Below are 144,179 nucleotides of genomic sequence, written 5' to 3'. Positions count from 1 at the left end.
TCATCGTGTGAATAATATGTGCATGTCAATATGTTAATCGTGTGAATAATATGTGCATGTCAATATGTTCATAGTGTGAATAATATGTGCATGTCAATTTGTTCATCGTGTGAATAATATGTGCATGTCAATATGTTCATCGTGTGAATAATATGTGCATGTCAATATGTTCATCGTGTGAATAATATGTGCATGTCAATATGTTCATCGTGTGAATAATATGTGCATGTCAATATGTTCATCGTGTAAATAATATGTGCATGTCAATATGTTCATCATGTGAATAATATGTGCATGTCAATATGTTCATCGTCTGAATAATTTGTGCATGTCAATATGTTCATGGTGTGAATAATATGTGCATGTCAATATGTTCATCGTGTGAATAATATGTGCATGTCAATATGTTCATCGTGTGAATAATATGTGCATGTCAATATGTTCATCATGTGAATAATATGTGCATGTCAATATGCTCATCGTGTGAATAATATGTGCATGTCAATATGTTCAGAGTGTGAATAATATGTGCATGTCAATATGTTCATAGTGTGAATAATATGTGCATGTCAATATGTTCATAGTGTGAATATTATGTGCATGTCAATATGTTAATCGTGTGAATAATATGTGCATGTCAATATGTTCATAGTGTGAATAATATGTGCATGTCAATTTGTTCATCGTGTGAATAATATGTGCATGTCAATATGTTCATCGTGTGAATAATATGTGCATGTCAATATGTTCATAGTGTGAATAATATGTGCATGTCAATATGTTCATAGTGTGAATTATATGTGCATGTCAATTTGTTCATAGTGTGAATAATATGTGCATGTCAATATGTTCATCGTGTGAATAATATGTGCATGTCAATATGTTCATAGTGTGAATTATATGTGCATGTCAATTTGTTCATAGTGTGAATAATATGTGCATGTCAATATGTTCATCGTGTGAATAATATGTGCATGTCAATATGTTCATCCAGTGAATAATATGTGCATGTCAATATGTTAATCGTGTGAATAATATGTGCATGTCAATATGTTCATAGTGTGAATAATATGTGCATGTCAATTTGTTAATCGTGTGAATAATATGTACATGTCAATATGTTCAGCGTGTGAATAATATGTGCATGTCAATATGTTCATCGTGTGAATAATATGTGCATGTCAATATGTTCATCGTGTGAATAATATGTGCATGTCAATATGTTCATCGTGTGAATAATATGTGCATGTCAATATGTTCATCATGTGAATAATATGTGCATGTCAATATGTTCATCGTGTGAATAATATGTGCATGTCAATATGTTCATCGTGTGAATAATATGTGCATGTCAATATGTTCATCGTGTGAATAATATGTGCATGTCAATATGTTCATCGTGTGAATAATATGTGCATGTCAATATGTTCATAGTGTGAATAATATGTGCATGTCAATATGTTCATCGTGTGAATAATATGTGCATGTCAATATGTTAATCGTGTGAATAATATGTGCATGTCAATATGTTAATCGTGTGAATAATATGTGCATGTCAATTTGTTCATCGTGTGAATAATATGTGCATGTCAATATGTTCATCGTGTGAATAATATGTGCATGTCAATATGTTCATCGTGTGAATAATATGTGCATGTCAATATGTTCATCGTGTGAATAATATGTGCATGTCAATATGTTCATCGTGTGAATAATATGTGCATGTCAATATGTTCATCATGTGAATAATATGTGCATGTCAATATGTTCATCGTGTGAATAATATGTGCATGTCAATATGTTCATGGTGTGAATAATATGTGCATGTCAATATGTTCATCGTGTGAATAATATGTGCATGTCAATATGTTCATCGTGTGAATAATATGTGCATGTCAATATGTTCATAGTGTGAATAATATGTGCATGTCAATATGTTCATCGTGTGAATAATATGTGCATGTCAATATGTTCATAGTTTGAATAATATGTGCATGTCAATATGTTCATCGTGTAAATAATATGTGCATGTCAATATGTTCATAGTGTGAATAATATGTGCATGTCAATTTGTTCATCGTGTGAATAATATGTGCATGTCAATATGTTCATCGTGTGAATAATATGTGCATGTCAATATGTTCATCGTGTGAATAATATGTGCATGTCAATATGTTCATCGTGTGAATAATATGTGCATGTCAATATGTTCATAGTGTGAATAATATGTGCATGTCAATTTGTTCATCGTGTGAATAATATGTGCATGTCAATATGTTCATCGTGTGAATAATATGTGCATGTCAATATGTTCATAGTGTGAATAATATGCGCATGTCAATATGTTCATCGTGTGAATAATATGTGCATGTCAATATGTTAATCGTGTGAATAATATGTGCATGTCAATATGTTCATAGTGTGAATAATATGTGCATGTCAATATGTTCATAGTGTGAATAATATGTGCATGTCAATATGTTCATAGTGTGAATAATATGTGCATGTCAATATGTTCATAGTGTGAATAATATGTGCATGTCAATATGTTCATAGTGTGAATTATATGTGCATGTCAATTTGTTCATAGTGTGAATAATATGTGCATGTCAATATGTTCATCGTGTGAAGAATAGTTGCATGTCAATATGTTAATCGTGTGAATAATATGTGCATGTCAATATGTTCATAGTGTGAATAATATGTGCATGTCAATTTGTTCATCGTGTGAATAATATGTGCATGTCAATATGTTCATCGTGTGAATAATATGTGCATGTCAATATGTTAATCGTGTGAATAATATGTGCATGTCAATATGTTCATAGTGTGAATAATATGTGCATGTCAATTTTTTCATCGTGTGAATAATATGTGCATGTCAATATGTTCATCGTGTGAATAATATGTGCATGTCAATATGTTCATCGTGTGAATAATATGTGCATGTCAATATGTTCATCGTGTGAATAATATGTGCATGTCAATATGTTCATCGTGTGAATAATATGTGCATGTCAATATGTTCATAGTGTGAATAATATGTGCATGTCAATATGTTCATAGTGTGAATAATATGTGCATGTCAATATGTTCATAGTGTGCATAATATGTGCATGTCAATATGTTCATAGTGTGAATAATATGTGCATGTCAATATGTTCATAGTGTGAATAATATGTGCATGTCAATATGTTCATAGTGTGAATAATATGTGCATGTCAATATGTTCATAGTGTGAATTATATGTGCATGTCAATTTGTTCATAGTGTGAATAATATGTGCATGTCAATATGTTCATCGTGTGAATAATATGTGCATGTCAATATGTTCATCCTGTGAATAATATGTGCATGTCAATATGTTAATCGTGTGACTAATATGTGCATGTCAATATGTTCATAGTGTGAATAATATGTGCATGTCAATTTGTTCATAGTGTGAATAATATGTGCATGTCAATATGTTAATCGTGTGAATAATATGTGCATGTCAATATGTTCATCGTGTGAATAATATGTGCATGTCAATATGTTCATCGTGTGAATAATATGTGCATGTCAATATGTTCATCGTGTGAATAATATGTGCATGTCAATATGTTCATCATGTGAATAATATGTGCATGTCAATATGTTCATCGTGTGAATAATATGTGCATGTCAATATGTTCATCGTGTGAATAATATGTGCATGTCAATATGTTCATCGTGTGAATAATATGTGCATGTCAATATGTTCATCGCGTGAATAATATGTGCATGTCAATATGTTCATAGTGTGAATAATATGTGCATGTCAATATGTTCATCGTGTGAATAATATGTGCATGTCAATATGTTAATCGTGTGAATAATATGTGCATGTCAATATGTTCATAGTGTGAATAATATGTGCATGTCAATTTGTTCATCGTGTGAATAATATGTGCATGTCAATATGTTCATCGTGTGAATAATATGTGCATGTCAATATATTCATCGTGTGAATAATATGTGCATGTCAATATGTTCATCGTGTGAATAATATGTGCATGTCAATATGTTCATCGTGTAAAAAATATGTGCATGTCAATATGTTCATCATGTGAATAATATGTGCATGTCAATATGTTCATCGTCTGAATAATTTGTGCATGTCAATATGTTCATGGTGTGAATAATATGTGCATGTCAATATGTTCATCGTGTGAATAATATGTGCATGTCAATATGTTCATCGTGTGAATAATATGTGCATGTCAATATGTTCATAGTGTGAATAATATGTGCATGTCAATATGTTCATCGTGTGAATAATATGTGCATGTCAATATGTTCATAGTGTGAATAATATGTGCATGTCAATATGTTCATCGTGTAAATAATATGTGCATGTCAATATGTTCATAGTGTGAATAATATGTGCATGTCAATTTGTTCATCGTGTGAATAATATGTGCATGTCAATATGTTCATCGTGTGAATAATATGTGCATGTCAATATGTTCATCGTGTGAATAATATGTGCATGTCAATATGTTCATCGTGTGAATAATATGTGCATGTCAATATGTTCATAGTGTGAATAATATGTGCATGTCAATATGTTCATAGTGTGAATAATATGTGCATGTCAATATGTTCATAGTGTGAATTATATGTGCATGTCAATTTGTTCATAGTGTGAATAATATGTGCATGTCAATATGTTCATCGTGTGAATAATATGTGCATGTCAATATGTTCATCCAGTGAATAATATGTGCATGTCAATATGTTAATCGTGTGAATAATATGTGCATGTCAATATGTTCATAGTGTGAATAATATGTGCATGTCAATTTGTTAATCGTGTGAATAATATGTGCATGTCAATATGTTCATCGTGTGAATAATATGTGCATGTCAATATGTTCATCGTGTGAATAATATGTGCATGTCAATATGTTCATAGTGTGAATTATATGTGCATGTCAATTTGTTCATAGTGTGAACAATATGTGCATGTCAATATGTTCATCGTGTGAATAATATGTGCATGTCAATATGTTCATCCAGTGAATAATATGTGCATGTCAATATGTTAATCGTGTGAATAATATGTGCATGTCAATATGTTCATAGTGTGAATAATATGTGCATGTCAATTTGTTAATCGTGTGAATAATATGTGCATGTCAATATGTTCATCGTGTGAATAATATGTGCATGTCAATATGTTCATCGTGTGAATAATATGTGCATGTCAATATGTTCATGGTGTGAATAATATGTGCATGTCAATATGTTCATCGTGTGAATAATATGTGCATGTCAATATGTTCATCATGTGAATAATATGTGCATGTCAATATGTTCATCGTGTGAATAATATGTGCATGTCAATATGTTCATCGTGTGAATAATATGTGCATGTCAATATGTTCATCGTGTGAATAATATGTGCATGTCAATATGTTCATCGTGTGAATAATATGTGCATGTCAATATGTTCATAGTGTGAATAATATGTGCATGTCAATATGTTCATCGTGTGAATAATATGTGCATGTCAATATGTTAATCGTGTGAATAATATGTGCATGTCAATATGTTCATAGTGTGAATAATATGTGCATGTCAATATGTTCATCGTGTGAATAATATGTGCATGTCAATATGTTCATCGTGTGAATAATATGTGCATGTCAATATGTTCATCGTGTGAATAATATGTGCATGTCAATATGTTCATCGTGTGAATAATATGTGCATGTCAATATGTTCATAGTGTGAATAATATGTGCATGTCAATATGTTCATCGTGTGAATAATATGTGCATGTCAATATGTTCATAGTGTGAATAATATGTGCATGTCAATATGTTCATCGTGTAAATAATATGTGCATGTCAATATGTTCATAGTGTGAATAATATGTGCATGTCAATTTGTTCATCGTGTGAATAATATGTGCATGTCAATATGTTCATCGTGTGAATAATATGTGCATGTCAATATGTTCATCGTGTGAATAATATGTGCATGTCAATATGTTCATCGTGTGAATAATATGTGCATGTCAATATGTTCATAGTGTGAATAATATGTGCATGTCAATTTGTTCATCGTGTGAATAATATGTGCATGTCAATATGTTCATCGTGTGAATAATATGTGCATGTCAATATGTTCATAGTGTGAATAATATGCGCATGTCAATATGTTCATCGTGTGAATAATATGTGCATGTCAATATGTTAATCGTGTGAATAATATGTGCATGTCAATATGTTCATAGTGTGAATAATATGTGCATGTCAATATGTTCATAGTGTGAATAATATGTGCATGTCAATTTGTTCATCGTGTGAATAATATGTGCATGTCAATATGTTCATCGTGTGAATAATATGTGCATGTCAATATGTTAATCGTGTGAATAATATGTGCATGTCAATATGTTCATAGTGTGAATAATATGTGCATGTCAATTTTTTCATCGTGTGAATAATATGTGCATGTCAATATGTTCATCGTGTGAATAATATGTGCATGTCAATATGTTCATCGTGTGAATAATATGTGCATGTCAATATGTTCATCGTGTGAATAATATGTGCATGTCAATATGTTAATCGTGTGAATAATATGTGCATGTCAATATGTTCATAGTGTGAATAATATGTGCATGTCAATATGTTCATAGTGTGAATAATATGTGCATGTCAATATGTTCATAGTGTGAATAATATGTGCATGTCAATATGTTCATAGTGTGAATAATATGTGCATGTCAATATGTTCATAGTGTGAATAATATGTGCATGTCAATATGTTCATAGTGTGAATAATATGTGCATGTCAATATGTTCATAGTGTGAATTATATGTGCATGTCAATTTGTTCATAGTGTGAATAATATGTGCATGTCAATATGTTCATCGTGTGAATAATATGTGCATGTCAATATGTTCATCCTGTGAATAATATGTGCATGTCAATATGTTAATCGTGTGAATAATATGTGCATGTCAATATGTTCATAGTGTGAATAATATGTGCATGTCAATTTGTTCATAGTGTGAATAATATGTGCATGTCAATATGTTCATCATGTGAATAATATGTGCATGTCAATATGTTCATCGTGTGAATAATATGTGCATGTCAATATGTTCATCGTGTGAATAATATGTGCATGTCAATATGTTCATCGTGTGAATAATATGTGCATGTCAATATGTTCATAGTGTGAATAATATGTGCATGTCAATATGTTCATCGTGTGAATAATATGTGCATGTCAATATGTTCATCGTGTGAATAATATGTGCATGTCAATATGTTCATCGTGTGAATAATATGTGCATGTCAATATGTTCATAGTGTGAATAATATGTGCATGTCAATATGTTCATCGTGTGAATAATATGTGCATGTCAATATGTTCATCGTGTGAATAATATGTGCATGTCAATATGTTCATAGTGTGAATAATATGTGCATGTCAATATGTTCATCGTGTGAATAATATGTGCATGTCAATATGTTCATCGTGTGAATAATATGTGCATGTCAATATGTTCATAGTGTGAATAATATGTGCATGTCAATATGTTCATCGTGTGAATAATATGTGCATGTCAATATGTTCATGGTGTGAATAATATGTGCATGTCAATATGTTCATGGTGTGAATAATATGTGCATGTCAATATGTTCATCGTGTGAATAATATGTGCATGTCAATATGTTCATCGTGTGAATAATATGTGCATGTCAATATGTTCATAGTGTGAATAATATGTGCATGTCAATATGTTCATCGTGTGAATAATATGTGCATGTCAATATGTTCATAGTGTGAATAATATGTGCATGTCAATATGTTCATCGTGTAAATAATATGTGCATGTCAATATGTTCATAGTGTGAATAATATGTGCATGTCAATTTGTTCATCGTGTGAATAATATGTGCATGTCAATATGTTCATCGTGTGAATAATATGTGCATGTCAATATGTTCATCGTGTGAATAATATGTGCATGTCAATATGTTCATCGTGTGAATAATATGTGCATGTCAATATGTTCATAGTGTGAATAATATGTGCATGTCAATTTGTTCATCGTGTGAATAATATGTGCATGTCAATATGTTCATCGTGTGAATAATATGTGCATGTCAATATGTTCATAGTGTGAATAATATGCGCATGTCAATATGTTCATCGTGTGAATAATATGTGCATGTCAATATGTTAATCGTGTGAATAATATGTGCATGTCAATATGTTCATAGTGTGAATAATATGTGCATGTCAATATGTTCATAGTGTGAATAATATGTGCATGTCAATTTGTTCATCGTGTGAATAATATGTGCATGTCAATATGTTCATCGTGTGAATAATATGTGCATGTCAATATGTTAATCGTGTGAATAATATGTGCATGTCAATATGTTCATAGTGTGAATAATATGTGCATGTCAATTTTTTCATCGTGTGAATAATATGTGCATGTCAATATGTTCATCGTGTGAATAATATGTGCATGTCAATATGTTCATCGTGTGAATAATATGTGCATGTCAATATGTTCATCGTGTGAATAATATGTGCATGTCAATATGTTAATCGTGTGAATAATATGTGCATGTCAATATGTTCATAGTGTGAATAATATGTGCATGTCAATATGTTCATAGTGTGAATAATATGTGCATGTCAATATGTTCATAGTGTGAATAATATGTGCATGTCAATATGTTCATAGTGTGAATAATATGTGCATGTCAATATGTTCATAGTGTGAATAATATGTGCATGTCAATATGTTCATAGTGTGAATAATATGTGCATGTCAATATGTTCATAGTGTGAATTATATGTGCATGTCAATTTGTTCATAGTGTGAATAATATGTGCATGTCAATATGTTCATCGTGTGAATAATATGTGCATGTCAATATGTTCATCCTGTGAATAATATGTGCATGTCAATATGTTAATCGTGTGAATAATATGTGCATGTCAATATGTTCATAGTGTGAATAATATGTGCATGTCAATTTGTTCATAGTGTGAATAATATGTGCATGTCAATATGTTCATCATGTGAATAATATGTGCATGTCAATATGTTCATCGTGTGAATAATATGTGCATGTCAATATGTTCATCGTGTGAATAATATGTGCATGTCAATATGTTAATCGTGTGAATAATATGTGCATGTCAATATGTTCATAGTGTGAATAATATGTGCATGTCAATATGTTCATCGTGTGAATAATATGTGCATGTCAATATGTTCATCGTGTGAATAATATGTGCATGTCAATATGTTCATCGTGTGAATAATATGTGCATGTCAATATGTTCATAGTGTGAATAATATGTGCATGTCAATATGTTCATCGTGTGAATAATATGTGCATGTCAATATGTTCATCGTGTGAATAATATGTGCATGTCAATATGTTCATAGTGTGAATAATATGTGCATGTCAATATGTTCATCGTGTGAATAATATGTGCATGTCAATATGTTCATCGTGTGAATAATATGTGCATGTCAATATGTTCATAGTGTGAATAATATGTGCATGTCAATATGTTCATCGTGTGAATAATATGTGCATGTCAATATGTTCATGGTGTGAATAATATGTGCATGTCAATATGTTCATGGTGTGAATAATATGTGCATGTCAATATGTTCATCGTGTGAATAATATGTGCATGTCAATATGTTCATCGTGTGAATAATATGTGCATGTCAATATGTTCATAGTGTGAATAATATGTGCATGTCAATATGTTCATCGTGTGAATAATATGTGCATGTCAATATGTTCATAGTGTGAATAATATGTGCATGTCAATATGTTCATAGTGTGAATAATATGTGCATGTCAATATGTTCATCGTGTGAATAATATGTGCATGTCAATATGTTCATAGTGTGAATAATATGTGCATGTCAATATGTTCATCGTGTGAATAATATGTGCATGTTAATATGTTCATCGTGTGAATAATATGTGCATGTCAATATGTTCATCGTGTGAATAATATGTGCATGTCAATATGTTCATAGTGTGAATAATATGTGCATGTCAATATGTTCATAGTGTGAATAATATGTGCATGTCAATATGTTCATAGTGTGAATAATATGTGCATGTCAATATGTTCATTGTGTGAATAATATGTGCATGTCAATATGTTCATAGTGTGAATAATATGTGCATGTCAATATGTTCATAGTGTGAATAATATGTGCATGTCAATATGTTCATAGTGTGAATAATATGTGCATGTCAATATGTTCATAGTGTGAATAATATGTGCATGTCAATATGTTCATAGTGTGAATAATATGTGCATGTCAATATGTTCATCGTGTGAATAATATGTGCATGTCAATATGTTCATCGTGTGAATAATATGTGCATGTCAATATGTTCATCGTGTGAATAATATGTGCATGTCAATATGTTCATAGTGTGAATAATATGTGCATGTCAATATGTTCATAGTGTGAATAATATGTGCATGTCAATAATATACGTACGTGAGTATTTGGCAGCGTAACACTGAGTGTGTGTGTGTGTGTTTTTTTTTTATTGCATTTTCACCTTGAACAAGGCACAATACCACTTTGTTGTAGGGGGCTACTATCAGAGACATAAGCATCAGGGGTACTGTGTAGGAAGTTGGGCAGCAAGATGTCAGTTCACGTTACACTTGAACTTCTGCATGTCAGTACAGTCGGGGAAGCAGGGACCCGGCAGGGAATTCCAAAGTCTAGCTGTTCTGGGGAAGAAACTACTGGAATAGAAGGCTCTCTTGTATCTAGGGATCTCTACTGTGAAGGGGTGGGATTTAGCTACTTGTCGGTTTGTCAGGTTTGTCGGGGGTATTTATGTTGAGGTGGGTACAAGTGCTTGCAGTTCGTCAGAGCATTTACCATTAAAGTACTTGTAGAACAGGCAGAGGGATGCAACATTTCGTCGATGTGACAGAGGCTAAAGTTTAGTTGACAGTTCAGGACCTATCAGATTGGCGACTCTTTTTGGAACCTTGCCTGGGAGCGAGAGACTAGTGCCAGATGCACCAGCCCAAATATGAAAACAATACTCAATACATGGGTGAATGTTGGCCTTATAGAGGTAGAGGATACTTTCAGGCGTTAATAGCTTTCTAGCACGGTAGAGAGAACCTACCTTCCTTGCAGCGGTCCTGGCAATGTTCTCAATGTAATTGTTCCAACTCATGTTTCCTGTGAATGTTAGGCCGAGGAGTTTAAAAGATATACATTCAGATAAAAAGTCATTTGCCATTGCTATTGGTGGTAGGGAAGGTTTCTTGTAATTATTAAAGGAAACAAGTTTAGTCTTGGCAGCATTGAAGGTGACCATCCATTTTTGTCCCCATTCTACTACGGATTGGAGGTCTTCCTCTAGAGTTTCTGCCATTTCTTTATATGTGTGTTCATTTGTTTTCCTGTCGTGTCTGTTATAGAGCGTGGTGTCGTCAGCATACATACCCATCTCACAGACAATTTTGTTAAGGAGGTCATTTATGAATATTAAGACTAACAGAGATCCAAGGATAGACCCCTGAGGCACTCCCACATTTATATCATATTGTTTAGATGTACGACCGTCAAGGACAACCTGAATTTTTCTCTTATCAAAGAAGGATCTAATTATGTTATGTATTCTTCCAGTGATGCCGTATGATCTGATTTTCTTGAGAAACCCTCATGCCATATCCTGTCAAAAGCCTTAGATATATCTAAAGCAACCGCTCTACCCTCCCCCACTTTATCCAGTGACTGGTATATATGTTATGAGATTACAGTTAGGATGTCTGCTGTGGAACAGGCTTGCCTAAATCCATATTGTTGGTCAGTCAGAAGTTTAGCATCTGTAAGGTGATGGACTAGAGCTTGGTTAATTATGGTCTCAAATATTTTGGCGAAAAGTGGAAGAAGGCTGATGGGGCAATAATTAACTGGGTCAGTTCTTTCGCCAGAATTCTTGAAAACTGGAACTACAGAAGCAGTTTTCCAGCAGGCAGGAAAGCAAGATTCATTAAAGCATTTGTTGTAAAGTTTGGAGAGAACTGGAGCTACTTCGGCAGAGCACTGTTTTAATAGCACAGCCGGGATGAGATCAGGTCCACATGCTTTTGCAGTGTCAAGATTTCTTATGATAGCATGCACCTGAGAAGGGGTGATTTTCAGATCGTCTAGTGTGGTGTTTGTCCACAAAGGAAAGTCAGGGAGGGGGTGGTTAGCAGAGTCTAGTGAGGAGTTGGAGGCAAACCGATTGGCAAGCATGTTAGCCTTCTCAGTTGCAGAGCAAACAACCTCATGATTGTTGGATAGTGGAGGAATTGTTGATTGCCCACTATTTACTACACTGTTGTAGATTTTCCAGAAGTCTTGGGTTCCTAACTTCTGTGCTTCGATGCGTTTTTAGGTGGTTTCAGTAAATTCTCTCTTAGCTGTCGCAATTTCTTTCTTACAGTTATTTCTGACTTCTATGTACTTCTGTTTGAACTGGACGTCGGTTAAATTTGTGGTACACATGCTGCATTTGCACTATGACAGCTGCACAAGTTGAAGTGAACCATTGGGGAGAGTGGGGTTTGCTATAGAATTAGCGTGTGGGAACATGTGCTTCAATTGCCGCTTTGAACCATTCAGTGGTCTCATTTGCGAAATGTTCAGCAGGAAGTGAAAAGACATTTTGCCATGGAGCGTCCCTGATGGCTTCCCAGTTAGCCTTTTTATAATATCTCGTTGTTTTGAGCAGTGGCTCTTCAGTTTTGGCTCTAGAGTTTAGGGCGATTTCAACCATTATCACTGCATGATCGGCGTTCCCAGGAGGGCTGTGGGCATTCGTTACACAGTCATCGGGAACTGTGATCAGAAACAGATCTAGAAGTACATCATGTTGTTCTTGCTGGTCTGGGAAACGGGTTGGAAATGTAACCATCTGTGATTGGGAATGAGATATAGAGAAGTTACGTGTTGTGGTACCAGCTGCGTCTGTGCAAGTAGAAAATCCAAGCCAGTTGCTGTGGTGGACATTGAAGTCACCAAATAGATGCACTTGTGCGCTAGTGTCGAGGGAAAATGCTGTATCTGTACTGTCAGAGACTTTGTTTATTAAGGTACAGTCCTGAGTCGAGGGAGAGTGGTAGAGAAAATAAAAGTAACTAATGTTATGTTGCATGTTAAGTCTAAAGCACATAAAGACTTGATCGTCCGATTCTAGTTTAGTTTCTCTAGTCAAGGGGAGGATGTTTCGAATGTAGACTTCAAGCCCATGCATATGTTTGTCAGAGTCCTTAATGCAGAGTGGGAGGTATCCAGGCATGTTAAAGTAGTTAGATGGGATGGAGGAGTGTAGGTTAGTCTCACTTAGTGCTAAGATATCCGGGGTGTTTGTTAGGAGAAATGCTTCAACATCATTTAAATTAGTTCTAACCCACGGATGTTCGCAAGCACTACCAAAGAGTTAGGGCTCCTGCATTACCAGTCGGGAACAGCAGCTAGGAACTGTCTATCCGGTACCCTCAACCCATCAGAGGATGGTCAACCCAATCTGCCTGCACTGGCATTACAGTAATGAAGCACTCCCAAGTGCTCAGTTTAAGGGATGGGATGTGTCGGGAGTGGGAAAAAACGGCATTCATTGACCTAGTCAGAAAACAAGATCGACCACCGAGTGTTTCTGTCAACTCCCAGTGGTTTGACCTCTACGCCTGGCTAATAGACAAAGGAGTATGGAAGCCGGGCGATAGACAGTGCCTATGTACTCCTTAAGCAGTTTAGGTTTGCAGACCGGTAATTTGTTTGAGTCACCAGCTCTAGGAAGGTTATCATCCAAGACTGGAGAGGCCTTCCTCCCCTAAGGTTTAGCTTCAGAGTTTTCCTTCTCCTAGACGGATGATCTGGGAAGATCTACGGGTCCATCAGTACCAAGAGGGGTTGCCCCACGCCTGGATCCTAATCCAGGTATTTCTCCGACCCCGCAAGGGTGGTTAGTGTTGTTACTGGGTTAGTTTATAAAGGTTATATATCTACTGAGAAATTACACTCCTCAAAGTGATTACAGGACATTGCTATTTCATTGTTTGTTACTGGAGGAGGGGGTGAGTAAGAGTTCATGTAGCGGAAGCAGCTATATTTGCAAACTGGTCTGTTGGAAGGAGTTAATATGACTTAATGTTTTTTTTTCCTTTAAATTTATAATTGACAAAAAATAAATAAATATATAAGTAAAAAATAAAAGTATAATAAAATTTTCTTCCTTTTATTTTTATGTTGGCTTAGGAATAGGATAATGCGTTACAGAATGGCTTGATATTAAGAATTAACTAAAAATTGTTGTAAAAGCTCTGGATATTTTAGATAGCAGAAGGGTTAAGATGTATATTCAATAGATACAAGTAACGTCATTTTTGATAAGTACAATACAGTCAGGTGGAAGTAATGAGGGTATCTTCAGCTTTCGTTTATAAATCAGGAAGTTGTATTTTGCATTACAGCGTATCAGTTCAGTGTTTGTATTTAACATTGCAAAGCTAAGGAAGAGACAGCTATTGCTATGTAATACAGATAGATCCAAGTACAGACTATAGTTAGTAAGTATCTACCTGGTTAAGAATAAACTAGTGCATGCCTTAGAGGTAGAAATGTATAGATGTTTAGTGATAAGGACTTCCAATCGGTCAGCATGCGAAGGTTGAGGGCTTAAAGCTGAGGACCCCCATCCAAGTCGTGTGTAATGTATGCGTGTTAGTGGCAGCTTGGGGAGTAGGGCAGATTGTTAGTTTTCAGGAAAGGGTTAAACTTACAGAATACAGTAGAATTAATTATTAGAATTTTGAGTGTCAAGTAAAGGTTAGTTAGAAGAAAAAAAAATAAATAAAAAATAAATATATATTTTTTTCAATTTAATTTAACATGCAAATCAGACATAGGCCGTCGTCTTGGAAGTAAAGTATATATTTTGGATATACATAGCAATCCATCAGGGGTGTTTGTACCGTAATGAGAGAATGAGTGTGTGTGTATGTGTGTGTGTGTGTGTGTGTGTGTGTGTGTGTGTGTGTGTGTGTGTGTGTGTGTGTGTGTGTGTGTGTGTGTGTGTGTGTGTGTGTGTGTGTGTTGGTTTACCCTGTTTTTGTTAGTGTGTGTGTGTGTGTGTGTGTGTGTGTGTAGCTGTTAGTAGCAATTCGTTTCTATTCGCCTGACTCTCACTAGTGTGTAAGAATGTGTGCATGAGATGAAGGAAGCTTGTATGTGAGTCATTGAATATTTCTTTTGGCCTCTCTCAGCCGATGGCATGGAGGGAGTGTTAAAATTTTGTTCTTGGATCTTATGATGCGGCTGTCCTGAGAATTCTGGAGAAATCTGATTTGGTCGATCAGGTCATTATTTTTATATGCTTGGTTGAATACATTTTGAATTAACACATTTCTGTGAAAATTAACTTGTTTTTGGAAGTGAAGAGGAAAGTGTAATGAAAATGAACCGGAGAAAGAAAGAGGGTAGTTATTTGCTTTTTAGGTTCCTCTAAATCAATTCAGTCACTACAATCCCTCTTTAAGGTATCAAATACAGGCATCTTAATGCACTCGCCAGATGGTAGAAAAACATTGTATGGATTGACTTACACGTTATGACGATGAATGAACGCTGCACGAAGTTGAAAATGTCCAGTTTTTCACATTGGTTTAAATTTCACTCATTTTTTTTTTATTATCCAATAATACATTTTTCATAAAGAGTGAAGAACTGTTCGAAATATTAAGATTTAGATTATCTATATATCTATAAAAGTGATAATGTATGTATATGTGAAAACACTTCCCAACCTATATACACAACGAATTTTTGATTTACAGACTTGAAATTTGGTAGAGAAGGAATTCAGACATGTGGAAAACTTTTTAATCCATTTTCATCCTGAAAAAAGGGCTGCTAAGGGGTCAAAATTGAAAAATTAGTGTGTGAGAGCCCACCGGATTTTTATCTGTTTTCAACTATTTCACGACTGTGCATGCACGGTTGTAAACCTTCCTTATGTTAAGAATGAATTGGTTTTAAAAAATTCTCTGAAAGTCATGTCAAGCTGGTCTATGGTTATCATACTTGACTCACAATCTTTAGGTTTTGGTTTCGATCTCAGCTTGAGTATTTTTTTACTTACAAGAATTGAACTGTTTAGAAAAAACATAATACTTGCATGCCCGTGTTTCAGTTTATTTCCGTTTTTTTTATTTCATTTTTTTAAAGAAATTTAACTTTACACTATGGTAAACAGAAGTACCTACAGTATTTCTGTTTATACTAAAAAAATAATTTGCATTAATTACAATATAATTTATGCATATTTTACGACCAGCCGCCTGCTAGCGATTTTATAATTTATATCTTTTTATGTTTTTCATGTTATTTTTGTCAAATGTAAAATAAATTCATTATTTTTAGCTAAGAAACACACTTTAAATTACAACAAAAACGCTTGAATTTATCTTGTAAGCATCATGAACTTACTGCACTTGTTACTCTTCAATGTATCCGACTAGCAGCAAAATCACTCCCCTTTTTTGTAAATACCAAAAGATTTTCTACTCTAATAGATTTCTTTAGACTGCTTGCTTTTGAAATTCCACTCCAGATTCCTGTTTCCTCAAGTATACGAATATGCAGAAATTTAAATGTAATGTGAACAAACATCTTGCTGCTCAACTCCACATCCAAGTTTCTCCCTATAAATCTTGTTCCTATAACAATAGCCGCTGACGCTTCAGTTGCAATATGCAAAACAAAATAAATAAAAATAAAACCACATTCCTGATAACTACCTCTGTTTCTTTTTCATTAATAATCAGGTGTTCTATTTTGACATACAAGTAAGTACGTAGGGAAATAATTTAAGATATGATAACATGGATTTAAATGCATTTATACATTTAATAGGATTGTGTATCTATCAAGCATCCGCACAAGGAGAGAAAGGTGAAAAGGTCAACCTTTTGTCTAATTCTAATTATAAAAAAAAAAAAAAGTAAAAGTCACGCTTGTATTTTATGAATAAACTTTTAAAACAATAATTATTTAACAATTATTTTAATTATTTTTAGGAAAAAGATACATATGAGGGGCGTGCAATGAGTAATGCCCCTGGCCCACTTCCCATAGCAGTAGAGCAACGAAACTTAGCACAGTTATTAGTCTTTCTCTACATAGGAACCACCCAGAGTTATGCATTTCTCCCATCGTTTGATGCAGCTCTGGAGACCGTTTTTGTAGAACACCCCAGGTTGGTCCTCCAACCACGACGTGACTTCAGAAATAAAGGCTGCATCATCTTAGAAACGCTTTCCTTTCAAAAACAACTTCATGGCTGGGAAGAAGTGAAAGTCAGAGGGTGCAAGGTCAGGAGAGTAGGGACGATGGGGAAGGATTTCATAACCACACACCCGTGCTTCTGATCTTGCGACATGCGAGTTGTAGACCGGAGCGTTGTCTTGCAGGAGGAGGGTACTTTTGCTGATCTTGCCCCGCCTCTTGATTTTGATAGCTTCCCTTAATTTCCTCAAAAGTGAAGCATAATAGGCTCCTGTAATTGTGGTACCCTTTCCCAGGAAATCTGTCATCACTATTCCATCCTGGTCCCAGAAGGTGGTGAGTCTAAGTGCTTCCACTGTATTGACTGGGCTTTGGTCTCTGGATCATAGTGATGAACCCAGGTTTCATCCTGTGTAATTAGTCTTTTGAAAAAATTTGACTCATCTTCTTGGCACATCTCAAAATTCATCCTTGAGCACTCAACGCATTCTCGCTTCTGGAATGGTGTGAGCAACCTGGGAATCCATCTGGAAAACACCTTATGCATATGCAAATGGTCATGAATGATAGTTTCCACAGACCCTGTACTAATCTTGACATCTTGGGCTATTTGGCGAATAGTAATGCGCCGATCTTCCAAAATGGCAGCCTCAACTTGACGGACAGATGCCTCATCAATGGCAGAAGGGGGAGCGACCAGGTCTGGTTTCCACAGACTTCCGGCCATGTTTGAATTCACGATGCCAGCGTTTTACAAGGTCATATGATGGGGTATTATCACCATAAGTTTCTTTCATTTCATAAAAAGTCTCCTGTGGTGTGCGTTTTTTTCAAATCCAAAAACGGGATCACTGCTCGACAGTCAACAGGCTCCATTTCACACCTGACTCAGTTCAAACACCTGTAAAACAGAAACCAAAATTAGTTCAGAGCTGTAATTTGCCACATAACCTGTAGAGATATAAATCATTGCACATGCAAAATTTCAGCTAGATCAGATAACTGGAAGTGGGTCAGGGGCATTATTTATTGCATGCTCCTCATATGGCTAATGACCAAATGCCGCATCAGACCCTTGTTTGCACGATCCTTCTCCACAACTACTACATGTAGTACATGTACTACATGTAGTACATGTGCTACATGTAGTACATGTAGCTGATATTCAAAGGCTGGAAAATCTTTGATCAGTTGTGTCTTCACTGTATATACCAAACGCCAGAATCCACGCATAATCTAAGCTTCCTAAACTTGAGGAAGCACTTCGATGGTCTGATTTACAAGTATCACCAACATCGATACCAGGATGGAGCACGAAGAACAATAGTTAACTGAAGATGTGGCTCACAACAGTTAAAACTAACTTGGAAGCTATGACCTGCCCTCGCATCTTTGGTATGTGATGATGGAACCGCAAATGACTGATATATGCTGAGGAATCAGCAGCGGACAGACCTGGATGGACTGCGTTGATTGATGATGCAGAGAATTCACTTGAATCCAGCTCAACCCGATGTCATCACAAGTACACGTTTGCCACTTTTCTCTCATGTTTCATCGTTGAAAGAAAAAGCCTGTGATGTAACGTACTGGAGTTGGCTTCAAAAACACAGAAGCCTTAAATTGCCTCCAACAGAGAGATAATAAAAAGTTTTTAAAATAAAACTGAATCACATAACTTCTTTTATATCTGTATAGAAAATAAAACCACAGCTGAAGGCGACTATGTGACATTTTTTTTTTTATAGGCATCATCACTTATCAAGGCCTTGAGGCCACTCGAGGATAAGGGTTAAAGAGTATACAGTAGAAATTGGACAGTATATAGTAACCGTTAGTAATGGAAATTTGGTAAATTTGTTAACTTATATGGAATGGCTCATCAAAAACTTGTGTACATTAGACTTGAAGACAACCATATTGTAATCAGCTGGAAAGCAGGAAAACAGAAGACTATTCCATAGGCGTGCGGTTCTAAGAAATAAGCTTTGTTCATGGAATCTACGTTTAGGTTTAGGTACAGATAAAGAGTGGGAGAAATTATTGATAGTGATTTCTGCTAAACAGGTGTTTCTTGTGAAAGTTTGGCGAGGGGTGGACCATAGATTGAAGTTTAGTCGAGCACTTGCCATGAAAATAACGATAAAGCAAAGACAAACTCGCAACATCTCTTCTGTGAGAAAGAGGTTGAAGGGAAGTGAAAAGGACATCCCCTACAAGGCTACGAAGTATATTTTGAACTCTATCAAGATAGGATAAATCCTTTCTAGCAGCTCCTGCCCAAATGTGGCAATAGTACTCCATCCTTGGACGTACCTGGCTCTTATATAGATAGAGAATTGCATCAGCAGTGAAATATCTACTGGATTGATAGAAACATCCCACCATTTTTCCAGCGGCTTTGGCAACAAATTTAATGTATGTGTTCCACTTAAGATCAGGAGTAAAAGTCAAGCCCAGAAGCTTGTCAAAACTTGAGGCCTCCTGAAGACGAGAGCCATTCATTTCAATTGATGCCAGATGTGGATCAGAATGTTGATGATGTAAAGAGAGAAGCTTGGTTTTAGATGCATTAAAAGTAACCAGCCATTCCTTTCCCCATTGTACCACGTGCTCAAAATCAGAGGAAAGAGAATCAGAGAGAACTTGGTCGTTTACGGTCTTAGATGTGCTACTATAGATAGTAGTGTCATCAGCATAAATGTCTACAAATGATCTAAGGATGTAATTTGGAAGATCATTAATGTAGATCAGGAAGAGAGTTGGGCCCAGACTGGGCCCCTGAGAGACTTCAGCATTAATACTGAGAGCTTCTGATTTCTGCCCATTAACCACTTCTCTTATGAACCTATCAGAGAGAAATGATTTAATAATTGAGAAGACATTTCCAGCTATACCGTAGCTGGAGATCTTGTGTCGTAAACCTTTATGCCATACTCTATCAAAGGCCCTAGAAATGAAGCCTCCGTCGAGAGATTTGCTAATCCTATGAGATATAACTGTAAGCACATCTGCTGTAGATCTAGCAGAACGGAAACCATATTGTATGTCACTAAGAAGGTTATTTTTGCTGAGATGGTTGATTACTTCTGTATTTAACACAGATTCCAGCAACTTACTCATGATGCACAGGAGACTTATTGGCCTATACTGAGAGGGGGATGAGCGATCACCTGAATTCTTAAATACAGGGCATATTGATGAGATTTTCCAGGGTGATGGGAAGCAATTCTCCTTAAGACAACGTTTAAACAGTTTTGTAAGTATGGACGCTAGTTCTGGTAGAAGTCTTTTGAGTACTATAATTGGATTGTTGCTTTACTGGAATCAAGGTTTTTAATTAGCTTGGCAACATCACATACAGATATTTGTATATCACATGCGTGTTTTCTGATACAGGAGGAAATATTGGAGGTTGGCGGCCTTGGTCGCAAAGGGTAGAATTAGCTGCAAAGTTCTTGGCAAAGAGTTTGGCTTTGTTTGTTGCTGACAAGATTACCTCAGGTCCATTGATGATAGTTGGGATAGAGCACACGCTTCTGTTCAGTATTCTGTTTGCTATTTGTCAAAACCTGTGGGAACCAAGCCGCTGCTCAGCTACTTTGGACTTAATGGACTGAGCATATAACTCTCTTGCGTTCTTTATTACTTTTTTACAGTGGTTGCTGGCAGACCTGAAAGTGGTTTTAGTCTCAGTACATCTATTATGTTGGAAGCAATGGAAAAAGTGATTTCTGTGCACAATGGCAGCAGCACATTCTGGAGAGAACCACGGCTGGCGGTTAGTTTTTTGCTGGAATTTTTTCGAGGGTATGAAACAGTCTATACCTACAATTAACCATTCTGTCAGGTCTGGTACTATAGAAACATCCTTTTTAAACATGGAACACGGAGGCAAATCCGATATAAATGTACAGAAGCTATCCCAGTCAGCCAAAGAGTATCGATATACTGTACAATGGAGAGGTACGTCTGAGGATTTATTACATTTCATTTTTATCTTAACTGATACAACAGAGTGGTCGGAAGATCCAAGTTGAGACAGAACAGAAACTGAACATAGTTCAGGGCAAGTTGTGAGAAAAAGGTCTAGTAGACTCGCATACTGGCCGCCATTGTGGGGCACATGGGTGGGTTCGTGAACAATTTGAGTGAGGTCATAAGCAATGGAGAAATCATGACAGAATCTCCCCTCATCATCGGTCTTGTTTGAGTGTGAGTTAACCATTCCATATTTTGAACATTAAAGTCTCCACAGGCATGAATATTAGATGGAGGATAAGCAGATAGGACGTTGTCAATTTTCTCAGATATGCTTTTAAAGATAGTAACTCCGCTGTTGTGGGAGTGATATAGAGTAAATATAAATGTAGTAGTTTGAGCTAGTGCAACCCGGAAGCACATATAGAGTAAGTTAGGATCTTCTCTAGAGATGTCCCTACCACATGGAAAGCCATCTTTAATATAGGCACATATTCCATGCCCATGGCGATCTTGGGGGTCAGATTTGGAAGTTAAGTTAGAGTATCCTTTAATTACAAACTCATCTAGGGAAATAGTCTGTCCAATGCCAGTTTCACTTAGAAATAATATGTCTGATTTAGTCTCCTGTAATTGGGTTTCAACCTCTGGAAAGTTAGAATGTAGACCCCTGATGTTCAAGAAGGAGACATGGTAGTAGGGGTCTATGTTAGAAATTGGAGATCCAGGTTTAATTGTGTATTTTTTATTGAAACTTTTCATGACATGTAGCGTTTCCTTTATCTGGAAACATGAATAGACTTTTTCTAATACACTTTTCAGAACCTCTTTCTCACAGAAGAGGCATTTCGAGCCAATTTCTGCTTTATCATTATTTTCATGGCAAGTGCTCGTCTGAGCTTCAATCTATGATCCCCCTGTCCTGACTTTCACAAAAACACTTGTCTAGCTGAAGCCACTATCAATAATTTCCCACACTCTTTATCTGTGCCTAAACCTAAACGTAGATTCCATGAACAAAACTTCTTTCTTAGAATTGCACGCCTATGGAACTATGTTCCGTTTTCCTGCTTTCCAACTGACTGCAATATGGTTGCCTTCAAGTCCAACATAAACAAGTTCTTGAGGAGCCGTTCCCTTAAGTAATCCAATTTACCAAATTTCCATTACTAACAATTACTGTGACTTATTCCGTTTGACCATTGTATACTCATTGACCCTTATCCTCGAGTGGCCTCTGGGCCTTGATAAGTGGTGACTCCTTTGTAAATAAAAAAAAACAAAGCTATGCTGTGCTTTGCTTATACAACCTTTACCAGCCACTAATTTTCCTCTAGTTTAAAACAAGGTTATTTAACAATTCTTTCAATTAACACTTTTTAGAAAAATATACGTGTGGCACCCTTTCTAGTCCTCGTGTTTTATATTACTATTTTGGGATTGCCTCCAAGAAAAAGATAAAAATATTTTTTTAAATAAAACTAAATCATATGACTTTTTATCTTTGTGTAGCAACTAAAATCACAGTTAAGGAAACTGTGTGACATGTTAACTTCAGCTAGCAATATGAACTTGAAAGACTTTACCCAGAGTTTTCATGACAACAAGTAGGTCTCAGTGATTTCGAAGACAAACATTCAATTGGATTATGTTTCCATCGAATATCTCAGGTTAGGAGAAAATTTAAAAAGTCCAAATTTGATTTACTAGCGATTATTTAAAGGAAAACACATTTATACAGAAAATAAAAGTCATGATTTTTCTAACTCATTCTAATGTTATATATAGTATAATACGAAATGAATAATATTATCTACTCAAAGTCATCTTAATACATGGGCCTCCACTAAGCTATGTATGTTGTATCTTTGCAGCGTTAAATTTATGAATAAAGAAATGGATCAACCATAGTTCAGATCGATCATGTATGGAGTATTGTTATCATATTTGGGCTGGTGAATCTGTGTTCCATTTGAAGGTTCTTGATAAATTGTAGAAATGTATCTGTAATTTGATTGGTCCAACATTTTCTTCTTCATTGAAACCTCTCTCTTGCAGAAGTGATGTTGTTAGTCTCAGTCTTTTCTTCAAATACTATTATGGCATGTGTTCCTTAGAATTGTTTGATCCATCTCTTGCTTTCTTTGTTCCAGTTCGTTTGACTTATTTGTCCAGAGATCTCCATCAATTTGCTGTTTTAATACAGCTTCATATTTCAGTAGCTTCTTTCCAAGGACTGTAAAGTTGTGGAACTCTCTTCTGGCTCAGTTTTCCTTCTACCTACAGCCTTGTTTTTTTTTAAGATTAAGGTCAATAGACATATCCTGTCTTTGCACTAATAAGCTTTCATTCTTGTTAGTTTTTTATATCAAGTAGCTTCATGCCTTGTCACGGGCGTAAAAAATTCTTGGAACATGTAAATGATCTTAATTTAATTTCGTTTATCTCCTATGTACTTTCACTTTTACAATATAAAACTATAAACTAATTCATTAATTTAATAAGGGCGATACATCAATTGTGGGGTGTTGGGTAAGTGAAAACTCTTTATACCATGGTATTTCAAAGCCTAATGCTTCTCATCAGAAGAGAACAGAAGATGCTAGGTAACATAATAGGGATGCAACGTCTAGTTTTATATCAGCATTTCCTTCTTCTGTTTATTTTTATATAAGCCCCAAAACAATTTGCTGAGCGTTGCATTATCCTGATAAGTCTCCTCTTAAAGAATTAATTTTATTCTATTCCTTTAAGTACCCCATATATATATATATATATATATATATATACTAACTGTACCCTGCCACGCGTTGCAGTGGCTCAATTTGGTGTAATGGAAAAATTTAATAGAAAGAGAAAATGCATGTTTCTTATATTAGTACAGCAATCCACTGCAAAAAGTGAAAAAGAAGGCGAAAATGAAAAAAAATTGTACTCTTGCAGAATTTGATCTGGATCCTCGAGAGTTTCTGTCAATCATTCATGGTTTGGACTTGACCAACAATCAGTGGATGAAACCGAACGTAGCAAAAATGTTGAAACGCTAAATGTTTTTTTTTGTTGTTGTTTTACAAAAATGTGAGTTAGTAATTAATATTTGGGTGATGGTGGGGGAAGGGGGGGGTTACTATACACAGATTCGAAAAAGTTGTCCAAAAACAAATAAATGAAAGCAAAGGTAAGGTAAGTTACGTTTCTACCTAATTGGATAATTGTGTGTTTTTATGTAATGTAAAATGTTTAATCGGCTCAAAAAACAGAAATGGTCGCGGACTCTGTTGAATACATTAAGTTTGGGAAAGTAAGTTGAAAATTAAAAACTATACAAAACTGTCTGAAACTCACCAAATATATGTTACCATGACATAGGCTGACATAATCGGTGGGTTTCTGACAGTATTTTGTATAGTTTTTTTAGTTTTAACTTACTTTCTCTAACTTAAAGTAATCAACAGTGTCCACCACCATTTGTAGCTTTTAAATACACCGATAAACACTGCTTTTTGAGCCGACTAAACGTTACATTAAATTAAAAGGGTTTGTATTACTAAACACAGATACAAAGAAGTTGTCAAAAAATAAATATATAACAAATAAATGTTATCAAAGGCAAGAAAAGTAAATGTTCTACCTAACTGGATAAGATTTTAGTGTTTTTATGTAATGTATAATCGGTTCAAAAACATTCAATGTTTATCGGTATATCTGAAAAATACAAATGGCGGCAGACTGTATCGAACACGTTAAGTTTGGGGAAATTTTAGGAAAATGAGTTTAAACTAAAAAACTATACAAAATACTGTTAGGAACTCACTCAATATATGTTACCATGACGTAGGCTGGCATATAATCGGTGGTTTTAAACTTTTGCTCGATACAGGTGACGACTTTTAAAAGTCCCTTTTAGTGATTACCTGGTTTGAGGATATTTGTACAATTAAACGGCAAATCTGCTCCAAAAAATCCGGTATTATTTTACTTTAAGGCCCGTTTCACGTTCATATATAACGAAATATTTTATTGTAGATTTCGGTGTGCTAAAAACGAATCTGCAAACCGTTTCCGTAGCAAAAGGAAAGTTTTCATAATATTCATGAAATTGCTTTTTCGAAAAGTGGGTGATCACTTTTCAATGTAAATTTAACTTAGAATGAGCACCCACTTTCTGGCCACCTGAGAGAGGGGCATTTTTATGTGTTTCTTGGCTAAAAAGTTTTTTGTTTGATTTCATTTGCATGGTAATAACCCCTGAACTCTGGGACTATTTTCCATTTCACAGCCGTAGCCTTCGTTTACGCTAATGCATGAGCATAAACGAAAGCTGTTTAGCCAATAAACATGGGAAAAAATCCCCCCTCTCTCAGGTGGCTAGAAAGTAGGTGCTCATTTTAAGTTAAATTTACATGGAAAAGTGATCGCCACTTTTTCGAAAAAGTAATTTCTTCATATCATAAAAACTATTTTTTTGCGACGGAAACGGTTTGCAGATTCGTTTTTAGCACACCAAAATCTACAAAAAAAATTTTGTTATTTACGAATGTGAGACGCACGGCCCTTAATGGAAAATTATATCAAAAATCCGGGGGAAAATAGTTTTCAATAAAAACAGCAAATGAATTCGATAGAAAAAAAATGGATGCTATTTTTTTTTTCTTTTTTCTGTGTGTTTCTTGGCTAAAAAGTTTTTTGTTTGATTTCTTTTGCATGGTATTAACCCCTGAACTCTGGGACTATTTTCCATTTCACAGACGTAGCCTTTGTTTATGCTATGCGTGAGCATAAACGAAAACTGTTAAATATGCATTCGCATACCAAACTGCCTTGTCAAGAAACCTTTAAGCCAATAAACACGAAAATAAATGCCCCTTCCTCAGGTGGCCAGAAAGTGGGTGCTCAATTTAAGTTAAATTTACATGGAAAAGTGATCACCCACTTTTCGAAAAAAAATTTCTTCAGATCATAAAAACTATTTTGGTACTCCTTGGGCGTTGAGTTCCATGGCGACCCGCAGAATTATTTAATGGTCGTTCCCTTAGTACCCCCCCTAGTCAAGGCTAATACATGCGCACGTAACATTTTTTATTTATTTACTTACGTGGTGGAGTTTCTATACTGATAGGTTTTTTGAAATTTTTTCACTGGATTATTATTGATTGAACACTAACCAGATTATGAAAAAAAATTGAAAAAAAAAAAAAAATCATTTCAACATTTGAAAGGGGTACTAACTTTTTAGTTACCACGTTCTGGTAAATCGGTCACTCATTTTTTTTTTTTTTTTTTTCTAAATACGGAAGTGTCTTTGGGAGATATAAAATGGTCGCATGTTGACGAAGCAATATATCGGCAGGCGTACAGGATGAAAAATTATTGGTAAATTTTTAGATTAAGTCCACCTCCTCAATTTTCTTTTAAATGACGACTTGTAATGGTTTTCGACTATGCTGAATACGAAAATCGCATTGAAATTTTGCAGAAATAAGTAGTTATTAAGATATAAAAAGTTGTATTATGCATTGTAATCTTTGGCGGCCATCTTTTTTACATGCGTGTATTTGTTTATGGCGCGTGTGCACGTAAAAAGATGGCCGCCGAAGAATACAATGCATAATACAACTATTTATTTCCGCAAAATTTCAATGCAATTTGCGTGTTCAGCATACTCGGAAACCTATAAATGTCGTCATTAAAAGGAAAATTGTGGAGGTGGACCTAATCTAAAAAAATACCAAATTATTAAACATTTCTCCAGCATGTTAGTGAAATTTATAATACTTTTAAAAAAATTTAAAAAAAAAACAAAAGTTTTGAAAAAAAACAAAAAAACTCACCTTTCATAAAAACAATTTAAAAAAAAAAAAACACCCACAAACTGACTTTTAACTAAATAAGTAAAAAAAATTTTTAAAAAAACTCGAAACTTTATTTTCATAAAAACAATAAAAAAAAGTCATGTTCAATCTATTTTTTTTTCTTTGAGAAACAAATATATTTCTGACTTACAAATGCGGTAGAGGCTCATATTATTTTTACTTTCTATGGTTTTGATATACCGCGTTTTTATTGGTTACAAAGTGGGTGACTGATTTATCAGAACGTTGTAACTAAAAAGTGAGCACCACTTTCAAATATCGAAATAATGATTTCTTTTTAATTTTTTTTTTTTAATTATCTGTTTAATTAGTGTCCAATCAATAATAATCCAGTGAAAAAAAATTCCAAAAACCTATAAGTATAGAAATTAAGCATGTTAACTCTTTTCATAAATAATTTTTAAAAAAAGTAACTAAACCATTTATTAATAATTTGTCACGTGTACAAACATTTATTTATTTACGTAGGCTTAACTCTTTTCATGAATAAGAAAAGTTTTACTCTTTAAGAATAATAAAAGGAAAAAGTTACTGAACATTTATAAAAGGAAAAAATAATTTCTCACGTACTTACTTCTTTTCATGAAGGCCAGAGGAATAGTTGGCCGAGAAATCGTGAAACAACAACTAATAAAGATGAGAATAATAGTCCGCAATAAATAAAAATGGTGCTAATGCAGAGAGCGATCCGCGCTATTTTTTAAATCATATTTCCACGTTTAATTAAAGTTTTACGATATGTTTTTTTTTTTTTATTCAAACATCCTCCCCTCCCCATGTTAAGAATGACTTTTTAAATTTCAGCACGGATCACTCTCTGCATGAGTATCATAAAAATTAATACAAATAATACTTATCTCAATAAGTGAAAGGCTCATTTCTACCAGAAATGAACTGAGGACAATCTCGCAGTTACGAAAAATATTTTCATTTATAATTTAATATTTTTATAATTCGCAATGTTAAATTATTTTAATAACATGCAAACATTCTTTGACTTTAAAAATAGATTTTCTGAAAATTTCAATTAAATTGGTAACATAGAAATATGGTTTTATTCACTTTTAACGAACCAAATATTACATATATATATATATATATATATATATATATATATATATATATTACAATAGAAAAATGCGAACATGAAAAGTAATGTGGTTAAGCTTAAATATGGAAAGGTAAAGGACTAGTTGTTAAAACTGGGAAATAAAAGGACAAAATATTCTAGTAAAAAATATAACAACTTTATAACTTGAAATATTGCAGCATAAAGAATTGATTATATAATGTTATAAATTGAATTTTAAAAAATTCTTAATGCTGCAATATTTTAAGTTATAAATTTATTATATTTTTTACTAGAATATCTTGTCCTTTTATTTCCCAGTTTTAACAACTAATCCAACTTTTCCATGTTTAAGCTTAATTATATTACTTTTCATGCTCGCATTTTTTTTATTGTAATCCATGATTTTTCCAGGTTTCTAATAAATTCACTTGTTCTTTGTTTAATTTCAATCTTTGCCCCCATAAACACATATGTAATAACAATGTACGGCACTCGTCTGCTTTCAATAAAATTCAATTATCTCGCTTTCATACTTTCATTCTTTCTGTTTCACTTGTTACTTTTCAAATTAGTGAAGCGACGTGGTTGCTATGGAAACCAGTCATAAAAAACGTCACTCACCTCCTTACATATTTTTACAATTTTGAACACCAGAAAATTCATCATAACTTGTTTTACTGTACAAAAATTGAAAATTTTTGTTCACAATATAGTTGAGAAGGAGATCTGTAAACTGTAATAATTGTTTGAAATTTGATCGAAAAATAAGTGAGCAGTGAAGCTTTAAAGCAGTTCTAAATGACTAAAACTGTCACTTAACCATATATTCAAACACTACCGTGTTTGAATGATATATATATATATATATATATATATATAAATGAGTGGGGTCACCAACAATTGTTATGTTTTTTATACTTATTTTATAATTTTAATTTTTAATTTTTTTTAGGTCATTGAAATAATTTTTTTAAAAATAGTTTTAATACACGTTTCAGATGTTCTTTAAAGTGTTCTCTTTAGAAAATTTGTAACATATTCAAAATGTAAAATATTTCAAATGTTTAAAATGTAGGATGGCGTTTTTTGCTGACTATTTTAATGATACGAGATGCTTCCAACAGGTTGGAAGATTTTTAAATGTTTTCAAAGGTTTTCATGAGTGTGTTTCTCCCCTTCCCTTGTTTATTAGGGGGAGGGTCAGTACATGGTCAGCTTTTTACGTTTTTCCTTTTCTTTATTTATTTTTCTTCTTACTTGAGTGAACGTGTGTGGTGCATTCATGCTTGGTCATATAATTGTGTCTGTGTACATGTGTTTGTGTGTGGAGGAGAGTACGTGAGTGCATGTATATGTTTGTGTTTCCTTGTATTGATTTGCGGAATGCATGTTCTGTCTTACAGTGTGAGTAGGTTTTGTCTAGAATTCGTTTCTTGGTTATTCAATTTTGATTTTTATATTTTAATTTCTTTCTGTTGAGATTTTCATTTCTGTTGAGATATTCAAGATATTTGTAAGTTGATAATTACATTTGTTGATATAAAGGGGCAATATTTATGAATAAACGTAGGGGATTTCTTTATGTTCCTATTTATTTGTCTCCCCACAAGGGCAACGTTAAACACACAATTGGTTTTTAGTGTGGGGAAAATCCTGTTCTCCAAAAGTCGGCACTCTGGATAGGCACAAGAATAAGAATTGTCTCAGTCACAAAGGATTTCTCCTCCACTGACCGAGGGTAGAAGAGGTAGGTGTAGTATCAGGACAGATACTACACTGTGATTCTAGGTATTTTTTAGTGTTGTTGGTCTCATATAAAAGTAAGATTGGTATTGTTCAATGTGTTACATTAGAGATGGGGGAATTTTGTGCTTGTGTGTATGGCCATACCTGTGTGTGTGTGTGCATGCGTGTATGTGTTTGAATGTGTCAGTTCTGATTTATGTGTCGAGGTGTATACATGACTTTTTGTACATGTGTTCAAGTGTGTTTTGCATTTCGTTTGTTTGTATCAATATTAAATTCAGGAGTGAATCTTGTTATGAAATTTTTTTCCTGTGTAAATAAGTAAAAGTCTGTTTGGAAGATTGACATTATTTTGAAGTCATTTCCACTGCACATATGTACGTGTTTTAAAGGTGTTTGTTTTCTGCAATTTTTATGTTGCTCTTAAGGCCACTCTATATAGTATAAAAAAAACAGAACAATTGTTGTAGATTCTTGAAAATTCAGTATGTTATTGCTATACATCTTATGAGATGACTGGCCTATTTTTATGATTTCAGGTTCAAATGAACAGCTACAGCAGGAATTGGAATATACCCTACTAAAGCCTGATTGTCACAGCTGATGAATTTCAAAAATGCAATCTGGATGATGACACTTTAGAAAAACAATATACAATAAAATTGTTTTAAACTTGGAAAAATACCACAGAAACATATAGAATGCTTCAGACTGCTTTTGGACCGTCTTGCATGCATCGAACATCAGTTTTTGAGTGGCATAAGAGATTTAAAGCAGGCAGTCTGGGGGGAGGGGTGATGAGAGGTGTGGGAAGAGTAAATAAGTCAGAACAGCAGAGTTGATTGGCCAAATAAAGAATTTCATGGATAAGGACTGCAGTGTGTCTACAGAGACATTAAGTGCACAGTTTGATGTCAGTGTGGGAACTGTATACACAATTATTCACGAGAAACTGAAAATGCAGAAAATTTGTGCAAAGGGTGCTCAGAGAAAATCAAAAAAAAAGATGGCGTCATGACAGCAGGGAGATGATCGAGCTGATTAATGATGCAGTCCAGACCTTGCTCCCTGTGACTTTTGGTTATTCCCTAAGCTCAAGGAAAAGCTTAGAAGCTGTCGTTATGAGACAAAGAGATGAAAGAGCCTGCGACAAGGATCACTGAATGCTTACACAAGAGGACTTCTGTGAGGCCTTCCAGAAGTTGTTGGAAGGGTACAACATGTGTATTGGAGCCAGGGGAGACTACTTTGAAAGGGACTAGAATTTCATATCAATAAAAGTGCCAATATGAAAAAAGTCTGGAAACGGCACCTTATATATATATATATATATGATAGATAGATAGATAGATAGATAGTAGTTATACATTGGTGAAAGTTAACCACACTTAAGAAACAGCTTAAACATAAAAGAGATCTAATGAATAACTGTTCTCTAAATGTACTATTCTCTCGTGCATTACTGTTGGATATTAACCAGGCAATGCCAAAAGGTGTGCTGGTCTACAAGCATTATGATTATTCAAGCCAAAAAGTTTTGTCAACTAAAATATATTTTAGAATAATCAAAGTATTTAGAATAAATATTTATTTACATTTATAGGAATATTAACTTAATATCAACATGATAGATGAAATTTAAGCTAACGACCATTTGAGGTATGCTCTTTTGCTAGTGTTCCCACCGACAATGATATTCATCTCTTGTTTAAACCCTGTTGATAAACTGTTAATATATGTACACACACATCAACACATAATAGAGAACACTAAACAATCACAGATCACAACACGGTTAAGACAAATATGAATGTTATATGTATTGTCATAAATATACACTAGACGAATCACATATCACAAAATGTTTAATGCTCGTAAGTTAACAGATTCGTTATATATACATTGACAATATTGTGTTTATCTTAGAAGGATGCTGCACACCTCAAACTTCATCCCCTGTTTTCTTTCTTTTTTTTTTTCTCACATGTGATTCCACTCTCATTTACAGATTGACCTGTTTGTTTTCGGTTCTGAATAAACTGGAAAACAGTGGGTGGTTTATTATTTAGAAAGGGTTGGGAGGGTTTTAATTAGCAAATTTCTTCTTTTCTCACTCCTCGTTTTATGCCAATGAAATCTTATATATATATATGTATATATATATATATAACAATACAATTTCCAATGAATTTGAGTATATCTTAAGTATAACAGCCTTCGTGTAAATGTGGTATTATGGTGACTGAAATGTTTCTAGTTAAGAGTAGGATAAACATTTTTTATTATTTCTGACCAACAATGACCAACAACACCCATTTTCCCCCAGGCTTTTGATGACTTTGGGCCTAGTTTTAAATTTAATTTTTTTTTCATTTTTTGCAAATAAATAATTCAAAGTGTAGTATCTGTTCTGTCTTCAATCAGAGGAGGAGAAATCCTTTTTAACTAGGACAATTTTTATTTTTTTCCATTCAAAGTGCCACTTTTAAGGGAGCTAGATATCCCCCACAAAAAAAAAAAAAAAAAAAACTATCTGATGTCTAACTTTGGCTTCATGGGTACATAAATAACTAGGGGCTTCACTACAAACTCCCCAGTCAAGTAAAGCCAGTTAAGTTCCAAAATCATCGAATCAAGAAAGTTTTCCAGAGCAACTTGCATCTTTGAAACTGAAATCAACACACTAAACAAAGCAATAGAATTAATAAACAATAATAATTAAGTACAATTTTAATTGTTTTTATTGAGTTTCAAGACAAATGGATAGCACAACTTTCAATCATACATCGATTATATACATCGATGAAGGTATTAGTAGTACATACAATATTTGGTTTTTCCTCGATGTAAACGTTGTGTAAATTTGAATTAGAATTTGTAAATTAACACAACACAAAATTTCTTATTTAAATAAACATATGTACTTAAAAACTTATAATCAACTTAGTTCCAGATATATATATGTTTTCTTGGGGCATAGAAATGGTTTCTGCATTTTTCTTCTTGTTCTTCCCCTGTGGCAGGATGTCACTAGAAAAGCAAATTTATGTGGTACTGAGCTTAAGTTTTTAAATAAATGTTCATATTATTATTGTTTTTAAATTCTGTGTTGTATTTGCTTCTTACAAATTTCAATTGAGGAAAATGAAAATAAATCACCAAATGTTGATTGGTGCTAAAGAGAAATTTAATTTTTCCAAATTTAGAAATACAATGGGTTGTATGTGATCCAGTGCTGTTCAGGCTTGTTCTTGCATTCCTCTGACGATGTAAATAATGACTTATAAATGCTACTGTTCTTTGGATCATTTTGAAGCATCGTGTTACCTTTGGAACTAGATTTGGAGCTGGAACTGGTGCCACTGCCTGATGCAACAGTTGCAGCAATCTTGGTTGAATCCATTTTTTTGGAATCGTTTGTTAATTTGGATTTGCCAGAACCATTTGCACGCACTCCATTGGACAGACAAGCAATTTTGCTGCTACTACAACCAGCATCTTCAACAAATAACAAGCAAAAAAAAATTTTTTAAATAAAAAACAGAGTATAGCAATAAGCAAGAAAAAAATTCATATATGCTGTGCAGAAAAAAAATTGACAATTTTAATGAAAAGGAAAAAGTGATACACGATGAAAAATAATATATACAAATAAAATGAGAAAGAAAACAAATTTTCAAAAATACATTATTTATCTGTCATGCTTAAGTTTGAAAAGCATACGGAGTTGATTGTAAAAAATTTAACTTCAAACTCAAGTTTTTAAAACGACTGGCTCCAACTCTTGCAAAAATTGCTGACTCTCAACGTCTGTATTTAGAATGATTTGTTTAAATAAACTAAGCAAAGAATTTTAACTGATCAGCTCGTTTTTTGTCTAGGTTTGACAGAAAAATATCTGCATCTCTTAATCAATAAGGCAAATGAATGAAAATAGAAAAAGACATGTTCTTATCAAGTCTATAAACTACACAAACATAAAACAAACAATATAGTCTGTGTGAGAGGGAGAGGGAGAGCGTGAGTGAATGTGTTTGCTTAACGGCATTTCAACATCTAGGAGTCATTTAATGCCAAGAAAAGTTTTATTGACATCGGAAGTTTTAAATTTCTTAAGTTTATTTTCAGAAGCAAGATGCTTTAAATTTTCCAAAAAGTTTGTTTTCAAATGTAAAAAGTTTGTTTTCTAGAATAGAATTTTATTAGATTATTTTACAGGAGTTTAAATAAATTTGTTTCTTTTAGGTATTTTAAAATCTGCTGAGGTTCCACTTCCTGGAATACTTTTCTAATACTTTCTTTTCCGAAATATCTCTTCTGGATGTGTTTATATCTTCTACACTTTGTCAGTAAATGTTTTTATGGTTATTTGTTGGTTGCGGAGTGTGCAGTATGGAGCTTCCTCCATTTTAATTAAGTAAGAATGGGTTAGTTGTGTGTGTCCAATTCTTTTTTTTTGTTTTTTTTTTACAAAGACATCACTACTTATCAAGGCCAAGAGGCCACTCGAGATAAGAGTGTACAGTAGAAAATTGGACAATAAAGTAATCGTTAGTAATGGAAATTTGGTATATTTGTTAACTTATATGGAACGGCTCATCAAAAACTTGTGTACATTAGACTTGAAGACAACCATATTGTAATCAGCTGGAAAGCAGGAAAATGGAAGACAATTCCATAGGCATGCAGTTCTAAGAAAGAAGCTTTGTTCATGGAATCTACATTTCGGTTTAGACACAGATAAAGAGTGGGGGAGATTATTGATAGTGTTTTCTGCTAGATGGGTGTTTCTTGTGAAAGTTTGGCGAGGGTGGACCATAGATTGGAGCTCAGTCAAGCACTTGCCATGAAAATAATGATAAAGCAAAGACAAACTTGCAACATCTCTTCTGTGAGAAAGAGGTTGCAGGGAAAAGAAAAGAACATCCCCTACAAGGCTACAAAGTCTATTTTGAACTCTATCAAAGCAGGATAAGCCCTTTCTAGCAGCTCCTGCCCAGATGTGGCAACAGTACTCCATCCTTGGATGTACCTGGCTCTTATATATCAGCAGTGAGGTATCTACTGGATCAATAGAAGGATCCCACCATTTTTCCAGCAGCCTTGGCAACGGATTTAATGTATGTGTTCCATTTCAGATCAGGAGTAAATGTCAAGCCCAAAAGCTATCAGAGAGAAATGATTTAATAATTGAGAAGACATTTCCAGCTATACAGTAGCTGGAGATTTTGTGAAGCAAACCTTTATGCCATACTCTATCAAAGGCCTTTGATATGTCAAGAGCAATTGCCCTAGTCGGTTCCCTTTGTCGGTTCAATGCAATCTCCTCCCTTCTTCCCTTCAAGATATTTTGTTTTTCATTTTTGATTCTACGCTAATGTTCATACAGTTTGTTTTGTGTGCATCTATTCCACTCTTCTTGCCACCTGTTTTCTATATATTCATTAATTTTTCTTTTTACGTCTGTTTGTGGAATTTTAATGTTTTTAATTGTTTGCTGCTTTGTGTCTTCTCTAGCCAGTTTATTGGCTCTTTCGTTTCCTGGCCATCACAATTGTTTTGCTCTACTGGACTATTTGACTATATTCTTGTATGATTTCAATGATGAACAGGTGCTTGGTTTTCCCTCCTCAAGGGCCATGATACAAGATGGCGAGTCTGTGTATATGATAAATTTTTGTTTGTTGTTGTCTTTGATGCATTTGAGTGCCATTTTGATGGTTTGAGAGAGAGAATACTTTTCTTGTGAATTCCAATCATTATAATTCTGCTTATTCATTTATTAACACACAAAAAAAAAATTAAACAACAAAAAAAGCAAAGTGAGTTATGTCCCTTACATGTGAAAACTATAAATTACATTGTCATTCCTTGATGAAATGAAGTCATTGTTGTTGTATGTAAATTGTTTGAAAATTACTTCATGCTTTAATGACTATCGGTTAAGAAAAACAAATGAATGCAACTACAATAAATAAAAAATGATTCTAAAACAAAATTTCAATCATATAATTTACCAGAATCAGAAATATGAATTCCAAACTTCAAAGTTGGACAAAAATAATTTGAATTGTTTTCATGATATTTTTTAACAATGATACAACAAAATATGTTTCAATTTTGTTAAACTATTCAGAAGTGTTTTTGTTGTTTTAGCTATAGAGTTTTAAAATCTTTATGAATCTGTAATCGTGAACTTTGAACTAAACTATGAAGATAGAATGTTTTCATTCTTAGATGTTTGAAGCAAATCAAATGATATGAAAAACTTTGATAGGCCGTGCATGAAGCCCAGATTTTGATGAGCCATGCATAAAGCCCAAACTTTGATTTTAAACACATCCCTGTCATATCAAAGAACCTACTGTTGATTTTATATGCCTGGCTTTTCTACCTGTGTTGTGATAATGGCTTGAATGTAAGCTTAAAATGAAAAAGTCAAGTGTCATGGTTCAATTGTGCTTTAAACATGTCATATCAAAGAATTTACTGTTGATTTTATATCCCAGGCCTTTCTGCTTGTGTGGTAATAAAACTTCTCACATGCACTTGTGATGTTAGGCTGTATAAGGTGTAACCTTGGTCAAAATCGCCTGTTCCATTTTTCATTAGATGTTTTTTATTACTAGCATGGGTTCCCGGCATTGCCCAGGTGTTTGGAGGTGTATGCTGAGCAAAAAAAAAAAAAAAAGTGATAGTAAGAAGGCAGGCTCAAACCCATACCGCAAAGGAGGAAAAAAACAAGAAAAAAACCTGACGTCTTTGCGGTTACAACCACCACCAAACCGGAAGTGACGTAGGCTAGACAATCGAAAGGAGAGGACGACTTTTGAAAATATTGGTGAAAAAAGCGATCCCACCTGTCTGTAGAAAGTGCCCAGTTGAAGGTGAAGATATTAATGTTTTTAGCCAATTTTTCGATATTTATCGTCTGAAAGGTTGAACTTCAAAACGATACTAATCTTGTAAAAATCCGTCACCTCTGTCGAAAGTTTTAGGCAGACATGCAAACATACATACATACATACATACATTTATATATTAATAACTCAAATTTTCAACCCAAACCAGTTAAAAAGCTTGCCATATCTCTGAATACCCTTTATGTAAAATTTCAAATGTTTAGACCAAATATTGTCTGAGTAATTTGATAGAGATCAAAGCAGCCAAATCTTTTTAAACTTTGACCCTTATTATGACCCCTTAACATTTATTGTTTTGGGCTCAAATCAAGTTAATAAGTTAGATCCATGTTCAAGGAACTTATATCTAAAATTTCAAGTGTTTAGACCCAAAATTGGCGGAGGAGTTTGGTAGAGTTCTCAAAGGTCAAATCGTTGAACTTTGACCACTTAACAGCCAAATTCCTAGCTGAAAACCGATTACAAAGATTTTCCCAAGTCTCAATACTCTGTATACAAATTTCGAGTCTGTAGACTGAAAATTGACAGAGTTATTGTGTAGGGAAATGTACACAGACAGATAGACAGACACTTTCACTTTTATAGATACATAGATCAAAAACATTCCGATAAAAAAACCTATCTTAGAACACTGCCAGATACATAAAGTGCATTTGTGTGAAATTTCAAAAAATTGGTCCAGCCGTTTAGGAGTTCATAGGCAATGAATGCACACACATACAAGTTCCTTTTATATAATAGCAGAGATATTGCATAACTGACATTAGTAAAACTAAGTTACAGAATTTTTAATTGATATGCACGCAATATACAGTATTTCATGTTTAATGGCCTAAGAAATCATAATACCCATCATAAGGAATATTATTAATGATTGATACATACCTTCTGAAGTAGATACTTCAGCCTTCTTTTTATCAGCTTTTCTGGCTTTCTGAGAATTAAAATAGATAAATAAAGCAATTTACAATATGTAAAAAAATGTTTTAATAAAATCATTAGACTATTTCATTAGTCTTCAACTTGACAAACACAAATCAAAATGTTTTATGTGAAAATTGGTGTCTAATATGTTTTTCATCATTATTTTGAGTAGCACTCCCACTCAATAAGTACTGGGTCTGACATACAACAGTGGCACTAATAAAAATAAATTATAGGATTTTTAGAAAGTACTAACCTTCAAATGACAATTCCAACTTTGAGACTAATTGAATTATTAGTTTACAAATTGCAGTTATTTAAATGAAACTATTATTGCAAATTAAAAAAAAAAAACAATGGAAAAACTTGAATTTAATGGGTTGATAAGGCATTGCTTTCTGATTGGAAAAAATGCTATTCAAGCAAAGCAATGGCTTGATAAATGTTATTTGGACTCTGCTTCATCAAACGTGTACAGACACAAATGATGCTGAAGATTCAGGTTTCCTTAATTGAGCAGTTGTCATGGAAAACATAAAATTCACAAACTCGTTTTGGCTGATAGTAAATTGAGGTGGCATTTGATAATGATGGAGTTAAAGATATTCACTATTTTAAATGAATATTTGAGAAAGCAGTGTTCAAAGTGAGTGCCACGTTTGTTCACAGTACACTTAAAACCAACAACGCGTTGACGATTCAGAACATTGTTTTCAAATGTTTCAACGCAACAAAAAAGAGTTTTTATGTTAATACGTGACGATGGATGAAACATGGATCCTCCACTTCATTTCAGAGTCAAATCAGCAGATGAAAGTAACCCAAAGCAACTAAAGTCGAAAGCATCAGCAGGCAAGGTTTGGATCTCTGTATTTTGGGATGTGCAAGGTATTTTGTTTACTGATTATTTTAAGAAAGATAAAAAAAACATAACTAATGAGTATTATATAGAATTATTGATGCGTTTCAAAGAAGAAATCATCACAAATGAAGAAAAAAGTGCTCTTTCACAATGACAATGCACCATATCACAATGATGGCAAAGCTACACGAATTGAACTTTGAATTACTTCCACATCCACCCTATTCTCAAAATCTGCCTTCTAGCAACTACTGGCTGTTTACAGACTTCAAATGTTCTGAAGAGATTTGGCTCCAATGAAGAAGTGATGTTGGAAACTGAGGTATATTTTAAAAATCGTTCTGCACAAAAGACATCGATACGAAAAGATGGATTGATGAATAAAGTGGAATTTCACCTAAAAATTGTTGTTTTATTGGTTAGGTCCAGGGCTTATTAAGTCATGTATCAAAAAGCATAATTCATGCAAAAATGGTAAAACATTGTCTTGAAAAAAAAATAAAATTTCTGATAAATTTTACAGAGAAAAAAATGTGACAAATGTTAGTTTACACACAAGATCTAAATATATATTTGGAAAATCCATTGAGCACAAGATTTAGGTTACCCTCCCCCTTCCTTCTTGTTCTAAATCAGAGCATAACTGACATACCAGAGAGTGTATGAAGTATGACAATGCATCACAATTTATTTTAATGTATAAAATATATAATATACATGAAAAATTATATTAATATTTATAATTTCTTGAATAAAATTTCAAATAATCTTAGTTTTTTTCTTTTTTATCGAGTTGTTGTTTTTTTAATATGAAAGTTAGTAAAATAAAATATACTGGAGGTACAGAATAGTTAACAAAGTTCTCATGTTAAAAATGGATTTCTAAATATTATTATTTAGAAAACTATTCTTTACTATGGGGAAGTGAGGAGGGCTTTTGTTAACTATTCTGGTCCTACAACCAAATATTAAATTCGCTTGAAAAAATGAATCTATATTAAATTAAATCTTTATGAATATTATTTTTTGTTATTACATTTTAGATTGCGTTAAAAAAATATTAACACAAGTCAGAAATTTTTTTTAAATTATATTTTTTTATTATTAAAGATAAAAATATGTTCAATTTATTTGTCTAATAAATTGCATACATTTTCAGCATCTTAAATTCTCTTTTCATTTTCTGCCTATTTTCTTTATGAAACCTAGTTATACCCCCTTACATCAAAGGCTTCTTTCACCAGGCTGGGCTCTATATATTGATTGCATGGATTCCACTGACCAAATGTAAAAAAATACGTCAGCCCACAATCATGTTCTTTTTTTCAGTGAATGTTTATATTTACCCCCCCTCCTCGTCTAATGAGTGTTTCACAACTTATGAACAAAGGCATATAGGTTTTAACTTACGCTGGCTGCTCATCAGGGACATTTATTTAATAAAAAAAATAAACATATGATTCAAATTAAAAAGAAGGAAAGATGAAAAAACAGCAAGGCAAAAATACATAAAACTCAATGAGTTTTGTGGGGGGGGGGGTGCCATTTTTTTCACTGAAATTGTTGAATATATATTAATTTATTTCCTGGTCTTTATATATTTTAAGCCTCCCTCCTTAGGTAGAGCACTGTCATAAGCAAGAGGAGAGCACTCAGTATTTGAAAGTAAATGCACCCATAAAAATGATGGTGCATTTCAGGTAAAAACACTATTGCATACTTATTTGCCATGTTGAAATTGGTATAAATTATAAAACTTACAAAAATGATTAAGTAGAAAAATAATTACAAGCAAAAATGAAATCTTCTAAATTAGTTTCATTGTATGCTTACATGTGGAACAGTTCTTTGCAGCCAATTCTGTATGACAAACTAATTTATCTCCCTTGCTTTCCATTGAAATCCGCCATTATAAAACAAAATGTTGGACCATATTAGGCATGATTTTTTGTAAAAACTAGATCTAGCACATCCAAATTCTACCCAATATACACCATTAAGGATTACTACACTACCATCTTACATTCATTAACTCTTATCCTCGGGTGGCCTTTGGGCCTTGATAAGTGGTGACTCCCTCGTAAAAAAAAAAAAAAAAAAAAATCTTCTAATTTCAACAGAACACCTAAGTATGTAATCGTGTTTAATAGTGTTTTTACTCAAAATACATTTGTTTCTAATCTCCCTCATTCTGCAGAAGCACCAATTTACTTCCTGATATTTATTATATTGCTGCTTACGGCGTTTTAGACCTCACACCAACCCAGCTACTCCTGATAATTTTATATATCTTTGATTAACTAGATACTATTGTTTATATGTGTAATCATCATCATATTTAACATGCTGCATTGGACAGCTTTTAGAAATTGACTTCTAAACTAACCTATATCTGGTCAGGTTTTCTCATTTCATACACAGTCATGACAGATATTGGTAATACTCTGTTGGTTAGTAATAACAGAAGTCTTGCAATCACATGAGAATCTGGGTTCCGATCATATCACCAAAGTAAAACTTTTCAACAACCTCAATAGCTTTACAGTAAAAATAGACTTTCTCCATATCCAACTTTGCATTCATTTCAATGTGTAGTAAAATGTCCATGTATTATTATTAGTAGTATTTGAATTTAATATTTAAAATAGATTTTTTGCATTGTCAATTTGAAAGAATTTCTTACCTTTTCAAGTTTTGCAGCTTCTCTGCGTTTGTTCATTCTTTCTGTCATCAACTGTACATCATCTTCAGTGCCATTAATTATCACCAAATCATCAGGGCTTGTCTTTTGACCACACTAAAATGATTGAAATAGCAACAAAGTTTATTCAACTCAACAAAATACTTATTAGATTGTAAACATGTGTTGTGACCTTGAACAGCCAATAATAATTAAGACAACACGGCGGTATATTCACAAGAATCTATTTACAGAAATACATAGTTTGTTACAGAAATACATAGTTTGTTACAGAAACACATAGTTTGTTACAGAAATACATAATTAATTTGTTACAGAAAGTCTGCGTCTGATACTGTGGCTATGGCTGCAATGACACTTAGTTGTAATTCTATTCATAATATATGGAAGAGTCCGTCTACACTCAAAATAGGGTAGCTCAACATCACACCATAGATGTTCAACTTGTTCCAGAGTGGGTATACAGCTCAAGAAATGAAGACATATTTATACAATTTAGTTGCAAATCCTCATATCAATGAGAATGTCCTTAATATTTTTCCCTCTTAAGTTGCCCCACTTGAATTTTACGTCCTCTCACATGTGTTCATGCCTTCATTTACTAAACGAGAAGAATTCAAAATCTTTTCCTTTCAATTAACAAGATTGAATCCGACTCTCATCTTAAGTTAAATTGAATAACTTTTCACATTACACCTATCTCTTTTGTGACTTTGTGTGAAGAATATATTAATGTTTGATTATGAAATTTTAAGTAAACTTAAACACATTCATGATTAGCTCAATAGACTTCGTCTACGTAAATACAGATTTGCACAGAAATATGCAGGATTTAAAGCCATAGGAATGCCTATATCTTGAACAAATATTTCATTTCCTATTTGAAAGTAACTTTCTTCAATAAGATGACTTTTTAAAATATCTTTGGAAACACTAGTCTTACTATTTTTCGCTTCACACTAGAAGACTTTAGATCTTGAAAAATCTACGCATTTACCTTTACCACCTGCAAAATCTATATCTACAGTATTATTTAATTCGTTAACAGTTCTTTATGTGGTAGTTTTGTATATAAAGTACTAAAATCATGTTGTTATGGATTTAACAATATATATATATACATACAAGGGAAGTTCCAAAAGTGATGCCTTCTATTTTTTATTCCACCAAAATGAATCAGAGGGGATTGCAAATTGCATTATTATGATCACTGAACATGCATTCACGACCTGAAAACGTCATCTCTCTGTTGCAGATATTGATAGTGTGAAACTAAGGAAACAATTCCTGTCATGGGCATGCATCAGAAGCAGAGATGTGTCACTGAATTTCTCTATGCAGGAAAAACTGAACCAGCACCTATTGAACATATATGAAGCCAATGCAGTTGATGTTAGCACAGTTAGGAGATGGGTTCATGGATTTCAAAGTAGTGGCAAAGATGTGAGTGACAAAGTATGCTCCAGATATTTACGATTGAGACATCAAAAGAAACTGGCAAAAATGCATTGACAATGGTGGTGACTATGTAGAAAGATAAATCATGGAGCACAAAAGGTTGCTCATTTTAATGGTACCAATCTCATTTTCGTAGTTCTTTAACATTTTAAATAGGAGGTTTTATATATATATATATATTCTTGTGCTTCATGAATTGGAATAAATGCATAGAAGATGGGCTCCTTTTACTGGGCTAGAAAACTTCTTCCACCTGCCAGTATACTACATCTCTATAAAACCACATTTTGCCAGTACATGGAATATCTTTGTCACATCTAGGCTGGTGCACCAACCACTAGTCTTTCCCTCTTGGACAAAGTCCAAAAAAGAGTGGCTAACCTAATAGGCTCCACACTGTCTACCAAGCTTCAGCCTCTGTTTCATCACCACAATGTTGCATCTCTGTATTTGTTTTACAAGTACTTTATTATAATGTGCTGTGACGAATTTGCACACTTATGCCCATTTAACATAAATACTTCCAACCAATGCAATAAGCAGCAAAATCCAACCTCATCACTGTGGAAGTCTCCAGATGCTTCTTTCCACAAGTTTTTTATCTTTGAAATTCCCTCTGCTTCCCTGACTGTATCAAAATGCAGAAATTTAAATGTAATGTGAACAAACATCTTGTTGCACAACTCCCCACTTAGGATGACCCAATAAATCTAATCCTTAATTCACAGCAGCCGTGTCTTAGTGGTAGTGTTTCCTTGTTTGGAGATAATTGAAATAAATATTTAAAAAATATCCATATGTTATTTTTTTTACTATCTCTTCGTAGAATACCTGAAACCTGGTTTTCTTCGTCTTTGAATATTGTTCTTCTTGCTTCCTTTTTGCCTTCAAATACACATTCCCTAAACCTTTTCTCCACAGACTCTTTCGTTTCTGCTTTTCTTTGATCCATCGACCTCATGCCATTCTATGTCCTGAGAGCTTTTACACAAACTCATCTACAAGTTTAGTCCGTTACCACCACCAGCATATCCATCAGTGTCTACCACAGTTTTTCCAAACTTCTTGCAGCAGATGTGGTAACCGAATGCTCCATCATTTTATCATAAAACACTTCTGAAGAATGGACAAACCATGAAACTGCCATAATATGTTCAAATAAACCAAATTTATTAAATATATATTTGGGGATTAGAAAAACGGATATAATTTGTTGTGTTACAAAAATGGTAATCATAAAATGGTTAGAAAGTAATGGGGGAACTGACCTTGTGACAAATATCCGATTTGATTTCTTTCAAAGCTCGTTCAGACATTACACAACCGCAGGTCCACACAAAACAAAATCTTCAAAGAAAATAAAGATTCATTTAAATTCAAAGAATTTTCAAATATTTAAAATATTTTCAGGAAGCAACTGAAATACACACCATCACATCACAGATTGATTCCATGAAATCATTCAGCACAAATTTGAACGTCTCATGTGAAGTTTAAAGTTTTAATCTGATATGACTTAGCAGAAGAAAAAATATTGAGTAAAATATTGTGTTGCATATTCCTTGGTAGTAATGTACTTGAAAGTAAAATGTAGAGATAGTTCTGTAATTGTTTATCTTGAATGATTGATGGCCGATGATCATATGAAAAGTTGATAGATAAGTGGTTAGCTATAGGAGAGATTAAAAATGTTTAAATAAATCCAGTTATTGCCAGAATTTCAGCTACGCACACATTATGTAAGGTGTGATTTCCTTAGAAATAGGTTGTAAAAGGCTACATTACTTTTATGAAGATAGTTCAGAAATAATAGTTAAGAAATTGAATTTTCATTTTGCTAAATAAAATTTAGTTTAAAGTCATTTGAATCACCTTTTTTAGCCTTCCAAGACATAACAAATGCAAATTTTTTAGCCTTCCAAGACATAACAAATGCAAATTTTTTAGCCTTCCAAGACATAACAAATGCAAATTTTTTAGCCTTCCAAGACATAACAAATGCATAACAACTGAATCAAATAGTAAAACATGCAGTACAATACACACGAATGGAAAAGTGAAAAATCACCAACATTTTGTTGTTATTTCAAGACTTCTTCAGGATGATCGATTTGAAAAAATAAAATACAAGTATAATATTTGAAAATATTTAGTGCATTTGTGATGTGAAAATGCTTTTGTTCTTTTTTTAAATTAAAATTCAAAATGTACATTTTTTTTCAAACGACACAAGCTTCTAGCATTCAGAAAACGTGGTGTGAACGAAAAGAATGTTTTAAAATTGCACATTTTTGGAATTCTAACAAGTATGTATCATTTGAAAAAAATAAATAAAATTATTCATTTCATGTCATGATTGCATTATACATTTTGAATTCTAATGGCTAGGATTCCTTAAAAAAAATGAAAAAAAACCCATTTTTTTCTCATCACAAATGCATGAAACATTTTTAAATATTGTACATGTATTTTTTATTTTTCAAACCAATCTTGAAAGAAAAATGAAACATTAATGAAAATATAAATAATTTGGGTTTTTCTTTTTCCATCACACACACACACACACACAATTGAATATGAAATTGTTTTTTTTATAAAACTCAAGAATATAACTAAAATAATTTTAATCTGCACCAAAAAATATTGCCATCATCAAAAGTAGAACCTCTCAAAAATCTATCTCTATCTCTACTATTATATAAAAGTTTGTGTGTGTTCCTTCCTCATAAGTTCCGAAACATCTAAGCCTATCTTTTGCAAATTTCACACAAAGGTAATTTATATATCTGGCAGTGTTCTTATATGTTTTGTATAGAAATTCATCCGATAAGAATCAAAAATTGAAAAAATCCGATCTTAAAAAAAGTCTTTCTCTCTTATAAATAAAAAAGAATTTTTACAGGGGAATATTTTACATTACACTGGCCAAGGGAAATAATAAATTCACAACAAATCATTTTTTCTTAAAAAAACAGATTTATTGGTTGGCTGAATAAATAATGTTTGTTAGTTTAATTAATAACCTTAGTTAATTGTGAAGTAAATAACATGAACTACTAAATACATTTATAAATAAATAAGTAAATAAAACTACTAAATACATTTATGCGATTTTTGGAATATGATATCTTTGTTCTGTGACAGGTACGTATATCATAAAGATTTTTTGGTATTTTCTTTGTTTTTTTTTTTTAATTAGGTTGAATTCTGAATAAGGATCAAACTTTGTAGCACAAAACAGCATGCACTATATTGACCTTAGAAATCTTATATCACCAAGAACACAACAGTTAACTGGACCTGTTGACTAAAGGAAGAGTCTATCAGACATCTGTACGCAGCATGATGATGTATGGAAATGAAACCTAGTCAAGAAGAGTTGAGGACATGCGTTGCATGGAGACTGTTGGTTCTAATTAATTACATTTGTTAAGTTAATTAAAAACTCTAGTTAATTGTGAATTAAATGCTCTTTAATTCATTGTTCTTCATTTGTGGAAGGTATCAATGATAGCATTACAAGTTGATTTTTTTCTTTTTAGATAATTATTTTATCAACTTGCATGAAAAGAACTATGTAAAAGATGCTTATAACTGTTTGAATTATGCAAATACTATCAGTAGTTCAAAAGTTATGAGAATTTTAAATGCCAAAATTTAGGCTTTTCCCTGGATATTTTTCTTTAGAAAACGTGGGCTAAATTACGGACCTCAACATTTCAAGAAATTCGGTAATTTCGCCACCATTTATTTATTTTTCAAGTTATTCTCATGAAACTTGGTACTCTTATGGAAAATTGTGTGCTCTTTCTAATTATACAGTAAAATCTGATGTATCTCTTTACCATAAGCCATGAATTATAAATTCAGATGTACAAATTTAAATTCTTTTTTAAACTGGCGCATGGTATCATACACTGGGTGTTTATTCATGAACAAAACTAAGTATTATAGTGATATTTAAATATAGCTTTATTGAGAATAGGCATTTTCCTGCCTCCCCACCAAAGGAGAGCTTAATCTGGGTGTAGCCATTGAATGCCTAAAGAGCATTCATGGCCGGTATTTACTATTCCCTTCAAAGAAAAAAAAAATTGAGTAGATATGAATTAATCTCAGAAATAAATCAAAGAAAAGTTTTCATATAGATTTTGGATTTCTGTAAAAGATGGAAATTCATGAACAACTTGACGATTTGAAAATCACCCCTTCTCAGGTACATGCTATTATAAAAAACCTGGACACCTCAAAAGCATGTGGACCAGATCTCATCCCGGCTGTGCTATTAAAAAAATGCTCTGCCGAGGTTGCTCCAGTTCTGTCCAAACTTTACAATAAATGCCTTAACGAATCTTGTTTTCCCGACTGCTGGAAAACCGCCTCTGTGGTACCAGTCTTCAAGAATTCTGGTGAAAGAACTGACCTACTAAATTATCGCCCCATTAGCCTCCTCCCGCTTTTCGCCAAAATATTTGAGTCTTTAGTTAATCAAGCCCTAGTCCAGCACCTACCAGCTGCTAAACTCCTGACTGACAAACAATATGGATTCAGGCAAGCCCGTTCAACAGCAGATATCTTAACTGTAGTTTCTGAACGTATATACCGTTCATTGGGCAAAAAAGGGGAGGGTAGAGCGGTAGCCCTTGATATATCTAAGGCTTTTGACAGGGTATGGCACGATGATCTTCTAAGGAAAATTAGATCATATGGAATCACTGGAAGAATTCATAATGTAATTAAATCCTTCTTAAGTAATAGAAAAATCAAAGTTGTCCTCGACGGACATACATCCAAACAATATGACATAAATGCGCCAGTACCTCAGGGGTCTATCCTTGGACCTCTATTATTCCTGATATTCATAAACGACCTCCCTGATAATATTGTTTCGGAGATGGGTATATTTGCCGATGACACCACTCTCTATAACAGATATGAGGGGAAAACAAATGAACACATATCCAAAGAAATGGCAGAAACACAAGAGGATGACCTCCAATCCGTAGTGGAATGGGGACAAAAATGGTTGGTCACATTCAATGCTGCTAAGATTAAGCTTGTTTCCTTCAATAATTACAAGAAACCTTCTCTACCACCAATAGCAATGGCCAAGAACACATTGCCTGAACGTACTTCTTTTAAACTCCTCGGCCTAACGTTTACAGGGAATATAAACTGGAATAGATACATTGAGAGCATTGCCAAGGCTGCTCCAAGGAAGGTTGGCTCCCTCTACCATGCTAGAAAACTACTTACGCCTGCCAGTATCCTATACCTCTATAAGGCAACCATTCGCCCATGTATGGAGTACTGTTGTCACATCTGGGCTGGTGCATCTGCTGCTTGTCTCTCGCTCCTGGACAGGGTTCAAAAAAGAGTTGCCAACCTGATAGGTCCTGAACTGTCATCTAGGCTTAAACCTCTGTCCCATCGACGAGATGTTGCATCCCTCTGCCTGTTCTACAAATACTTTAATGGTGAATGCTCTGACAAACTGCAAACACCTGTACCTCCCCGACGTAACTACCCCCGACAAACCCGACAAGCTACTAAGTCTCATCCCTTTACAGTAGAGATCCCTAGGTGCAAGAAAGCCTTTTACTCCAATAGTTTCTTCCCCAGAACTGCGGGTCTTTGGAACTCCCTTTCGGGATTCTGCTTTCCCAACTGCAATGATATGCAGAAGTTCAAGTGTAATGTTAACAAACATCTTTCTACTCTTCTCCCTTCATAATGACCCCGCTAATTAATTCCCTAATAGTAGCCCCCTGCTTCAAAGTGGCACTGTGCCTTGTTTGGGGTGAAAATTGAATAAAAAAAAAAAAAATAAAAAAATTCCCATAGTCGACAAGAACTTATGCATTTTGGGACCAGTCCAATTTTCAATTTTGTAAATCCTCTCTATCTGGCCCAAAATATACCCCTATTTTTTGAGATGCAACCATAAATCGTATTCTACGTGAATCCTTGATGTAGTTTTCACAGTACCAGGATACTAGGAATCCTGATAAGCAACAACTTTATATTCACCAGTTGATGATAATTTTCGTCATTTCTATTCTGTTGTTTTACTGAAAATTCAACTATGTAAACTAAGAAATAAAATGGTAATTTTTTTTTACCTTGTTTCCACCTTAACATTCAAAATGATTACTTATTTAGGTTTTAGGGTATGCTGAAAACAAATATCGCATTTAAATTTTCTGCAAATAAGTAGTTTTCTGGATATTAAGCAATGTCATTTCTTATGTTATCGCTGGTGGCCATCTTGGCACAAACCTAACCCCGAGAAACTATGAACAAATGCACGTACCAAGATGGCCACTAGCAATAACATTAGAAATAACATTGTTTAATATCCGGAAAGCTACTTATTTGCGGAAAATTTAAATGCAATATTCGTTTTCAGCATACCTGAAAACCTTCAGAGATTGGTTGGTTGTTTTTGTTTTACGACATATCAACTCTTTTTAGGTCATTTAATGCCGAATCCAGTGATTTTGAAGAAAAAGTTTTGATAGAATATTTGTTTTTGTTTTTTTCAAGTCAGTTTCTATTTAACCCATAGTTGGGACCCTAACACGTACTACCACTCTAGGTCAGAGTGGACCTGGGAGCAATGGCAAGGCCTCACCATCGGATATAGTTTAAGATCATATTCAGGACCACCTTCAGAGGTAGTCATTTTAAAGAAAAATGTTAAGGTGGAAACAAGGTAAAAATTTACAAAATGCATCACAATGAAATTCTTTATCGAACCATCTAATTATTATTATTATTATTATTTAGATATCTTTAGTTAAAAAAAAAAAAAAAAAAAAAAAAAAACGGGTTTGTTTTACAGATTTGAAAAAATGGTTTCACAATATATTTTATTTAATTGTTAGTACAGAATAGTTAACAAAACACCCTTCCTTCCCCATGTTAAGAATGGGTTTCTAAATAATAATGTTATTACTTCAGCATGGTAGTATAAGTGCACAAATACCTTTTACTTGTTATTTGTTTTTTTTTTGCTTGCTTGTTTTTTTAACACTAAAAACAAACGCATGTACTTAGTACATTTTGTTGTTTTTTTTTAACGCTTTTAATACATGTGTACTACAAGCGTTAAAAACAACAAAATAGTATTGTTTGGAAATCAAATTTGAAAAACTTGATAATAATTTTTTTAAATTGACAAATCCAAAATAAAAAAATGAAACTTTTTTCTGCTTTCGTTTTGAAAGCAGAAAAAACAGTTTTCTATTTTTAAGAGAATACAAACTCGTTAATAGCGCATAGCTAACCATCGCTGTCATCATTTCCCTTTAAGCGATTTGAACTTTTATAAAAGATAACATTCTAAAGAAATTTCCACACAATTAATAATTATCAAATATTTACATATACATGAAAATAATTCTGAAACTGTTATCTATATGAAAATGGATGATATATATACCGATTTATCTTATCAATTTTTAAATATTCTTCGTCAACTTTGCTCAGTCGTAACTTCGCTTCCTGTGGTCGTAAAAATAAAAATCAAACACCAGTAGAGATGGACTTCTTTGTTTATATAACCTGTAAAATTTCAGCCATATCCAATCAAATTTAACTCTGTGCATATGTATCCAAACGTTACGTATGAAATGTAAACATTGAAAAAACTGTCCCCTTTCCGTTGTCGTCATTTTTTACCATTCTTTTCATTTTGAACTTGGAACATAAAAACATTGAACACATAAAAGAAAAATAAATTAACATCATTGGAATGCTTATTCTATTCTCTTTTCAGCAATGTAATTCTTTTAAAAATTGACCCAAAAATAAAAAAGATATGACTTGTTGAAACACATTAGGTATGTAATATTGCCGATGTCAACGAAAATACAGCATACGCTTGTAATGCTATCAATGATAACAAAGAAACAAATGAATTAACAACGTAACATTTTATCAGCATACACAGAGATGCAAAGAAACGTGTCTATTTATATTTTACATTTGTACACGAAGAAGGTATAGCCCAAAGAGAAAGAATACTTCGCATTATGTGTCCTTTCAGACAAAAAAAACAATCAAAGGGAGATAATCCAAAGTCTTTAATCTAAAGTTCATGTGATCAATTAAAGGACAGAAAGACAACCGTAAGCTGCTTATATCACTGACAAAAAACGGTCAAAGGGGGATAACACTACAATATCTCAACATCCACAAACGTTGATATCTAACATTATTATGATCTAGAGATATAGCTCAGGGGTAGAGCATTTGACTACAGATTGAATGATCACCTGTTCAAACCCAGATGTACCTCACCATTTTATTTTAATTTTTTTTTTATTAATGAGTTCAATTTACGATAAAAGAAGAGATACTATTTAAAATCACCACAAATCATTTCTTTGTTTGCATATTTTAAAATTAAACATTAATCAGAAGTGAATTTCCCAGACCATTCATCATGAAACCCACATATCAGTTAACGTAATATTGTAAACAAACACAGATGGAATTTGATGAATGACATTATCATCATCTTATTTTAAATTATTCCTCGTAATATATAATAATCAATAGAGGATTGTTTCTATAATAATACATACGCAATCTTCATAAATTAAAGTATCATGTTTAAGCGTATTGTATGACTGGGCAACGCCGGGTGTCCAGTTGAGTCAAATAAATGTGGAAAAAAAAAACAATCGCATATCTTGAAACAAGACACTAAAATAAGTATCAAATGTTGTTTTTATTTGCTTGAGAAACTTTTAAAATTGATTTAAAGAAAATGTAATTATTACTTGCATTGTCAGGCTGATTAAGATCATTTCTGATCAGTGCAGTTTCGGGCAGTACAGAACATAAACAATTAATCAAAAAGAACTGAAATGATTCCATACATTAAGACTTTTTGCCACTGATAAGAAATGTCCAGGGGAGGTAACTCTCAGAAAAGTCCTATTTCTTATATAAACACATATACTTGTCACATTTCTTATATTCACCTTCAAGGCTTAAAAACTGAAATTAAGAACATCCATGAAATGGAATATAATCAATAATAACCTGTGTTTTTCCTTACCTAAACATGCCATTCATTTCAACACCAACAACAGGACAAATGTAATTGGAAGTCAACGTATCAATGTAAGCATCTCCTTTTTCGGCTTTGGATCGTCTTTCACTTGGGTTCAATGTTAGCTTAAGTTCTTTTAAGTCCTACAACAAAAGAAGAGAACTACGTTAATATATGCAGGGTTCAGTTTATATGCAAACAATATTACACAAGCTTTTTATGAGAAAAAAATTGAACAATTTCCAATGATTATTGAAAAACTAAGATTGTAGAAGTGGACCTGATCTCATCCCGGCTGTGCTATTAAAAAAATGCTCCGCCGAAGTAGCTCCAGTTCTCTCCAAACTTTACAACAAATGCCTTAATGAATCTTGCTTTCCGGACTGCTGGAAAACTGCTTCTGTGATACCAATTTTCAAGAATTCTGGCGAAAGAACTGACCCAGTAAATTATCGCCCCATTAGCCTCCTCCCATTTTTCACCAAAATATTTGAGTCCATAATTAAGCAAGCTCTAGTCCATCACCTTACAGATGCTAAACTTCTGACTGACCAACAATATGGATTTAGGCAAGCCTGTTCCACAGCAGATATCCTAACTGTAATCTCTGAACATATATACCACTCACTGGACAAAGCCGAGGAGGGCGGATCAGTAGCTCTAGATATATCTAAGGCTTTTGACAGGGTATATGGCATGAAGGTCTTCTCAGGAAATTCAGATCATACGGTATCACTGGATGAATACTTAACATAATTAAATCCTTAGATAAGAAAAAAATCCAGGTTGTCCTCGACGTTCATACATCAAAACAATGATAATATAAATGCGGGAGTTCCCCAGGGGTCGATCCTTGGACCTCTATTATTCCTAATATTCATAAATGACCTCCCCGGCAAAATTGCCTCTGAGATGGGCATATATGCTGATGACACCACGCTCTATAACAGGCACGACAGGACAACAAATGAACACATACCTAAGGAAATGGCAGAAACACTAGAAGATGACCTCCAATCTGTAGTAGAATAGGGACAAAAATGGATGGTCACATTCAATGCTGCCAAGACTAAACTTGTTTCCTTCAATAATTACAAGAAACCTTCTCTACCACCAATAGCAATGGCCAAGGATTCATTATCTAAAAGTACTTCTTTTAAACTTCTCGGCCTAACGTTCACAAGAAACATGAGTTGGAACAATTACATTGCCAGGACTGCTGCAAATAAGATAGGCTCTCTCTACCGTGCTAGAAAGCTACTAACACCCGAAAGTATCCTGTACCTATATAAGGCCACCATTCGCTCATATATGAAGTATTGTTGTCATATTTGGGCTGGCGCATCTGCTACTAGTCTTTCACTCCTAGACAAGGTTCAAAAGAGAGTCGCCAACCTAATAGGTCCTGAACTGTCATCTAAGCTGAAGCCTCTGTCCCACCGACGAAATGTTGCGTCCCTCTGCTTGTTCTATAAGTATTTTAATGGTGAATACTCTGACAAACTGCAAGCACTTGTGCCCCCCACAATGTAAATACGCTCAACAAATCCGACAAGTAGCTAAATCCCACCCCTACACAGTGGAGATCCCTAGCTTTCTACTCTAGTAGTTTCTTCCCCAGAACCGCTAGACTTTGGAATTCCATTCCGGGTCCCTGCTTCTCCAACTGTACTGACATGCAGAAGTTCAAGTGTAACATGAACCGACATCTTACTGCCCAACTCCTCACATAGTACTCCAATAGCTTATGTCCTTGATAGTAGCCCTCTACACCAAAGTGGCAATGTGCCTTGTTTGGGGTGAAAATGTAATTAAAACAAAAAAAAAAAAAAACTTGTTGATGATTAATTTCTTCATCTTTTGTTAACCAAAGGACATGTCAAAATATCCTACAGTCTACAGCACATAGTAAGACTTGTGTATTTTTCATGGCTAAAAAAGTACAGAAAACATAATCCCCCAACATAAATATCCTCGACAAACCCGACAAGCAGCAAAATCCCACCTCTACACAGTAAAGATTCCAAATGCCAGAAAGCCTTCTACTCTGATTGTTTCTCCCCTAGAACTGCTAAACTTTGAAATTCTCTTTTAGGTTCCTGCTTCTCTGACTGTACTGATATGCAGAAGTTCAAGTGTAATGTAAACAGACATCTTGCTGCTCAACTCCCTACATATATCCCTGCAAATTATGTCCCAGATATTAGCCCCCTACATCAAAGTGGCACTGTGCCTTGTTTGGGGTGAAAATGTAAAAAAAAACAAAAATCTGTCCTTAGATGAGTCTATGCCATATGAACATGAAATATATTTATTCACATTTCATCAAATGGATGATAATTAATTGCTAAAATTCTAAAGTCTATCCAAAATGGAGGAAACTATAATAATTTGGAGTGGGTAGGAATATAGAAAATCTACTTTTTATGGATTTTCTGTTTATAAATAGATATATTTGTTTGCACAAACACAAAATACATGCGTCACCGAAAAGTAGTGATGTACAGAAAAAAAAATATACCATTAGAATCATATTCAATTATTTACATTATATTTGCTTTTAATGCAAAATAACTAAAGTTGAAGTGCACAATATATGCATCCAGTGTGTGTGTGTGTGTGCGTGTGTATAAAATAAATGAAACCAATAATGATACTATTTTTAACAAAACAAACCTATCCAGATAGTAAAAGCTCAACATGATTAAGAGGAGCAATCCATAAATTAAATTAAAAGATAAGGAATGAAAGTTACATAGAATTTTATTGTATCATGAAATCAATAAAAAAGGAAGAGGAGAAAGAAAAACCTCTTTAGGCCATGGCATTATTTATATATACCCGGGTGTTTGGAGGTGTGTGTTGAGCAAAAAAAAAAAAAAAGCGGTAGTAGGAAGGCAGGCTCGAACCCGTGAAGGAGGAAAAGAAAGGGGAAAAAACCTGACGTCTTTGCTGTTACAACTACCGTCAAACCGGGAGTAACGTAGGTTTAAATTAAGGCTAGGCAATCGAAAAAAGGGGATGACTTTCAAAAATATTGGTGAAAAAAGCAACCCCTTCCTGTAGAAAAGTGCCCAGTTGAGGGTGAAGAAATTAATGTTTTTAGCCAATTTTTCGGTATTTGTTGTCTGAAGGGTCAAGCTTCAAACGATACTGATCTTGTGAAAATCCATTGCTTCTGTTGAAAGTTTTAGGCAGACATGCAAACATTCATACATTTATATATTGATAGCTCAAATTTTCAACCCAAACCGATTAAAAAGCTTGCCCTATCTCTGAATACCCTTTATGTAAAATTTCAAATGTTTAGACCAGAAATTGTCTGAGTAATTTAGTAGAGACTACAGAGGTCAAATTTTGTTTAACTTTGACCCTTATTATGACCCCTTAACATTTATTGTTTTGGGCTCAAATCAAGTTATTAAGTTAGATCCATGTCCAAGGAACCTATATCTAAAATTTCAATTGTTTAGACCCAAAATTGGCGGAGGAGTTTGGTAGAGTTCTCAAAGGTCAAATCGTTGAACTTTGACCCCTTAACAGCCAAATTTCTGGCCAAAAACGGATTACAAAGATTTTCCCAAATCTCAATACTCTGTATATCAAATTTCGAGTCTTTAGACTTAAAATTGACAAAGTTATTGTGTACACAGACAGACACGTTCACTTTTATATATAAATATATACATATATGCAGTTAAAACCAAAATTATTGGCACCCTTTCAATTTTTACGTTTTTGGAGAAAAAAAACATTTTTTCACTAATTATTTTTATTAAAGTGTTGATGAACATTTATAGCGACCATTTACAGATCTCCTGAAACACTTTTAGTTTATTATAAAATATTCAAAATAAATATTAATGATAACGAAAAACAGACAAATTCAAATTTATTGGCACCCTTTATCAATAGCCATTTACAAAGCCTTTGTTTTTAATAACAGCTTCCAGACGTTTTCTATACGACATTACTAAATTCCTACACACAGCAACAGGAATATTAAACCATTCTTCCTTGGTGATATTTTCTAATTCCCTCAGGTTTCTTGGTTTCCTTCTTTTAACGTTCACCTTCACTACAGCCCACAAGTTTTCCATTGGATTCAAGTCTGGACTTTGACTTGGCCACTTCAAGACGTTTATTTCATTATCCAAAAGCCATTAAGCATGTTTTGAATCATTGTCCTATTGGAAGACCCAGTTGGTTCCAAGACTAAGTAAAGGCTTCTGCAGAAGGTTTCAGATTTTCAGTCAATATTTTAATGTATTGATCTTGCCTCATGATGCCATCCACAGTGACAAGTTTTCCAGTGCCATTGGCCGAAAAGCAACCCCAAAACATACGGTTTCCTCAACCATACTTCACCGTAGGAACTGTATTCTTTGGGTTGAAGGCTTCTCCTTTCTTCCGTCACACAAACGACTCATCTTTGCTGCCAAAAAGTTCAATTTTAGTCTCATCTGACCATAAAACTGAACCCCAAAAAGTTGAATCCTTGTCAATAAACTCCCGTGCAAACTCTAAGTGGGCTTTAACATGTTTCTTGGAGAAGAGAGGAGTCTTCCTTGGTCGATACCCCTGAATCCCATGTGACTTTAGTGCCCTCCTCAATGTCGAAACAGAAATTTCAATACCTTGATCGCTCAATTGTTGGACTACTTTCTTACCAGAAGTTTTCGGGTCCTTTTCCACTTCTCGAATGACTAGTAATGCAGTTCTGGGAGAAAGTTTCTTTTTACAGCCTCGTCAAGTTTTGAATCGTATTGAAAACACCATACTTCTTGATAACGTTTCTCACTGTTGACACAGGAACTTCAAAACGCTTAGAAATGGATTTGTATCCACTACCTTTCATGTGTGCATCCACTATTTTCTGTCTAACATCGAAACTGTGTTCCTTAATTTTAGTCATCTTTGCAGTCTGGTGTTATTGATAAAGTGAAGGATTGACTACTGCACGTTATTTATAGAAGGCTTTGAAATGTTCTAGATGATGATGCAATACCCAAATCATAATAAACAAGTATTATTTTGCATAAAATATCGTGAATTCTATGATAAAGATTATTGGTGCCAATAAATTTAAATTCGTATTTTTTGTTATCATTAATAATATTTATTTTGAATATTTTATAATAAACTAAAAGTGTTTCAGGAGATCTGTAGATGGTCGATATAAATGTTCATCAACACTTTAATAAAAATAATTAGTGAAAAAATGTTTTCTTCTCCAAATGACGCAAAAATTGAAAGGGTGCCAATAATTTCGGCTTTAACTGTATATATATGCCCATAAATAAAGAAAATTACAGCATGATGACAAATATCAAATTTCACTTCAACTGCAGAGTTGGGACCATCTGAACTTTTTTCATTTATACTAATATATAAAAAGAAACTTATTTTTTATGCAATAGTAAATTAAATACTTTTAATATAACACAGAAACTAAAGAAGAAACATACATGACATCAAGGAAAATTAAAGGATAGTATCTCTCTTTTATTAATCAGGCAATGAAAAGTGGAGAAAGAAAATCAGCCTCTCATTTCCCTTGTTTACAAGATGGATGGAAACAAAGTTGTCGAAAGAATAGATTCTGATTCGTGTCTGGAAATTGTTCTCAAACTCATACAATGAAGAATCATGAAATCTCAAACCATATTGTGTGTTTCGGAATCTAAAAAAAGAAATGATTATAATTTTAATATTTACCTTAAGACCCTTCAAATGCTTGAAATTATCCGCTGATTCAAACTGGCTTCGATCAAGGAGAAATTCAAGTACAGATTCTTTGTTGTATAATCTGAAAATAATTGATTTTGAATGAACATGGCAGAATATTACAATAGAATCCATTTAAAAGTTAACATACTTTTAATTGAGTTGACATTTTTTTTACATTAAAATCATGTCAGTTAATTTTATTGGAAGGAATGCTTAAATTATTCATGATGCTTCAACATCAACTTGGATGAGGAAGTCGAGAAGTATATCAAAGAAAAGCAAAAACAATAAAGTGAGTTGAGAAAAGGTTTAATGAATATTTAGTGACGAAAATGACAGCAAGAAAAACAATCTAAAAAGCTAAGAAGAAAGCCGAGCAAACTCGATTTCCAGATATGAAGGATGATGAGAAGAATGAAGTATTCAAAATAGTCTTTTCAATTAGACTTTATCCCAACGTATTTGCCTTTGCCATATCCATTCTATCATTCTCATATAATTTCTCTTCATGCAATGTCTTTCTTAAACTTCTACTGATCAGGTTTTCCTTCCATACATTATCTCACTGTATATACATGCCTGATAGACTCTTCGAGTGGGCGACAGTGGTAATGCTATTTGCGTTAGCTATCACAGATGGCAAAGACAAATACAGATACTGTTAGGATAAAGTGTATTTGAAAAGACAAGAAAGATGCTTCAAAATGCTCGTATGAGAAATTCTTGAATATCGAGTTTTCATAGAATATAGAATCTGCACAACTAGTTTCTGTTCCAACTATAAGAGTTGAAAAAAATGGTACAAAAAGCTGTGAATAGGATGAGCAAGGGTAAGGCTGCAAGACCCTTAAACATTATTGAAGAAATGTTGATGCTGCAGTTGAAACAGGCATTGAAATAATCACAGACTTTACAAATCAGAGCATAAAAGAGGTATCCCTATCTTACCTTGATAGAGTTCAAAACCAGCTTCGCAACCTAGTAGATGATGCTGTTTCTCTTCCCTGCAACCTTTTTCCCACAGAAGAGACGTTGCGTGCATGTCTCTGTTCTATCTATGGCATGTGCTCGAGAGAACTCCAATCTATGGTTCCTCCTTGCCAAACGTTCACAAAAAAACACTCGACTAACTACAACCACTATATACGATTTTTCCCACTCTAATTATGCCCAAATCTAAACGTAGATTCCATAAACAAAACTTTTTCCCCAGAACTGCCCACCTGTGGAACACTGTTCCACTGGCCTGCTTTCTGGTTGAATACAACATGGTAGCCTTCAAATCCGATGTAAACAAGTTCTTGTTGAGCCGTCCTCATAAATAATCAAATTCTACCCAATTTACACCATTAATGATTACTACACTACCACCTTACATTCATTAACCATTATCCTCGAGTGGCCTTTGAGCCTTGATAAGCAATGATTCCTTTGTAAAAAAAGAAATTGATTTTATTACAGTTGTTAGAAAAAGCCTTTGCCAGAGTGTGAATACATGTTGTTTGATAAACTTTGCATAAATTACAGGCAAACAAGTGGTTGGTGAAGTTTGTTAAAACAATCTACAAAAATACGTTACATTAGAATTAACAGCACAATTAGCGACAGTTTTCATGTTAAAGTGGGAATACATCAGAGTTTGTTGCTTTTCATTTGTTTCTTAGAAATATTGTTCAAGACGTTTTGTACAGGATTGTCCAGAATAGATGTTGTACATTGACAAATTAGTGTTTGCCTGTGAAACAATGGATGACCTACTTGTTAGAGGAATGCTATAGAAAGCAACAATCTGTGAATGTTATCAAGACCAAAGTGATGATCAGTGGTTGAAAAGGGGAAATTCATTTTCAGATTCAGTTTGTGGAAAGAAGTTAGTTGAAACAATTACTTGTAAGCATTAGGTACAAAAGACGCACAGCGAAATTGCAGGTATGTTAAGGGATGATAACTATTTTGTGTACAACAATCGAAACAGACAAGAAATCAAATGTAGAAAAAGTATATTTAAATGATGAAGATACTGGGAGTCTTCAGAAGTTTTGTTACCTTGGTGATACTATTATCATACAGGGATGAGTTGGTGCTAGTGTGATTGCAACAGCTAGGGTTGGATGGAAAAAGTTCAGAGAACTTCTGCAATTGCTAACGAAAAGAGCATTATCACTGTCGACCACCCGAAGAGTCTATCAGGCATGTGTATACAGTGAGATGATGTATGGAAGGAAAACCTGATTAATAGAAGTTTAAGAAAGGCATTGCATGAAGAGAAATTATATGAGAATGATACATTGGATATACGCAATGTGTTAAAGTAGCAATACACATGAAAAAATTTAAATTACCTAAAAATCTCTTAATAAAAGCATACACAGAAAGAGCTTGATTTATGAAAGAATCATTTTAATTTTTTTAAATCCAACAAAAATAAGGAATTTATGACTATTTCTGTACAATAAAACCATATGTGTTTCATCAAATATTTTACACAAATTGTTCAGTGAAAATGTTATATCTTTGTTAAAAAACAAGATTAAATGGTAGAATTTGTCACATAAGTGTATTTTGGTGCAAGGAATCAAAATATCCGACTGAAAATCTCCAGAGTTTCCAAATAAGCAAATGTACATAAATATGCTGCAATGTTTTCTAAATACTATGTATCCTTGAAAAAAATAGAAGTTAGAATACTCAAACTTGAATTGTAATGCATTTTATGTACAAGCAACTTAAATTCTAATAAAGATTGTCTTAAGATGAATATATTGCAAGATTTTCCAAATATTGCATAAATTATTGATTCTGCACAAATTTAATGATTGGACGATTATGGCTAGAATTTTAAAAAACAAATTACTTTTACATGTGCAAATATTAGTAAATGAGAGTTTTTCAGTCTTTTACATACTTTTTTTTTTACATTTTCATTTTTATAATTGCCCAATTCAGTAAATTCACTCAGTAAAATAAATACATAACCTAATTTTTAACAATTGCATAACACTTTATATTGAAAATTATGGGTGATTCCACAAGAAAAAAATGTGTGAACACCCTGAAAAACTTTATAGAAAAAAGAAATACAAGCATTTGGAATATAGAACAGAGCATCAGTTTTGCTTATAAATTAATTTATGTAGGAATTCCCTTATTTCCATGCCATTCTAGCGTTTTACGGCAGTTTCTATGGAAGATAAAAACTGTGCATTTGGAGGGGGGGGCAGCTTTCTAGACGATTATGTGTGGTTTTAAGAGGGGTTTTGTTGGAACAGAATTTCTCACTCGGACTTAGAATCAGTAGTAAAGAAAGGTATTTTAAGAATGTGTAACTTACCACTCGGACCTATGATTAGAGTTAGAGTTAAAGGACTAGAAAAGAAGGGTGGGGGCTTATCACTCATATTTTTTAATATTTAACTTTTCACCATGTAAAAAATATCAAATAAATTTATGCCAACTGGAGCTTATTGCCTTAAAAAAAATGATCTGAAAATAGGGGATAATTTAATGTTAAATTCATATGTAAAATTGATCCCTCCTGCTCAACTCTAAATTAATCATTTTGGGTTTATTTTTTTGTGCCTATTTTTTTTTCTTTTTGCCGTTGATGTATTGCCAATAATAAAGTAAGCGAAAAAATCTAATTGTTGAATGTTTTCATTGATATGGAAATTATTTTTTTGAGTAGAGAAATAAAATATTGTTAACACAAAAAGATGATTTTTATGTACAGATTTTGATGTGCTTTGAGATACATAAACTCTTTTTTTCAAAATATTCAAGATTTATGTTAAAACTTTAGATTATTTTCATAGAATCCTTTAAAATCTGTTTTTTTAAAGAGTTTTTATGGTTAGTGAATGATGTTACTTAACCCTTTATGACCTGAATTATGATGTAGAGAATTTAAACAGTATTAATTTTAGATGGCAGCATACTGAATGTAAGCAATGGACAGTTGCAATCTGGAGGTATCTGGCATCTACCCAAATACTGAACTAATACGTACAAGGTGTGTTTGAATCAATTGCCACTTTATTTATGCAGTTATATTCATTTATTTACAAATTAGTTCAACCATGTCATAAAGGGTTAAGGACTGAATGGATAAAATTAATGTGGAAAAATTGAGGTCAGGGTTAGTTGGAAGGGGAGGCCAAGAAAAATATCGAAGGAAGTGAACAAGAGAAAGATGGATGAATAAAAACCTAACCAGAAATAGGTTAATTTTAGATTCAATTTCTAAAAGCCATCCTACACATGTCAGCATGAAAAACAGATGTTAAAACGACAATGACAATAAGTTGTCGTAAACATTAAGATTGTAAAAAATGTTGATATTGTAATATTCTTTGATATTCTGTCATTTCAAACGATACAGGATTCATCTGTTTTTTTTTTACTAATGAGTCACCACTTATCAAAAATAAAAGCTACTCGAGGATAGAGAATTAACAAGGTGGATGGATTTAATGATGAAAAACCATGAGAGGATTAAAATCAACAAGGCTTTCAATCATGTTAGATGCAAAATGTTATAGAATTTCTCGTTCAATCAACAGCATCAAAAAAAACTTGTGAATAATTCATCCACTGAATCCATCAAGAGCAAAGGATCCAAATCAAACTCTTCAATCACAAAAAAAGAAGAAATCGTAGATTACTTACCTGCCAAGTTCACAACTCATAATTGGTGTTCGTAAGGATTCTTGGCTTATGGCACAGTGCTTCCATTTTGCTACTAAATCAGCCATTTTGTCTTTCTGAAATTTAAATATTAATAAAATAAACCTTACAGTTTGAATTACAAAAAGAAATTTAAATATTAATAAAAGAACCCTTACAGTTTGAATTACAAAAAGAAATTTAAATATTAATAAAATAAAACATAGTTTGAAATTAAAAAAAGAAATTTAAGTAACAGTTCAATTCCTGACCACAGTATCCTAAAATTGTGTAACAAATGCCTATAGCTCACTCGGTAATGCTGATCATGCTGTGATACTGGTAGGAATTACCTTAAACTTTCAACCCCAAGTTGAAGACCCATTACTCAAAACAACAAAGTACTTTAAAAAAAAGTTGACTGGAAGCCAGCCATGGAGTAATCTCTTTTCTCTTCCCACAGAATTGTCTGGAAATAAAATTACTCAATGGTTCAAAGCAGCAATTGAAGGACATGTTCCAACATGGAAATCCTTTAGCAAACCTCACTCTTCCCAATGGTTTACTTCTACTTGTGCAGCTGCTACTGCTCAAAAGAAGCATGCTTACGATAGACATAAGTCCAATACAAATAGGTAAAAATGAATAGAAGCTAGAAATAATTGTAAGAGTGAAATATTTGCAGCCAAGAGAAGGCATTCTGAAGTCACCAGAAAATGCATTCAATCGCAGAAATTAGAAACTAGCGATTTCTGGAAAATTTATAACAGTACAGTAAATAATGGGTAATCAACAATTCCCCCACTATCCAACAATCTTGAAGTTGTTTGCACAGCAACAGAGATGGCTAACCTGCTAGCCCAACGGTTTTCTTCCAACTCCACTTTGGTCCCAGCAAACCATTTCCTTCCAGGTTTTCCTTTATGGACAGAAGCCACACTTGATAATCTGAAAACCATCTCATCCCATGTTTATGATGTCATAAAAAACCTAGACCCCTCGACGGTTTAGGTCTTTCTATACTATCAAAAAAAAAAAAAAATGTTCTGCTAAGATTGTCCCGATTCTCTCCAACCTCTACAACAAATGCCTTATCGAATCTGGCTTTTCTGACTGCTGGAAAATTGCTTCTGCTGTACGAGTTTTTAATAATTCTGTTGAAAGAAATGATCGACTAAATTATCGCCTTGTAGTGACCAGCTACATCAAATCGCTCATCACATAATCAGAGGAATGTATTCGCCGGAATTTATTCATTTCAGGAACAGTTTGGTTTTATCACCATTCGCCCACGCAATCTATTAGTGCGTAGAATCGTGGGTGTGACGTGACCTTTTTTACACACTGTGGGGTATATGCGAAAGGGAAAAAAAAAAAGAAAAAGACGTACCCGGCGTATCTGCATCGCTCTTTGGGAAAGAAGAAGGAAAGGATGGCTAGCTCATTTATATACACGAAGGGCATCTTGGGAAGGCAGGGCATGAGGGGAGAAGCTACTTTTTTCCTGTCTCTTCCTTTTTTTTTTCTAAATAGGAGGATATAAAAGCTGGGGAAAATTCCCTGGAAGACACAAAAAGAAAAGAGTCGTCAACATCTTCTTTTAAAGTATTTTGTGTTGCTGACGTTCTGATTGTGCGGTGTGACATTGGTAGCGAGAGGCCAGGTGTGGTCAATTGGAAAAGAAGAGGGCAGAAACGTGCTGATGTCGAGCGAGTGACTCACTCCTTCCCAAACCCCAGAACCGAATCCTGATTGTAACCCTTAGACACACAAATCCATAGAACTATATTTTTGTCTAGGTCAGAACATTCTAGAAAATCAATATACAATGCCTAATGCACCAAAGACAAAAGAGTTTCAGACAATGTTTCTGCAAGTTACTTCTCTGCTACCCATGATTATTACGGGTTTTACTCTGTTTAAAAGATGTAAAACTGCACTGTGAAGAATACCAAGCTGCAACAGATAAATTACTCAATCCTTTACGAAATAAGCTCATGCAAACAGCAAAAAATGAATATTTTTCCTCGCAAAACTCTTACCTTTCTGGTATACCTTTATTCGCAGTGTTCCTTCATAAAATATGTTGATAACAATTTCCTCAGTCATGAAAGATTTCTTGTAAATTTTAAACTTCTTTCCAACCGACAGTATGGACTTAGGCATGCTCATTCTATTGTAGATATCCTAACTGTAATCTCTGATTATATATACTATACACTGGATAAGGCAAGGGAGGCTAGAGCAATAGCTCTAGACATATCTAAAGCCTTTGACAGAGTTTGGCACAATGGTCTTCTCATGCAAACAGAAAAAAAATTAATATTTTTCCTTGCAAAGCTCTTACTTTTCTGGTATACCTTCATTCTTGATGTTTCTTCACAAAATATGTGTTGTGTAGTGGGTCGGGGGTTCATATTGAAGAGATGACAGGTTCATATCGGAGACATGTATAACGGGGACTCAGCACAGATGATGATGATGATGATGATGATGATGATGATGATGATGAGGGGAAGACATTTATAACAAACTGGGATGATTCTTGGGGATTTCATATTAATATTACGGAGCTGGGACATATGATGCAACAGTTCTTAACACATATAGAGGGGAGGAGATACTTCACTTATGATGAAGGAGACATTACTTGTAAGGGGGTTATACAAGAGTTCGTTTATAGGTGAATATACAAAACACATTTAACTTTTTGGTTGTAAAAACGACAGTTACAAATTATTAGATGGTGATTTCTTTATTCATCTGTCCGCCGATTGATGAAGTCAGGAATTCAAGCCTTTTCAACTATATGGTCTACTCTTCTCCCTTCGCCTCCAAGGAGCTCCAACTCGCCAACTGACTATCACAGTCTGTGATCTGCTCTGATTATCTGATCCTAATCAACTTCCTAACTTCGAACTCTCAATTCATATATTGAGAAATCTCCTCTGTTTATGGCGTCACAAGTGTGGTCCCCAACATGACTAACTTTCACGTGTATTTACATATGTCTGTCCAAACACATTTTTGGCAAACAAAGAATTATCAATTCTAATTGTTTAATATCTAATCTATTTTTAAACAATATTTTTTTTAACTCGCATTGTCCATTCTTTTAACTGACATTTAATATCTAGTTATTCTAAAAGAATGGAAAATCGCTTTTTTTTTGACATAAATAATATTTAACTATTTCTAAAAGAATTAACAATGGACTGCATTTCTAGGATTTCAATTATCCACTTGCCTACAGGGTTCGATTCTAGCTTTATACCTAATATCATTTTCACTTATCTAGTCTGTCTTCTTACTTACACGAGAAGGGGACAGGTCTTTCATGTAACATATGTTGATAATAACAATTTCCTCAGTCACAAAAGATTTCCACCAAATACCCTTACACATATTTTTCACTTGGATTATAATTCTGAACTTTCGTTTTATAAAAATGCACATTTCCCTGCTTTATTCATGAATTTAATCTTAATAATTTAATCTTAATAATTTAATCTTAATAATTTCATGGTCATGGAAGATCAGCAAACATACAGGATTGAATACAAATTACACATCTCCCATATATAAAACAATAAACTACTTCTGATTAAACAAAATTTATTATTTTAGTTTTAGAATTTGTTGCCGAGTTGTTGCTATTTACTGATGTTCATTTTGTTTTTCCTGTTAGAGAAAGGAGTTTCGACCTATGTTCCTGCCACTATCACAAATTCGGATATCAGTTGTTACTCTTCTCCCCACAACCTCATTAGCCTCCTCCCTTTCTTTTCCAAAATCTTTGAGTCTTTAATCAATCAAGCACTAGTCCACCATCTTGTAAATTTTAAACTTCTTTCTAACTGACAGTATGGATTTAGGCATGCTCACTGTAATCTCTGAATGTATATACCATACACTGGATAAAGCAGTAGCTCTAGACATATCTAAAGCCTTAGACAGAGTTTGGCACAATAGTCTTCTCATGAAAATTAGATCTTGTGGTATTATTAGATGAATAATATAATCAAAAACTTCTTAAATAACAGAAAAATCCCGGTTGTTCTTCATGGTTGTATAGCAAAACAACATTATATAAATACGGGTGTGTCACAGAAGCCGATTTTGTACTTTTATTATTGCTGATATTCATAAACGACCTCCCTTATAAAAATGTCTCTGAGATGGATATATTTGCGGATGACACTACGCTTTATAACAGACTCAAGGGGAAAACAAATGAACACATATCTAAGAAAATGGCTAAAACCTTAAGGAAGACCTCAATCTGTAGTGCAATCGGCCTGTAAATAGATGTTAACATTCAATTCTGCCAAGACTAAGCTTCTTTCCTTTAATAACTACAAGAAACCATCTCAACCACCAATTGCTATGATTAATGATACACTACCTGAAAGTACTGTCTTCAAACTCCTTGGCATTAACAAGCAACATGAATTGGAACAAATACATTGAGGTAATTGCCAAGGCTGCTGCGAATAAGGTTAGGCTCTCTCTACCGTACTAGAAGGTTACTCACACCTGAGAGTATCCTGTACTTCTACAGCCACTATTTGCCCATGCATGGAGTATTGCTGCCACCTCTGGGCTGGTGCATCTGCCACCAGTCTCTTGTTCTCAGACAAGATTTAAAAAAAAGAGTCTCCAATCTAATAGGTCCCACACTAGTAATCAAACTCCAACCTCTGTCCCATCGCAGAAACGTGGCATCTCTGTTCCTGTTTCACAAATATTTTAATGGAATGTGCTCTGACAAACGCAAAGCATGTGTACCCCCTCAGCGTAGATATCCTTGAGAAACCTGTCAAACAACAAAATCCCACCCCTACACTGTAGAGATCTCTAGATTTTGTAAAGCCTTCTACTTAAATAGTTTCTTTCAGCAAACCTTATCATGTTCTACAAAAAAAAAAATTCTTTGTTTCTTTTTCTCTCTTAGTTTCCCCTCTCTGTCCTGCTCTAAGCAAATCTGATGACAAATTCCAAAATTTCATCATGACAACTTTCAAGAGAAAATACACGATTAAACTCGGTTCTCCAACTTCCAACATAGACCTCCACTACCATGTCTCCTTCTCCAACATCAGGGATCTATGTTCTAACCTTTCAGAGGTTGAAACCCAATTACAGGAGACTAAACCACACCTTTTTTTTTTTTTTAAGTGAAACTGGCATTGGACAAGCTATTTTCCTAGAAGAGTTCGCAATTAAAGGATACTCTAACTTAACTTCCAAATCTGATCCCCAAGATCGCCATGGGCATGGAATATGTGCCTATATTAAAGATGGCTTTCCATGTGGTAGGGACATCTCCAAGGAAGATCCTAACTTACCCTATATGTGCTTCCGGGTTGCACTTGCTCACACTACTGCATTTATATTTACTCTCTATCGCCCCCACAACAGCGGAGTTATTATCTTTAAAAGCATATCTGAGAAAATTAACCAAGTCCTATCTGCCTATCCTTCAGCCACATTCACGTATGTGGAGACTTCAATGTTCACAACGTGGAATGGTTAACTCACTCAAACAAGACCGATGATGAGGGGATGTTCTGTCATGATTTCTCCATTGCTTATGACCTCACTCAGATTGTTCACGAAACCACCCGTGTGTCTCCACTGGGATCTTCTGACCACTCTGTTGTATCAACTAAGATAAAAATGAAGTGTAATAAGTCCCCAAACGTACCTCTCCATCGTACAGTATATCGATACACTAAGGCTGACTGGGATAGCTTCCGTACATTTATATCGGATCTATCTCTGCATTCCATGTTTAAAAAGGATGTGTCCTCTATAGTATCAGACCTGACAGAATGGTTAATTGTAGACCGTTTCATACACTCAAAAAAGTTCCAGCAAAAACCTAACAGCCAGCCATGGTTCTCTCCAGAATGCACTCCTGCCATTGTGCACAGAAATCACTTTTTCCATTGCTTCCAACCTAATAGATGTATGGAAACTAAAGCTGCTTTCAGGACTGCCAGCAACCATTGTAAGAAAGTAATAAAGAACGCAAGAGAGTTGTATGCTCAATCTGTTAAGTCCAAAGTAGCTGAGCAGCGGCTTGGTTCCTACCAGTTTTGGCAAATAGCAAACAGAATCCTGAACAGAAGTATGTGCTCTATCCCAACTATCACTAATGGACCTGAGGTAATCTTGTCAGCATCAGACAAAGCCAAACTCTTTGCCAAGAATTTGAAGCTAATTCTACCCTTTGTGACCAAGGCCACCAACCCCCAATATTTCCTCCTGTATAAGAAAACACGCTATGTGATATACATATATCTGTACGTGATGTTGCCAAGCTAATCAAAAACCTTGATTCCAGTAAAGCAACAGGCCCTGACGGTATTCCAATTATAGTACTCAAAAAACTTCAACCAGAAATAGCGCCCATACTTACAAAACTGTTTAAACATTGTCTTAAGGAGAATAGCTTCCCATCACCCTGGAAAATCTCATCAGTATGCCCTGTATTTAAGAATTCAGCTGATCGCTCATCTTCCTCTCAGTACAGGCCAATAAGTCTCCTGTGCGTCATGAGTAAGTTGCTGGAATCTGTGTTAAATACAGAAGTAATCAAACATCTAAACAAAAATAACCTTCTTAGTGACACACAATATGGTTTCCGTTCTGCTAGATCTACAGCAGATGTGCTTACAGTTATATCTCATAGGATTAGCAAATCTCTCAACGGAGGCAACCTTTCTAGGGCAATTGCTCTTGACATATCTAAGGCGTTTGATAGGGTATGACATAAAGATTTACTTCACAAGATTTCTAGCTATAGTATAACTGGAAATGTCTTTTCAATTATTAAATCATTTCTTTCTGATAGGTTCATAAGAGTAGTAGTTGAGGGGCAAAAATCAGAAGCTCACAATATTAATGCTGGTGTCCCTCAGGGGTCCATCCTCGGCCCAACTCTATTCCTGATCTATATTAATGATCTTCAAGATCACATCTTTATATCATTTGTAGACATTTATGCTGATGACACTACCATTTATGGTAGCACATCTAAGACAGTAAACGACCAAGTTCTCTCCGATTCTCTCTCCTCTGATCTTGAGCACGTGGTACAATGGGGAAAGGAGTGGTTGGTTACTTTTAATGCAACTAAAACCAAGCTTCTCTCTTTACATCATCAACACTCTGATCCACATCTGGCATCAATTGAAATGAATGGCTCTCGTCTTCAGAAGGCCTCAAGTTTTGAAAAGCTTCTGGGCTTGACCGTTACTCCTGATCTTAAATGGAACACGTACATCAAATCCGTTGCCAAGGCCGCTGGAAAAATGGTGGGATCTTTCTATTGATCCAGTAGATATCTCACTGCTGATGCAATTCTCTATCTATATAAGAGCCAGGTACGTCCAAGGATGGAATACTGTTGCCACATCTGGGCAGGAGCTGCTAGAAAGGACTTGTCCTGCCTTGATAGAGTTCAAAATAGACTTTGTAACCTCGTAGGAGATGTGCTTTTCTCTTCCCTGCAACCTCTATCTCACAGAAGAGATGTTTCGAGTTTGTCTCTGATGTATCGTTATTTTCATGGAAAGTGTTTGACTGAGCTCCAGTCTATGGTCCCCCCCCTCGCCTAACTTTCACAAGAAACACCCGTCTAGCTGAAAACACTATCAATAATTCCAACCACTCTTTATCTGTGCCGAAACCTAAACGTAGATTCCATGAACAAAGCTTCTTTCTTAGAACTGCACGCCTGTGGAATTGTCTTCCGTTTTCCTGCTTTCCGGCTGACTATAATATGGTTGTCTTCAAGTCTAACGTAAACAAGTTCTTGATGAGCCGTTCCATATAAGTTAACAAATTTACCGAATTGATTACTATATTGTCCAATTTCTACTGTACACTCTTTAACCCTTATCCTCGAGTGGCCTCTTGGCCTTGATAATGTGGTGATGCCTGTGTAAAAAAAAAAAAAAGGGGGGGATTTGTGTTAAACATTCTATATAGAAAATTGTATTAAAACCTATATAGTTGCCTGTTTCCCACCTGACTTCAACTTGGATGTCTTTAAGTCCAACATAAACAAATTCCTGATGAACTGCTCCCTTAAGTAAGACACCTTATCAAATCTCCAATACTAATGATTACTACGACGCTATCCCATTGATTACTGTATACGCGATAACTTTTATCCTCGAATGGCTTCCGGGCCTTGATAAGTGGTGACCTTCGTGTAAAAAAAAAAATTTTTATTTTAAATCTTTTATGCACCATCCTCCTAGTAAAACGTACGACAGGAAATTCTTTCCCTACAGCCTTCAATGTTAAGATTGTCATGGAGAATAGCTTAGAAAGAGCTAATTGAAGCTGAGAATGGAGGCTACGTAAGAAAGATTAGCTTTAGTAATTAAATTAAAACAAATTTCTACACTCTAAACTGTGTAATAAAAAAAGAATTAATTAAATAGTCATTTAAGAAAAAGTTGTTTCATTTTCAAACTGTAAAGTGACGTGTGTGTGTGTGTGGAGAAGTGGAAAAGCAGTGAAGGAGAATTTCGAGCAAAATCATTAAAATGCAACAGGTTAAATCCAGTCAACAGAAAGCAGGAGGGGAGATCAAACTAGTTGCTGGGCAACTGGAGAAAAGATTTAAAAGACATCAAATAAAAAGGAGGAAAAAATCTGAGCAAAAAATATGTGGGTGTTCTAAAAGCAATGTCGCCTATTTTTTTATTCCACCCGAATGGGTCAGAGAGGATTGCAAATTGCATTGGTATGATGACTGAACTTATGTATTTATTGCCTAAAAGTTTTGTCTCTCTGTTGCAGATATTGACGGTTTAAAATTCTAAAAAGCCAACCAGTCATGAACGTGTGTCAGAAGCAAAGATGCATCATTAAATTCTTAGCAAAAGTCCATTGAGAATTGTGGTGATTATGTAAAAAAATGAATTCTTGAGCACAAAAGGTCATTCGTTTTAATGATACCATTCCCATCTTCACAGTTCTTCAACTTCTCGAGTTAAAAAAAAATATGAAGCTTTACTTTTGGATCAATGTTTGTAAGTTATATACAATCAGAAATTTTATGTTAATTTCGATGTATTTTTACTTTTGAGAAACAACCTATTTCATAAAATTTGGTTTTAAATGCAAGTAATTAATGAAAAATGGTAAGAAATCCATAAACCATTTCGATAAATGTTGGAAAATATAATGGAAAAGTGTGAATTGTCTTGCAGCAGAATTTGGTAAAATTGGAATTCTCTTATCAGATCAGTTTCACGATTGTACAGAATCTGCTGCTTTTTATTTGTAACTTAGAAACATTGTTCAAAAATTTTCATATAGTTTTTTTTTAAATAGATGCTTTATGCTAATTTAACGAATTGAAGGTCTACTTGTTTAAGCAATGGCCAACGACTCTTTATCTGAGAGTCCATCTTTCAAACTCCTTGGCCTAACGTTCACAGGAAACATGAGTTGGAACAATTACATTGAAGGCATTGCCAGGGCCGCTGCAAGAAAGGTAGGCTCTCTCTACCGTGCTAGAAAACTACTAACACCCGAAAGTATCCTGTACCTCTATAAGGCCACCATTCGCCCATGTATGGAGTATTGCTGCCACATCTGGGCTGGTGCATCTGCTACTAGTCTCTCGCTCCTTGACAAGGTTCAAAAGAGAGTCGCAAACCTGATAGGCCCTGAACTGGCATCTAAGCTTCAGCCTCTGTCCCATCGACGAAATGTTGCATCGCTCTGCCTTTTCTACAAGTATTTTAGTGGTGAATGCTCTGACGAACTGCAATCACTTGTGCCCCCACGACGCGAGCACCCTCGACAAACCCGACAGGCTACTAGATCCCACCCCCACACTGTAGAGATCCCTAGATGTAAAAGATCTTTTTACTCCAATAGTTTCTTCCCCAGAACCGCAAGACTCTGGAATTCCATTCCAGGTCCCTGCTTCCCCAACAGTACTGACATGCAGAAGTTCAAGTGTAACGTGAACCGACACCTTGCTGCCCAAATCCCTACATAGTACCCCAGTAGTTGTTTCCCCTGATAGTAGCCCCCTACACCAAAGTGGCAATTTGCCTTGTTTGGGGTGAAAATGTAATAAAAAAAAATAAAAAAAATAAAAAAAAGTTGGAAACTTGGAGAAAAGTTATGGAAAATAAGTCTGAGAATGAATTTGACCAAAATCAAAATGGTCAGTGGTTAGAGTACTAAAAATCACCCAGAAAGAGGAAAATTTCCCTGTTTTGGCAAAAGGGTTGGGAGCAACTCAATTTTTTGTGTACTTGTAAGCATTGGATACACAAGGAGTGCAGTGGAATTACAGGTAGTTTGAGAAATAATAATCAGTTTGTGTTCAAGACAGTGAAGACACATGAGAACAAATGTGTGGAGAAAGTATATTTGGATGGTGAGGCTATTCAGAAGTTTTGTTACTATTGGAGAACAGAGAAGAACGGGTGTTATTGTGATTGCAAGAATTAGAAGTGGATGGAATAAATTCAAGAAGCTTCTACCATTACTAACCAAGTGAAGAATCTCTCAAGCATGCGTGCACAGTGTGATAACGTATGAAAATGAAACCTGGCCAGTGAGGTTTGAAGATATGTGTTGCATGGAGAGATATGCAAATTATACAATCAATGTATTATGAGTTTTAAATATAGGCTTAAACCTAATGACTTCAAAGGAAGATTAAATCTGGACAGTGTAGGGAGATTTCTGCAGAACAGAAGACTCTTTTTGGTTTGGTTTTATTATAAAAGTTAAAATTTCTTGGGTTAGTTACAGTAGCAGTGTCAGTTTTCATGGAAAGCATGAGATGAAGTGATAAAGATGGATTTGAGTGGCATAGGGATAAATTAAGACCAGGCCAGAGATAGGTTGGTTTCAAAGCCAATATTTAAAAGCCATCCAATACATGCCAGCATATTTTATGATGATGATAAAAATGTGAGGAAGTTGAAGACTTAAAAACGTCACTGTATGTTGCATCGCTCTGCCTTTTCTACAAGTATTTTAGTGGTGAATGCTCTGACGAACTGCAATCACTTGTGCCCCCATGACGTGAGCACCCTCGACAAACCCGACAGGCTGCTAAATTCCACCCCCACACTTTAGAGATCCCTAGATGTAAAAGATCTTTTTACTCCAATAGTTTCTTCCCCAGAACCGCTAGACTCTGGAATTCCATTCCAGATCCCTGCTTCCCCAACAGTACTGATGTGCAGAAGTTCAAGTGTAACGTGAACCGACATCTTGCTGCCCAAATCCCTACATAGTACCCCAGTAGTTGTTGCCCCTGATAGTAGCCCCGCCTCCTACACCAAAGTGGCAATTTGCCTTGTTTGGGGTGAAAATGTAATAAAAAAAAATATTTCATTTGCCATTTTTACATATATTTTATCCGGATAAAAAGTGTGATTCTCACCAACCATCCTGTTAATACATGTGTGAGTTTGTACTGAATTTCTACATAACTGGTGTTGTTTAATATAATACTTAGGCGGAGTTAGGAAAGGCATATATACTATTCAAAATGTAGTTTTTCTTTTATTTGTTTTGTACTTGTGGCTTTAAATTACCCACCAAGCCAATTGACCCCCTTCCCTCCCCCTCTCCACCTGGCTGTTGACATTGTATTGACCTCCTCACCTTCTATTATATTGTGTTCTCTGTCACCCTCTCTCTTATTTTTCTCTTTCTATTGCTGTTATTTCAGTCAAGTTTACATTTCTGGCATGCAATGTATGTGCCTCCAATAACCAGTAATGACCCGATTGTATCATTTTTCTTATTCATGCTATTTAACTAGTATGAATAAGAAAAAATTTCCTGGTGATACCAGATAAAGCTGTCTGAAAACACCGATTTCCTGGCCTAAAATGCACCAAACATTGATGTTATTGTTTTTATCTCTTTATAAAACTGAATTGTCTTCTGCAAAGCTAAAGATATAAACAATTTCCTCTACCAAACAACCAGGCCAAACACCATGAATAAATATGTGAAATTCTAAAGAACTTGTAGCATAAAATTTTTTATCAAAATAACCAGATTCTGCATTAAGTAATCCAAAAAGGCTTGATAACAAAATAACCAAACATCATGAATAAATATCATATGATATAATCACACGCATGCACAAGTTCTTGTTAGATCACCAAAGTTAAGCAATGTTGAGCCTGGTCAGTACCAGATGGGTAACCATTTGGGAATATCAGGCACTGTATTTAGGAGGACATCGACATCTTCCTACAAGAACTGCAAAAACATGTCATCTCTCTTGACAAGGATATGCATGCAATTGGGGACTGCTTATGAACTTCGGATCAACATGTCTAAAAATGCTGTTGGCATATAATAAATATTTGAAAATATAAAGAACTTGAAACGTAATAATTTTTAATAAAATGAACAGATTCGGCATTATATACTCCAAAAACAGTTGACGTGCTGTAAAACAAATCAATAAATCATCCAAGTTAAAATTCTGACTTTGTGATAACTCGTTCAATATACGAGTCACTACTCCAGTGGCTTACATTCAATTCAATACATTGCATTCAATCATTCAAGCTATCTTCCTCTTTATATTTCTAGTACTAGGGCTTGTACTTGAGCCTTTGGGGTATATAATCAAGGAGCCGGCCTGAGCATCACCAGACCTCTACACAAGCAATAGCTAATCTCATTTTTGAAAAGGAAAATTCTTTCAGCACGAAAACAAATGTTGCTTTCATAAGTTTGGCAAAAGTTATAAAAATTCTACAATTAGAGAATGACATTGGATCACTTTTAAAACAGAATATGAAACCAAGTTTACAAGTTCACCCTGAAATTTAGTTTACCCATGTTAAAATAAATGTTTATTGCATGCAAAAAAACAAAAACAAGAACCTTCTGTTCTTGGTTCTTCCCTTTTTGTAACTAGGTGCAAATGCAGATATATTGTTTTTTTTAATTGTCCAACGATTTTTATAACACACCCAATGATTGCAAAATATAATCTGACTACTTGTCATTATCTTTTGAATAGATATGTGATGTCATTTACAAAATATTCAAGTATTCAAGATCAGACATAAAACAATGATTTTAGTGATTGAAACTTGAAATCCGGCATTGCCCAGGAACAATAACTTCAAATTTGAAATTTTTGGGATGTATTGTATTACATTTTTTACTTTTCTTAGCTATTTTTTTTCCCCAGATTTTATCATGAAATTATTTAAAACTAGCAGGACCCGGGAAATTCCATGGAACAAGAAATATATTTGATTAACAACTAAGTTTTGTTAAAGCTGATATTTTTTTCTAGATAGCACAAAAAATTGTTTTTGTTTTGTTTTTTTTTGGACAGAAAAACTAATAATATGCAGCAAATATAACTTTATTAACATTTCTATGAAAATAGTGTCCATTAAATTTTAAATATAGAATTGACCTAAATGAGATAAATTAATAAATACTAATACTCAGAAAGTAATATGTGCTATATAGTTATGTACAAAAAATAAAATCACATTGTAAGAGACAATCTTTAATTTATTCCTTCAGTCCAGCACCTTTTGGCAATATTATTATTTTTTCCCTGTTTCTTTCAAATGTCCCCTTTTTGCATAACTTTTTTCGACTCATATTCAGTGGTATCACTGCACATCAAAATTACTACAAATTCCTATCTCACACCATTACAACAATGATCATATATTATTATTATTGTGATATTTGAAAAAGAGGCTACATCATAGAGAGGTCACTGTCATATTATTTGTCAAAATTCGCAAATTTGGCCTTTTTTGAAGCAGTTTGGCCCTCAAAAATTGTATTCGACATTTTTTAAAGTGTAACATACAGACGAAGGAAGGACCAATCATAATATTATATAGATCAACTTCCAGCATACATATATAAGGAAAGTGAGATTTCCCCCTATTTGCTTGACTGATATAGCTCCATAAACAGAAGCTGCATGTAGAATTTCGCTTTCGTCCAATCAGCAGTACTTGCTTAAAAAATAAATATATAAAAAACGTTTCTTTAGTTTTGTTTGAATTTACCAGTTATTTATATTTTTCCACTCAGCTGTTTTCTTTTTGATTAATTTCAGCACAGAAGTAGGATTATACCCTCCCCATAATAAGTCCATCTTTCAACATAAAACACTTTAAAAAAATTTTTGTTTTTTTTACAAGGGAGTCACCACATATCAAGGCTTGAAGGCCATTTGAGAATAAGGTTTAATGAGTGTATGGTGGTCATCGGGATAACAGTGTAGTAATCATTAGTGGTTCAAATTGGGTATAATTTGATTATTTAAGGGGACGGCTCAACAAGAACTTGTTCATATTGGATTTGAAGATGACAATATTACAGTCAGCTAGAAAGTAGATCAGCAGAATAGAGTTCCACAGGCGGCCAGTTCTAGGAAAGAAGCTCTGTTCAATGGGACTTGCATTTAGATTTAGACACAGATAGGAAGTGGGGGAAATTGTAGACAATGGTTGCAGCTAGGCAAGTGTTTTTGTGAAGGTTTGCAAGAGGAGAAAGTAGGTCCTCTATTTCAGATCAAGAGTGAAGATCAAAAGCTTGTCAAAGCAGGGAGCTTCTTTGAGACAAGAACCATTGATATTAATTGGAGTCAAAGTGGGGATCAAAATGTTTATGAGTAAAAAGATAGAAGCCACCTTTTGCCCCATTGTACCATGTAGAAATTTAATTAGGGTCACTTTTTTTAATCACACCGTCTTTCTGCTCACTTCATATTTATCACTAACTCAATCAGCAATTATGTGGCTAATAAAACAACTATCTAAAATTATGTTATCAGATTACAAATAATACACAAACATCCACAATCTTCTTTTCCATAACGTTCTTAGAATATACATAATAAAACGTCCCATACAATTCTTTGTATTAACTCACACTTAACCATTACATTTGTTATGCATAAGTGCTTTGGCTCTTGGTTGTAGTCTTTGTTAAGTTGAAGCTCTCTACTTCTGAGCTTGAAACCTCTTGTGAGAAATAAAGGATGAATGCGAACTCAGGCAAATGCGAAATCTTTTCCTCCTCTAGCAATAATATCTTAATAGACAACAAAAGAAAACCATTAAGAAAGCAAAGATTTAATATTTCTTGGCTCAGTCAATCCAGGATCCTTATCTGACATTAGCAGAAGAATATAAATAGCAACTTCTACATCTGGATGCCTAAAATGACATGGAACAGGAAGGACATATCAACACCTTAGAAGCTAAAACTTCAGAATGCATTGATAGTTCCTATTGCTGCATATGTAAATAAAGCCTGGATTATTCTGGCAGAACATAAAAGGAAACTCAATGTCTTTGAAATTAAATCCTTTTTAAAGAACTATTCCTGCAATAACTTCACATAGTAGACAAAGAAATGCTGATATCAATAAGAAAGGTTTATATTAACACATCCGTCAAAGACTAATTTATATAAAGATTTTATTTGCCTGTCAGTCAAAATTTTTCCCACAGTCACAAGTTTTTTAAAATATCAGACACCTTAACTACTTTTAAAAATAGAAACCATTGCATTGTAAATAATAATTTTGAAACAAACAAAATGGATGGTATGATTAGAAATTGACATCTTCAGTCTGAGGTCGTACTAACTAATCTATTTGAAGATTCTTATAAATAGAGCTTAAAACATTACCTTAAAATAATTATACTTTTTATGTGACATCATATATTTATGATTTAAATCATGTTTCAAAATATGAATTCAAATGTAAGCGATAATAAAAACAAAATAAAATGAATGGACAAACATTATCAATAGTGTTGCAAATTATCTTATGGTGATATTTATGCCAAGCCTAACAATCATATGATGGAGATGGAAATATGAAAACGAAAATTACTATTAAATAAAAATTAATGAGAAACGTTTTAGTAAGAATTTTCTTAGTAATGTCCAGTAATTTGTTAATTTGCGATTATACATATTTGGAAGCAGCTTGCAAGTATTGATTTATTTCCATAAAATCACATGTAAAAAAAAAAGAACAAAAATATTTAAAAAAAACTTAATACACACAAAAAAAAATCACATTTACAAACTGCGAATTAAATACATTTTAGATACTTAAAAATCATTAGCCAATTTTTTATATTGACTAAATCGATTGTAGAAAATATGACAAAACAATAAAAAAAAGGCAGTTCAATATTTTAGAAAATCAAATATTTATTTTTTTCAATTATCTTAGTTTGTTCAAGTCAAGAATGATGCATCCTACCGAATGCCAGGCATTCACCACTATCGCACATATTTCAACTGAGAGATCTTTTTAAGATTCTAACCAACTCTTTAGGTGCAATTGTTTGAATCTGTCTAGCACTTGGTTCACCAGGTATAACCAAAGAAATTTCAGAAAAACAATTTTTATAATTTTTTCACAATTTGTTTTACAAAATATAAATAAAAATATTTTTCATGATTCGATAATATCATAGTTTTAATTAGAAAATCTACTTATGTTTATAAGAATCTAAAATCAATAAAATATATATAAGGAGAAATCTATGCCCCCCCCCTCGCCAAACTTTCATGACAAACACTTGTCTAATTAAAACCACTATCAATAATCCCCCCCCCTCTTTATCTGTGCCTAAACCTTAGAGTGATACAACATACCATTATGAAATATCACACATATAGTAATCAGCAAACACCCACACAGTTTTAGATTTTCATAATTTAAATATCTAGAAGTATAAGCCATGTTTAGTTTCAGAACAGTTTCCGATGGTTCGTTGTTCTACACAAGTCCTGGAGGTGGCTGGTTTGCAGTAGACAGAACAGTTTCCGATGGTTCGTTGTTCTACATAAGTCCTGGGAGGTGGCTGGTTCGCAGTAGACAGTTCTGGAGTTGGAATCCACAGAGCAAAAGATTCTTCCCATGTTGACACGGAAAAAAACATATGCGAAATTATAACAGAAATTTTTAATATTTATGGAGCAATTCTGGTTTCTGATTGACCGGTAGCAGGACGTGAATTAGTTCGATTCGCCAGTTCCTAGCAGCATCGTTCATAAATAGAATCTCCCGGCTGTGCGAGATCATACCCCATTATAGTAAAAAATATTGTAACAAAATATTTAATTTGCTTCTAATAAAGTAAAAAATTATTCACATTCAATTTCTAAACGGCATCGATTAAAACAATTTTTTTTTATAAATTATTAACAGTAAGATTGTCTCTTTATTCATAATAAGTTTTAAGAGGCAATCTTCCACAGATTCAATCATTTAAAAATTTAAGAAATTACTTTAGAAATCTTTGGAAATTTCACGCGTAAAAATTTTAAAATGTAAATAATAAAAATTTTGTAAAACTTAAATAATTTTAAACTTTTTTTTTTCTAAAAAGTCGTATAAATTGGTAACGATTGTAACCCAAAATTAAATATATTTTATTTCATCATTCCAGTATATTTTAATATGTAAAAAAAACTAAGATGTAAATCACCCCTTCTCCCAAAAAACTGATAAGATCATGTGGAGGGGTGGGGGTACGAGAATTTTTTAAAAATATTTTTTTCCTTTTTTTTTTTTTTTTTTTTTAATACTCCCCTTCACACCAAAACAAGGCATATTGCCACTGGGACATAAGGGGCTACTAATTGGGACCATGTCTAAGATTAAGATGTTGGTTTTTGTTGCATTTGAACTTCTGCATATCAGTACAGTTTGGGAAGAAAGTAGCAGGAAGAGAATTCCAAATTCTAGCTGTTTTAGGGAAGAAGCTATTTGAGTAGAAAACTTTCTATCGTTTAGGGACCTCAACAGTGAAGTGGTGTGATTTTGTTGCTAAGGGGGTTTGTCGAGGATTTGTACATCAAGAGACCACAAGTGCAATGATTTCATCAGAGCACATTTCATTAAAATATTTGTAAAACAAGCACAGGGATGCAACATTGCAGCGATGGGACAGGGGTTGGAGCCTAGTTGACAAAGTGAGACCTATTAGATTGCAGACCGTTTTTTGAACCCTATCCAAGAGGGTAAGACTAGTGGTAGATGCATCAGCCCAGATGTGGCAACAATACTCCATACATGGGTGAATGGTGACCTTATAGAGGTACAGGTTACTCTCCGGTGTGAACAGTTTCTAGCACGATAGAGGGAGCCCACCTTCCTTGCAGGAGCTTTCGCAATGTCAATTTTTTTTTTTTTTTTTGATATGGGAGTCACCACTTATCAAGGCCCAGGGTAATTGCGTGTACAGTAATCAATGGGATAATATCGTAGTAATCCTTGGTAATGGAGATTTGATAAATTGGATTATTTAAGGGGGCGGTTTATCAGGAATTTGTTTATGTTGGACTTGAAGACATCTAAGTTGTAATCAGGTGGGAAATAGGCAAACGGAAGAGAATTCCACAGGCGTGCAGTTCTAAGAGAGAAGCTTTGTTCATGGAATCTATATTTGATTTAGACACAGATAAAGAGGGGGGAAAATTATTGACAGTGATTCAGCTAGACGGGTGTTTTTTGTGAAAGATTGGTGAGAGGGGACAAGAGATTGGAGCTCAGACGAGCACTTGTCATGGAAATAACGATAAAACAAAGACAGGCTCGTAATGTCTCTTCTGTGAGAGAGAGGTTGCAGGGAAGAGAAAAGGGCATCCCCACTAAGCAACGAAGTCTATTTTGTACTCTATCAAGGCCAGATAAGCTGTTTTTCGCAGCTCCTGCCCAGATGTGACAGCAATACTCCATCCTTGGACGTACTTGGCTTTTATATAGATAGAGAATTGCATCAGCAGTGAGATATCTACTGGAGCGGTAGAAGGATCCTACCATTTTTCCAGCAACCGTGGCAACAGATTTGATGTGCGTGTTCCATTTCAAATCAGGAGTAAAGGTCAAGCCCAGAAGCTTGTCAAAACATGGAGCCTCTCCAAGACGAGAGCAATCCATTTCAATTGATGCCAAATGGAGATCAGAGCGTTGATGATGTAAAGATAGAAGCTTGGTTTCAGATGCATTAAAAGTAGCCAGCCACCTCTTCCCCCACTGTACCACGCACTCAAGATCAGAGAAGAGAGAATCAGAGAGAACTTTGTCATTTACGGCCTTTGATGTGTTGCCGTAGATGGTAGTGTCATCAGCATAGATGTTAACAAATGATTTAAGTATGTGTTTTGAGAGATCATTGATGTAGATCTGGAAGAGAGTTGGGCCCAGGATGGACCCCTGAGGGACTCCAGCATTAATAATGTGAGCTTCTGATTTCTGCCCATCAACCACTACTCTTATGAGCTTATCAGAGAGAAATGATTTAATAATTAAGAAAACATTTCCAGTAATACCGTAGCTGGAAATCTTGTGAAGTAGGCCTTTATATCATACCTTATCGAAGGCCTTTGATATGTCAAGAGAAATTGCCCTAGAAAGGAAACCTTTGTCGAGAGAGTTGCTAATCCTATGTGATATAACCGTTAGCACATCTGTTGTAGATCTAACAGAACAAAAACCATATTGCATGTCACCAAGATTATTTCTGCTGAGGTGGTTGACTACTTCTTTATTTAATATGGATTCTAGCAACTTACTCATGACACACAGGAGACTTATTGGTCTATACTGAGAGAGAGATGACCTATCACCTGAATTCTTAAATACAGGGCATACTGATGAGGTTTTCCAGGGTGATGGGAAGCAATTCTACTTAAGACAACACTTAAATAGTTTTGTAAGTATGGGGGCAATTTCTGGTTGAAGCTTTTTCAACACTATAATTGAAATGCTGTCAGGCCCAGTTCCTTTACTGGAATCAAGGTTCTTGATTAGCTTGGCGACATCACGCACAGATATTTGTATGTCGCATGGCGTGTTATAGGAGGAAATATGGGGGGGGGGGGCATTGGTCGTATCGGGTAGAATTAGCTGCAAAGTTCTTGGTAAATAGTTTGGCTTTGTCGGATGCTGACAAGATGAGCTCAGGTCCATTGATGATGGTTGGGATAGAACGCATGCTTCTGTTCAAGATCCTGTTTGCTATTTGCCAAAACTGGTGGGAACCAAGCTGCTACTCAGCTACTTTGGATTTAGCAGACTGAGCATATAACTCTCTCATATTTTTTATTACTCTTTTACAGTGGTTGCTGGCAGTCCTGGAAGCAGCTTTAGTCTCAGTACATCTATTACGTTGGTAGCTATGGAAAAAGTGATTTCTGTGTGCAATGGCGGCAGCACATTCTGGGGAGAACCATGGCTGGCTGTTAGGTTTTGTTGGCATTTTTTGGATGATATTAATCGGTCTATACCTACAATTAACCATTCCATCAGATTTGATACTATAGAGGACACATCCTTTTTAAACATGAAATGCAGAGGTAGATCGGATATAAATGTATGGAAGCTATCCCAGTCAGCCATAAAGTATCGATATACAGTACGGTGGAGAGGTACATCTGAAAACTTATTACATTTGATTTTTATCTTAACTGATACAATTGAGTGGTCAGAAGATCCCAGTGGAGACAGAACGGAAGATGAGCATAGCTCAGGGCAAGTTGTGAGAAAAAGGTCTAGAAAGCTTGCATACTGACCGGTAGTATCGGGCACATGGATAGGTTCATAAACAATCTGAGTGAGGTCATAAGCAATGGAGAAATCATGACAGAACCTCCCCTCATCACCTGTCTTGTTTAAATGGGTCAAACATTCCACATTGTGGGCATTGAAGCTACCACAGATGTGAATGTTAGCCAAAGGATGTGGTTAATTTTCTCAGATATACTCTTAAAGATAGTAACTCTGCTGTTGTGGGGGCACTAGAGGGCAAATATAAATGCTGTGGTGTAAGCAAGTGCAACCTGGAAGCACATATAAGGTAAATTAGGGTCTTTGAACATAGACCCCTGATGTTGGAGAAGGAGACATGGTAGTAGGGGTCTATATTGGAAGATGGGGTTCTAGGTTTAGTTTATTCGTGTATTTTTTCTGGAGATATTTCATGTTGATGTTTTGGGATTTGTAGAGCAGGTTGATAGACTCGGTAGGATAGAGAGGGAAAGTAAGAGAGAAAAAGACAGGAAAATTTTTTTTTTTGTAGCATTAAGGTAAAGCCGTAACAATTACCCAATAGTATGGCATCGAGAGGCTCCACCAGAGACTACTGCATGGTCCAGAGTCCATTCACCAAATGGCAATACAGCAGCCTCAGTACTTTGCACCTGCTAATAGGACAGCCTCCTTAGTGGTTAATCCAAGGTTCGGGTCCCCGACTATCAGGCAGATAAAGTCAGCCCAGATGAAACGTTTACCTCCAGCACCCTTATTAATGACATGGCCACAAGGATAGACATAGAAACAGAAAATTTCCGACATCTCAGGCTACTTTTCACACAAGTACTGCCGACCTAGAAAGCAGCTTTTTCTTCATCCTTTGTCAGAAAAATCACGCATTGGAAATGAGGACTGAGGAACAAATAAGAAGAAGCGAGTTACTGAAGCTGCCGATAACACATCCACAGTGCATTATCAACTCTCCATTTAAAAAAAATAAAAAGGTTAAGAAAAAAAAGTATGAGGGACTTATTAATATCTACTTAATATAAGTCCATTGCTCCATTTCAAATTTAGGATGATATTTGAATATAGTCTCCCCTCCCATATTAATGCGTGTTTTTGTAATGTGATACACTTAAGGGATTACGTATCAGATATGAATAATAATAATAAAAACACTTTAACCTCACTATAGTTGACATTTCCTCCTTGTATCTTGCTGAGACAAGAAGAACTAACCTTGAAATTGCTTCGTTCACATCATTTAAACTCGTAAATCGTTCTATGTAAGAATTATATAGGTAAAAGCAGGAGGAGCAGAAGGGAGGGGAGTAGCTAATCCCAGCATGCATTTTTTTTTTTTTTTACGTTTCCAATGTATTTATTCCAGTTCATATTTCCTGTGAATGTTAAGCCAAGGAGTTTGAAGGAAAAATTCTCAGGTAGGAAGTTATTTGTCATGGATATTGGGGGTTAGAGGGACGTCATGTAATTGTTAAAGGAGGGCAGTTTAGTCTTACTAGCATTAAATGTCATCATCTATTTATGCCCCCCATTCAAGTACGGTCTGGAGGTCATTTTCTAAGGATTTAGTCATTGTCTTGGATTTGTGTACATCCATTCTTCTCTTATGCATGTTATAGAGCATTGTATCATCAGCAAATACACCCATCTCGGACTCAATATTACTGGGGAGGTCATTGATAGATATCAGGAATAATAGTGGTCCAAGGATCAACACCTGATGCACTCCTGCATTAATGTTATGCTGCTTAGATGAACGTCAATCAATGACAACCTTGATGGTTCTATTGTCTAAGAAGAATCTAATTATATTTAGTATTTGTTCACCATATGGTTTGATTTTCATTAGCAGCCCTTCATGCCAAACTTTGTCAAAGGCCTTGGATATATCGAGGGATACAGCCCTGGCTTCATCTGCCTTATCCAGTGCATGGTATATGGGTTCAGAGATGACAGTGAAAATATTTGCAGTAGAATGACATTTCCTAAATCTGTACTGTTTGTCAGAAAGAAGATTAGCTTTTACAAAGTGGTGGACTAATGCTTGATTGATTAACGTCTCAAAGATTTTAGCAAAGAGGAGGAGAAGACTGATAGAGCAATAATTAAGAGAGAGTCCTTTTGCCAGAATTCTTGTACACTGATAGGCCATCTTCAGGATTCAGCAAGGCATTTGTTGTAGAGTTTGGAAAGTACAGGGGCTAGCTCAGCTGAGTATTTCTTAATTAGTATAGCAGAGATGAGATCAGGCCCACACACCTTGGAAGTATCTAACTTTTTTATGATATCATGGACATGAGAAGAGGTGATTTTCAGATCATCAAGTGTGACTTCTGTCCACATAGGGGAATTTGGGAGGGAGTTGTTTTCTGATTGGATAAGGGATAGTGGGGAGAATTACTGATTGTTCTTTATTCGCTACACTATTATAAATTTTCCAGAAATCGTGAGTTCCTATCTTCTGCAATTCTATGCATTTCCTGCTTATTTTAGCATGCCTTCTTTTGGCTGTGGTTATTACTCTTTTACAATGATTTCTAGCAACAAAACTTTTGCCAATTTGCATTGGACTTATGATGTACAAGCCAGCGGAACACATGCTGTCTTTGTGAATGGCAGCTGCACAATCTGTAGTAAACCAGTGGGGTTTGCTATAATACTTCCATATGGGAACGTGCTTCGATGCCCATTTTGCACCATCCATTTGTCTCATTGGCACACTGTTCAGCAGAGAGAGAGAGAAGATATTGGTACATGGAACATTTCTGATATGTTCTCTGATGGCTTCCCAGTCGGCCCTTTTGTAGTACCTTGTTGTTTTGAGCAATGGCCCTTCACCTTGGGGTTGGGATTTGAGTGCAATGTCTACTGATACCACTAGGTGGCCTGCGTTTCCAAGTGGACTGTTGGCATTGGTTACACAATCCTCAGGTACTGTGGTAAGGAATAGGTCTAGAAATGAAACTTGCTGGTGGTCACTATCTGGGAGGCGGATTGGGAACATGATTGTCTGTGTGAGAGAATGGGCTATAGAGAAGCTATAAGTAGAGTGTCCAGCTGCATCTGTGTAACCTGAGAAAACAAGTCAATTCTTATTGTGGATATTAAAGTCACCAAACACACATGTATTTGGGCATTACTATCTAAGGAGAGTGTTGCATCTATACTATCAGAGACATGATTGACTACAGTTCTGACTTGAGGGAGAACAGTAGAGAAAATATAAGTAACTAATGCAGTGATGAAAGGCTAAGCGAAAACACAAAGGCCTGGTTATCCGATTCCAGACATTGCTCTCTAGTTAAGGGGAGGGTCCTTTGAATATAGACTCCAAGCCCGTGCATATATCTATCCAAGTCTTTATGGCAGAGAGGGAGATATCCTGTCATGTTAAAGTAGTTAGAGAGGATTGAGGAGGGTAGGTTTGTTTCACTTAATGCTAAGATATCTGGGGAGTTTACTAAGAGGTAAGACTCTACATCATCTAGATTACTTCTAGACCCATGGATATTTATGAATGTGAGCCTCGAGGGAAGAGGCGAATTGGTTTTGTTTGAGTGGTTGTCTGGTTTAATCGTGGTATTTGTTTGGGTTGTCATTTCACTTCATTACGTTTTGTTTAATTTCAGATTGGGGAGAGAGTTGGGCAACATGGGCCAGTTTTAACACTAAGTATACACACACAGCAGGTCCATTACCCGGGTCCTGCCCAGGAAGTTGTGGCCTTGTGAAAGCCTACCAGAAATAGCAGCAGGGTTCCTTTCCATGCACAACATGGCACTACAACTATTTTGATATTATGCAACTGATGATAGAGCAGCCGTTCTAAGCGCTACAAAAGAGTTAGAGCTCCTGCACTGTTAGTCGGAAACAGCAGTCAGACAAATTGTCAATCAGGTACTCTCAACCTCCAAGACAAGACCGACCCAGACCAGCTGAGTGAGCACACTCAGCATGCAAGCAAACTTAATTTGGTCAGTTTGTGAGAAAAGAAAGAAGTTGGGGATAGGGGAACAGCATTCAATGTCCTAGTCAGGAAACAAGGCCTAGTATAGGGTGGCTCTGGTGGGTCCCTGTTATTGCATCTCTGTGTCTGGCTAATAGACAAAGAAAGAGTGTGAAAGCTATCAATAGGCAAAGCCTATATTTGTTTTGGTCCAATCAAATTAATCGATTATATTTACTGCATAGTGTTTCGATTTCGCATGTTTTTTTTTTAGTTTTTCAGTTTCAATCAAGGCAACTGTACTGCACGGATGGAGCCAAATTCTGCTCCAGTCTCATTCATGCAACCCGTACAAGAAGGACGTTTGAAACTCACCCTCCGCTTGAGGCATAATGGAGTCTCCAACTTTTGTCTCTTTGAGACTTTTTATTTCAAGCCTAAATAATTGGGCACATTAATTGTTTAAGTCTGCTAGAGACTTACTGTGGTATAAATTGCCGACCTGACATAAACATTTATCATGGACTTGTGCATTATCCTCTCTGAGCGAGGACTGAATCTTTTTGCATTAAAAAGCATCATATTGGCCCCTTTAACAGTTGCAAACTCATCTCTTCGAAGACAGATGAACCAGCTACTCGTTTCTGTTGAAGATGAAAGACTATTACCTTTCAAGATTATTAACAGCTCTGTTTACAGAGACAAAAAGCGGGCATTCCTTTTTTGCAACCGAGGAACTAATAAAATTTGTATTGAATTTTAAGGTAGGTCTTTGTTGTGTTTGTCTTATTTTGCCACTGTGTTGGACCAAAAAGCAATTAGATAAATATTTAATAATCTACTCCTTAAGCAATCTAGGTTTGCAAACCGGGAAATTTGTTTAAGTCACCAGCTCTAGGAAGGTTGTTGATCATGATTGAAGAGTCCCCCACCCCTTCTCCTAGTTTTACTATCAAACTTTTCTTTCTCCTAGATGGATGATCTGAGAAGTTCTACGGATCCATCACTCCGAGAGGGGTAATCAATCATGCGCCTGGTTATTTCTCCACCCGGCATGGATGACAATATTTAGTATCGTACTTAAATAACGTTTTGCGCTATTCTAAAATAAAAATAAGCTTAAAATCAGAAATAAATTTCCGCTCTAACATTAAGAAGAGGCCGTGTATGTTGTTAAGTATGGTGAGAAAATTAATCTGTTTTAGTAATTTTGGTTTTTTTTCTGTAAAAAATTAACGAAATTGATCAATTATTTGAATTTTGAGAGCATTTTAAGAATAACGTTGTTTTCATTGTTTATGTCAAAATACGTAAAAATAACATTGGATTCCATTTTTCTGGTTTTGGGGGAATTTTTTTGAAAACTTTCCGGTTTTACGGAGAGTAAGAAAAAAAATTGCTTTTTTTATAATCTTTCTTCTTGAGGATGCAACAAAAATTACGATGAATCAATTTTATTTCACACCTTTTTACTGTTATTATTTGTTATGGGGGTCGAATATTCCGCTTTTATTAGTACCTCCATAGTTTGTTTGATTGATAGAATGGAATGATGACAATTTTTTTTTAAGAGAGAGGAAAAGGGTCGTCTACTATGGCATGACGGTAATATCCCTTCAAAGCGTATTGTGGTTATGAGAAAATAAAGTTGACTGTGTAATCTTGTGAAGAAAAAAAAATGATTATCAACAAATTCAAAGTTAAGAATCTGTATAATTCAATACCATATATTGCAAATACTGACCTAACAGGATAGGGTTATAGATACTAATTACATTTTTTTTAACTAATTAATAAACACAAAGGGATACATATTAATTCAAAAGACATTAACTGAAGTTACAAACCAACTACATTTTAATAAATCATAAAAATATGTAAATGAATTTAAACAAACAGAAATATTTATCCCAATGTGTTTTGTTGTGTGTAGTCAACAGCAACAATATACTGCTAGAAATGAAATAATTACCTGTTCCGGCTTTTTCTTTGTTCGTACCAATTCATCTCTCCTTGGTATAGTACCGCCATCGCAACCCATCGTGTCGTTTTAGGGATTTAATTTTTTTAGGTACAAAATAATATTACGAAAAGAAATGGGAATGCTTTAAAAGCGGAAAAACAAAATAACAACAAACCAATATGGTTGACATTCATACAAAGCTGACAGCTGAAATATTAGTTTCGCAAAAAATATATCAACACGTTAATATTAAAAGCAAAATATTTTAAAATGCTTACTTAAATTACTATTTGTGATTAAAATTTTATAAAAACTATTAAATTTAATTTTCAATATTTTATACGAATATTAATCTGCTGGCTTCATTTTAATGTCATGCCGTATTGTTGTTGACTTGCCTACAGTATTTCCTGTTCTTCCTTCGTTCCCGCGAAAGCACCGACTCAGGTATTTATTTAATCTATAAGCGTATTAAAAGACTCTGTTAACAATGTAACTCTCTATTTATATATACATTGTTTATATATACATTGTTTATTCAGTGAATATTTATTTTCAAATTAAAACTTTTTTTTTTTTCGAAGAATCAATCACATATTGATTCACCCATTTTATCATCAGCCGGTACGTGTCGTCTGCCGTTTTGATATGTTTTTTTTTTTTTTCGTGAACATAAAAAAAAAGAAAGTTACAAAAAAATGTCGACGCAAAAACTAAAAGCATTTTTTTTTAATTAAATAATATTGATTATTAAAAGTGAAATTAAAAAGAAAGGCAAAAATACTGGAAATTTTCTTTAAAAATCACAAATTCTACAATAATCAAATTTTGTTTTATTTATTTTATTTAATAACTAAATGTGCCGATCCGGCGTCGTCCACGTTCATTTTTGTTTCGATTTTTCTTGCATTTAAATGAGATTTTGAGGGTTAAATCGAATTCTTATCGGTTATTTTCAAGTTTAGATTATTAACTTTTTTGGTTCATTTGCTTATTTAAAAAAAAATACAATAAAAAAAAAAAAGTTTCATTTTGCAACTGACAGCTCAGCAAAAAAAAAACTTGAGACTTTGTCGATTAAATTATTTATTACACCAAGTTGTTATAAAACTCATTTTGATAATTTTGTTTTTAATTTATAAAATTATTGGATGCAAATAAAAATAACTTAAATTGAGAATTTGCTTAGAATGTTAAAGTTCAAATGGTTCCAAATTCCTTCAGATTTTAAAGGGCCACGTAGTAATTTTTGGTGCTACTGCAGAGTGATCCGCGCTATTTTTTTAAAATCGTATTTTCAAGTTTTGATGGGTTTTTTTTTTTATTCAATTGTAAGGTTGAAGTATAGAATAGGTACAAAACACCCTCCCCTCTCCATGTTAAGAATGGCTTTTTAAATAATAACGTTATTACTTCAGCACGGATCACTCTCTGCACTAGTACCTATTTTTTTTTCTCGCTAAAAAGAACAAAAATAACTTTTCTTTTTTTTTTTTTACGAAGAAACCGAATTATCTTTTTAAAGTTTGTTTTAGTACTTTAAACTATTGCATTTTTTATTTCGATCAATAATCGATGAATAAAAATGTATACGTCACACAGGCGCACCAAGAAATGATCACACAATTGTTAGAAATTTTCATTAAAAATATTTTTTAATTTACATTATTTATCGGTTTTACTTTTAGTTAGTGACGTGACATTGATGACCCTATTATTTGTTATTTCTTCGCAAAGTTTTTGTTTTTTTTTCCGTTTTTTTAAATGAACTTTGAAAAGAAAGAGAAAACATAAAATATATTCAAATAACAAAATGTCAATTTAAAAAAAATGAGAAAACTTGTTGGCGCAGAGCAGCAATCTAACCTTATATTTAAAAAAACTGATGTGAACTTCGGATTCATTTGTTACTTAAAACTAAAATAAAGAAATTAAATATCTTTTGTGGTCACGGTTTGAGTTTATGGCTAGAAAAAAAAACTTCCGTGTCGGCATTACTTTTTTTGTTGTTGTTTTTATGAGGAATTTTCTCAAGTTAAAATCTATTGAGAAATACACATTTTTTATTGAGAAATACACGCTTTAAATATGTAAATTAGGGACTGCCAAAAGTCACCACAGAATTACCCTACCCTATATGTAACACGATGTAAGTTTATTATAAATTAATATTATCAGTATAAGAGAGCATTTAATTGTTTGTCGCCATGCCGACACACAATCGATAAGAAATGGATACGTGTTTTGTTTAGTTAAGCAGCAACAGCCATTTAAGAATTTTACGTTCTTATGCATCTATGTTACTGCGCTGAAATAATAACGTCATTATTTAGAAAACCATTCTTAACATGGGGAGGGTGTTTTGTAACTGTTCTGTACTTTCACCTAACAATTTAATAAAGAAAAATATCGTAAAAAAAAGAAACTAAAAATAGCTCGGTAGCATATATGTATAAGCACCGAATTTTAATTTCTAAAAATTGTTTTTAAATTAATAGATTTAGTTTTACTGGTTCAATTGTACCATAGAGGCCATAAATGCATATTTCGCTTGATTTTCACACAAGTCTCAGTGGTACCTTTCATGCCCGCCACTAATCACAATCAAGGATTTATCTCACGTGGCTTAAATTAACCAATTATTTTCAATCATTTTTTTTTTTTTAAATACTATAGACAACAAACCAAAATATAACAATACCAAAAGTATTATAAGTTAATTTTCCTTCCTTCTGTTTTGTTTTTGTTATTTAATTCGAAACGAGCAGTGACTGATATTTATTAGGTGGATTTTTATCTGTACCTTAAATACTGCTAGTAAGGAGACCTGACGTTACCCGGGATTGAATGAGGATAAACGAATATTTCACACACACACCCCATATTTTATTGTCATTGAAATCTGAGAAATCGGCCATTAGCTTAGTCCACAGTACATTGTACTTTGCATTGCACAGGTACCTCCAACGCGCGCCACAGTTTTAACCCTCGCTGATGTAACACGATGTGTAGCTGTAATTTATTATCATCCTAACTATTTTACCATTTAAAAGAAGCTTCAAATAAACTGTTTAAATTTTTACAGCATACGAAAATATTGAAAATGCAAGACAAAAATCGTGTTTACATTATCGCCGCTTTAAAATAATGTTCCTATGTGGTGTGTGTGGTGAGGTTTTTGAAGCCGTAGATATACCCATGTTTTAAAAATCTAGCAAAATTCAAATAATTGTCATATTTTCCTGAAATTTTCGACATTTATTCATTATTGAATAAAATTACGTAATAAAAGTTTCTATAAATATATTGGAGAAAATATTTTTATAGATTTTCTACCCCCCCCCCCATATTTCATCTTACAAAAACCAAAAACTAAACAAAATAAATGTATGTCGATAAAAATTTCAACATATTTTAAATTTGAAAAGATCAAATAATTTTTTTAAAATAGTTATATAATCCTGTTATTTATTTCACTTAGATTTAAAGTTATAAATAAAATATGACATAAAATCAATATTATTAGGTTAAAAAAAAAATAAACATTTTTTCTTTAATTTTTTTTTTCTCGGTAATATAATTATTTGAATTACAATTAAAAAACAGAATTCTAAAAAGTAATTATTTTCAAAAAGCTTTAAATTCAAATTTTCTGCAATATGAAGTTAAAACAAAGTTTTTTTTTTTTATAACAGTTTTCCAATAATAAAAAATATATTCATATAATAGAATATATGACTCTTGAGATAATAGAAATTGCAAATCCAAAATTGACCTAAAAAAATTTGTTTGGATTTGATTATTTAAAATAATAGAGGGTGATCTTTATTTACTGGCGCTTTTTTCCAAAAAGGTACAGTGGCCTGTAAGCAACATTATCTTTTAGATACATAAGTGTCAAAAGAAGACATTAAAATTAATTTTATTTTATTAACTCTTGTCTGTGTAGTTCGTTAAAAAAAATCTGTTTTACAATGTAAATATGAAAATCCGATAAGAAAAAAAAAACGTTACTTCCATTAACACTAATAGCGTCAATGCCCATCCATAAAAATTGACTCAGAAAATAAACACACAAAATGATTACGTTGCTGTCATTATGTAAAACGTCAGCATTTTACACACAGCTCTGGTGGTGCCTATGGAGAACCTATTGTTGATTTTTATAAAATTATTTTATTTAACGGCTTGAATTAAAGTTTAAAATGTAAAAGTCTTTCATGGTTCAATTGTGCTCTAAACAGAAACATTCATTTTAAACACGCCCCTGTCACATCACAGAAATTCTCAAATGCACTAATGATGTTCGGCTGTACAAGGCATTAACCAGTCAAAATCGTTTGTTCCTTTCATTAGATTTTTTCGATTGTAGATTATCAATACTTATCAAAGACATTCTGATATAAAACCTATCTAAGAACACTGTCAGGCACGTAAAGTACATTTATGTGAAGTTTTTAAAAAATTGCCCCAGCTGTTTAGGAGTCCATAGGGAACGAACGCACACAAAGTTCCTTTTATATAATAGTAGAGATTACTTTTTGATTTGTTGTCTATAGTCAAACTGCCCGAAAATTCATCTGCTATTAATATTTAAAAAAAAATAAAATAAAAGCCAGTGCTTATTTTCAAGTCCTCTTTAAATATTCACCAACTTTAGCTAAAAAAAAAAAAAAAAAAAAAAATCAGAATGTGCTGTTGCCATTGTGCACAGAAATCACTTTTTCCATTGTTTCCAACATTATAGCTGTACTGAAACTAAAGCTGCTTTTAGGACCGCCAGCAGCCACTGTATAAAAGTAATAAAGAACGTGAGATAGTTGTATGCACAGTCTGTCAAGTCCAAAGTAGCTGAGAAGCAGCTTGGTTCCCATCAGTTTTGGCAAATAGCAAACAGAATCCTGAACAGAAGTATGTGTTCTAACCCAACTAATCTCGTCAGCATCAGACAAAGCCAAACTTTTTGCCAAAAACTTTTCAGCTAATTCTACCCTTTACGAATAAGGCCGTCAACCCCCAGCATTTCCTCGTGTATCTGAAAACCCGCTATGTGGCATACAAATATCTGTACATGATGTTGCCCAGCTAATCAAAAACTTTGATTCCGCTAAAGCATTGGCTCTGATGGCATTCCAAATATAATGCTCAAAAAATTTCAACTAGAACTAACGCCCATACTTACAAAGTTATTTAAGCGTTGTCTTAAGGAGAAATGCTTCCCAACACCATGGAAAATCTCATCAGTATGCCCTGTATTTAAGAATTCAGGTGATCGCTCATCTCTCTCTCTCCATACAGGCCAATAAGTCTCCTGTATGTCATGAGTAAGTTGCTGGAATCTGTGTTAAATAGAGAAGTAGTCAACCATCTCAGCAAAAATAACCTTTTTAGTTACATGCAATATGGTTTTCGTTCTGCATTTTCAGTCTTATCTCATAGGATTAGTGAATCAACGCAATTATCTAGGGCAATTGCTCTTGACATATCAAAGGCCTTTGATAAGGTATGGCATAAAGGTCTACTTCACAAGATCTCTAGCTATGGGTATAGCTGAAAATGTCTTCTCAATTATTAAATCATTTCTCTCTGATAGGTTTATAAGAGTAGTGATTGATGGGCAGAAATCAGAAACTCTCAGTATTAATGCTGGAGTCCCTCATGGGTCCATCCTGGGCCCAACTCTCTTCCTGATCTACATTAATGATCTTCCAAATCACATCCTTACATCGTTCATAAGCATTTATGCTGATGACACTATTATCTATGGTAGCACATCAAAGATCATAGTTCTCTCTGATTTTCTCTCCTCTTATTTTGAGCATGTGGTACAGTGGGGAAGCAGGTGGCTGGTTACTTTAATGCATCTAAAACCAAGCTTCTATCTTTACATCAACGTTCTGATCCCCATCTAGCATCAATTGAAATGAATGGCTCTCGTCTTGGGGAGGCTTCATATTTTGACAAGTATTTACTCCCGATCTGAAATGGAACCCGTATATCAAATCCATTGCCAAGGCCGCTGGAAAAATTGTAGGATCATTCTAATTCTCACTTCTGATGCAATTTTCTACTTTTATAAAAGCCAGATACGGCCAACGATGGAGTACTGTTTCTACATCTGGGCAGGAGCTACTACAGCAGCTTATCCTGCCTTGAGAGAGTTCAAAATAGACTTCTTAGCTTAGTGGGGGATACCCCTTTTCTCTTCTCTGCAACCTCTTTCCCACAGAAGAGACATTGCGAGTCTGTTTCTGCTTTATCATTATTTCCATGGCAAGTGCTTGTCTGAGCTTCAGTCTATGCCCCCCTCCGCCAAACTTTCATTAAAACACTTGTTGAGCTAGAACCACTATCGATAGCTTCACCCACTCTTTATCTGTGCCGAAACTTAAATGTAGATTCCATGAACAAAGCTTCTTTCTAAGAACTGCACATCTGTGGAACTCTCTTCCGTTGGCCTGCTTTCCAACTGACTACAATATGGTTGTCTTTAAGTCCAACGTAAACAAGTTCTTGATGAATGTCCCCCTAAGTAATCCAACTTACAAAAATTCCACATTGACTAATGTACATTCATTAACCCTTATCCTCGAGAGCCCTCCGGGCCTTGATAAGTGGTGATTGCTATCTAATAAAAAAAAATTTTTTTAGACTTGCAATTTGAAGAAGTTGTAAAAGTCTCCTGAAAGATAACTATCAATTTTCTTGAACTATTTCAAAGATAGTAAATTAGTATCTTAAGATACTGAATTAAAAAAAAGTACCTACTTTTTACTAAAAATTGCATAATTATCAATAAAAAAAAATCAGTTTAGTAAAATGTGGTCTTTAGCCATAAAATATCTATGTATAGAAATGTATGAAATGTGATAATTTCAATAATATTTCGTTTATTACTTTTAAACTTATATAAAATAATGGTTTTATAGAAACCAAAAAAAATTATTATAGCTTGATTTCTTTATTTTTTTAAGATTAGAAAAAAATTCATTAATTTAAGTACTCTTATTTTGTTGTAATAAAAAAGGAAGTGCTTATTTAATCTGCATATTTTTTAATATACAAAATTAAAATTTTATTTTTATCAGTTATTGCCCAATCAGTCTCCTCTAAAATTTTATTTTATAATCTGTGAAGTCCTTTAACGTGCAAATCATTGCTTCCACTGAAATAAAAGTCTTTCTTTTACACAAATTATAAAATAGGTGTTTTTCCTCTTTTGGTGCATGAAAGTTATAATCAACAGTAAAAAAATAAGATGTGATTTAAGGCACTGATAGCAAAATTTTGATGTGTATGTCACAAGACACTTAAAGGCATTTTTATCTGATATGCTTACAGATCAACTTCAGGTGGGTTATTTCATATTAAATCTAAACAGGAAACTTGGCCCCAATCATAAAATTAAACAATTCAATAAAGAAAAAAAAATCATCTAAAAAGATTGTGCTTACTTAGTAGTCGTCTAAAATTATAAACATTTTTAACGTGATAGAATGTCATTAATATTCCCCACCTCCTTTCAATTAAAAAAAAATGTTATCAGATGTCTGAAGTAATAGAAATTTCCAAGAATACTGAACTAATCAACATGATGTTATTGAAGCTCTTTGCATGAACAGACTTTGGAATAACAAAATACTTTGCAAAACAAGTGCTTGTTAGAAAAAACAAATAGACAGATTGTTAAGCATAAACTTGACTAAAGAGTTGAGCAAGAAAACTGCTCAATCAAAAAAATGTTTTTCATATAAAAAAAATTTGTTTATACTTATTTAAAAACCAGATATATTATTGATGACAAATTTCCTAATATATACAAAACAAGCAGCAGCAGCTCAACTAATCGACTTTGAATGTCAAGGTCAAAATGTTTAAATTTAAATAATAACTGACATTGTTAGTTATAGAAATGCATGTTTTTATTTTCAGTCTATATTTTCGTATGTGAGTAAGTCAGCTCAGTGGGTACAAGGCAAACGACTATATGTGGCCACCATAGACACATGAAATGACTTAAAAATGGGTTCAATACTAAGGAAATTAAAGGGGATAATTTCAAAGTAGGTATATTGTATAGACAAATAAAATGAGACAGTTGGGTTAGGTTTATGCAGGGAAGATGGAGGAGTGGATGCTTTCAAAACCGGCTTGTGTCCAGGCAAGGAGAAAAAGTGGGGAACATCTAACTAAGTTTATTGCAAGATAATGTTCTCAAAATAAGTTAACAACAAGGGGGGGGGGTCAAACTGGACTATCTTTCATCTGATATTCAAATTAGTTGTGGAACATTGGAAATTTTTGATTTCCATGAACATTTTTGGGGGATTGGTAAAAAAAGATTTGAATTCTAACTACGCAACTGATAAGAAAAAAACAATTAAGCAGGTTTGGGATATTGTTTTTTGTGATAAGCTAGTATATACCCGTTTGGTCGAGTTTTGCTGTCAAATTTCAGTTGTAAACAAATGGTAAATAACTTTCCAAGATGACATGATACATTTGTAAGTATTTTTCACTTGTTTGAAGCCTGTGTTTTTACACTGTGAAATTTAGCTTTTGGACTAATAGCACACAAGACAGCAACTTTGAAAATTAATAATTCAATAATTTAATTATATAAAAATAAACTTGGTTCCATTGTTTGTTTTGCAAATATTTGTATAGTCACATGAATAGTTTTTAGATATAATAGAAATAAAATTTTGGTTCGGCATACTTATTAAGAGATCATAATATTATGAAGAACCACCATCTACCACAGGTGAAATTATGTTGAATAATATTTACTGTTCAGTGTTATTTTTTTAAGTGGTCATGAGGAAAGACACTCCATATAACCTAGTATTGTCACAAAATTATGAAATTAATAAAAAAAAATAATTAGAGAAATTAAGAGAGATAATTTACGTAAGTTACTAAAATCTCTTCCCTTCACTGTAAAATAAATATATACATTTTTGGTCGCCCCCCCCCCCCCGGACAAAAATAGGGTGGACCTGTAAATTCACCCTTGTCCATTCGTCTGTCTGCACTTTTTCAATAACTATACCTTGGAATTTTAAAAAACTTTACACAAATATTAAACATGATATGAGTAAAAAAAAGTAGCAGAACAGATTTTCCGAGAAAACTCTGGTTGCCCCCCTAAGGGTGCCTTTCGGATTAAAATGGCTAAAATTGACACTTTTGTACAAGTGAAATATGACAGTTTAAAACAAAATAACAGGGAAACTTCTGTCAATCTCCCCCCCCCCTCCAGGTTCCTTACTCGACCCAGATAACGCCGAGGAACCCTACGACTCTACCATTTTTTTTTTTTTTTTAAACAACTCTCTTCACCCCCTTCCTCCCTGGCGGTCCTTAATACACCTCCACACACCTGGGCAATGCTAGGTACCCCCCGCTAGTCTATAATATAAAGGCAAAATGTATGTGTGTTTGTATGTCTTGCAAAAATTTCTGATAGACGCGTCGGAACCTGACCAAACCTGTATCGTTTCAATCTTGATTCTTTGAAAAATTGGTCAAAAACATTAATTCTTTCACCATCAACTGGGCAGTTTTCTACAAGGAGGGGGGCGGTTTTTTGTGTCACCATTTTTGCAAGTCATCTTCTCTTTTTGATTGACAAGCTGTAATTTCGTTCTCAACTTCCAGTCAGGGTCTTTCTTTTTTTTTTTTTTTTCTCCTCCTTTGCATTACAGGTTCGAGCCTGCTTGCCTGCCCACTATCACTTTCTTTTTTTTTTTTTAACTCCTCTCTTCATTCTGGCTGCCTACTGTTGTTTTGATTTCCACCCTACCCCCTCACTATTACCACTTTTTTTTTTTTTTTCTCGGGGGTTCCTTACTACACTACCTACACACACCCTGGCACCCCTGCTACTGTTGTTTTGATCCCCCACCCCCGGAGGAGAGAGCTTACTACACCACCTAAACATTCAGGCAATGCCAGCCCCCCCTCCCCCCGTTAGTATAATAATATGTATTAATCAAAATAGCATATTTTACGACTGGGCAATACTGGGCAGCCTGCTAATATATATATATATATATATATATATATATATATTTTCCCAATTCTGATTCATTATAAATCTCTAAATATTTAACTATATAGTTGTATTTTTTATCCAATTGCCGTAAAAGCACACAAGTTAAATGTGCAAATATTTTCCTAAACATAAAAATATACTTGTGGAGGATGATCTATCGATTTTAGCTTCACTGGTATTTTAAAATCAATAAATATTTATTATTTTATCATTATTACCAGCAATGGAAGATTTTGTTTTAAACAAAATCAAATAAAACAGACAAAAGAATCGTCTTGGCATCAGAAAATCAGTACAAATTTTTCTGATACCCTCAAATATTTTAATTTTTCCGGCATGGCGAACTGGTAAAAGTCGGGCAAATTAAATATGCATGCACCCCCCCCCCGTTGTAACTCTTAGATATTATCATTTAGACGTGATATAAGAAGTTTTAAGAAGGAGTGAGCTGACCGAAAAGTTCAGCAAAAAAAGCTTTTTACAGGCATACACAAAAAGCGAACATACATACATACACACACACATTTTCGCTTTTATATTTATAGAAGACTAGCTGTGGGTTTCCGGCGTTGCCCAGGTGTTTGGAGGTGTAAAAGAAAAAAGGTTTGGTCGGAAGGTAGGATTGAACTCCGAAGCTTTGACGCGAAGGTGGAAACAAAAGGGGGAAAAAAAAAACTGGCACCTAACCATCTCATCCACAAAAGAGAGGAATTGATAAGTGTGTTCAGTTATATTATTTTAATTGGAATTCATTATTGACGAAGATCCGAGGAATAGTTGGCTGAAACATCGTGAAACGACTAATAAAGATGAGAATAATAGTCTGCAATAAATAAATTGTGTTCAGTTAAGGTTTATGAACTGAAATATACAGGTGCGAGGAAGTGGCGTGATATTTGACCTAGTTTTGCGCTGCAAGCCAGCCGCCCCATCATTCGCTTTTTGAAGACGCGGCGAGCTGGCAAAAGTCTGGCAAATTGTTGTTAAGTTGTAGATATTATCATTTAGACGTGATATAAAAAGTTTTAAGAATGAGCAACAGCCTCAAGAACCCACCGGAAAAAAGCCTTTTGCAGATATACACAAAAAGCGAGCATATATACATACGCACACACATTTTGCCTTTTATATATATATTAGCGGGGGGTGCCCGGCATTGCCCAGGTGTTTGAAGGTAAATCAAAACTCCGGGGGGAAGGGGGTTAAAATAAAAAGAAAGTTTTGGTAGGTGAGTATGAGGATCCAACCCGAACCCTTGAGGCAAAGTTGGAAATTAAAGTGTGAAAAAAAAAAATGCGACGTTAACCATTGGGCCACCACAACATACTAACGGAAACATGTTTGAATTTATTTAATTACTTAGAATTTGCAGGTGCACATTTTAATGTCTTAATGAGGTCAACTTTGACTGCTGGGTTTTTATTTTTATTTTCCCAAGATGTTGGGGGGGGGGCAGCTCCCCTTATCCAATTTGAATAGCAATTGTCTGATATAAGGAAAATATTTCCACATTGATCACAGCTGATTGCTTTCGGACATTTCCAGTGATGGCGACCGGAAAAATACCGCCAGAATTAGTGTTGCTTTTATTATAGGAAAAAGCCTAATCCACATGCGGCAAGCGAAAACTGTTGAATATTTATCTTCCCGAAGTGGAGCAAATTAAATAGACAGGCAAGCTCTGTTGTTAAGTCGGAGATATTATGATTTATATGTGATATAAAAAGTTTTAATAAGTTGTGAGCCGACCGAGCGCTTCTCTGAAAATGTCCTTTCTTGGACATACACAAAAAGCGAACATACATACACACGTTTTCGCTTTTATATATATACTAGCGAGGAGTACCCAGCATTGCCCGGGTGTTTGGAGGTGTGTGTGGAAACTCGGGAGGGGGGGTTAAAAAAAAAAGTACGTATGAGGATCAAACCCAAACCGTTGAGGCAAAGTTGTAAATTAAAGTGTGAAAAAAAAAAAACGTGCGACGTTAACCATTGCCCCACGCGAGATGCTAACGAAAACACGTTTGAATTTATTTAATTACTTGGATTTAGCAGGTGCCCGTTTTAATGAGTTAATGAGGTCAAGTTTGACTGCGGGATAGTATTCATTTACTGCTGAATGCTCCCCCCCCCCAAGATGTTATAGGAAAAAGACTAACCCACATGCGGCGAGCGACAAATATTGAATATTTATCTTCCCAAAATCGAGCAAATTAAATAGACGGGCGCGCTTCGTTGTTAACTGTGAGATATTATGATTTATGTGATATAAAAAAAAAGTTGTGAAGCGAGCGACCGCTTCTCTGAAAAAAGCCTTTTCTTGACATACAGAAAAAGCGAACACACGTACATACATACATACATTTTCGCTTTTATATATATATATTAGCAGGGCTACCCAGCATTGCCCGGATATTGAGCATTTTTCATTGAGTGACATATACCACAACACAATAACAAAAGACAAAGTAATTATTTCTTCCAGGACACACTGCGCTTAAACACACCTACTCTATCTAGGATATTGAGCACTTTGATAATCTCAAGTCATCCCTCACTTCTTACCATAACTTGAAGATGAATGATGTCATCACCAGAAGTTACCCCCTGTTTACCACCCCACCTCCACTCGAGTAAACAGGAGGAGATAATGTCTATAAGGATTGTCTTATTTAAACACTCGCCAATCCTTGTGATGATAATCTCAAGTTGTCCCCCACTTAACACCATAATTTTAAGAAGAATGTCGTCATCACCGAAAGTGTCAACCCCAAAATTGTTTATATTTTAGGTAGCACTTGCTATCTGATAACCTTTGTATTCTCTTAATGTTTCATTTCATACACATCACCATATGTATATCATTTTCTTTCTTTGCTAAAACAATAACTTTTATACCTCTATTCATTTTTAATTGTGGGTGTGGTTCTTGGCCCTATTATCATCATCCAAGATAGCCTTTATCAAGGCCATGGACCATGCCACAAGTTATTGAAAACAAAAATATTTTAAAGGTCTTAATCCTAAAATATTACTAATACTATTATTAATGCATGTGGAACTAGTATAGAATTTGCCCATTACTGAATGGATATGAATTTTTTATATATTTTCCACTAAACTTTTTAATATTAACAGTTACACAATTTGTTATTCGTTATTGCTATTATTATTGTTTATATATATATAATAATATATATAATACACGGATAATGTTTAGTAGCCCTTCTAGTCAGTGTTTTTCTTTTTTATTTTGAAAAGAATATAACCTTCTCTGACTTTTTAGCCTTGAATGTGAATCTAATTTTGTTCTAGATATATATCAAATGTAAATATGCCTTAAAACGTAAAAGAATGATAATGCCTATGTGTCCTTGGATGAAGTATAATAAATTAAAGTTTGAAAATAACATTTTTTTTTTTTTCAGCATATTTTTATTTAATTTTTGCAAACATGTTAATGGTCTATTTGTAAAATGAATTTCTTGCCTTTTTAAAAATACTTGTTTTCATTTTTTTTTTTTTTTTTGTAACTTGATAAAAATTTTAAGTTTGTTTTGTTATTAATCTCAAAGTACAAAATAACTATGAAATATGGAATGGTTATTTACATGCATATCTACTTATGAAGGTAAGATATCACATCAGTTTCCCATCCTGGTTCTTTGACACACGTAGATAATTACAAAAAAATGTCTCGTCAATTAAAAAAAAATCTCCCAAAACACTTCTTGTTGCCATAAAAATTGAATTTATTAAATACTAGCATGGGTACCCGGCGTTGCCCGGGTGGAGAGAGATGGTATACTAAGGCTTTTGAGCAACCCCTAGTCCAAAAAAAAAAAATGAAAATAGCAAGTACCTGTGCGAGCACAAAAAAAAAATTAGCCGCAATAGCCAGGCTCAAACTTGTAATGTGAAAGAAGAAAAGGTGAAAAAAGCAAGCGTGCTAGTTGTCACGGCTATGGCAACTTATGATGTAAGGTATTATAAAGGTTTATTGAGATTGATAGGCGTATGACTTGTAAAAATGTTGACACAAAAACTGACCCCTCCTTGCAAAAAACGGCCCAGTTGATCAGGACAAAATTAATCTTTTGGGCCAATTTTTAGAACTATCTTTCAAACGATACTGATTTTGTCACAATCCAATGCTTCTGTCACACACACACATTTTCCCTTTTATATATTAGACTAGCCTGGGTGTGTGTAAGGGTGTTGGTGGAAAAAAAAAATTAGAAGTAGTAGGCAGGCTTGAACCATTAATGCACAAGAGGAAAAGGAGGTGGAAAAAGCAAACGGTTTTATTGATGCGCCCATCACAATTGTGACATCACAGACGGTCGAAATAATGTGTTTTCTGCGACGTTGATCCAAGGTTTGAATGACTTGCAAAAATGTCAACAAAAAAAGTGACTGCCTCCTTGTAAAAAAAAAAAAACAGCCTAGTTGACGGTGAAAGAATTAATGTTTTTGGCCAATTTTTGGATATTTGTCGGCCGAGACATCGAGCTTTAAAACAATATCTATTTTGTCATGGTCCGACGCATTTGTCAAAAGTTTTTCACAGATATACAAACACACATACACACACATTTTGCCTTATATATTATAGATTAATTACTAAAATTATTAATACCGTCTTGAAATTTTCTTTGTTTTACTTGATGATAACAGACAGAAAATTTTGTTTTTCAAGATTTTTCGAATGTTAAGAGAAAATTTTTTTCGTATTTAATATCATTCTATGTTATCGGTCTATTACAATACAAATGCACTTGTCTTGCTACCAGTTTTAAAATACATATATATATTTTTTAATAAAATTTTTTAGGAATTATGTTAGTTTCAATAAACCAGCTCAAACTAAAAACTGGTAATTGATTGACTTACATGTCGCTGAGTTGTAGGTCAACAACCTTAGCTCATCTATTATTTATGTTTCAAAGTTTCACAGGTCTTAAATGAAAACGATTACTATTTTATTGTTAGAAGAAAGAGAAAAAATGTTTGAATAATAATTGGCAACTGTTCTATAGCCTTCTTGACCCATTTTGCAGTTAGAAAATGGTTTAAGTTAAACTCTTCTCCCTTGGTCAACAGCAAAAACCACTAATTACTTTTACCAGAAAAATAATAAAAAATCATGTCTAAGTTTTATCTAAAGGGAAAACATCTTTCATATTTACTTGACGTTTCAGAGAAACAACTTAGAATTTTCATTGTTGGATGATTATCATAATACGTGTATGTCCAATCATTTTAAGAGAAGATATCATACACAAAAATAATGTAACTGATTAATCCTTTATTTCTTAAATTTTATTAACTTGGTTCCCAAAGGATTAAATTCCAATGTCATTGCTATCTGGCTTGTGAAATTGGAAAGCCAAACAATGATTCTAATTCCAATTCGTAAAATTTTTAAAATTCAGACTTCTAAAGCAATAAAATGTCAGCTATTGAAGTGTTGTACATATTTAATTCATCATGAAATTATTATATGAAAATATTCAATTCTGTTTCTTAGCTTCTCGTATGAAGAAATATTTTTTTATTGTTTTTTTTTTTATTTTTTTGCTTAATTGTTTTTGTTTTTTCAGTTCCACAATGTCAATACTCGTGACGGGTGGTGCTGGCTACATTGGCAGTCACATGGTGATAGAAATGATAAATGCAGGCTATGATGTGGTCGTTCTTGACAACATGGTCAACTCTTGTCGTGGTAAAATAATTGATTTATTATCTATATTTTTTTATTTTCATCATTCACAGATGGATGGTTTCTTATTTAAAGTCAAACTGTATTATTCACGAACTGAAGTGCCCATCCTACACTGGGTGCAAGTTTCTAGATATATAACCTTAATAAATCAAACACTCCACCCTCATACTTCATTTTTTTATATGTATATAGAGCTCACACTAAACCAGTATTATCGATTTCAGATTTATTCAAAACTAGCAGGGGTACCCGGCATTGCCCAGGTGTGCGGAGGTGTAGTAAGGAACTCCGAGAGGAGGAGGGGGGGGAGGTAAAAAGTGGTAGTGAAGATGGGAATCAAAACAATAGTAGGCAGTTTGGGTGAAGAGAGGTGTTAAAAAAAAAAAAAGCAGTAGTAGACAGGCAGGTTCGAACACGTAGCGTGAAGGAGGAAAAAAAAACGTAACATCTTAGCCAATGTCTCCATCTTGCAACCGGAAGTCAAGAGCGTTGAAATTAAGCGTAGTCGATCCAATGGTGACGATGACATGCTAATATATCAATGAAAAAAGTGACCCCTCCTTGTACAAAACGGTTGAGTTGAGGATGAAGAAATAAATGTTTTTGGCCAATTTTTCGATATTTGTCATCCAAAGGATTGAGCTTCAAAATACTACCAGTCTTGTGAGGATCCGTCGCGTGTGTCAAAAGATTTTGACAAACGTACACACACACACTCACATTTTGCCCTTTGTGTAATATATATATATATATATATATATATATATATATATATATATATATATATATATATATAATGTGCATTTCTAATATCAAAAAGTTTTTTTATAGCTTCTACGTCTTGCCTATACTGGTTACGATACTAAAAATGCTCATTTATTTAACGTTTAGCAATTAAATTTTCTAAAAAAAAATAATTTATCGACTTACTGTAAAAATAATTATCAGCAAATATTCTTAAAATCAGTAAAACAAATGTCACTCTTTGAAATGTATTTAAAATTGTTTTAGTCAACAAGATGACATAATTTGATTTTGGGAACAATTCATTTTAAAATGAATCCAGTGGAATCATTTAGTTTAATGATGTCAGATTAATCAGTAATCAGAGAGTCCTGACTTTTTAAAAAAAGGGGTGGAGGAGGGTGATAATGTATGTACAAACCTGAAATTCTCTTAACATATACATTATTATTATTATTATTAACTCAAATACTTGATTTTTTTAAAATTAAGTATATCAAACATATGTACTGTACAAATAAAATAATTTTTCAATTAAACTTTTTTTTGTTTTCTTTTTTACTCCAAACAACGTATATTGCCACTGTAGGGACTTTGGGGAGTTGAGCAGTGAGATGTCTGTTACATTTAAATTTCTAAATGTTAGTATAGTCAAGGAAGCAGGAAACAGGGTGAGAATTCCAAAGTCTAGCAGTCTGAGGGAAGAAATTATTAGAATAGAAGGCTTTCTGACATCTCGGGACTGCAACAGTGAAGCAGTTGGATTATTTCGAGTTAGTCAGGAGTATGTACGTCAAATGGGGCACAAATGCTAGGAGTTCATCAGAGCACATTGAGTTATAGTACTTATAAAAAAGACACAGGGATGTAACATTGCAGTGATGGGACACAGGTTAAAGCTTGCCTGATAGTGAGAGATCCATTAAGTTTGAGACTTTTTTTTTTTTTTTGTCTAAGAGTGAGAGACTAGTGGCAGATACACGAGTCAATATGCAACAACAATACTTGATGGCTGGGTGAATTGTGACTTTGTAAAGATATAGGATACTCTCTGTTGTGAGTACTTTTCTAGCATGGTAAAGGGAACCCTCCTTTTTACAGCAGCTTTGGCAATGTCCTCAATGTATTTGTTGCAATTAATGTGTGTAAATGTTAGGCCAAGGAGTTTGAAAGATGGGTTCTCAGATAGGTTGGTGTTTCACATGGCAATCGCTGGTTGAGAAGGGTTTTTTTTTTTTTTTTTTTTTGTAGTTGTTAAAGAAACTTGGTACATATTATATTTTAAAAAATAATTTTAGCAAGTTATTGTATTTCTTTTTCTTTAGGTGGTTAACCGCGGCGGGATAGGAATGTGGAGTCTTGTAATTTGTGCAGTTTCAATCCTATCCAAAGCAGGATTAGTTGGCCAAAACATCGTGAGACAACAACTATGGAAGGCAGTAATTGCTGAGGATACAATGACTCAGCATTTCTATCCCGTCACGGTTATGGTCAGAGGATGACTTGGCAAAAACATGAAACAACTATGAAGCTGAGAATAACAGTTCACAAAAAATGAATACTTCAATCAAAATGTTTAACTTTTTAATTTTTAATCTTTATCCTATGTTGTTGTTGTTGAGAAGTTTGTTTTGTTTGTTTCTCTTTTGCATAATCCTCGCAAAATCTTAGTTTTGATCAAGTTAAACAATGAAACTGAAATTCTTTCCTATTTTTTATAGAAAGTATCAAACGAATGGAAGAAATAACTGGAAAAAAAATTCCTTTCTTTGAAACAAATCTTTTAGACAAAGAAGCTTTACAAATTGTATTCCAAAAGGTTTGTTATTTTTATCTCATTTATAAAAATAAATGAAAAATAAACTTTTCTTAATATTTCTTCAGTTCTAGTCAACAATTCACTTACAAAAGGCATTTAAAACATAGCCTTAAACCAGAGAGTCCAAACTTTCACATTAAATTTCTCAATTTGTTAAAATAAGTTGGGTTTTTTTCTATTTTTCATTTGCATTAAATGTTTGGAAGAGTTTAATTTTCAAGGAATTTTTTTTTTAATTTGATAACAGAAATACAAAAACTTTTCAGTCGAGAAGAGTTATTTCCCTTTGAAAGTCAATTTTCTACCTAGGAATAATTGCTAGAATCAAACTTTCTATGAAATGAAGTTTGCTATAGAGGTTTTATGTGAGCAGCAAATTTATAATGCAACTGAAAGTTGTGGCAAGGAACAGTGGTTTTGCCAAACCATGCAGCTGTGGTATACCAAGGAATGTTTGGTTATAACCAATTGCCTTGACAGTCGATTGTGCAATGAGTCAATTTGCCAACCATCCTTGCATAATATAAGGGTGGGTGAAATGTCCTTGTTTGTCAGTTTTTGTCCACTGCATATGACACATTTTCGCAAATCACTCTGTGTGTTTTTTTTGTTTTTTTTTACACAGTGATCACCACTTATCAAGGCCCGGAAGCCACTCAGGGATAAGGGTTATTGCAGGTACATTACGTTAGTGTGGAGATTTGATGAAGTGTTTACTTAAGGGGGCGGTTCATTTAGGAATTTGTTAGGACTTGAAGACATCCAAGTTGTAGTCCGGTGGGAAGCAGGCAAATGGAACAGAGTTCCACAGGCGTGCAATTCTAAGTAAGAAGCTTTGTTCATGGAATCCGCGTTTTGATTTAGGCACAGATATAGAGTGGGGGAAATTTTTGACAGTGGATTTAGCTAGACAGGTGTTTTTCGTGAAAGATTGGCGAGGGGGGACCAGAGATTGGAGTTCAGACGAGCACCTGCCATGGAAATAACGATAAAACAAGGATAGGCTCGCAACGTCTCTTCTGTGGGAGAGAGGTTGCAGGGTAGAGAAAAGGGCATCCCCCACTAAGCCACAAAGTCTATTTTGTATTCTGTCAAGGCAGGATAGGCTGTTTTTAGCAGCTCTTGCCCAGATATGGTAACAGTATTCCATCCTTGGATGTACTTGGCTTTTATAGATAGAGAATTGCATCAGTAGTGAGATATCTTCTGGAGCGGTAGAAGGATCCGACCATCTTTCCAGCGACCTTGGAAACAGACTTGATGTACGTGTTCCATTTCAGATCTGGAGTAAAGGTCAAACCCAGAAGCTTGTCAAAACACGGGGCCTCACCCAGACGAGAGCCATTCATTTCAATTGATGCCAGATGGAGATCAGAGCGTTGATGATGTAAGGATAGGAGTTTGGTTTTGGATGCATTAAAGATAACCAGCCACATCTTCCCCCACTGAACCATGCGCTCGAGATCAGAGGAGAGAGAATCAGAGAACTTTGTCGTTTACATCCTTTGATGTGTTGCCGTAGATGGTCGTGTCATCAGCATAGATGTCAACGAATGATTTAAGTATGTGTTTAGGGAGGTCATTGATGTAGATCAGGAAGAGAGTTGGGCCCAGGATTTACCCCCTGAGGGACTCCAGCATTTATATTGCAGGCCTCCGATTTTTGTCCATCTACCACTACTCTTATAAGCCTATCGGAGAGAAATGATTTAATGATTGAGAAAACATTTCCAGTTATACCGTAGCTGGAAATCATGTGAAGTAGACCCTTATGCCATACCTTGTCGAAGGCCTTTGATATGTCAAGAGAAATTGCCCTAGAAAGGAAGCCTTTGTTAAGAGATTCACTAATCCTGTGGGATATAACCGTTAGCACATCTGCGGTAGATCTTGCAGAGCGGAAACCATATTGTGTGTCACTAAGAAGGTTAGGTTATTACTGCTGAGGTGGTTGACTATTTCTCTATTTAATATGGATTCCAGCAACTTACTCATTACACACAGGAGACTTATTGGTCTGTACTGAGAGGGAGATGACTTATCACCTGAATTCTTAAATACAGGGCAAACTGATGAGGTCTTCCAGGGAGTCGGAAAGCACTTCTCCTTAAGGCAGCACTTAAATAGTTTCGTAAGTATGGGAGCAAGTTCTGGTTGAAGCTTTTTTAACACTATAATTAGGATGCCATCAGGGCCAGTTGCTTTACTGGAATCTATGTTCTTAATTAGCTTGGCGACCTCATGCACGGATATTTGTATGTTACCTAGCGTGTTCTGTGTTATAGGAGGAAATATGAGGAGTTGATGGCCTTCGTCGCATAGGGTAGAATTAGCTGCAAAGTTCTTTGCAAATAGTTTGGCCTTGTCTGACGCTGACAATCTTTCCAACGATCTTGTTGTTTCCCTCACTCACATCTGTTGTTCCTGTTTATTTCTAATCTAATGATTCCTAGCTCATTCCCAGTTCTGATTTTATTCTTCATTGTAAACTAACTTTCAAGTAAACAACACTTTGTAACAATGCCATATTTTCATGGATATTTTCAAGAATTTTATGCAATTCTTGAGACAAAGCATGAAAGGAAATTTCCAAATTATCCTGATATTATGTAAGTTGAAAGCTTGAATAACATAACAAATTTTATTCTTTGGTTGATCCTTTGAAAAAAATCGATTGTTATGGAGTGTTTTTTTTTTGTTTGTTTTTCAATATTTTTTCAATTATATATTTTTTTGTTTAATTCTTATGAAGTATGTTTGTATGTTAATTTTTCCTAATGTATTTCTCTTTTTATAGCATACATTTTCTATAGTTGTTCACTTGGCTGGTCTAAAAGCAGTCGGGGAATCATGTGACCTTCCTTTACTTTACTACAAAAATAATATTTGTGGAACTTTAAATCTTCTTGAGGTAATTGTATTTTGTTGTTGTTTTTTTTTTTACTTTGCTACAATTACAAATTTTTTTTCTCACAAAGGTGATAAGTATTATATTAATTAATCAAAAAAATTTTGAAGAAAATCTTTTTGATATTTGAATGAAAACTTTGTTTTCCACCAAAAAATGACATTTTCATCAACAAGCAAAAGTGTTTTCAAAAGCCACAAAAAAAAAATGCAGACGTTCAGGATCTAGACGAATTCCAAACTAGTTTTCATTATTTTGTAATGTTTAACTGGAGTTAATTATTAAATAAATAACTTAAAAATGTTTATCAACAAAATTATAACAATATACAGTTAAATGGCAGTACTAGTTTTCTTAATGTTGGTAAACTAGCGCACTTAGACTTCAATATAAATAGTTCATCATGAAAGACGCTTGTTGCTCTCTACAACATTTTAAAAAGAAAAGAAAAATTTCTTTTTACTGTTTGGAATAAAGAAGAAATATTTTTTCTTTCAAAGCAACTTTCATGAACATTTGGAGAATTAACTATTTTAATTATTAAGTAAAAATTTTTTTAATTTCTTTTTAGAAAAGTGAAAATGATTCAATATTTCTACAAGATTAGTTTTAGTTATAAAAAATCATTTTGTAAAATGTAACTGTAAAATAAAAATCATTTCCAAATTATTTATATTTATTTAATAGCAGCTTCCTTTGAATACGTCACAAACTTGAAAATTTCCGTATAAATTTACAAGTGAATTAATTGAACCTTTAATTATATTCCAAGATCATCTTGTTTTACTAATATCTAAAATAAATAACATTCCTTTTAAAATTGTATCAAGCAAATGAAAATGTTGAATAATGTCCTCAAAATTTTGACAATAACAATAACTTATGTTAACAAGATGTGCTCCATGATATTCTGGATGACTCTACGTTAAATATAATTGGGTTTCAAGTGTCATGAGGATCTCATTAGTTCCAATCAATGTTATCAGGCTAGCAGGTGTTTTGTAACTATTTTGTACTTTCATCTAACAATTTAATAAACAAAAAAGATATTGTAAAACTTGAATTTAACTTGAAAATGCTATTTAAAAATAGTATGATAACACAAGTGCATAAGTACCCCCATTATATATATATATATATATATATATATATATATATATATATATATATATATATATATATAAATTTTTGGGGAGAGAGGGGGATACCGCTTGTTATGGAGTCAGTCCTAGAAATTGCTGAAGCAGTTTACCGTATATATATATATATATATATATATATATATATATTGGGGTGGGAGGGTAAATTGATTTCGTGAGATAAAGGACCATTTGAATAAATTCACAATGATTTAAAGTGTTGTGTTATTATTAAAAAATCATTTTATTTATTAAACATATTGATGGTCTGCAAAAGCAGATTTAAAACAATGTCGGTGCCTCATCCACAACATTGTCATCTCATTTAGAGGAGTTCATGTGGCAGCAACAATACAATTGCACACAGACTGATATCTTTAACATTTTATTGCAAATTTTAGAATTTTAATATAATGTAAATTAACTCAGTACATATTCCTTTTTGTTGTTTGTTTCTGTTGATAAATTGTTTGTTGGAAAATAATTTTACTACTTGTTCTTGTTTGTCTTATTCGAATTGAGCACATTCCGATTTGAAATGTTTTCTGTTAAAAAAATTTAACTCACTTCTTGTTTCCTTTTGGTTTGTCTTTGAATTGTTTCTGTGTTAAAACCGTATAGATCTATTTGCTTATGAAACTCTTTCAAATTTGTTGCAGAGAAGCCAACAAACGAAAAAAATACCCCCCCAAAAAAATACAATAAATGTTACGATTACTAATAAAAGTTACTTTTATACCTACATGGCTCATTATTTTTTTAGTACTTTTAAGTAGTTTTCAATGCTCTTTATTTCATCTATCTAAAATAATAAATCTATATATCTATAAAAGTGAAATTGTCTCTGTGTGTACATTTTCCTACGAAATTACTTGGACAATTTTCAGTCTACAGACTCAAGATTTGACATAAGGGGTAGTGAGATTTGGGGAAATCTTTTTAATTGGTTTTCGGACAGACATTTGATTGTCAAGCAGTCAAAGTTCAACGATTTGACCTTTGAAAACTCTATCAAACTCCTCTGCCAAATTTGGGTCTAAACACTTGAAATTTTAGATGCAGGTTCCTTGGACATGGATCAAACTTTTTAACTTGATTTGAGCCCAAAACAAATGTTATGGGGTCAAAATTAAAAATAATTTGACCTCTCAGCCGATTTTGGTCTAAACATTTGAAATTTTACATAAAGTGTATTCAGACATAGGTCAAGCTTTTTAATTGGTTTTTGCCCGAAAATTTGGCTGCCAAGGGGTTGAAATACAAAAAATTTGACCTTTGTCTCGAGCAAACTTTTCAGCCAATTTTTGGTCTAAACATTTGAAATTTTACATAAGGGGTATTTAGACATGCAGCAAGCTTTTTAATCAGTTTTTAGGCAAAAATTTGGCTGCCAAGAGCTCAAAGTTGAAAGAGTTGACGTTGACCTTTTCAGACTCTACCAAACTCCTCCGCAAGTTTGGGTCTAAACATTTGAAATTTTAGATGGAGATTACCTAGACATGAGTCAAACTTTTTAAAATATAAAGATATATATATATATATATATATATATATATATATATATATATGCACATAAAGTTATAAACAGTACATAAGGCCCGAGCACAGCTTGGCTGAACTGCTAGTAAAATAATTAAAGCGCAAATGATGAAATAGTACTTTTTTCAACTACATGCATATTCATTCAAAATTGTGCAAATTCATTCAAAATTGTGCAAATTCATTCAAAATTGTGCAAATTATTCAAAATTGTGGAATTATTCAAAATTAAAGAAATAAAGCACAAGTGCAACTGAAAATGATTTTTTTTTTTAGTAATTACACAACACTTAAAATTTAAATCATTGTGAATTTAATCAAACGTTTTTTTGTTTTTTTTTTAAAAGAAATTAACCTCTCTTACCATACTATTTTCAAGTTAAATTCAAGTTTTACAATATCTTTTTTGTTTATTAAATTGTTAGGTGAAAGTACAGAATAGTTACAGAACACCCAACAGCCCGGTAACATAAATGTATAGGTACCAGAAAGTGATTTTTAATATTGTAAGTGCCACTTGAATGAATGGTTTATTTTATTCTCGCTATGCCGTAATTTTGTGATTAAAATTTATTAGACAAAGAATCAAGGAAAACCAACATATTTTGTTTATCGGTTTACAGGTGATGAAAGAAAATGAGGTGTTCAACATCGTCTTCTCCAGTTCAGCCACAGTCTATGGTTCACCACAAAAACTTCCGCTTACCGAAAGCCATCCAGTTGGCAGCTGCACTAATCCTTATGGACAAACTAAATACTTCATTGAAGTTATTCTTCGAGATCTTTCCAAAACTGACAAGGTAACGTTTTGTCTTTTCTTTTTCATCAATTGTGACCATTGTTACATAACATTTTAAAGTGAAAATTCTTACAATTAATACATCTTTTCATTTTTTTTTTTTTTTTTACATGGGGTATCCCACTTATCAAGGCCTGGGAGCCACTCGGGGATAAGGGTTATTGTGTGTACTGTAATCAATGGGATAATATCGTAGTAATAGTTAGTATTGGAGATTTGATAAAGTGTCTTACTTAAGGGAGTGATTAATCAGGAATTTGTTTATGTTGGACATGAAGACATCCAAGTTATTGTCAGGTGGGAAACAGGCAAACGGGAGAGAATTCCACAGGCATGCACTTCTAAAAAAGAAACTTTGTTCATGGAATCTACATTTAGGTTTAGGCACAGATAAAGAGTGGGGGGAATTATTGATAGTGTTTTCAGGTAGATGAGTGTTTCTTGTGAAAGTTTGGCGAAGGGGGACCATAGATTGAAGCTCAGTTGAACACTAACCATGAAAATGACGATACCGCAGAGACAAACTCACAACATCTCTTCTGTGAGATAGAGGTTGCAGGGAAGAGAAAAGGATATCTCCTACGAGGCTACGAAGTCTATTTTGAACTCTATCAAGGCAGGACAAGTCCTTTCTAGCAGCTCCTGCTCATATTTGGCAACAGTATTCCATCCTTGGACGTACCTGGCTCTTATATAGATAGAGAATTGCATCAGCAGTGAGATATCTACTGGATCAATAGAAGGATCCCACCATTTTTCCAGCGGCCTTGGCAACAGATTTGATGTACGTGTTCAATTTAAGATCAGTAGTAAAAGTCAAACCCAGAAGCTTGTCAAAACTTGAGGCCTACTCAAGACAAGAGCCATTCATTTCAATTGATGCCAGATGGGGATCAGAACGTTTATGATGTAAAGATAGAAGCTTGATTTTAGATGCATTAAAAGTAACCAGCCACTCCTTTCCCCATTGTACCACATGCTCAAGATCAGAGGACAGAGAATCAGAGAGAACTTGGTCGTTTACTGTCTTAGATGTGCTACCATAGATGGTGGTGTCATCAGCATAAATGTCTACAAATGATGTAAGGATGTAATTTGGAAGATCATTAATGTAGATCAGGAAGAGAGTTGGGCCCAGGATGGACCCCTGAGGGACTCCAGCATTAATACTGAGAGCTTCTGATTTTTACCCATCAACTACTACTCTTATGAATCTATCAGAAAGAAATGATTTAATAATTGAGAAGACACTTCCAGCTATACTATAGCTAGAGATCTTGTGAAGTAAACCTTTATGCCATACCCTATCAAAGACCTTTGATATGTCAAGAGCAATTGCCCTAGAAAGGTTTCCTCCATCGAGAGATTCACTAATCCTATGAGATATAACTGTGAGCACATCTGCTGTAGATCTAGCAGAATGGAAACCATATTGCGTGTCACTAAGAATGTTATTTTTGCTGAGATGTTTGACTATTACTTTATTGAACACAGATTCCAGCAACTTACTCATGATGCACAGGAGACTTATTGGCCTGTACTGAGAGGGGGATGAACGATCACCTGAATTCTTAAATACAGGGAATATTGATGAGATTTTTCAGGGTGATGGGAAGCAATTCTCCTTAAGACAACGTTTAAACAGTTTTGTAAGTTGCTGGCACTGTTAGCCGACGGATGAGCAGACAGGATGAGGTCAATTTTCTCAGATATACTCTTAAAGACAGTAACACTGCTGTTGTGGGGGCGATAGAGGGCAAATATAAATGCAGTGGTGTAAGCAAGTGCTATCCAGAAGCACATATAAAGTAAATTAGCGTCTTCTCTGGAGATATCTCTACCACACGGAAAGCCATATTTAATATAGGCGCATATTCCATGTACATGACGATCTTGGGGGTCAGATTTAGATGTTACGTTAAAGTATCTTTTAATCATGAACTCATCTAGGGAAGTGGTCGACCCTATGCCAGTTTCGCTTAGAAAGAGTAAGTCCAGTTTCGTTTCCTGTAATTGGGTTTCAACCTTTGGAAGATTAGAACGTAGACCCCCCTGATGTTGGAGAAGGAGACATGGTAATAGGGGTCTACGTTGGAGGATAGGGTTCTAGGTTTATTCGTGTGTTTTTTTTTGGGGGGGGGGAGATATTTCATGTTGAGTTTTTGGGGTTTGTGGAACAGGTCGATAGACTTGGTTAGAGTAGGACAGAGAGAGAAAGACAGGAAATTTTTTTTTTTTTTTTTTTGTAGCACATAAGATAAAGCCGTAACAATTACCCACTAATATGGCATCGAGAGGCCCCACCATACTGCATGGTCCAGAATCCATTCACCAAATGGCAATACAGCAGTCCCAGTACTTTGCGCCTGCTGATAGGACAGCCTCCTTAGTGGTTAATCCAAGGTTCGGGTCCCTGACTATCAGGCAGGTAACATCACCCCAGATAAAAATTTACCTCCAGCACCCTTACTAGTGACATGACCACAAGGATAGACATAGAAACAGAAAAATTTCCGACATCTCAGGCTACTGTTCACAAAGTACTACCAACCGGGAAAGCAGCTTTTTCTTCAACCTTTGTCAGAAAAATCACTCATTGGAAATGAGGACTGAGGGACAAAAAAGAAGCAAGAGTTACAAGAGCTGCCGATAACACATCCACAGTGTATTATCTACTCTCCATTAAAAAAAAAAAAAAAGTAAGGACTTATTAATATCTACTTATATAAGTCCGTTACTCCATTCCCAGTTTAGGACGATATTTGGAAATAGTCTCCCCTCCCATATTTATACGTGGATATTTTTTGGCTTTATCTAACCTCGATAGAGAATGATTCGAGCATTCTAGCTTTACCTTATAAGTAAGATACTGTAATGTAACTTTCAATTTGTTAGATCGGAGGGTTTTTTTTTTTTTTTTTTTGTATTAATTTAGATTTTGAAGAACTCATTTAAAAACTGGTTAAGAGTAATACAATTTGGGTTACGTACTAAGTTTAGTCTAGTTAAAAAATAATGCATACTGCAGAGAAAAAGCCGCCTTTTTCAAAGTTTAGTTAATAGTGCAGATATAATTTGGAGAAAAACACCAAAAAAAAAAAAAAGAGCAAAAACAAGATAAGTACAATTGAAATGTTCAGAAATCTATCTATTTTATCTATTCCAACCATTTTAGATCACAAAACTTCTATTAGCATTGTTTAACATATCTTTCTATTATATAAAAGGGATTTTGTCTGTGTGTGAATAAAAGGGATTTTGTCTGTGTGTGTGAGACTTTGCTCCCTATGGACTCTGAAACAGCTGGGCCAACTTTTATGAAATTTCACACAAATGTACTTCATGTATCTGGCAGTGTTCTTAGAGAGGTTTTTTATCGGAATGTTTTTGATAAGTATGAATAATTAAAAAAAATTTGAAAGAAAGAACAGGCGATTTTGACTAAAGTTAACACCTTATACACCTTAACATCACAAGTGCATTTGAGAAATTTTATTACCACACAATCAGAGAGGCTCAGCATATAAAATCAACAGTAGGTTCTTTGATATAACAGGGGTGCGTTTGAAATGAATGTTTCTGTTTAAAACACTTTTTCATATCAAAATTAAATTCAAGCCATTATCACAGCACAAGCACAAAGGCCAGGCATCCAGGGTAGAACGATAAATTTGTCGCCCTAAAGGAAACAACACTACAAGTTTATTTTAAAACTTTTATTGGATCATGTAGTAGAACTGATATCTATTCAATGCAACCACCTGATTGCACCAAGGGATCACCACACTCTGCAGCACCTCCAGGTGTTGACTTTCAAGCTGACTTTGAAGATGTGAGGTGGCATGATGTGGCCCTCACTTGAAACCACACCAAAGCCCATGACCATGGCCAGAAACTTCTTGGAGCTGTGCCCTCAAGCATTGAACCGTCCTGATTATTTGCATTTTGAGGATGCTGGCAATGGTTCTATTGTCATAACTTGGATTGGTAGAGAGCAGGAGTTGTACAGCGGTGCATCTCCGATCTCACTCGTTAAACATTGTCACTTTCAGACATGATAGAAGGCTCCTATTGCTCTTGGGATTTGTACATAACTAGCCAGCTAGTAGATGGTCTACAACAAAGAAAGAAAACTTGTTTTCATCTAATGGAAACAGAATCATGTCTCTTTCCTAGGATGACAATTTTATCATCCACTCTGTATAAAATCAACAGTAGGTTCTTTGATATCGCATGGGTGCATTCAAAATGAATGTTACTGTTTAGAGCACAATTGACCCATGATACTTGACTTTTGCATTTTAAACTTTAATTGAAGCCATTATATATGAAAAATAAATTTATAATATCAACAGTAAGTTCTCTAGAATGCAAGATAGACTACAATGTATTGTAGATTAAGTCACTGCAGGCATGTAAAGCGTCCTCTCAGTGCACTGCAATGGATCCCCAACTAGAGCAGGCTATCAATCGATTTAATTGAAAAATGGATGATTTCACAAATTTCGATGACAATAAAAATATGTGAGTGTGAAACGTCGGGTCTCCCTGCTAGAATTTATTAAAGTTTTGTTCTTAGCTTTTTTAATCACTTATCATATTTTTTCCCTCCAAAGAATATTGACTGTTATTTTGTTTAATCACATAAAACACATTGAAGAGAGAGAACATATTTTATTGATATAGAAAATAATTTTTTTTTAAGTTTGTGTGTCCCACTGATTACATTAACAGAATCTTTTAAGAACATCATTAAAAATTTCAAAGTAAAAATTATTAACTGATATTTTTTATAAAATCAAAATCGTTACTGTTAAAAAAAAACAAAAAAAAACTGACTCTCAAATTACCTAGTAGACTACATGATTCAGTCCCCTGTCACATTTCGCTTTCCAGTTTTGACTGCCTTAATTCTCTGATTTTTGTTACTATATATAAAAAAAACTCTCCTTTGTTCTACAACTCTGACCGCGTCCGGATCAGTCATTAACCTATATTACTGCATGCTGCTACATTTGCCAAAGGTTAACTTTTGTTATTGTAAACTATTTTTTGTTATTGTAAATATTTTCCATTATTTGTTTAAATTTGTTTTTTTTTTTTTTTACATTTTCACCCCAAACAAGGCATATTACCACTTTGTTGTAGGGGGCTACTATCAGGGACATAGGCATCAGGGCTACTGTGTAGGGAGTTGGGCAACAAGATGTCGGTTCAGGTTGCACTTGAACTTCTGCATGTCAGTACAGTTGAGGAAGCAGGAACCTGGCAGGGAATTCCAAAGTCTAGCTATCCTGGAGTAAAAGGCTCTCTTACATCTAGGGATCTCTACTGTGAAGGGGTGGGATTTAGCTGCTTGTCGGAGGTATTTACGTCGAGGGGGCACAAATGCTTGCAGTTCGTCAGAGCATTCACAGTTAAAGTACTTGTAGAAAAGGCAGAGGGATGCAACATTTCATCGATATGACAGGGGCTGAAGTTTAGATGACAGGTCAGGACCTATCAGATTGGCGATTCTCTTTTAAACCTTGTCTAGGAGCAAGAAACTAGTGGTAGATGCACCAGCCCAAATATGACAACAATACTCCATACATGGGCGAATGGTGGTCTTATAGAGGTATAGGATACTTTCGGGTGTTAGTATTTTTCTAGCACGGTAGAGAGAACCTACCTTCTTCGCAGCGGTCCTGGCGATACTCTCTATGTAATTTTTCCAACTCATGTTTCCTGAGAGTGTTAGGCCGAGGAGGTTAAAGGATGTACTTTCAGATAAAGAGTCATTGGCCATTGCTATTGGTGGTAGGGAAGGTTTCTTGTAATTATTGAGGGAAACGAGTTTAGTCTTGGCAGCATTGAATGTGACCATCCATTTATGTCCCCATTCCACTACAGATCAGAGGTCATCCTCTAGTGCTTCTGCCATTTCTTTATATATGTGTTCATTTGTTTTCCTGTCGTGTCTGTTATAGAGTGTGGTGTAGCCATATATACCCATCTTTTAGGCAATTTTGTCAAGGAGGTCATTTATGAATATTAGGAATAACAGAGGTCCCAGGATAGACCCCCGAGGCACTCCTGCATTTATATCATATTGTTTAGATGTACGACCGTAGAGGACAACCTGGATTTTTCTCTTATCTAAGAAGGATTTAATTATGTCATGTATTCTTCCAGTGATACCATATGATCTGATTTCCCTGAGAAGACCTTCATGCCATACCCTGTCAAAAGCCTTAGATATAGAGCTACCGCTCTACCCTCCCCCGCTTTGTCCAGTGACTGGTATATACGTTCTGAGATTACAGTTAGGATGTCTGCTGTTGAACGGGCTTGTCTAAATCCATATTGTTGGTCAGTCAGAAGTTTAGCATCTGTAAGGTGATGGACCAGAGCTTGGTTAATTATTGTCTCAAATATTTTGGCGCAAAGTGGGAGGAGGCTAATAGGGCGATAATTTACTGGGTTAGTTCTTCCACCAGAATTCTTGAAAACTGGTACTACAGAAACAGTTTTCCAGCAGGCAGGAAAGCAAGATTAATTAAGGCATTTGTTGTAAAGTTTGGAGAGAACTGGAGCTACTTTGGCGGAGCACTTTTTTAATAGCATAGCCGGGATAAGATCAGGTCCACATGCTTTTGCAGTGTCAAGATTTCTTATGATAGCATGCACCTGAGAAGGGGTGATTTTCAGATCGTCTAGTGTGGCGTCTGTCCGCAAAGGAAAGTCAGGGAGCGGGTGGTTAGCAGGGTCCAGTGTGAAGTTGGAGGCAAACCGACTGGCAAGCATGTTAGCCTTCTCAGTTGCAGAGCAAATAACCTCATGATTGTTGGATAGTGGGGGAATTGTTGATTGCCCATTATTTACTACACTGTTTTAGATTTTCCAGAAGTCGTGGGTTCCTAATTTCTGTGATTCGATGCGGTTTTTTGGTGGTTTCAGTAAATTCTCTCTTAGTTGTCGCTATTTCTTTCTTACAGTTACTTCTGGCTTCTATATACTACTGCCTGTTTGAACTGGACTTATGTCCGATAAATCTGCGGTACGTATGCTGCCTTTGCACGATGGCGGCTGCACAAGTAGAAGTAAACCATTGGGGAGAGTGGGGCTTGTTATAAAATTTCCGTGTGGGAACATGTGCTTCAATTGCTGTTTTGAACCATTCAGTGGTCTCATTTGCGCACTGTTCAACAGGAAGTGAAAAGATATTTTGCCATAATGCATCCCTGATGAGATCCCTGATGGTTTCCCAATCAGCCTTTTTATAATATCTCGTTGGTTTAAGCAGTGGCTCTTCAGTTTTGGTTCTAAAGTTTAGGGCTATTTCAACTATTACCACTGCATGATCGGCGTTCCCAAGTGGGCTGTGGGCATTAGTTACAGTCATCGGGAACTGTGGTCAGAAACAGATCTAGAAGTAATGCATGTTGTTCTTGCTAGTCTGTGAAACGGGTTGGAAACGTAACCATCTGTGATTAGCATTACAAGTTGATTTTTTTCTTTTTAGATAATTGTTATTTTTATCAACTTACATGAAAAGAGCTATGTAAAAGATACTTAAACCCGTTTGAATTATGCAAATACCATCAGTACTTTAAAAGTTATGAGAATTTTAAGTGCCAAAATTTATGCTTTTCTGCGGACATTTTTCTGTAGAAAAAGTGGGCTAAATTACGGACCTCAACATTTCAAGAAATTCGGTAATTTCGCCACCATTTATTTATTTTTCAAGCTATCCTCATGAAATTTGGCAGTCTTATGTAAAATTGTGTGCTCTTTCTGATTGTGCAGTCAAATCTAATGTATCTCTTTACCATAAGCCATGAATTATAAATTCAGATGTACAAATTTCAATTTTTTTTAAACTGGCACATGGTATCATACAGTGGGTGTCTATTTATGAACAAAACTAAGTATTATAGTAGTATTTAAATATATCTTTATTGTGAATAGGCATTTTCCTGTCTCCTCACCAAAGGAGAGCTTAATCTTGGGTGTAGCCATTGAATGCCTAAAGAGCATTCATGGCCGGTATTTACTACTCCCTTCAAAGAAAAAAAAATTGAGTAGATATGAATTAATCTCAGAAATATATCAAAGAAAAATTTTCATATAGATTTTGGATTTCTGTAAAAGATGGAAATTCCCATATTCAACCGGAATTTATGCATTTTGGGACCAGTCAAATTGTTAATTTTGTTAATCCTCTCTATCTGGCACAAAATATACCCCTATTTTCTGCGATGCAACCCTCAATCGTACTTTACATGAATCCTCGATGTAACTTTCACAGTGCTAGGATACCAGGAATCCTGATAAGCAACAACTATATATTCACCAGTTGATGGTATTTTTTGTCATTTCTATTCTGTTGTTTTACTGAAAATTCAATTATGTAAACAAAGAAATAAAACGGTAATTTTTTTACCTTGTTTCTATCTTAACATTTAAAATTACTTCTATAGGTTTTAAGATATGCTGAAAACGAATATCACATTTAAATTTCTGCAAATAAATAAGGATATTAAGCAATGTCATTTCTTATGTTATCGCTGGTGGCCATCTTGATACGCGCAAGCGCAACCCCGAGAAACTATGCACAAACGCGCATACCAAGATGGCCACCAGCAACAACGTAAGAAATGACATTGCTTAATATCCGGAAAGCTACTTATTTGCGGAAAATTTAAATGCGATATTCGTTTTCAGTATACTCAAAATCTATAAAGGTAGTCATTTTAAAGAAAAATGTTAAGGTGGAAACAAGGTAAAAATTTACAAAATGCATCATAATGAAATTCTCTATCGAACCGCCTAATTATTCGTATTATTATTATTTAGGTACCCTCAGTTAAAAAAAAAACGGGGTTGTTTTACAGATTCGAAAAAATAGTCTTGACAATGAATTAAAAATAAATTCAAGTTTCACAATATCTTTTTTTATTTAATTGTTAAGTAAAAGTACAGAATAGTTAATACCCTTCCTTCCCCATGTTAAGAATGGGTTTCTAAATAATGTTATTATTTCCGCATGGTAGCATAAGTGCACAAGTACCTTTTATTTGTTATGCTTTTTTGTTTTTTTTGACCACTAAAAAACACAGTTCTACCTTAAGTACAAATAAGTAGTTAAACGCATGTACTTGGTACATTTTGTTGTTTTTTAACGCTTTTAGTGCACGTGTACTGAAAGCATTAAAAACAACAAAATAGTATTGTTTGGAAATCAAATTTGAAAAACTTGAAATAATTTTTTTAAATTGACAAACTTTAAATAAAAAATGACTAGTCTAGTAAGACGAAAGCAGAAACGGTTTTCTATTTTTAAGAGAATGCTTTAGTCAGCTCAGCGCATGACGCTCTTAGTGACCGTTTTTCCGTAAGCGAATTTGATTTCTATAAAAGACTAGCATTTTAGCCCGGCTTTGCCCGGGTGTTTTGAGGTGTACGCTTAGCAAAACAAAAAAAAGTCAATTTTTTTTTTTATTTGACCCCTATTATGACCCCTTAAAATTTATAGTTTCGGGCTCAAATCACTTTATTAAGTTAGATCCAGGTTCAAGGAACCTATATCTAAAATTTCAAGTGTCTAGACCCAAAATTGTCGGAGGAATTTGGTAGAGTTCTTAAAGGTCAAATCGTTGAAATTTGACCCCTTAAAAGCAAAATTTCTGTCTGACACCCGTCACATCGATTTTCCCAAATCTCAGTACCCGGTATTTCAAATTTCGAGTCTATAGACTAAAAATTGACAGAGTTATTGCGTAGGGAAATGTACACAGACAGACAGACAGATAGACACGTTCACTTTTATAGATATATAGATAACATTTGAAATAAAATTCGGCGCAATTAATAATTATCAAATATTTACATATTATACATGAAAATAATTCTGAAACTATTATTTATATGAAAATGGATGATATATGCAGATTTATCTCATCAATTTTGAAATATTCGTCAACTTTGCTCGATCGTAACTTTGCTTCCTATCGTCGTAAAAATAAAAATCAAACACCAGTAGAGATGAACTTCTTTTTTTATGTAACCTGTAAAATTTCAGCCATATCTAATGAAATTTAACCCCGCGCATGTGTATCCAAACATAACGTATGAAATGTAAACATTGAAAAAAGTTTCCCTTTTTGCTGTCGTCATTTTTACCGATCCCCCCCCCCATTTTTAACTTGAAGCATAAAAACTTTGAACGCATAAAAGAAAAATAAATTAACATCATTGGAATACTTATTCTATTCTCTTTCCATCAATGTAATTCTATTAAAAACTGACCAACAAATAAAAAAGATATGATTTGTTGGAGCACATTAGGTATGTAATATTGCCGATGTCCATGAAAATACAGCATACGCTTGTAATGCTACTGTGATAGGGAATGAGATATAGAGAAGTTATATGTAGTCATACCAGCTGCATCTGTGTGAGTAGAAAATCCAAGCCAGTTGCTGTGGTGAACATTGAATCACCAAATAGATGCACTTGTGCGCTATTGTCGAGGGAAAGTGCTGTATCTATGCTGTCAGAGACTTTGTTTATTAGGATACAGTCCTGGGTTGAGGGAGAGTGGTAGAGAAAATAAAAGTAGCTAATGTTATGTTGCATGTTAAGTCTAAAGCACATAAAGGCTTGATCGTCCGATTCTAGTTTAGTTTCTCTAGTCAAGGGGAGGGTGTACTCCAAGCCCGTGCATATGTCTGTCAGAGTCCTTACGGCAGTGGGAGATATTCAGGCATGTTAAAGTAGTTAGAGGGGATGGAAGAGTGTAGGTTAGTCTCACTTAGTGCTAAGATATCCGGGGTGTTTGTTAGGAGAAATGCTTTGACATCATTTAAATTAGTTCTAAGCCCACAGATGTTCGTAAATGCAAGCTTCAAGGGAGAAGGCAGGTTCGTTTTGAGTTTGAGCCTGGTTTTACCATGATTTTTTATTGTACTATCATATTTTTTTTTTTTTTTTTTTAAGAATTTCAGTTTGGGTAAGGGATGCGGAACAAGTGGTTATGCAGAATATTCATATTGTTTCATTTTTTTTCCCTTTGTTTCTATCTGACCAAGTTATGCAAACTACATAGCTAAACTAGCTAACATACATGGCTTTTTCCCATCGCAGGATCCCAATCTGTTACAGGAATATTTTTTTTTTAACCTTCTAGTATAATCTTAGCATCATTTTATAGTGAAGAATTGTCCAAAAAAAAAAAAAACAAGGAATATTTTTTTCTTCTTGCAGACAGTTTCTATATATGGCTAAAGAATTTGATGTTTTTTTTAATCATGATTGAATTATTTTATTTGTATTTTTATTTTTTTGTCTTTAGAAATGGAATGTAATTTTGCTGCGATATTTCAACCCTGTTGGTGCTCACAAGTCTGGTAAAATTGGTGAAGATCCAAATGGGATTCCTAACAATTTGATGCCATTTATTGCTCAAGTGGCAGTCGGAAGACGCAGTGAAGTAAAAGTATTTGGAAATGATTACGATACTCCAGATGGCACAGGTGAGCGAGAGAGAAAATTCTTTTGTTATCTTCAATTTGTGTTGACAAGTTTTATTTATTGATTTAGTTGGGCTTCTTTTTTTTTTTTTTTTTTAATATTTTAGATATCGATGTAGTTTAGCTGCTTCATTCATTGATTTGAGATTATTTCTACACATGTAGTCTAACACAGATGTCACAAACATGACAGTAAAAAATTTTGTTAATATGGAATTATAGTGCATTGGCACTTCACTTTCAAAATATTATGCAAGCCTCATGTGTTTCTGACTCTTTAGGATGCTGACTTGGCAAAGAAAGATGGATTTGGTATTAGGATTATTAAAAGAATGTTGATACATAATTCGACATCCACTTAGATATAATAGCTGCCATGAAGTATGCCATCCTGCTTTCTGTATGATTTCAGTGTTTTCCGTCTTTATGATTAGTTGATCCTCACAAAAAAATACAAATTTAATCCTAGTAAAAACATTAACTCGCCTAAAAATATAATAGAAAAATTACTTAACTAATTTTTTTATATTACATTTACAAATATTTTTCCTTTCAGGTGTCCGTGATTACATTCATGTTGTTGATTTAGCTTTGGGTCATGTAGCGGCAGTGAAAAAAGTGGAAAAAAATTGTGGATTCAAAGTAAGTTATCCTCTATTATGTTGTTTTATCAAATTTTGTTCTGATCCTTCTAATGGTAACGAGTTTAAACGTAAAAAAACATTTTTATTGAAACATATTTAATGTTTTTCAATGTTATTCTCTTGTTTCAGTGGAAAATACAAGTAGATGCAAATATTGAAATAAGTCATTTTTCAATTCACTTCAAAAGCAACTTAATCTGTTTCCAATTTGAATATTAATAAAAAGTCAACTGAACTTATTTTTACTTGTGATGTATTTTTTCTTTCAAGATTTAAAAACTTAATTCTCAAAAATTTGGTACAAATCGATTTTTAAAATTGGAGCTCACTAATTATTGATGTTTATAGTTGGAAATAAAAAATATTGATCCAGACAAACTTGTATTTTGTTGTAATTATTCCTATGATTCTTTTAAAGGTGTACAATTTGGGCACCGGATGTGGTTATTCTGTGCTTGACATGATCAAAGCTTTTGAAAAAGCCAGTGGAAAATCTGTAAGTAAATCTTAGTCGTTTTGTTGTTCATCTGCAGTTTTGTTCATATCATCCAAACTGAAACATTCAAATGATAAATCAAAATAAAACTTTACAAGTTGTATCACATAGATAATGGATAGAATGGTTTGTAAAGACCAGGGGGTTTATATAAGTTGTTGGTGAAATCTATACTATTAATAAAATTCTAAATGTTTATTCATTTATGTGTATATATATATATACCAATAAAACTTTCAAACGGATGAACTGAATAGAAAAAAAAATTTTCTCTGAAATGTGTAAGTCCCTAGATTGTCCTTATCTATATATGGTTTGTAACAAACAATGCCGAGTCACTCTATACTCTACTATTAATAAAATTCTAAATGTTTATTCATTTATGTGTATATATATATATATATATATATATATATATATATATATATATATATATATATATACCAATAAAACTTTACAGATAATGGATAGAATGGTTTGTAAAGACAAGTTGTTGGTGTAATATTAAAATAAAGATGAATATACAGTTTGTATATAAAGTTAGATATTAAAAGAAAAGTTTAAATGAGTCCGGTTTCACTAAAATATCAACAGATTTTCTGTGCAATTACACTAAGCAGCTATGATAGTTCAAAGATATTAAACTAAATGAATTCACAGTTTTGTCAGAAGTGGATGCATGATTCTGAATAACCTGGATTAACACGATTCTGTCTAAATAAATTTTCTACTTTTTTTTAGTATAATTCCATTTATTTAAGATTACAAACCTGCAATTCAACCAATTCACAAGTTGAGGTGAATCTAGCAATAGATAATCTATTCCATACACAATGTTTTAAAGCTGGGTTTTATAATTTGCAACTTTTTTCATAATTCCCCGGATTATCATTGAGTCACTTTCCACAATACAAATGCATAATATATTAAACATTTTTTTTTTTTTTTTTTTTTTTTATTTACTGAAATTTTTTTTTTTTCATGGTAATCAAGCAATTAAAAAAGAAAACAAGCATTTCTGCCTTTTTCTATTTTAACAAACATTTTTATGTCACGGTTTTAAGATCTATTTAGGTTTTCCCAATTTTTCTATAAATGTTAACATGATTTTTAGCTTCAAAGTTTTTAGGGTGAATACATACAATTGGCTAAAAAAGTAGAATCTCATTAGAAGGGAAAGGTCAATAAAACCTGTTAATTTACAATACTTTCTTTTTTATACTGAAAATATTGGCCAATATGTTTTAAATTTGTTATAATTAACTATTTTGTGTAAAAAGAATGTTCAGTTTTTTTTGTTTTTTTTTTTTGTATAATAAAATTTGTTAAACATGTTTTCGTTCAAGAAATAATCAAATAAAGTTTAAGATGACTATACAGATCATCTACTCCTCTTCCCCATCGTGTATCATTTGAAGTGTTGAAAAATTAACATTTTTGGATAAATCGGGAAAATAAGACAAAATTAGAAATAGGAAAAATGAAAGAGAAATAAAATTGAATCGAAACTGAAATCTTAAATTAAAAAAAAAAGCATATTTAAATCATAATCCTGCCTTTCTAAATATTATAAAACAATTCCACTAAAAACTGAAAATCTCACATTCCTCATATTAAACTAGTTTATAAAATGCTAACTGAATATTTCTTTCTTTTTTCATGGCAATCAAACAATTATAAAGTGAAAACAATCATTCCTGTTTTTCACTATTTTAATGAACATTTCATGTCACAATTTTAAGATCTATTTAGGTTTTCCAATTTTTCTAACAATTTTAACATGATCTACATAATCATATTTTTCCAATTTTTTTTTAATGTTTTTTTTTTTCCTCACATATTTGTTTCCAGCGTAACATATACAACTTGAAGATACTGTGTATTACTAAATCAATTTTTTTTTTTTTTCGTTCTCAATTTTCAGATTCCTTATGAAATTGTGGGTCGTCGAGCAGGAGATACAGCTTCTTGTTATGCTGATGCTTCTTTGGCTGCTGAAGAGTTAGGCTGGAAAGCAACTCGAGGATTAGATGAGATGTGTAAGTTTTTTGTTTTCTTTTGCGATTTCTGGAAATTAAAACAAAATTATGAATTGCTGTCATTTTTCCGTCCCTGATTTTTTCTTAAATATTGTTAAAAAACAAAAATAACTAAGAGAAAGTTATAAAAATTTAAGAAAAATTATTTGAATAAATCCTGAATAATCATCAAAATTAATATTGATTTTAATTTTCCATACAAAATTATGAATTGGCAATCAATTTTTAAATTTGTAATTTTTTTCCTGATTTTTTCTTTTACAATATCTTTAAGAATTTTTTATTTTTAGGAAAGCTTAAACAATTATCCAAGCATTCATTTTAAATTGTTAATATGTCAAAGAAGTGAATCTGATTCTTCAGAAAACAGATGTAAACACGCCCCCCCCCCTTAAATTTATTAAAAACAATTACATTGGGGGGGGGGGGCAATTATAGTTAAAGCTTTGATTATAAATTCACCATTTTATTCTGCGTTTATCTCGGACAATGTATTTGTCCATCATGCATAATCAAATGCTTTGATAAGATGAAGTTGATTGATATTTTGGTTCAACTGTCCTTTCTGCCCTTTTCATCGTCTCATAATGATGTTGCCATTTGCATGCAATATATGTTTGTATCAGCACAAATGATTTTCCTTCGTTTTACTGTACTGTCACAGCAGTGACAAATAGTTTCATTTTTAACTTATCAATAATGCTCAGAGGTTACTTCAGAAAAAAAGTTAATAAGTGTTTATTCGTAGGTGTTGAGACAATATGGTCAGTAATGATGGAACTTGAGTAGAGATAATTTGAGAGGAACTTATTCACATTACCATGCTATAGTCAGCCAGGAAGCAGCCACATGATATTGTGTTCCACAAATGGTTCCCAGGAAAAAGAAGTGTTTCTTTCTTGTAATTTTCGTGTACTTTTAGACACAGATAGTAATGTTGATGGTTGTTGTAGTTACACGAGTATTTGCTATGAAGGATTTACAGAGAGAGACCATAGATTGGAGCTCAGTCGAACACCTACCATAAAAATAACGATAGAGCAGAGACACTTGCAATGCCTCTTATGTGAGAAAGAGGAAGTAATGCGTTAAAAAGGTCTTTGCTCACTAACTTTTTAAGACAATTTTGTATCCTGCCAAGTTAGTAAAGGGTACTCTTAGGAGCTCAAGATGTGTCAACAGTACTCCGTGTTAGGATATATTTGATTCTTGTACCGGGAGAGGATTGCATCAGAAATGAGATATTTTCCGGATCAGTAGAACGATCTCATCATTTTTCTAGTGAATGTGGCAATGGATCTGATCTAGATCTTTCATTTCAGATCAAGTGTAAAGGTCAGTTCCAGAGGTTTGTCAAAGTATCCTGTTTCCTCAACACGAGTCATTCATTTCAACTGGGGCCAAGTTGAGTCAGATCTGAAGTCCAACGCAACATCTATGTCTTTATGACCAATGGGTAGTTCATAGCCTGTACTCTGAGCCGTACAAAATAGCAAATCATATCGGAGGCCAGTAGACCATAGACTTATTTATCACTGATCCGTGGATCAAAGAATATGCTAATGGCAGTACATCATTTTATTTATGCTACTAGTCTCTCGCTCCTTGACAAGGTTCAAAAGAGAGTCGCAAACCTGATAGGCCCTGAACTGGCATCTAAGCTTCAGCCTCTGTCCCATCGACGAAATGTTGCATCCCTCTGCCTTTTCTACAAGTATTTTAGTGGTGAATGCTCTGACGAACTGCAATCACTTGTGCCCCCACGACGTGTGCACCCTCGACAAACCCGACAGGCTGCTAAATCCCACCCCCACACTGTAGAGATCCCTAGATGTAAAAGATCTTTTTACTCCAATAGTTTCTTCCCCAGAACCGCTAGACTCTGGAATTCCATTCCAGGTCCCTGCTTCCCCAACAGTACTGACGTGCAGAAGTTCAAGTGTAACGTGAACCGACACCTTGCTGCCCAAATCCCTACATAGTACCCCAGTAGTTGTTGCTCCTGATAGTAGCCCCCTACACCAAAGTGGCAATTTGCCTTGTTTGGGGTGAAAATGTAATTAAAAAAAAAAAAAAAAAAAAAAATGAAGCATTGATTCAAGTGGCGATTTTTGCCAAGGATATTATAGTTGCTGCAAATATTTAAGATCAATTATCGTGGCCATTCAGTCTTCCTGAAATTAAATATTTAGCTGAACCAGGATTGCATGTGTTGTAAATTGAGTTTACTCTTGGAAATCAGCATGGCATTGTTCGCTAACAGAAGCATCCAAGAAATAGCTAAAGAATCTGAATTAAATTATTAAAGAGAAATGACAAAACTTCTATGGTTGAAAAAAGAAGTGGTGAATGTTCTATGAAAAAAAGCCTTTTCCAATTCAAAGTCATACGCAACAGAATCTTTTTCTTTGTGTATTTGATCCACACTCTCAGTTGAGAATGTGAAGTTGAAAAATCTTTGATTATAAATTAATTTTATTAAGTATTTATGAACACAATTACAGGTTTTTTTTTTTTATTTATTATAGGTAAAGATTTGTGGCATTGGCAGTCCAATAATCCATATGGCTACAACCAAAAGGAAAACGGAAATTGAAAATATACATGATGTGAGAAAGAAAATTGATCATTTGACTGAAATTGAAAAATTATGTAAAAACCATTTTCTATATCTGAATTGTGCTGTAACAGAAGATTTTTTATGAACACCTCTTCTCTACACAAAGTATTCAATGAAGTTGGTGCATATATGATGCAGTATTTTTTTATTTGTTTAATTTTGCTTATAACAGGTTTTAATTGTCAAGATGAAATCATATTTTTATATCCACATTCCTATTTCGATCACGGATGAAATGTTGATTCTAACAAGGGCAGGGGGGTACATTATTTTAAATCCTGACGATCAGTATTAGATTGACTTTATATCAAACCTTACTTTCATGGGAAATTAGAACCTAATTTGGGAAACCATTTTTTTTGTTGGTTTGGTATTTTTCCTGTCACAAAGTGTTGCTTAATGGTTGCTTTCGAACATAAGTAAAATACAACCACTATTGCCATTCCAGTTATTAAACCCACTGACCAGCCACAAGTTTTTTTTAACTTGTTCAAGTGAAAATTGTGTTGTATTGTAAAAAGAAAGAACTGAACCCTGAGATTATTCATTTTCTAAAAATGAAACGTATTACATGTAATGTGTAAGACGTTTCATTTTTTAGTTGGGAAATCATGGCAGTTTATAAATTTGGGTGGAGTATTTAATTAGCATTAAAAAAAATGTAAAAAGCTGATTTTCTTTTTCATTTTGTCGCAAACATTTGCAGAAATGATTGCAACAAATTTGAATTTTCTGAAAGTTTGTTTCTGCTAACATTTTATTTTCAAATTTATTTATTTCCAATCTTATTAATAAGTGTAAAACACAGATCTGAAACACATGGTGAGTATGGGCAGCAGGTTAGGGTTAATAATTTTTGTTAGAGATTTAAATTATTTTCCAAATGGTTTTTAAAGTTTTATCCATTTCGGTCATTATCGAAATGTTGGCATTGTATCTTCGTAATATCTGGGTGAATACAGAAATAAATCTTTTTTTTATGTTATTTTTATTTACATTTTTTATTTGTTTGCTTTTTTGTTTTGTTTTTTTTTTAAGACAGTTGACTTAACTGATCAGAACAGATCTTTTTTAACTATAATATTTATGATGTCATTTTAACAACTCTAAAAATATTTCATTGTTCAATCTTTAAAGATATTGAATAATAAAGCATTAACTTTAAGATGGATATTCACTTTTTACAAAATACTTCTGTTCTGTTGCGGGGGGAGGGGACTTCCATCCATCCAGTTGTCTCTATTAAGTTCAGATAGACATCAGATGTCCCTTTCTATTATGGAGTGTATCAATACGCAAAGGCTGATTGGAATAGTTTTAAGTTTATAATCTCTGGAACTCCTCTGCATTCCATTTTTCCAAAAGAATATTTCCTGTCTCACCTTCAAAATCAGTTGGTTAATCACTGATATTGACTCTAAAAATTGGATATCAAACATTAAGCATTCACAATACTCATTATTTTAACTTTAACTTTCGAATAACAAAATTTCCTACACAAACATGCAGGCAATTACTGCATTAACCAGAGTCTATATTGTCAAATCACAGTAGTATCATTTGATAACCTCTCCACAACATTTTATCGGAAGATTTCAACTGGCAAAATAAAATATAAGGAAACGGAAACACAAACTATTGTGCAATAATAGAATACATGCATCTGGCAACAAGATCCTATTCAACAATCCTACTGTGATCCAACCACACACTCAGAAACAATCATCTTGGAAAGTTCAACACCCTAACCCTAACCCGACAAGTCTAGAAAATAAGATAAAAAAACATTTAGAACGTTTCTAAAATCGATGTCAAATTAATACAGACTCAAATCGTGTCATATGATTTTGATGCCTTTTAACTTCCAACACAGGAATGATGACAAATGGGGGGGAGGTGGGTATATAATAATCTCTATTTTAATATAACAAATACAGGCTAGTCAAATGGATTAATGAAAAGCTATACAGAAACAAATGTGAAATTTGAAAGGTTACTTACCGTTTGGTCACTTACAATAAACACATAAACAATATGTGTGTGATCTTAAGTCTGTTGAAAAAGTCTGAGAGAAAGGTGGCCATAAACAGTCTATAAAAAAAATCGCAATTGCAAATATACCAAAAAAGAAAAAAAAATCCAACTTTTAAAGCATAAATGAAGCGCACATGCACTCCCTAATTTAAACCATTTTAATCTTAATTAAAACATAAAAAAACACGTTTTCAAAAGGTGATTTTTTTTTTTTTTTTTTTTTTTTTTTTTTTTAGTGATCATATTCAATTTAACATTCATTTTTACATACTAGTGTTGAATGCATTGTAGAAATTGACTTTGAAATTATCTTAAGTACATCTTTATCGCTTCCTCCCATGTTTTCCTTTATTTTCCGTGTCAACTAACCATGTTGTTGCAATTGTTTTACGTCTACTAATTTAAGAACTCTTGTCCATTCCTTCAATGTGACCATACCAATGTAGTCTCCTGTTTTGAGCACACACACACCCTTCCTATACTGCCCAGATTTAATCTTCCTCTGGAGTCGCAGATCTAAACCGGTGTCAAATTATATCATTCTCATATCAATTTTCTCCAACCCCCATTGACTAGATTTCATTTCCATGCATCACACTTGCACACACGTCTGTTAGATTCTTCCCTTGGTCAACAGTGGTAATGCTCTGCTGATTAGTAATGACAGAAGTTCCTTGAATTTATCCCATTCACTTCTAACTCTTGTAATCGCACTAACACCCTCTCCTTCCTGTGCTCCAAGGTTAAACTCAATAATTTTGCCATCCAAATATGCTTTCTTCACTTCAAATCCATCTCTATTGACTTTTGCACAAAACTGGTTTATTATTTCTCAACGTAATTCCGCTGGACTTCTTGTATTTTGATGCTTACAAAAATCACAAAAAATTGAGTTGCATTCAAATGCTTTTTGTTTTGTTTTGTTTTGTTTTTTTCTTTTTACAGATTAATCAGAAAAACTTTCCTCTTTCTCGGAGTTTTATCAACAACAATTAACCATCACTTTGATGACATTCACTCTTAAATCTTTACTTTCCAGAGCATTTCTCTAAGTCTTTAACTTTACAAGTAAACATTTCGTTGTTTTACAGGCAAACACTAAATCATGATCATAAAGTATCTCTTTTGAGATATACAAACTCCTTGAACAAATGCTGTTACTGAATGTGCTGTTAATTCTAACATGATTCTATGAATACGTTTATACATTGTTAACATGATTCTATGAATACGTTTATACATTGTTAACATGATTCTATGAATACGTTTATACATTGTTAACATGATTCTATGAATACGTTTATACATTAACATGATTCTATGAATGCGTTTATACATTGTTAACACGATTCTATGAATACGTTTATACATTGTTAACATGATTCTATGAATACGTTTATACATTGTTAACATGATTCTATGAATACGTTTATACATTGTTAACATGATTCTATGAATACGTTTATACATTGTTAACATGATTCTATGAATGCGTTTATACATTGTTAACACGATTCTATGAATACGTTTATACATTGTTAACATGATTCTATGAATACGTTTATACATTGTTAACATGATTCTATGAATACGTTTATACATTGTTAACATGATTCTATGAATACGTTTATACATTAACATGATTCTATGAATGCGTTTATACATTGTTAACACGATTCTATGAATACGTTTATACATTGTTAACATGATTCTATGAATACGTTTATACATTGTTAACATGATTCTATGAATACGTTTATACATTAACATGATTCTATGAATGCGTTTATACATTGTTAACACGATTCTATGAATACGTTTATACATTGTTAACATGATTCTATGAATACGTTTATACATTGTTAACATGATTCTATGAATACGTTTATACATTGTTAACATGATTCTATGAATACGTTTATACATTGTTAACATGATTCTATGAATACGTTTATACATTAACATGATTCTATGAATACGTTTATACATTAACATGATTCTATGAATACGTTTATACATTGTTAACATGATTCTATGAATACGTTTATACATTAACATGATTCTATGAATACGTTTATACATTGTTAACATGATTCTATGAATACGTTTATACATTAACATGATTCTATGAATACGTTTATACATTAACATGATTCTATGAATACGTTTATACATTGTTAACACGATTCTATGAATACGTTTATACATTGTTAACATGATTCTATGAATACGTTTATACATTAACATGATTCTATGAATACGTTTATACATTGTTAACATGATTCTATGAATACGTTTATACATTGTTAACATGATTCTATGAATACGTTTATACATTGTTAACATGATTCTATGAATACGTTTATACATTGTTAACATGATTCTATGAATACGTTTATACATTGTTAACATGATTCTATGAATACGTTTATACATTGTTAACATGATTCTATGAATACGTTTATACATTGTTAACATGATTCTATGAATACGTTTATACATTAACATGATTCTATGAATACGTTTATACATTGTTAACATGATTCTATGAATACGTTTATACATTGTTAACATGATTCTATGAATACGTTTATACATTGTTAACATGATTCTATGAATACGTTTATACATTGTTAACATGATTCTATGAATACGTTTATACATTAACATGATTCTATGAATACGTTTATACATTGTTAACATGATTCTATGAATACGTTTATACATTGTTAACATGATTCTATGAATACGTTTATACATTAACATGATTCTATGAATACGTTTATACATTGTTAACATGATTCTATGAATACGTTTATACATTGTTAACATGATTCTATGAATACGTTTATACATTAACATGATTCTATGAATACGTTTATACATTGTTAACATGATTCTATGAATACGTTTATACATTGTTAACATGATTCTATGAATACGTTTATACATTAACATGATTCTATGAATGCATTTATACATTGTTAACACGATTCTATGAATACGTTTATACATTGTTAACATGATTCTATGAATACGTTTATACATTGTTAACATGATTCTATGAATACGTTTATACATTGTTAACATGATTCTATGAATACGTTTATACATTGTTAACATGATTCTATGAATGCGTTTATACATTGTTAACACGATTCTATGAATACGTTTATACATTGTTAACATGATTCTATGAATACGTTTATACATTGTTAACATGATTCTATGAATACGTTTATACATTGTTAACATGATTCTATGAATACGTTTATACATTAACATGATTCTATGAATGCGTTTATACATTGTTAACACGATTCTATGAATACGTTTATACATTGTTAACATGATTCTATGAATACGTTTATACATTGTTAACATGATTCTATGAATACGTTTATACATTAACATGATTCTATGAATGCGTTTATACATTGTTAACACGATTCTATGAATACGTTTATACATTGTTAACATGATTCTATGAATACGTTTATACATTGTTAACATGATTCTATGAATACGTTTATACATTGTTAACATGATTCTATGAATGCGTTTATACATTGTTAACACGATTTTATGAATACGTTTATACATTGTTAACATGATTCTATGAATACGTTTATACATTGTTAACATGATTCTATGAATACGTTTATACATTGTTAACATGATTCTATGAATACGTTTATACATTGTTAACATGATTCTATGAATACGTTTATACATTGTTAACATGATTCTATGAATACGTTTATACATTAACATGATTCTATGAATACGTTTATACATTGTTAACATGATTCTATGAATACGTTTATACATTGTTAACATGATTCTATGAATACGTTTATACATTGTTAACATGATTCTATGAATACGTTTATACATTGTTAACATGATTCTATGAATACGTTTATACATTGTTAACATGATTCTATGAATACGTTTATACATTGTTAACATGATTCTATGAATACGTTTATACATTAACATGATTCTATGAATACGTTTATACATTGTTAACATGATTCTATGAATACGTTTATACATTAACATGATTCTATGAATACGTTTATACATTGTTAACACGATTCTATGAATACGTTTATACATTGTTAACACGATTCTATGAATACGTTTATACATTGTTAACATGATTCTATGAATACGTTTATACATTAACATGATTCTATGAATACGTTTATACATTGTTAACATGATTCTATGAATACGTTTATACATTGTTAACATGATTCTATGAATACGTTTATACATTGTTAACATGATTCTATGAATACGTTTATACATTGTTAACATGATTCTATGAATACGTTTATACATTGTTAACATGATTCTATGAATACGTTTATACATTGTTAACATGATTCTATGAATACGTTTATACATTGTTAACATGATTCTATGAATACGTTTATACATTGTTAACATGATTCTATGAATACGTTTATACATTAACATGATTCTATGAATACGTTTATACATTGTTAACATGATTCTATGAATACGTTTATACATTAACATGATTCTATGAATACGTTTATACATTGTTAACATGATTCTATGAATACGTTTATACATTGTTAACATGATTCTATGAATACGTTTATACATTAACATGATTCTATGAATACGTTTATACATTGTTAACATGATTCTATGAATACGTTTATACATTGTTAACATGATTCTATGAATACGTTTATACATTAACATGATTCTATGAATACGTTTATACATTAACATGATTCTATGAATACGTTTATACATTGTTAACATGATTCTATGAATACGTTTATACATTGTTAACATGATTCTATGAATACGTTTATACATTAACATGATTCTATGAATACGTTTATACATTGTTAACATGATTCTATGAATACGTTTATACATTGTTAACATGATTCTATGAATACGTTTATACATTGTTAACATGATTCTATGAATACGTTTATACATTGTTAACATGATTCTATGAATGCGTTTATACATTGTTAACACGATTTTATGAATACGTTTATACATTGTTAACATGATTCTATGAATACGTTTATACATTGTTAACATGATTCTATGAATACGTTTATACATTGTTAACATGATTCTATGAATACGTTTATACATTGTTAACATGATTCTATGAATACGTTTATACATTGTTAACATGATTCTATGAATACGTTTATACATTAACATGATTCTATGAATACGTTTATACATTGTTAACATGATTCTATGAATACGTTTATACATTGTTAACATGATTCTATGAATACGTTTATACATTAACATGATTCTATGAATACGTTTATACATTGTTAACATGATTCTATGAATACGTTTATACATTGTTAACATGATTCTATGAATACGTTTATACATTAACATGATTCTATGAATACGTTTATACATTGTTAACACGATTCTATGAATACGTTTATACATTGTTAACATGATTCTATGAATACGTTTATACATTAACATGATTCTATGAATACGTTTATACATTGTTAACATGATTCTATGAATACGTTTATACATTGTTAACATGATTCTATGAATACGTTTATACATTAACATGATTCTATGAATACGTTTATACATTAACATGATTCTATGAATACGTTTATACATTGTTAACATGATTCTATGAATACGTTTATACATTGTTAACATGATTCTATGAATACGTTTATACATTAACATGATTCTATGAATACGTTTATACATTGTTAACATGATTCTATGAATACGTTTATACATTGTTAACATGATTCTATGAATACGTTTATACATTGTTAACATGATTCTATGAATACGTTTATACATTGTTAACATGATTCTATGAATACGTTTATACATTGTTAACATGATTCTATGAATACGTTTATACATTAACATGATTCTATGAATACGTTTATACATTGTTAACATGATTCTATGAATACGTTTATACATTGTTAACATGATTCTATGAATACGTTTATACATTAACATGATTCTATGAATACGTTTATACATTGTTAACATGATTCTATGAATACGTTTATACATTGTTAACATGATTCTATGAATACGTTTATACATTAACATGATTCTATGAATACGTTTATACATTGTTAACATGATTCTATGAATACGTTTATACATTGTTAACATGATTCTATGAATACGTTTATACATTAACATGATTCTATGAATACGTTTATACATTGTTAACATGATTCTATGAATACGTTTATACATTGTTAACATGATTCTATGAATACGTTTATACATTGTTAACATGATTCTATGAATACGTTTATACATTGTTAACATGATTCTATGAATACGTTTATACATTGTTAACATGATTCTATGAATACGTTTATACATTGTTAACATGATTCTATGAATACGTTTATACATTAACATGATTCTATGAATACGTTTATACATTGTTAACATGATTCTATGAATACGTTTATACATTGTTAACATGATTCTATGAATACGTTTATACATTGTTAACATGATTCTATGAATACGTTTATACATTAACATGATTCTATGAATACGTTTATACATTGTTAACATGATTCTATGAATACGTTTATACATTGTTAACATGATTCTATGAATACGTTTATACATTGTTAACATGATTCTATGAATACGTTTATACATTAACATGATTCTATGAATACGTTTATACATTGTTAACATGATTCTATGAATACGTTTATACATTGTTAACATGATTCTATGAATACGTTTATACATTGTTAACATGATTCTATGAATACGTTTATACATTGTTAACATGATTCTATGAATACGTTTATACATTGTTAACATGATTCTATGAATACGTTTATACATTGTTAACATGATTCTATGAATACGTTTATACATTGTTAACATGATTCTATGAATACGTTTATACATTGTTAACATGATTCTATGAATACGTTTATACATTGTTAACATGATTCTATGAATACGTTTATACATTAACATGATTCTATGAATACGTTTATACATTGTTAACATGATTCTATGAATACGTTTATACATTGTTAACATGATTCTATGAATACGTTTATACATTAACATGATTCTATGAATACGTTTATACATTGTTAACACGATTCTATGAATACGTTTATACATTGTTAACATGATTCTATGAATACGTTTATACATTAACATGATTCTATGAATACGTTTATACATTGTTAACATGATTCTATGAATACGTTTATACATTGTTAACATGATTCTATGAATACGTTTATACATTGTTAACATGATTCTATGAATACGTTTATACATTGTTAACATGATTCTATGAATACGTTTATACATTAACATGATTCTATGAATGCGTTTATACATTGTTAACACGATTCTATGAATACGTTTATACATTAACATGATTCTATGAATACGTTTATACATTGTTAACACGATTCTATGAATACGTTTATACATTAACACGATTCTATGAATACGTTTATACATTGTTAACATGATTCTATGTTTGTTTGAACAAATTTCGTCAACTATTCATTTACATATTACCTGAAACTCGCCACCAAAAAAAGATTTCTCCAGATCCATAAAAACTACAGGTTTTTCTTATAAAAGTACTTTGCTTGCATTTGGATCTTCGTATAAATATAACGCCAATTCTACTTTGTTCTGGATTTCATCTGTTTTTATTTGCTGCTCTAATTTAACAAGTTTTATCTGTAAAATACTTAAAGATTTATAAATGGTAAGTTGGCATGTTATTAAAAATTGCAATCGGGTTTCAGGAACAAAGTAAACACTATCAACTACTTGATCAGACTGGAAACCTTTTTATAAGAGAAATGTTTATTAAAAAAGAACACTAGATCAGAATTTTGTTTTGATATTTAAAAATCACAAGATATCGTGTATGAACTTATAAAATATATTCAAAGCTTTAGAACTGATGAATCTAAAATATATCAACTCACTAGATTGGTATTAAACATGCTACAAGAAGGTTTATTGATAAACGAGAGAAATAGCGTGTACATAGTGATGGAGATAATGGTTGGGAAAATGTAAATACTTTGGCACAATGCTTTTTCTTTTTTTTTTTTTTCTTTTTTTTACACAGTGGTCACCACTTATCAAGGCCCGGAAGCCACTCAGGGATCAGGGTTATTGCAAGTACATTACTTTAGTGTGGAGATTTGATGAAGTGTTTACTTCAGGGGGCGGTTCATTAGGAATTTGTTAACGTTGGACTTGAACACATCCAAGTCGTAGTCAGGTGGGAAGCAGGCAGACGGAACAGAGTTCCACAGGCGTGCAGTTCTAAGAAAGAAGCTTTGTTCATGGAATCCACATTTTGATTTAGGCACAGATAAAGAGTGGGGGAAATTTTTCACGGTGGATTCGGTTAGACGGGTGTTTTTCATGAAAGATTGGCGAAGGGGGACCAGAGATTGGAGTTCAGATGAGCACCTGCCATGGAAATAATGATAAAACAAGGATAGGCTCGCAACGTCTCTTCTGTGGGAGAGAGGTTGCAAGGTAGAGAAAAGGGCATCCCCCACTAAGCCACGAAGTCTATTTTGTACTCTGTCAAGGCAGGATAGGCTGTTTTTAGCAGCTCCTGCCCAGATATGGCAGCAGTATTCCATCCTTGGACGTACTTAGCTTTTATAAAGATAGACAATTGCATCAGTAGTGAGATATCTTCTGGAGCGGTAGAAGGATCCCACCATCTTTCCAGCGACCTTGGTAACAGACTTGATGTACATGTTCCATTTCAGATCAGGAGTAAAGGTCAAACCCAGAAGCTTGTCAAAACACGGGGCCTCTCTCAGACAAGAGCCATCCATCCCAATTGATGCCAGATGCTAAAGAAAAGATGAAAACGGCTTGCTCTAGATGCATAGAAAACCTACAAGTTCTTCAGCAACGTGTCAATGAAGAAGTAAAGCATTTGCTGGTAGAGTTCATTACCCAAAATATCAAAATACAACATGGATGCTTTTTAAAGGAAAATAATCATTCAAAACAAAATCTTGAACAAAGATCCCCACATTCACATCGGCACAAAACCATGGTGTGCTATTATACATGTAGCACTCCAATATGTTACAAATTATTATAATGTCTAAGAAACCTCCCTACAACTGTATTTGTATGAATCCTTTATGAGAAAATTAAAATGTGATTACCAAAGAGAACTTTTTGGGGAGTGGGGAACAAAAAAGTAAACTTTTATATTTACAGAAATTATTCTAAGAAATTTGGTTTCTATACAAAATTAAAAAATAACTTTTCTAAATGACTAATATTTATTTTTATTTGATCTGGATAATAGGATCATTCAGGTTGTCATCGATGGATGTAAGTAAAAAAAAACAAAAAAAAAATGAAGCTTTTTTGTATTATTTTTGATTCTTTGAACTACTGTTCTTGTTTTCACGTTTCGATTGATATAACCAACCTTTTTCAGGTGTATTTTGTTGAACTTGGGAATATTTTTGTCGAACTCAGGAATCTACACGGAATTTCAAACAGAGCCCTCTATTTAATCCATGGGGTGGATAGCATGCTCTTGTTCTCTCAGCCATGATTAGGTAGCAGTTCTAAATGATTCTGGCCAAAACGTTATGAAAATAATATAGAAGAGACATTGTGAGCCTGTCTTATTGTTATTTCCATGGCAAGTGCTCGTCTGAGCTTCAATCTCTGCCCCCCCCTCGCCAATCTTTCAAGAAAAACAACCCTCTAGCTGAAACCACTGTCACTAATTTTCCCCACTCTTTATCTGTGCCTAAATCAAAATGTAGATTCCATGAACAAAGTTTCTTTCTTAAAGTACACGCCTGTGGAACTCTTTTCTGTTTGCCCGTTTCCCACCTGACTACAACTTGAATGTCTTCAAGTCCAACATAAACAAATTCCTGATAAACCGCTCCCTTAGGTAAGACATTTTATCAAATTTCCAATACTAACGATTATTACGACACTATCCCATTGATTACTGTACACATAATAACCCTTATCCCCGAGTGGCCTCTGGGCCTTGATAAGTGGTGACTACCATGTAAAAAAAAAAGAAAAAAAGCAGCACAACATTAATGCTGGAGTGCCTCGGGTCGATCGTTGGATCACTATTATTTCTGCTATTCATAAACAACCTCCCTGATAATATTGTGTCCAAGATGGATATATTTGCCAATGATATACAATACAAGGGACAAACATATGTACATAAGTCTAAGACAATGGCAGAATCGTTAGAAAATGACCTCCAGATCCTAGTGGAATGAGGTCGCAAATGGATGGTAACATTTAATGCTAGTAAGACTAAGCTGCTCTCCTTTAATAATTATAAGATCCTCTCCAACCATGTATTTCCATCACAAATACCATCCTACCTGAGAATTATTCCTTCAAATTCCTTGGCCTAACATTTGTCATGGGCAATATGAACTGGAACATTGAGGACATTGCAAAGGCTGCTGCAAAAAAAAGTGGGTTCCCTCTATAGTTAGAAGACTACTTACACCTGAGAGTATCCTGTACCTCTACAAGGCCACCAATCGCCATGCATGGAGTATTGTTGCCATCTACCACTAGTCTTGGATAGGGTCCAAAAAAGAATTTTCATTCTTATAGATCCCACTTTGTTAACTAAACTCCTACCCCTGTCCTACCACCATAATGTTGCATCTCTGTGCCTGTTTTACAAATATTTTAATGAAATATGCTCTGATGAACTCGTTGCATTTGTGCCCCATCGGTGTACATATCCCCAATAAACCCGCTTAGCAACAAAATCTCACCCCTTCACTGTTGCGGTCTCCAAATGCCAGAAAGCTTTCTACGCTAATAGTTTCTTCCCTCAAACAACTAGATTTTGGAATTCCCTTCCTGCTTCTTTAACTGTATTGATATGCAGAAGTTTAAATGTAATGTAAACAAACATCTTGTTACTTTCCTAGCATGGTACCAAATCGTAGTCCTTATGTCCAAGTGTCGATATGCCTTGTTAGGGGTGAACATGAGTAAAAAAAAAAAAAATATCTGAGTAAACTCAAGCTTTGACCGTGAATGGTTTAGTAGATGACAGGTAATGCAGTGTTTATGGACAAAAGCAGCTGAGAGAGGACAAGAGATAAAGAATGACTTGAGGATAACTAAAACCATCTTGAATATTTCTGTATTTAAAAGGATC

General features: G+C 33.6%; 2 protein-coding genes across 2 annotated transcripts; one reads left to right on the top strand and one right to left on the bottom strand.

Annotated features, from left to right (window-relative positions):
* Positions 1-32,746: 32,746 nt before the first annotated feature.
* Positions 32,747-89,057, bottom strand: LOC145289007 (replication termination factor 2-like). Its single transcript, XM_080136375.1, has 8 exons — positions 88,865-89,057; positions 62,351-62,445; positions 57,674-57,764; positions 51,962-52,098; positions 44,160-44,238; positions 41,416-41,529; positions 37,832-37,880; positions 32,747-33,521 (listed from the first exon to the last, which is right to left on the bottom strand). The coding sequence occupies exons 1-8, from the start codon at positions 88,931-88,933 to the stop codon at positions 33,226-33,228; spliced, it is 930 nt and encodes a 309-aa protein (XP_079992501.1). The 5' UTR covers positions 88,934-89,057; the 3' UTR covers positions 32,747-33,225.
* Positions 89,058-89,180: 123 nt separating this feature from the next.
* Positions 89,181-131,882, top strand: LOC145288991 (UDP-glucose 4-epimerase-like). Its single transcript, XM_080136374.1, has 10 exons — positions 89,181-89,302; positions 104,516-104,637; positions 107,103-107,200; positions 109,998-110,111; positions 113,410-113,586; positions 124,921-125,101; positions 125,655-125,740; positions 126,161-126,238; positions 128,163-128,277; positions 130,806-131,882. The coding sequence occupies exons 1-10, from the start codon at positions 89,226-89,228 to the stop codon at positions 130,871-130,873; spliced, it is 1,116 nt and encodes a 371-aa protein (XP_079992500.1). The 5' UTR covers positions 89,181-89,225; the 3' UTR covers positions 130,874-131,882.
* The last annotated feature ends 12,297 nt before the right edge of the window (positions 131,883-144,179 follow it).

This window comes from Euprymna scolopes, chromosome 2, assembly GCF_053919585.1.
Source record: "Euprymna scolopes isolate OS-2025 chromosome 2, ASM5391958v1, whole genome shotgun sequence".
NCBI classification, from domain to species: Eukaryota; Metazoa; Mollusca; class Cephalopoda; order Sepiida; family Sepiolidae; genus Euprymna; species Euprymna scolopes.
This window is presented reverse-complemented; position numbering and strand designations above follow the sequence as displayed.

Excerpts from the sequence above, each read along its gene's own strand:
- LOC145289007 (XM_080136375.1), bottom strand. The coding sequence starts at position 88,933 with ATGGGTTGCGATGGCGGTACTATACCAAGGAGAGATGAATTGGTACGA. Across the intron at positions 52,099-57,673 it reads AGCATTTGAAGGGTCTTAAG|GACTTAAAAGAACTTAAGCT; the intron begins GTAAATATTAAA and ends CTTTTGTTGTAG. Across the intron at positions 44,239-51,961 it reads GAAATGAATGGCATGTTTAG|ATTTTGTTTTGTGTGGACCT; the intron begins GTAAGGAAAAAC and ends TTTTCTTTGAAG.
- LOC145288991 (XM_080136374.1), top strand. The coding sequence starts at position 89,226 with ATGTCATGCCGTATTGTTGTTGACTTGCCTACAGTATTTCCTGTTCTT. Across the intron at positions 89,303-104,515 it reads CCGCGAAAGCACCGACTCAG|TTCCACAATGTCAATACTCG; the intron begins GTATTTATTTAA and ends TTGTTTTTTCAG. Across the intron at positions 110,112-113,409 it reads GAACTTTAAATCTTCTTGAG|GTGATGAAAGAAAATGAGGT; the intron begins GTAATTGTATTT and ends ATCGGTTTACAG.